Here is a 144,179-nt window from a genome sequence, read left to right on the forward strand (position 1 = left end):
TCTGAAAAGATCTGATGTGATTGGTCAAAAGAACAATTAGTGGAAAAAATGTCAAAACTATCGGGATGTGTATGTATGTAATATGTAATACACTAACTTAAAATAGAATGTGTAGTTCTATGTATCTTATTATTTGAACTTTGGTCTGACCCAAACTCAGTGGGTTTCCTGCAAGGCTGCAGAAGACAGATATTAATGTTGGGTTCTGGCTTGAGTTCAACCTGGCCTCTAATTTGTAACAATTCCCTCCTATGCAGTTTCCTGAACTGAGATGACACCTGTGTAAGCAGCATAAGGTAACATGACCTGTTTAATTAGGTCATTGACTCTGACACCCTTCACTGTAACTCACCTGAGTGGAACAACTATGTACCACAAGAAATGGCCCTCTAATGCTCCATACAGGTCATTTCTCTTCCATATGGTGGGTGAGGTTTAAAACGTAGACGTGTGTACAGTATCTGTTGGTCTACACATCATCAATACGTCATTACTTGTGTTTACACCCGCACAAATATGTCAGACTGCTTTGGTAACACACACTGTAAGCACCTGCCATTATTATGCCCTGTTTGACCATTGCAAACATGGGGGACAGAAAACACCGACCTAAAGTTTCAAGGTGATGGTGTGGACTAAAGGCTCAGTATGTTATAGTGGGCTACTACCGGTCTAAAACCACCATAGTACATTGGCCCGGTGTACCAGTAGGGTATCTGTCTACCATCAGTCCCTGTCGTGCAAAGACGTCACCACGAACCCAATTAGAAGAATAGCCTACAAATATGACATGCACGCATCTCTTCGAATAGGACAAACGCAGGCTAACATAATATGTTCAATCAAGGAAAACCACTGTCCAATGTTAACTTGGAAAACTTACCTGCAGGGAGTCGTTGTTAGCCATCTGGTGTCTTGTGTATCACACAGGCTACAACAGCGGTGGGATGACAAAGTCTTCTTCAATGTAGCTGATGATTTTTTATTATCAAATCATTTTAGTGATCTACGACACCATCGAATCAGGTCCTGTCCGCTTGGTGTTATTTGCAGTCAAAGAGCAGGCCAACATGGGCGAATACCCTCAGCACTTTAAAACGACAGTGAACTGTACGGAGAGTTAACGGGCGCCGGTCTCTGCCCAGGTGAGCGAGAGCATCGACAAAATGAACATTGTAGGCCTCTCATTCTCTTCTTTAGTCCATGTTCCAAAAGAGCAAGAAGTTACGTATCGCCGTGTCCACCTTTCAACTATGTTGTGTAGTTTGAAGGCTGACGTTGCCTGGTTCATCTGACATTCTACCCCATGTAACTGGAGAACATGACAGCTACAGAAATAATACTAAATGGACATCATTCAATTTTTCACTCACTCTCGAAAATCGACATTATTATTAGGCTATTATTTCCATGTATTGCATCGTCTATCTTATAATCGGGTTATGAACAAGAACCGTTGTGTCTACATAACATAGCCTCCCGCTTACGTAGCCTACCGCTCACGTTATCATTTCCAGTTTAAATCCAGGCGAAATATCTATAAACCACAAAAGAATACCTAACATTTTCTTACTCTGAGAAAATTAATGCTATCCTACGGCACTCTTCCCTTTCTGAGAGATCCTTTGTGCGTGCCTGGTCGTCAATCAACAGTATAAAAACGGTCTGATGCTCGTTGCTTGTGGGGGCAACTAACCAGTGAGGGTAGCTGAGCGCAAGTGAGGGGCGCGCGTCTTATTGGTCATGTGATCACTACAATCGCAATAAACCTGTTGACGATAAATCACAATTTCGCGCCTTTCTTTAGTAATTTCATAAAGCGAGCCCTCCTTCACCACTTGGCACCCCGAAAATGCTAACAGTAGCTAGACTAGGAGCTAAGGTTAGGAGTTAGGTTAAAGGACAAAGTAGTAAGTAGTTGCAAAGTGCTACAGTTGTCTGTGATGAGATTTGAATACGCAACCTTTGGATTGCTAGACATTCACATTATACACCCACCGATCCACCTTCCTTTTATTGTTGCCTTCAGTAACCTTTGGTCTTATGTAACCATACCAAATGTAACAGATCATACTATTAGCCTAGTGGTTAGAGTGTTGGGACAGTAACCTAAAGGTTGCTGGATCAAATCCCCAAGCTGACAAGGTAAAAATCTGTTGTTCTGCCTGAGTAAGGCAGTTACCCCACTGTTCCCTGGGTGCTGTGGATGATGATTAAGGCAGCCTCCTGCACCTCTCTGATTCGAAAGGTTGGGTTAAATACAGAAGATCATTTCAGTTGAAAGCATTCAGTTGTACAATTGACTAGGTATTGCCCTAATTTAAGTGTTCCGTTTTACTATGTTACTTCCAGTATGAGGAAAGCCTGTAAACCCAGACCCTAGGAAACCTGAACATTGGTACATTGTGGGAGGCAACCAATCATATATAGCCTACTTCAGTGGAGGCAACCCCTCTGTCTAGACAAGAGAGACTACATGGCATCAGTCTTTCACAGTAGGTTATGCTGTCAGCATATCAATGTGTTTGTTGCCATTGCCAACCTGGTTACAAAATAACAAAAAAATAGGAAGAGCTAGTTGAAAGTCATTGTATTTCTTTATTATGGTTATATTAAACGTACTTAATGATACATGTATCAGACACAAGCCTAAAAATGATCTTAAATAGTGAATTACCATACATTAGGCCTATCACAATCTACAAACACAATTTAATAGCAACAGTTTAATAATCAAATCCTTGTAGCAAAATTGATCAAGAGTCAATGAAGGAGCTTGAAAATAATATTAGGTTTTCCAAACTCTGATAAACCTATAATGCACTTAATAGTATAGCTCTGGTGATTATCTGAACTATAATGTTTGATGATGGCCAGTCATGTCTATACAGATGTAGGATCTTCATTTGAGACTGTTTGCTACAGCAAGAAAATAATCCTTCGGCAACAGGAAATGTGAATTATGTGGATTATAATTCAAATTGATATTTCACATAAGGGAAAATCTAATCCGACATTTCAGAGTGGAAATTACAAACTTCAGAAGTCTTTATAAAACCTCAAATACACTACGAGTTTGTTTTTGGTGGGGGGGAATAGTTTTTTGAAAGGTCTAAAACCAAATCAAAACTGTAGAAATGAAAATGGATGTACATGTATAGGCTCTTCACTCTGTCCAGTTTGATAACAGTAATTGAAACGAAAGCTAGACAGCGAAGAATTCAAGCATTTATGGACTTTTTTCAAACAAATAATACATTTTTAACGCGTCCCTCCGGACCTCAGTGAAGACCGAATGCGGCCCAAGGGCAAAATGAGTTAGACACCACCGGTTTAAAGGACAATGTATTACATAAATATCCTTCTCACAAATGCTGCATTCAAACTGAAATAAGTTGTCATACACAGCATCACATACATTTATAATATCACCATGTGGATACATACAGATATACTTTTTAAAATATTAGCCTACCTGTCAAAATAGTTTCATAGATGTGCTTGCACAATACTAATATTTTATATCCTACGGTACTGATAATGGATAAAGACCGATTACATGGGTTACAGTATTTATTTACAGTAGTCTAACGCAACCATTAGGTGGCAGTGTTCATCCACCTCCATTTACAAACGGAACTAAAAGAGGACATACAGTATAAGCCTTTAATAATGAATGCAAACAAAACATTTATAGATACTACATATACCTGTATAGATGCTCAAATTAAATAGAAATTCTCATGAAATCTAAACTAAATTATGTGCAACTGATATTACTCATATTGCACAATTCACCATACATTTCTGATTGCACATAACAGTAGAATTATATAAAATGTATTAACAAAAAGTGTATCAAATTTTACATCCCGACTGAAACCCTACCCAGACATTTTGTAGCCTTCCCAAGTAGGATGTACATACATGACATACTGTAGTAGACCTGACACCAAAGTAATACAAGCAGAAATCAAAACTGCATGAGTATTCAGAACTCCAAAACAGAGACAGGTGGCTGACAGATCAAATCAATTTGTTGATAGATCAACTGTTGACATGATGGAGATAGATGAAGGATATTCATTTGACAAATGGAGCCAACATGTATGTAAGTATGAGGTTTCAGGAACCTAGTTCCCCCCTCCGTTAAGCCATTATGGCATTGGTCAAACACAGCACTTCTTTAGTACAATGTTAAAGTCCTTCCAACACTTCATATCCAGTTTCCCATCTCACAACATTGCCTCATCACTACTGCAAATAACTCCCTTTCCTGGGGCGTATTTAATAAAGGGCAATGTATGTTGATGTAATTCTCTGAACAGTTTGTTACATTTTTATCAGTGCTCTGAGTGTTGTGCTCTGACTGTGTGGTATTGTCGCTGTCTCAGACTTCCCTATCATGACATCATTTGTAACCTTGGAAACCCATTGAATAAAGGCCAACACAAGAAATGAGGTTATAGCTTTGGAATGCAGGGTGAGACCCCCCCCCCCCCCTGCTTCCACCAATCCCCTCACCACCACTGTGAAAGGCAGAGCAGAACAAGGACATCCTACTCTCACCCTCCCTCTTTTCCTGTGTGATTGACAGCCCAATTATTTTGAGACATTGCTCTCTCCTTAAAAGGGTGTTCTCCTACAAAGGATTGCGTCAATTCAAAGCAGTCCATTTGGTCCAGACCGTAGCTAGCAGCAGTATTTTCTCCACATACAAAACAGCTTCTCTGAGGATTTTAAGCTGATGATAATTTAACACAACCAAGTCTAATCTAGTCCCACTTACCTGTAACATTTGTAACATTTAAAATAATTAACAAGTGCACTTTGTCATACCTATCGCCCAGAATAAGGTTCATACTATACAGTTAATCAAATTTGGGTTTTGGTTCAAAGCAATACAGAGGTAAAATACAATATATATATAGATATATATAGTAATCCTATGTGTATTATTACAGTATATTAGATGCAGTACCAATGGGAGCTGTGCCATTCTTAATTCTCTAATGATGAAGAGTGTTAATATATAGCATTCTCTGAAGATTATTTTTACAATACAGTGAATGTGGATTTCTATGTAGATATGAAGTTAGAATGTATAGCATGCTCTTTTTGTGACGTGGTGTGGTTTAATCAGTGTACCTCACTGTTATGTTGGCCCATGTCATGAATTTATAGTGTGGAGATGTAGTGCCAACTTGTGTCGTGTGAATACAGCATGCAGTGCATAGATATGTCAGTGATGAGTGGTGTGTCCTCCTCCCTCCCTGGCTTTCAGTGCTGTGTCTCCAGCTCCACCACGGTCCAGTCTCCCTGGGGGGAGCTGCCCTGGCTGTCTGGGGAGTAGCTGCTGACAGAGGTGACAGTGGCAGAGGGGGGACTGAGCGGGGGCAGCAGGTTGGGCCACATGCTGCTCTCCAGGGGACTCAGGGTGCCCCCGCTCCCCACAGGCAGCAGGAGCAGAGGGGGGCAACCCCTGTCCCCGGACAGCAGCAGGGTTTGGTTGATGAGCTGCTGGACGATGTCCACCTTCTTGCTCCAGTCCAGGTCCGTTGGAGGAATGGGACGCGGCCCCTGCTGGCGTGACTCTGGCCAAGTCTGCTTGGATGTCCACTTCTCCTGCTGCATCTTTGTTTCCCTCTCTCTGTTCTGCTTTCTTTTCTGACCCTCGTCCTCCTCCTCCTCGCTGGTTTCCATGGCCTCATAGATGGTGCATAGCCCAGAGGATGGGGAGAGCATGACTGCAGATGGACTCCTCAACTGCTGCTGCTGTTGTTTCTGCTGCTGTCTGAGCTGTTGTTTGAGCTGTTGCTCCAGCTCCAGCTGCCACTGCAGCACCTGGCGGCGGTGTCTGTGCTCCTGCTGCTGCTGCTGGAGTTGGAGCTGGAGGAGCTCCCGACGCTGCCTTTCCAGCTGCATCTGCTGCTCCTGCCTCAGACACTCCTCCTCCAGCCACTGCCTCTTCTGCCTCTCCTGCTCCTGCCGCTCTCTCAAGTGCTTCTGGTGCTGCTCCAGCCTGCGCAGCTGACCGTTGGCTACAGCTGCAGACTGGAGGGACCTGGAAGTGGTGTCGGTGGGTCTCCTATTGCACTGCTGCTCTGCGATGTAGTGGCCGTTCACTACGAGATGAGGAGGAAGCTGGATGTGGTCCTCCTCCCGTAGGCCCACGGGTGGCTCTCTCTGCTTCTGTTGTGACTGGTGGGACTCTTCAGTCTCCGCTTTGTCACTCTTGGGACCTCCTGCTAGACAGTCAAGATAACTTGGGATGTGCGTTAGAGACGCATGCACCAAAAAGGAGGGGTAGGACAGCATCCAGGGCCAGAGGATTCAAGGAGAAGAATCAAAAGGAGTGGAGGGAAGACGTAAAGCAAAACGAGGGATGTGCTGAGGGATTGACGTCTTTACACAAAGGAATAAAGCAAACACAAACAGAAACCTGCCTCGATCAGTTGAAAAAGTGTTTGACCACAGTTTACTATTCTGTTATACATTGGCTCATCTAAGTGTTATAACAAACCTAACAGTTGTTGTATTCTGTTATTTTTGGGTATACATTTGTGGTGTGGAAGGACACATCAAATTCTTACTGATCAGACCGTCACATCGAATCTTTGTGGTCTAGCTTCAAATGTCCCCGAGGGTAATAGCGACTGAGTAGTGGAAAACGAGTACAGAGGATGGCATGCATCCTAGACACATCCTAAATCATCCCTTAACTTATCGGAACATGCAATGACTCATTAACATGACATCTGTCTGATTGGAGTACTTGCCAACATCTAGGACCTAATCTAATACATATTACATAACCCATCTACTATATAGACTATCAGTACTAGAGTCAAATGAGGTCTAGAGTTTGCTCTCAAATCATTTGGGAAAAAGGTTATGAAGATGACATTGAGTTGAGGTTGAACTACAATTGTTAAATTGTGGAGACACTTCATGGATTTATCAACAACTACAGTACATGTCTATACATTTAATATAATACGACATTTCAGACAGTTCCTGACATGGGACAGGACATTAGCTAAACAGATGTAACAGCAGTGGCCAATCACATCTTAAATGTAATCGCTTTCCCACGTGTCTGGTAATTGTAACCCCGGAAACCCAGAACTAAAATCTCACGTAATTGCATCAGAGTTTAGGTAATTTACATCAATTTGCAACCCATTCATACAATGTAATAAAGTGGTGCGCAACATTGTTGGTAATCATTTTGACTTGTCTTTGCCCTCAAGATGCTGGCCTGAAACTCAGAACTATATGTAGCCATAATAAGGGATAAAGATCACATGACTAGAGCAATTCATCTCCCCTGCCTCTATGATCTGGCATTTAACCACCATTTATCCAAATGTGAATTGACACATTTAAAAATGTTCCAGGGATATATCCCCACATAAAGGCTAGATTTTGATAACATGAGAATTAACATGCAAGACCTGACAAGCCAGGGACTAGACAAAGAAAATGGGGAACAAGGGATTAACCATTTTACTTAAGAACTAAATCATAAACTACTCTGATGAAAAAGTTTTGGACCAAACATATGGTTTCTTCATATGTGTGGAGTCACCTCATACACCTGACTGCTTTGAAACGCATTCTATCCCACATCAAAAATCAACTCAGCCAATACAAGGATGCCCCTGGGACCTGCTCGGCTAATTACCAAAACGTGTACCTCAATACTGACCATGCCTTACTCAAGGGCAGCCATGGTGTCCCAACAGACACGTACAGTACTATACATGCAACAGAGCGTTCCCAAAGCAACATCATGAGACGCCTGTATGTTCATGATAGGCCTACTGTGCAAAATGCCAAATCTGGCTTTTTTTGTTTTGTTTAGGAAGACCATAATGGTGCAGAAGGTAGGAGAGAAGGAACAAGGGATGCTCTGATTTCAGTACCGACAAACATAGGGATCCAAGGGCTTTCATTGGGTTGAGCAGGAGCAGGCAGGATGGAGTTGGATCTCTCATCCGCTTCAGCTTCTTCTTAAGACACATTCAGGTGGGTGTGGGGTAATGCCATTATGTGTGTGTGTGTGTGTGTGTTGGGTGGAGCATTCGGGAGGATACAGGCAGGTTTGAGCTTCACATCGCAGAGGAAGAGGATGTGAAACCTTCAGGACATACAGTAAAGGGACCCAGGAGCAGGAGTCTTCCCTGGTGTCTGTTTGGGGACTACCACCTACCAAGGACATTTACAAATGTGTTGTTGGTCTGCGTTGAATCCATGGAGGTCAGAGAGAAACATATACATGCTGGAAAACAGGGTATGGGACACCAGGTGGATTGCCTCCTAACCAAAATTCCATTGAGCATCAACACCATTCTACAGATAAAACTTGGTGAGGACAGTGATGTCATTTAAATACATAAAACTGACCTAGGCAACAATTGAGACATGCTACGCTAATGGGAAATAACAAGAAACAGGAACAACATGCCTTGCAATGATGTTTAATGGAATTTTGAAAAACCTACTTAGCATGAACCATTCATTTATGAACATCCCTAGTGTATAATGGTTTAATCAGATACAATTTCAATGTTAGTACATGCAAGTCGAAATATCCAATATCACTAAAAGCGTTTCAGTGAGAAAAGCGTTTTCAGTGAGCGTCATTCTAAATGCAGAGGAATGCAGGTTTTTTCCCACAAATAGTTGTTAGTTGGTTCTGAAGCACAAATGATCAACTAAGAGAGGCATGAAGCATGACCACTTAAAACAGATGCCTCAAAACACACTGTACATGACAACGTTACTTGCCACGATAATCTATGCAGGGAGAGGCAAACTTCCTGTAGCGCAAATTAAAACTAGACAAACTTCAAATCGAACACTCTCATACGGGCCTTAAGAAAACTGTAAGGGGAGGAAAGCCATGTTAAATATCTAGCTTTTATTCAATACTAAAATGGTGTTGAAAACAAAAGGACAAACTTGTAAAAAAAGAGAGTAGGATCTCTCTACGGTGCAGGATCAAATGGAGCGAGTACATAGGGGAGGGAGGACCGGGTTCCAACAAAACAAGTACAAAAAAATCATAATTGACATTTGTTTGGTAAAAACAGTAGGATAAATACACATGTAGGTAGAGTCCATTCTCCTTTTACTCCTCCTTTTCTCTTAAGGTCCCAACGGACCAGTCAGTCAATACCCCCTCAGGGGTTACGCAGTGTTACTTAAAAAGAACATTCTAATAGAAAATGGTAGCTAGTAGCTATTGTACATAAAGTAGTGCCATACATTCATAACCATAATAGTAGTATGAAAGAGGGAGGCTTCACTGATCTACAGTCTTTTTCGTTCCCCTAGCTTTTTGTTTCCTACCATCATTTGCTTGTTTTTCTAAACCATCTAACCCACCTCGAGAGAAAAACTAAGAACAACAAGGGGGGAGGGGTGCGAGGGAGAAGGTGCATTCCAGGGGTAGGGACTTATACGTTACCTGCCAGAAAGCTATCAGTCTTATCGCATATAGCAGAGTAGTAGGGTGGCTGGCCCTCGCTGGCCTCCCCGGCATGCTGGGGCCCCAGGCGGAGGGTGTCCTCCAGGGTGTTGGCCTCCAGGTCGTCAGCATCCATCTTCCCCCCCAGCATGTAGTGGTGCTGGTCCCCAGGCTGGCCCAGGGGCAGCAGGTCTACAGGGCCTCCCAGCAGCTCCTCTGACTGGGCGGCCGCTGCTGGCAGGGTCAGCTCCTTGATGAGGGAGGGGTCCTTGGCCTCCTCGGGCAACTGGTCCTCGTTCTCCAGGGAGAAGATGCCGGGACTCTTACCGCAGCTCTCGGCAGTGGAGTGGGCGTTGGAGTTGGACATGGTGCAGTCAAAGCCATAAGACGCCACTGAGTTGGCAGACTGGGGCGTGCCGCCACCCCCGTCCTCCTCTCCTTCTCCGGCCGGCACCTCCACCACCTCCTCTTCCAGGGCAGGCAGGATACAGGCGGACGGTGGGCTGTCGAACTCAGCACTGTCATCCATGGTGACGGGGACATCTGGGTCGTTGATCTGCATCTCACCCTCCGTGTCGCTGGCCTCGTCTCCCGAGGTGGAGGGGGAGGAGGGGGCAGAGGCGGGTGCAGTAGGAGGGCCTGCTCCCAGGACCTCGTCAGCAGGGAGCGTCTCAGCCTCCTCCTCCTCGTCACCTCGCTCCAGATGGATGCCCAAGTCCTGCTCCAGGTCAGGCTGCACATTGGAAGGCACGGGAGTCTGCTGCTTGTCAGAGCGTGACTCCACCCCGGAGCTGCTGTCATAGTCACGGAGCTCCTCGGGAGTGCTGGTTTCACTGCTGCTGTGGACGGCCAGGGCCGTGCCACTCAAGGTGCTGGACTGAGACATGCCCACAGCAGGGGGCCCTGGGGGAGCAGAGGCCTCCACTGGGGCGGAGCTCTCCATCTCCTCAGGGGCAGACTGGGGCTCTGAGGGCTGCTCTGACTGGAGCATCAGAGAGGGGGCACTGAGATCCAACCAGGCCTGGGCAGAGGACTGGGTGGGCGTCTCAGGGCCGTCAGCCCCGTGGTCAGACAGGGGGCTGGAGGCGGTGTGGGGGGAGGAGAGGTGGGGCTGGGCCCAGGGGTCAGTGAAGGGGTTTGTCTGACCCCAGGCTGAGGAAGGTGGGATGGGCGAACGGCTGAGGTTATCCAAGCGGTCCTCCTCTGTGTAGTCGTCCTCATCTGCGTTCCCACAGCTCTCCAGTCCACTCTCCGTCACCCCTTCGCTGGGCATCTCCACATCTTCATCATCCTCCTCCTCCTCCTCATCCTCCTGCTGACACACCTTCCGGTGGTCCACTGCCCGCTCTGAGCTCAAGTCCATATCATCAACATCAACTCGCTCCTCCTCGATGGCCAGGGTCTCCACCTCGGGGGAGCACATGAAGGTCCCTTCTCCCTCGGAGCCCTTGAGGCTGGAGTCTACCAGGGCGTCGGAGCTCTGGGTACCCTGCAGCAGGCCCGTGTGCTGGGTGCTGCTAATCTCTGACGACCCCTGCAGGCGGCTGCTCATACTGCTCACATCCTCAGAGTCCATCCCTGACAAGAGGTCATCCCCATGCCAACTGGTGGCACCACCGAAGCCTGCAGGCTTGGCCTCCTCAGAGGGCTGAGAGCTACTCATGTCAAACAGTGATGTCGGCTTGCACACTTTCCTATTCTCTTCCTCATCTTCATCTTCCTCCTCCTCCTCGATGGCCAGGGTCTCCACATCGAGGGAGCACATGAAGGTCCCTTCTCCCTCGGAGCCCTTGAGGCTGGAGTCTACCAGGGCGTCGGAGCTCTGGGTACCCTGCAGCAGGCCCGTGTGCTGGGTGCTGCTAATCTCTGACGACCCTTGCAGGCGGCTGCTCATACTGCTCACATCCTCAGAGTCCATCCCTGACAAGAGGTCATCCCCATGCCAACTGGTGGCACCACCGAAGCCTGCAGGCTTGGCCTCCTCAGAGGGCTGAGAGCTACTCATGTCAAACAGTGATGTCGGCTTGCACACTTTCCTATCCTCTTCCTCATCTTCATCTTCCTCCTCCTCCTCGATGGCCAGGGTCTCCACATCGAGGGAGCACATGAAGGTCCCTTCTCCCTTGGAGCCCTTGAGGCTGGAGTCTACCAGGGCGTCGGAGCTCTGGGTACCCTGCAGCAGGCCCGTGTGCTGGGTGCTGCTAATCTCTGACGACCCTTGCAGGCGGCTGCTCATACTGCTCACATCCTCAGAGTCCATCCCTGACAAGAGGTCATCCCCATGCCAACTGGTGGCACCACCGAAGCCTGCAGGCTTGGCCTCCTCAGAGGGCTGAGAGCTACTCATGTCAAACAGTGATGTCGGCTTGCCCACCGTCCTCTCCTCTTCCTCGTTGTCATCATTGTCATCATCTTCGTTGATCTCCTCATCTGCCTTCTCCACTGCCTCTTCCTGGTCCTGAGAGGGAGAGACCAGGACCCCTGAGGTGAACTCATCCATGGCCTGAGACATCATGGTGAACGCAGAAGGGGTTGAAGAGGAGGGCATGAGGAGGTCCTCCTGCTGCTCATCTGGCTGGACCTTCACCTCCTCCTGGACCGGGCTCTGTGGAGACATGGCAGACTGGTTCTGGGCCCAGGAGTCTGGCTGGACCTTCACCTCCTCCTGGACCGGGCTCTGTGGAGACATGGCAGACTGGTTCTGGGCCCAGGAGTCTGGCTGGACCTTCACCTCCTCCTGGACCGGGCATGGCTGTGGAGACATGGCAGACTGGTTCTGGGCCCAGGAGTCTGGCTGGACCTTCACCTCCTCCTGGACAGGGCTCTGTGGAGACATGGCAGACTGGTTCTGGGCCCAGGTGTCTGGCTGGACCTTCACCTCCTCCTGGACCGGGCTCTGTGGAGACATGGCAGACTGGTTCTGGGCCCAGGAGTCTGGCTGGACCTTCACCTCCTCCTGGACCGGGCTCTGTGGAGACATGGCAGACTGGTTCTGGGCCCAGGTGTCTGGCTGGACCTTCACCTCCCCCTGGACCGGGCTCTGTGGAGACATGGCAGACTGGTTCTGGGCCCAGGAGTCTGGCTGGATCTTCACCTCCTCCTGGACCGGGCTCTGTGGAGACATGGCAGACTGGTTCTGGGCCCAGGAGTCTGGCTGGAAAATCACCTCCTCCTGGACTGGACTCTGTGGAGCCAATGCAGACTGGCTCTGGGACCTGGGTTCTGGCTGGACATGCATGTCTAGCAGAGCAGAGGCATTCTGGGGCTCCCTGACCGGGGACATGGGCCCGGTGGGGGAGCATGGAGGAGACATGACCGTGGTGCCCAGGGGAGACACTGTGTCTGCTGGCTCTTCCAGGTGGACCAGGTCCAGCTGAGCTGACAGCTGAGAGATAAAGGCCTCTGGGGCCTCCTTTGGCTGGCTGGCCTGAGGGGGCACAGTCTCCTTCTCCTCTGGGACTGCAGCCACCACTGCTTCTTCTGAGGTTGCCATGGAGACTACAGCAGCCGAGGAAGCTGCAGCTATGGCAGCAGCAACAGCGGCGTCCTGGGTCTCACCAGTTTCAGTCGCGGGCTCTGCCGCCATTGTGGGTTTGGGACCACGCTTTACTGCCATGGGGGTGTTGCTGCCCACAGTCTTCTTAGGGGTGGAAGCCTTGCCTGCTGGCTTGCTACTAGGGGTCTTGGGGCCAGCACTGACATCCTTTGAAGGCGTGGGCTTGCTTGGCGTCTTCTTGGTGTCTGCGGCCTTGCTGCTGGCAGCCGGCTTCTTGGGGGTGGAGTCTGGCTTGGATGCGGAGGCTGATTTGGGAGTCTCAGGTTTGGTGGTCTTGGCTGGTGAGGTACGAGTGAGAGGAGCCGCCGCTGCAGGCTTCTTGGTGGCTGATTTGGTAACATCTAGAGGAAATGTATAACACAAGCAGACATTTGTGAAGAGGAAAAGGACAAGGGTTGGAAACTTAATTATGATGAACAAATGATCTAATATTTAATAAAGATATATTTTGAAAAATGTAATAACATGTAATGCTAGTAATAAAAAGCTAAAACCTTTGTAATTTGTAATTTTTTAAAAATTGAACCAAAACTGATGTCCCCTCTTACCTTTCTTGATGGGAGTTTTTGAGGCCTGTGATGTCGGGGTCCGTCCAGCTGAGGGTGTTGTAGAGACGGCTTTGGCAGAGGCTGGTCTGGGAGTGGTGGAGGTGGTTTTAGCCGTGGGGGTGCCAGGCTTGGCTGTGGATGTGGAGCTCTTGGCTGTGCTGGCTGTGGCTGGCCTGGTTGCAGCAGAGGCAGGGCGAGATCCTGGAGCAGCAGTGGCAGGCCTGAGGGAGAACAGGAGAGCGGTGGGGTCAGAATCACTGAGCACGGCTTTCAAACCAGGGGGGTCATCTACCAGACACCAGAATCAGTATTTCTGTAGAGGTGATAAAATATCGAAATGGAGACGTGATTGCTAGTGCTATTTATATAAATACAAATAAAGTAACACTAAATTAACACCAATGTTTAAACAGACTCATTTGCATCGTCAAGCGAACATTAGGTCCCTTGTTCCGCATGCTGGTAACCCCTGGGCCATAAATCACAGAGCAAGAGGCCCTGTCGACTGTATTCACAAGTCATTCTGTTAGTCACTTCTACAGCCCTGCCAGACACTAAACTTCCTCAGGAATACAGCACAAATTGGTCATAAACCAAGTGATGACGGAGAAAACACAACAAGAACACGAGAGGACGAAGAGGAGTCAACTTCCATTCACTCCTCATCTCTTCAATGCCTGGAGTGGCTGGCCCCGACAGGGCACTAATACAGTAACTCAGCCAGTCAACCCAGTCATCACAACACCCTGAGGCATCTGAAGCAGTGCAGCCTGGGAGATAAGTCACACCACGCATACAGAGTGGAGCCCCCCCCCCATCTCCATCCTCCTCCCTGCTACATCCAGCCCACCTCTCCTGACATGAGGGTAATGTGCACTCTGGTCAAGTAGGTTCCACATCAGGCCAGTGCAAAGTAGCCGACATGCAGTGACACAGTCGTGAGATCTCGTTAGCCTACGCTGCACTGCACCACCGCCTCTAAATAAAGAACAGAGTTAACATCGGCGGCGGGGAAAGGGAAGATCGCTGGGGTCTTGTTCATCTTTAATTCAGACGGAGCACAGAAATAACTTGTTCAAATCTCTGTTGGAACTATGGATGGAGTTAAAAGCATATTTTGTTGTACAAGAGCAAACGCTGCCAGTTTTTACATGGCAAGGAAACCCAGAGTGCCACGCACACCCTGTCAAGTGTAGGCCTGATGGAACACACTGCCTGTCTGGTAACATCTAGCCTCGACATGATGTCCACTGGACACTAGCAATGGATTACAGCCATGCACAGCTTCCTTCCCTGTACAGTATGAGTTGTCATAGGTAGAGAATGAAGAGCGGTGAAGAGGGAGGGAAGCAGCTGATGACCCTGTACAGTATGAGTTGTCATAGGTAGAGAATGAAGAGCGGTGAAGAGGGAGGGAAGCAGCTGATGACCCTGTACAGTATGAGTTGTCATAGGTAGAGAATGAAGAGCGGTGAAGAGGGAGGGAAGCAGCTGATGACCCTGTACAGTATGAGTTGTCATAGGTAGAGAATGAAGAGCGGTGAAGAGGGAGGGAAGCAGCTGATGATCCTGTACAGTATGAGTTGTCATACATAGGTAGAGAATGAAGAGCGGTGAAGAGGGAGGGAAGCAGCTGATGACCCTGTACAGTATGAGTTGTCATACATAGGTAGAGAATGAAGAGCGGTGAAGAGGGAGGGAAGCAGCTGATGACCCTGTACAGTATGAGTTGTCATAGGTAGAGAATGAAGAGCGGTGAAGAGGGAGGGAAGCAGCTGATGACCCTGTACAGTATGAGTTGTCATAGGTAGAGAATGAAGAGCGGTGAAGAGGGAGGGAAGCAGCTGATGACCCTGTACAGTATGAGTTGTTATAGGTAGAGAATGAAGAGCGGTGAAGAGGGAGGGAAGCAGCTGATGCCCCTGTACAGTATGAGTTGTCATAGGTAGAGAATGAAGAGCGGTGAAGAGGGAGGGAAGCAGCTGATGATCCTGTACAGTATGAGTTGTCATAGGTAGAGAATGAAGAGCGGTGAAGAGGGAGGGAAGCAGCTGATGATCCTGTTGTACCAAAACAAGAGACTGCCTGTTATTACTCTAACGATGAGAGGGATTACAAGCTCAAGTTAATGATATTGTTTGGTGTGGTGACGTCTAGACTAAGGCTTTTTATGAAGCATTAACAGCCTAGGTCATGGTACAAAAAGGCCATTGTTTCTATCCAGAGTTGCATCACAAAAACTGGCCCTTTTCTCTATTAGTATGCGTGATATAACCTAGTCCAGGAGAAGAGCTTTTTAATTGGCTGATCATTCAACTGATTAACTACGAGTGAGCAGAACGTGACATTCACTGTGGTTTCCTCAGGTATCAATCTGACAGGTATCAATCTGACAGGTCTTGACGTAAATGAGGACACGCTAAAAAGAAAAGTAACGTGGTAAAACACTAAGTTTAAGAGATTTGTAAATGTGTGTGCTGCCTTGAAAAAATGGAATTAAAGATAAGAAAATAATTACAGGATGAATTGAATAGGAAGGTAGAGAGAATGCAGGAGAGATGATGACAGAGTATTTATCTTAATCTGTGTGACGAAAGGAATATGGCTAATCCAAAATGACAAGATGACTCCGTTTAGGTAGGGAAGCAAGGCAGATTAGCGGGCCATCGTCAAAGGCTGTAGGAGAGAGGGAGCGAGAGAAAGTGCTCATCCAATTACACGCCATTAACCTGCCGCTTCTCAAATAGGTCCGGTCACTGTTGTAGGAGCCAGTGTGGCCATTATAGAATAATGGGGCATGGCCAAACAATAATAAATGAATGAATGAAAAGGCTCGACTGGGGCATTACAATGCAATGATGCTTGAATTGTGAAGCTTTAAAAAAAAGATATATTATGTAATTAAGATCACTGTCACCCAAATGACTGAGGCAGTGCTGGTCATGTTAGACTCGTGAGTCTAATGGCTTGCAGTTGCACACAATGAAGGAAAATTGCTGTGCATTGTTTCTCAAACTTGCCGAAGGCCTTGCCATTAGGAACATCATCACACATTGGGGGTTAAAGAAAATGTAGAGAAAAAGCCTAGAAATTCACTGAAGCTTAAAAAATGAGCGCATAGACAATTAAAGTAGCCTGAGGTTCATAAAATATAACATTTTAGTTTCATTACGCATTCTGGAACGATGTGGAGCTTTGCGGTGATTAACATAAAAGGTTGTGTGCCTTCGCGTGGCAAATCAAAGTGGGGCTACGATTAAGTCAATGAGATGCATAAGCAAGGCTAGTGCCTCCCCTGCAGCAGAGCTAACAGCAGAGAGCCAGCTACCATGGGGACGGACCTCCTCCCAGGGAGACAGCTGGCATATTAGAGGTGATGCCATTTTAATTCGGCAGAAAGGCTGGGAGGGACACTTTACCCTGGTTAAAAGGAGGGGATTCTACCCCCAGGACATCCACACAGGGCTTCAGATATATGGGAACACCACAGGAATCTCACTCTAACCCAGGAACAAAAGGTATCAGTCTTTCGCTTGTAATTTCCCAGAGAAATTCACCAGGTAGTTAGTTGCCTTGGAGCTAGAGAGACCCTTATACTGCCGCAGCAGCACTCAAGAGGGGCTTTGAGCGAAAGGATAAGACATTACACAGGGTGCCGCCTTAACCTGATAAACCAGCTATAGCTGGCTTCTTGGTTGGTTCTGCTTGAAGGAAATAACGTTTAAAAATAAATAAGATATCAAAAAGGACAGTCAACCTACTGAAGATGGAGCTGAGGTGTCGAGTAACAGTCAAATGGTTTCTATCTCCTAGCAGTAGAGGGACAAAGAGGAAACCAGTGAGAGAACAAAGAGCAGGTAGAGCCTGGTGGGTGGGTGACGATGCAGGTCCCTGTATAACAGAATAGGGCTGTATCAGTGTGGTGAAGCAGAGGCCTATAGAACCACTGCTGTCCAGAGAGCACTCTGCAACATCCATCACGTCTGCCACACTTCCAGAGCATGAGCTCACACCCCCGTTGCCACCAGATCCTTTAAGTGATTAGGTCTGCTGCTGTACCTCCCATAAAACCATGGCTATGGGGGACTGCGTCACAGAGTGGTCTGCCTGTCACACCCACAGCCCAGCAAGAGAGGAGATTTACAGCCTGCACAACTGGCCTGCTTCACACTGTACACGACTGGCACAGCTATATCACACCGTACACGACTGGCACAGCTATATCACACCGTACACGACTGGCACAGCTATATCACACCGTACACGACTGGCACAGCTATATGACACCATACACGACTGGCACAGCTATATGACACCGTACACGACTGGCACAGCTATATGTCACCGTACACAACTGGCACAGCTATATGACACCGTACACGACTGGCACAGCTATATGACACCGTACACGACTGGCACAGCTATATGACACCGTACACGACTGGCACAGCTATATGACACCGTACACGACTGGCACAGCTATATCACACTGTACACGACTGGCACAGCTATATGTCACCATACACTGTACAAGACTGGCACAGCTATATGACACTGTACACGACTGGCACAGCTATATTACACTGTACACGACTGGCACAGCTATATGTCACTGTACACGACTGGCACAGCTATATTACACTGTACACGACTGGCACAGCTACATTACACTGTACACGACTGGCACAGCTATATGTCACTGTACACGACTGGCACAGCTATATTACACTGTACACTGGCACAGCTACATTACACTGTACACGACTGGCACAGCTATATGTCACTGTACACGACTGGCACAGCTATATGACACTGTACACGACTGGCACAGCTATATGACACTGTACACGACTGGCACAGCTATATTACACTGTACACGACTGGCACAGCTATATGTCACTGTACACGACTGGCACAGCTTTATTACACTGTACACGACTGGCACAGCTATATCACACCATACACGACTGGCACAGCTATATCACACCATACACGACTGGCACAGCTATATTACACTGTACACGACTGGCACAGCTATATCACACCATACACGACTGGCACAGCTATATCACACCATACACGACTGGCACAGCTATATCACACCATACACGACTGGCACAGCTATATTACACCATACACGACTGTCAGCCTACTGCTCTATTACTGTTCAGTACAGCAGGACAAGGGAGAGAGAGAGGGAGAGAAAACCACCACCCCTCTCCTCTTCTCCTAGCCTTTCATGGCTTCCTCCAAATTCATAGACCACCACCGACGCTCCTTACTCAATACAGGCCCAACAATGCACTGTTTATCTTATTTCACCTTTATTTAACCAGGTAGGCCAGTTGAGAACAAGATCTCATTTACAACTGCGACCTGGCCAAGATAAAACAAAGCAGTGCGACACAAACAACAACAGAGTTAGACATGGAATAAACAAACATACAGTCAATAACATAAGCAGAAGCCATGACGTGCAACATGTTCAGCTACACACCACACTCCTCCACCATCTCCACAGTCACACTGGTTAAAACACTAGAGGTCGACCGATTAATCAGAAGGGCCGATTTCAAGTTTTCATAATAATCGGAAATTTGTATTTTTGGACGCCAATTTAAAAAAAAAAATGTTTTACAACTTTATTTAACTAGGCAAGTCAGTTAAGAACACATTCTTACTTTCAATGGCGGCCTAGGAACGGTGGGTTAACTGCCTTGTTCAGGGGCAGAACGACAGATTTTTACCTTGTCTGCTCGGGGATTCAATCTTGCAACCTTTACGGTCCAACGCTCTAACCACCTGCCTCACGAGGAGCCTGCCTGTTATGCAAATGCAGTAAGAAGCCAAGGTAAGTTGCTAGCGAGCATTAAACTTATCTTATAAAAAACAATCAATCAATCATAATCACTAGTTATAACTGCACATGGTTGATGATATTACTAGTTTATCTAGCGTGTCCTGCGTTGCATATAATCGATGTGGTGCGCATTCGCGAAAAAGGACTGTCGTTGCTCCAACGTGTACATAACCATAAACATCAATGCCATTCTTAAAATCAATACACAGAAGTATATATTTTTAAACCTGCATATTTAGCTAAAATAAATCCAGGTTAGCAGGCAATATTAACCAGGTGAAATTGTGTCACTTCTCTTGCGTTCATTGCACGTAGAGTCAGAGTATATGCAACAGTCTGGGCCGCCTGGCTCATTGCGAATGAATTTGCCAGAATTTTATGTCATTATGACATAACATTGAAGGTTGCGCAATGTAACAGCAATATTTAGACTTAGGGATGCCATCTGTTAGATAAAATATGGAAAGGTTCCGTATTTCACTGAAAGAATAAACGTTTTGTTTTCGAACTGATAGTTTCTGGATTCGACCATATTAATGACCAAAGGCTCGTATTTCTGTGTGTTATTATGTTATAACTAAGTCTATGATTGATAGAGCAGTCTGACTGAGCGATGGTTGGCACCAGCAGGCACCTAAGCATTCATTCAAACAGCACTTCCGTACGTTTTGCCAGCAGCTTTTCGCAATGCTTCAAGCATTGCGCTGTTTATGACTTCAAGCCTATCAACTCCCGAGATTAGGCTGGTGTAACCGATGTGAAATGGCTAGCTAGTTAGCGGGGTGTGCGCTAATAGCGTTTCAAACGTCACCTTCGCTCTCAGACTTGGAGTAGTTGTTGGGTGGCTGTTTGTCGATGTGTTCCTGGTTCGAATTCAGGTTGCGGCGAGGAGAGGGATGGAAGCTATACTGGCAATACTAAAATGCCTATAAGAACATCCAATAGTCAAAGGTATATGAAATACAAATGGTATAGAGAGAAATAGTCCTATAATTCCTATAATAACTACAACCTAAAACTTCTTACCTGGGAATATTGAAGACTTGTGTTAAAAGGAGCCACCAGCTTTCATATGTTCTCATGTTCTGAGCAAGGAACTTAAACACTAGCTTTCTTACATGGCACATATTGCACTTTTACTTTCTTCTCCAACACTTTGTTTTTGCATTATTTAAACCAAATTGAACATGTTTCATTATTTATTTGAGGATAAATTGATTTTATTAAGTTAAAATAAGTGTTAATTCAGTATTGTTGTAATTGTCATTATTACAAATAAATAAAAATAAATGTTTAAAAAAAGCGGCCGATTAATCGGTGTCGGCTTTTTTGGCCCTAAAATAATCGGTATCGGCGTTGAAAAAGCATAATTGGTCGACCTCTATTAAAAGTGAAATGCTTGTGCTAGCATCCTCAACAACGCAGTACATTAATCAATAACAGAGTCAAGTCAAAAACAACAACAGAAGTAATAAATAATACCAGAAAACAATGAAAAAAACTAAACTAAACTAAAATAAGACTTGTTGGCTAGGCGCTAGCAACAGGGCAACGACCGTTGGCACTCTTTTGTTATTCGACTACATGCACACATACAACGTGCTGATTAACATATACAGCCTCCCAGCAATACAGGCCTGCACAGCATATACACAACACCAGCATACGCATACAAGCATACCCACACCCAATGAGCAATGACGGGCGCTGCATGATGTCATCTCAACTATGACTCAAAAACACGCCTTCACACATACCTTCCCCCACACCACCCACTGTGTCCAACACTACATAATGACTTTTTAGGATGCACTAAATCAGACCCAGAGGTTTCCTGTCACAAGCTGTAGGTCTAACATTATACAGGCAATCAGTATCAAACAGCAGACACACACAGAGAGTACAAACAACCCTACAACAGTGTTGGCTTGAGCAAATGTGTTCACACCTCTACCACACCCACCAACCAGGAAGTAGTGACAGGTATTAAGTGCTACTGTAAAAGGAGAGGTGGAATACTGAGAAATCATGTGCTGCTGCAGACTATTCCTTTCACACACATATTTTCAGCTGCCATCGACAAAGTCTGAGGTTGAACTTCAGAATCAATCTGAGATGTGTCACCAGCAGACTGGATCTAGTGTTTGGAGGGGTCAGAGCAGTGACACTAAAATAGAACAAAAAGCGTAACAGCTTCAGGAAAAACAGAACACAGACCGGACTTGCTAAATGTCAACGGAACCAAAACAAAACAGCCATGATGCGTAGGGCTGGTACAATTATTGTATAATTGTGTAACCGATAATTATAAGCAATATCCAGGAACAAAATAATAATCTTAATAACGTCATTTTAGGTGAAGGGGGATTCAACTTCATATTCCAAGTATACAGGGAGTGTACAAAACATCAAGAACACCTTCCTTTTGCCCTCAGAAAAGCCTCAATTCGTCGGGTATGGACTAGAAAGTGTCGAAAGCTTTCCACAGGGATGCTGGCCTATGTTGACCCCTGTGCTTCCCACAGTCCTGCCCATTCACCCTCTGAATGGAACACACACACAATCCATGGCTCAATCATATCAACACTTAAGAATCCATCTTTAACCCGTCTCCTCCCTTTCATCTACACAGATTGAAAGGGAGGAGACAGGTGACCTCAATAAGGGATCATAGCTTTCACCTGGACAGTGTCATCGAAAGGTGTTCATAATGTTTTGTACCCTATAGTTGACCCAATAGCAGTTTTTTATTTATTTTTTACATAAATTGGGTAAAGTTGGTAGCTTAATCATTTTACGAGCAAAACGGCATAGTTGGGAGAGAAGTTCCAAGCGGTCAAAACCGCTTTTAGAATGGACACCATATTAATGTCTTTGAGCATTTCCTTTATCCATTCATGATGAGAATTTGGAATCTTGTACATAGCATTGTTTAAAAATCTGAACATTCTGTGAATTGCTATTGGTCAACACTGTACATGGGGAGCTATTACAGCTGCCATGGAACGCAGGGTTATGTGAATGCATCATAATAAGCATAAACTTCAATGTCCCAAACTTTTCAAATACAGTGGGGCAAAAAAGTATTTAGTCAGCCACCAATTGTGCAAGTTCTCCCACTTAAAAAGATGAGAGAGGCCTGTAATTTTTTATCATAGGTACACTTCAACTATGACAGACAAAATGAAAAAAAATCCAGAAAATCACATTGTAGGATTTTTAATTAATTAATTAATTTACAAATTATGGTGGAAAATAAGTATTTGGTCAATAACAAAAGTTTATCTCAATACTTTGTTATATACCCTTTGTTGGCAATGACAGAGGTCAAACGTTTTCTGTAAGTCTTCACAAGGTTTTCAAATACTTTTTTGCCCCACTGTATATGGCTCTGTTAAAAAAACATTTGTTTGTGAGACGGGAGTGTCACCAAAGCTGTGTCGTATTCATTAAGTATCTCGTAGGACATTTTCAAAAATGCATCACAAGCGCAAAACATTTGTTCTATAAAAATCACAATTAAGACAACCATGGCCATTTGCATGACATTTAGCCTACCCCTTATTCTATAATTGTCACAGCCATAATGATGTGATTCAGTCAAATTAGATTTAGGTCATTTGTAGCTGTAGGATCGTAAAAAAAAAACTATATTTGCTTTCCAATCTTTTCTGTCTGATAAGAAAGAAAATCTCCTGAGAGTGAACTTGAATTAATTGAGGGATAAAATTAGTATTGTGTGTGTGAGAGAGAGAGGGAGTGTCAGTGGTCTCAGTGAGCAGGGAGACAGGCGGTGTCTGATATGCCAGAACGTATCCACTCTGCACTCATACGCTCATCTGATACAGACATGCATTAAAAAGAGGGAGCAGGAAGGGAATAGAGATACATCTAATTACAGCAGAGATTTATGACCCTGTCACAGTCTATTACCCCTCCAGTGCAGGCTGGCTGGGTACACAACGCTCACTGCATCCATCAGCCGCCACGCTATCTCCCTCAGCCATATGTTGCACAACGCAAAATTAACAGTTTTGTTCCGTAATGTATGGATTAAAGTTCTCACTTACCTCATAGTTTAACTTCACCAGAGATTGTCGCACTCGCAAAAAAATACTAAATCGCTATCTGTTGACTAGTATGTACTCACTAGATCCTGTTAGATCGAACTATGAAAAGTAAGGAGCTATGTAAGAGATCACAGTTCCCTTGGTACACAAACAACACAGAAGGGGAAAGGGGGGTTGGGCGGGGGAGTGAGAGCCTATTCAAAGAACAGCCAAACACCTTAGGACATCCCTGGTCATCCTCCCCTCTTCACAGACAAAAGGCTTGTTGAGCCACCTCGCCGCAGCCCATGACTCTCTGGAGTTCCTCCCTGGGGTTAAGGTCGTCTCTGCTGGAATGCCACACAGCGTGACTCAGGTACTGTCTGGGCCTAATCTGACCTGATTCTACTCACTGCCAAACAGAGGTCCAAAACAGCCTGGTCTGTCTCCTGGAGTTGGTTATTATTTATTCTGAGGGGTGCAGACTAATCTCTGGATGCGATTTGCAAACCCAAAACAGCGCTGTAAGACCTGGCTCAGAGTGACTGCTGGCCTACTTCTGAGGACTTCTTAAAGCCCCTCTCTGTGTAGGGACATTGTGCCTGTTCCTCCAGAGTTTTAACCAGTCCCTTTCAGTCTGCAACACTCTCAAATGAAGCAACTGGCTTCTCAGTCGCAACTGGAGCGTTACGCTGAATTTATTAAAACAATTATTATTTACTGCTGTTGTAGTTGCACATGTATTGGTGCGGCAGGTAGCCTAGTGGTTAGAGCGTTGGACTAGTAACCGAAAGGTTGCAAGATCGAATCCCTGAGCTGACAAGGTAATAATCTGTCGCTCTGCCCCTGAACAAGGCAGTTAACCCACTGTTCCTAGGCCATCGTTGAGAATTTGTTCTTATCTGACTTGCTTAGTTAAAAAATAAAAAAAAAAAAAACAGTGAATTGAAGTCGGCATCAAACAAAAGGCTGCCCAGCTAGTAGACAGTCAATCAGCTTTTGCCTGAAGTGAGGACCAATTACATACAATTGCTTCCTATGTTATCTACACACTCACAGTCTCTCACCAGGGGAGGGGCTACGAGCACTACGCCAATGGTTGGCCTACCTGGTTGTCTTGGAAACAGGAGGCCTATCAGGCTTGGGAGCGGCGGCAGTGCTGGGCTTGGTGGTAGCTGCAGAGACAGGCCGGGGAGCTGGGGAGATGAGATATGGGAAGGTGAGGAAGAGAGGGAATGACAAAGAGATAGATATACAACATGAGTAAGATTTTTTCATTTGAAAGACGCAGCCAATGATTTATGTCATAACATTTATTTCCTGAGGAACCAGGCCAATGTGTTTCTATGTTTGTTCTGGATGTGCAGTATGCCAACCTTCACAATACAAAACAGTACAATGTTATACTTTGCCTCCGGGAAAATGTACATTTGCTGTGTACAGAAGACAATTGGCAACTTATGACAAATGCAAGGCTTCACGTTGCTTTCAGTGACTGAAAATTACTGGTCCTGAATGTTAGCCTACCTGTGGGCTTCTTAGCAGCGGTGGTGGTGGCTTTGACACCATTAGTTGGCGCGGCAGGTGTCTTCTTTGCTGCTGTTCCTGTGGTGGCCTTCACCCCATTGGTGGCAGCAGGAGCCGAGGTAGGGCGGGTGGTGCCCGCTGGCTTCTTCTCACCAACCTTGGCGGTGGTCTTAGTGGTAGGGGCAACGGCTGTGCCTACGGGCCTCTTGGGCGTGGTCTTTTCTGGGGCTCCAGTGGTGGTCTTCTTGGCTACTCCGTTGGCATGTGGCTTGGAAACCCCATTGGTCAGTCGGCTCTGGGCGGTGTTGGGTCGAGACGCTGGTCCGGCCGTGGTCTTAATTGTGGTGGTGGTCCCAGGCTTTGTCTTAGCAGCGAGAGCCTTGGTCTTGGCTTTTGGGTCTGCTGCAGCCTTGCTATTTCCCGTCTTGGTGGGGGCCACCTGGGCTGGCTCTGGATGAGGCTCGCCCTGCCCCTTCTCTCCCTGCTGGCCAACTCCCTCCGTCTGCGGTGCCGGCGCAGCCTGGTTAGGCTCCTCTCCCATCACAACTGGCTCGTTTACCGGATCGGCGTCCAGTGCTTCCATTGGCTCCATCGCTGCCGTGGCAACCCCATCCGGTTTCATCTCCCCTCAGTCCTGGCTGTCCGTCTCTGCAAAGGAGGGCTGGAGAGCTTGAGACTGAAGATGGTGACTGCTCTCAGGTGATGGTGGAGTCTGATCTGGCAAAGAGAAGAGAAGAGAATAGTATGGTCAGGCTGTGACAAGACATGCATGACACTGTGCCTTCATATCAGCAGACAGGCCACAGAGGGATCAGATAAAGGCTTTCCTACAGACAGATATACAGACAAACACTACATACGGCGTATGCAGAAATATTGTTTTGAAAGTAGAGCAAATGTGTTTAAGGTCAATGATTCTAACAGATTAGGAGCAGACAGAACAGGATGTGCCATTCTGCAGAGAGCTTCATTGCTAAACAACCCTGGAGAGAGGCCTAATAACAGGGAAACGTAAAGAGTCAGTAGTCTGACAGGACAGGAGACTTGGCTCCACGGTGAAGCAACACTGAGGTAGAGGAAGTGGCTTGGCCTAAGGAGCGTGGGAACATGGGATACAGTCTGCAAAGCTTGGAACAACAGTGCGCTGCTCGGACTCTAGAAGGCCTCTCCACTTCCACTCAGCCCCTCTCTCCCCCATACCCAGATGCTGCTGCTCCCCCTCCTTTCTAGTGGAGAGATTCTTTATACTGTCAGCTTCCTGGAACCACTCCCCACACAGCCCCCCTTTCTCTCTGCTCTCATCCCTTACTCATCCTCTAAAACTAAATGCGTTACTGTGCCTTCCTTCGTTCCCCTGCCAAACCTCCCATTTTCTCCAAGCCTTTTCCTCAACTTCCCCCACTCTTTCTACCCCTCTGTTCTCTGTTTGCGTTCGCACAGATGGCCTGAGCAGCTGAGCAAGACCAGAGGGGAAGAGAGAGAGGGAGAAGGAGAGGAAAATCCCTGGGGAGAAATTCCATACTGCACACACACACACACACACACACACACACACACACACACACACACACACACACACACACACACACACACACACACACAGTGGCAGTGAGAGGGGGAGGAGAGAGCCCTGCCACAGTGCACAGGGCAATCAACTTAATTGAGTGACACCGCAGTCACATTTGGAGTGAGGTGTGTGTGTGTGTTGGATGCAAGTGAAAGCAACAGCAACCGTGTTTCACACATTTACATGTTAAGCTCAGTCCAACAGAGACGCTCTGTTCAAGAACCTAGTCCTCACACCATGCCACTCTGCCTATAACAGAGCTATACACTATCAGACGCCTGCCCTGACTCCAACCCTTCAAAAAGAAAAACAACAACTCCAGATTGACACCAGGGACTCTCACACGTCAATAGCCCTGACAACTCAACTAGAAAAAATAAAGTCAAATCCAATCAGTGCCTTTCTCCCTCTACCTCCCCTTCCTGTGTTCTGAACGGTTCTATTCCTGCAGTTGCTGAACAGCCAGACAGCTTGACTGTGCTTTTCCCAGCTCTGCTCTGTTGTGGTGATAAATCTCCAGCCCTCAGCCAGAGGAACACTGCTCTGCTCTTTTTCCTCCAGTTGGCAGATTACACAGCTCTAGTCTAAGGCCCTCACCCTGTCTACATCACCCTATGTAGTAAGGAACATACAACTACGCCCAATGATACATGTGTTGGCACTGGCAATATTTTGACTGACTTTGGACAACCCTGCAATGTTGTAGTTGTCTTTGTTGAAATATTTTTTGATTGTCTTTGCAGTCATATGCTTGATTAGAGATGGATAGCGTTAGGATTACCTGTGTAAAACATCTCAAGCTGATTCTCCACAGGTGGTAGTGTGTTAGATATACTTTGTTCATTGGAGTGGGATATCAGAAGCTGTCGGCTGCTAAACGGCTAGAGGATGTGGGCTGCAGCCTAGATAGAAGATGACAAGGGTCAACCAGCTGCATCACAACTCCAAGGACGCTCGCCACCACCCAAGAGGAGAGGAACAACTTCCTGTCCATGTCTGGAGGACTCATCGCTATTTAGGGAAGCAATAAAGACAGGAAGATGAGTCCGGACATATGTTGTTACTGTCATGTAGAGTTGCATGTTTTTATTTATACATTGTTAGCTTAGGTTCAGAAAGATAAATAAGTTAGCGTTTTTAAAATGTCCCTTGGACAGTGATGGTTTTGATATCTTCCCAAACAACTGCTCCATCTTATCAAACTGCATCCCACATAACATTCTGTATAAGCCTCACCAATGAGCAACACAGATACAGGGAACAAAGAACACACACACACAGGTCATGAAATACACACACACACACCAAGGGTTCACTGTCATGTCAAGGAGAAACCAAACAATAGGATGAAGGTGCGCACACACACACACACACACACACACACACACACACACACACACACACACACACACACACACACACACACACACACACACACACACACACACACACACATCTCATTATTGTTAATCAATCACAGACAAGACGCTTAATGCACTTCAGCAGCTGACGATAGAACACCAGCTGGGCAAAGTATGATCATCCTCCAAGAGCCATATTCAATGTAAACTAATCTGCCTCTGTGTGTCTCACAAACACCACAGACACTTACAGGCCTATACTGTATATACTGATATCTGGCAGGCCTCCAACAGCACTGGGAGATCCCAGCTTTTCGGATTGCCTAGACACACAAGCGTGAGAGGAGTCCTCAAATGTATTATTTAATGAGGCAAGTCAGTTAAGGACAAATTGTTATTTACAATGACAGCCTACACTGGCCAAACCCGGACGACGCTGGGCCAATTGTGCGCCGCCCTATGGGACTCCCAATCACAGCCGATAATCAGGTCATGAGTATATTCTAACGGTAATCGCCACTTTGACCTTTTAAAAAAACTGTAGAGTCTCAGTGTGTACACCTATTAGAGGTCGACCGATTAATCGGAAGGGCCGATTTCAAGTTTTCATAACAATCGAAATCGGTACTTTTGGACACCGATTTAAAAAATATTTTTAACACCTTTATTTAATCTTTATTTAACTAGGCAAGTCAGTTAAGAACACATTCTTATTTTCAATGACAGCCTAGGAACGGTGGGTTAACTGCCTCATTCAGGGGCAGAACAACAGATTATTTACCTTGTCAGCTCAGGGATTCAATCTGGCAACCTTAACCAGGTGAAATTGTGTCACTTATATGCAACAGTTTGGGCCGCTTAATTTGCCAGAATGTTACGTAATTATGACATAACATTGAAGGATGTGCAATAACGGGAATATATAGACTTATGGATGCCACCCTGTCAGGATTTGGCCAGGGTTGTTCCGGGTTTTGGTCACTAGATGCCCCCATTGTGCTTTTTGACCTTGTGTTTTTTCCCTTGTTCCCCATTATTATTTGCACCTGTGCCTCGTTTTCCCTGATTGTATTTAAACCATTACATTTACATTTACATTTAAGTCATTTAGCAGACGCTCTTATCCAGAGCGACTTACAAATTGGTGAATTCACCTTCTGACATCCAGTGGAACAGCCACTTACAATAGTGCATCTAAATCATTTAAGGGGGGGAGAAGGATTACTTATCCTATCCTAGGTATTCCTTGAAGAGGTGGGGTTTCAGGTGTCTCCGGAAGGTGGTGATTGACTCTGCTGTCCTGGCGTCGTGAGGGAGTTTGTTCCACCATTGGGGGGCCAGAGCAGCGAACAGTTTTGACTGGGCTGAGCGGGAACTGTACTTCCTCAGTGGTAGGGAGGCGAGCAGGCCAGAGGTGGAAGAACGCAGTGCCCTTGTTTGGGTGTAGGGCCTGATCAGAGCCTGGAGGTACTGCGGTGCCGTTCCCCTCACAGCTCCGTAGGCAAGCACCATGGTCTTGTAGCGGATGCGAGCTTCAACTGGAAGCCAGTGGAGAGAGCGGAGGAGCGGGGTGACGTGATTGGGAAGGTTGAACACCAGACGGGCTGCGGCGTTCTGGATGAGTTGTAGGGGTTTAATGGCACAGGGAGCCCAGCCAACAGCGAGTTGCAGTAATCCAGACGGGAGATGACAAGTGCCTGGATTAGGACCTGCGCCGCTTCCTGTGTGAGGCAGGGTCGTACTCTGCGGAAGTTGTAGAGCATGAACCTACAGGAACGGGCCACCGCCATGATGTTGGTTGAGAACGACAGGGTGTTGTCCAGGATCACGCCAAGGTTCTTAGCCCTTAGTTTCCCTCAGTTCTGTGCTCTGTGTTTGTATGTTAGCACCCAGCCCTAGTGTTCTGTGTATTCTCCTTTTTACTTTATTAAATACACCGTCTTAAGTACTGCTGTGTCTGCCTCATCTTCTGGGTTCTGCTGACTATTCGTGGCTCAGTTGGTTAAGTGACTGTTTCTCACTCCGGAGACCCAGGTTCGTAACCGGGTCCTGACACCACCCGTTAGATAAAATACGGAACGGTTCCGTATTTCACTGAAAGAATAAACGTCTTGTTTTCGATATGATAGTTTCTGGATTTGACCATATTAATGACCTAAGGCTCGTATTTCTGTGTGTTATCATGTTATAAATAAGTCTATTATTTGATAGAGCAGTCTGAGCGATGATAGGCACCAGCAGGCTCGTAAGCATTCATTCAAACAGCACTTTTGTGTGTTTGCCAGCAGCTGTTTATGACTTCAAGACGATCAACTCCCGGAATTAGGCTGGTGTAACCGATGTGAAATGGCTAGCTAGTTAGCGCGGTGCGCGCTAATAGCGTTTCAAACATCACTCGCTCTGAGACTTGGAGTGGATGTTCCCCGCGGCTTTTGTGGAGAGATGGGTAACGATGCGTCGAGGATGGCTGTTGTCGATGTGTTCCTAGTTCGAACCCGGGTAGCAGCGAGGAGAGGGATGGAAGCTATACTGTTAGCCTGGCAATACTAAAGTGCCTATAAGAACATCCAATCATCAAAGGTCTATTAAATACAAATTGTATAGAGAGTCATATAATTCCTATAATAACTACAACCTAAAACTTTTTACCTGGGAATATTGAAGAGGAACCACCAGCTTTCATATGTTCTCATGTTCTGAGCAAGGAACTTAAACGTTAGCTTTCTTACATGGCACATATTGCCATGTAAGTATAGTATAGTATAGTTGTAATTGTCATTATTACAAAAAACAAAAAAAAGAATTGGACGCTTTTTTTGGTCCTCCAATAATCGGCATCGGCGTTCAAAAATCATAATCGGTCGACCTCTAACACCTATACAAGCTTTTGCATGTGTATGGCTGTGTTTTGGGGCATTAGGTCAATTTGTTTGATAAAACACAAATCGACAAAAACCTATTGGTGTAAATGATACATGTTCAATTCCCAATGAATGTTCCAAGCAGGAGTGGGTGGGCTAAATGCTAACTTAATGTCGTCTCTCCTGGTGGCCTGTGTGTGCATGTCTAATCAGGGCCTCCCTTTGCCAGGAACAAGAGCCTGGCTACTGAAAATCACAGCGGTCAACGGCACTTATGAATAGCTAGCAATGGCAACTGCCACCGCTTTCCTAGTACACTGCTGTGTGTACATACATTCTCTGTGCCTGCATGTCCCCCAGGGTCAGCTGTAAATAGCTGTCAATGGGAGGATTGTAGCGGAAGGAAGCCGGGGCAAGGGAACAGGAGATCAGTTTAGTGTGCTTTTCCTAGCGCTCCTGTAACCTTCCCTTAATGCCTAGCGATAGAATTGATAACCGTGGCACCAGAGAAAGGATTCAAGAGTTAACGGTCGGGAGTCTGGTTTGAAGAGGCTAGTTTAACGGCCTCTGAACCCATCAACACACATCCATCACCACATGCTGCCAACACTGGGATCCGGTGTCTTTACTCCTCGGCCAGTGTTAAGACGCCCTGGTGCCTGTGTTGACAGAACATCTCTCAGTTTAATGTTGAGACTGTGTGGCGTCTTCATCTAGAAACCACTGCTCTTATTCAACACTGCTGAGATAAGTTCCACAAGGTTACTGTTAAGTGTACATTAATATTTGAGGCACCACACGCTGGCATAGGGCCAGAGGTAAACTCTAAAACAGAAACCCTGCAGCAGTCCACTGTTCCTCAGAGGGAGGACAAGCATACACACCAGACATGGTGCGTTGAGGACCAGAAAACATGAAACATTTTGTTGAATGATGCAGCATTGAGTCTTACAAGCAAGTCTGGGGAATTGAGACTGTAGCAGGTGAAACCAGAATGGGTGGTACTACCAATCTTACACAGACAAGACCACACAAAGAATAAAAGGTTAGACTCATGGCAACAACTTCATTTGGGGTTGGTGCAGATGGTTCTGATACAAAAGAAGAGAAGGGAAACAGAGGAGTGCTAGAGGGCGCTACAGAGGGCCCAAAACAGAAACTAACAGCACCGCCTCCAAAAGCGAAAGTTCCCCCCCATTAATACGCTCCATCATGTATCATCTCAGAGGGAAATCTTGGCACTAAACCCTGAACAGCTGCTGTGCATTACTAATATCATCATTCATTGTGGAAAATGACAAATCTGCAAGTGTGATTACATGTCATTCAGGAACTTACAATAGATCACACCCAAAAACACATGCTTTCCAAGGCTTCAAGAGAACGCATGATCATCATCATTATCATAAAAGCATTATATTACACCATACTCATCATCATAGTCCCTTTCAGTGACTACTGCACACACCAGTTCATCTCTCCACTCAATTAGCTTTCCCTGCATGGTACCATCCATCTCTCTGCTATAATAGAAACCGTTATACACTTCTGTAGCCTTGGGGCGGCTATCTAAACAGAACCCAAGAGACTGAGGGACTGATTGTTGCTGTGCGCTGCCCAGCTAAGAAAGGGGAGCCAGGGTGGTACAAAAGACGCATGACACCGTCCCAGCTGAGTCACTGCTCTGCCTTCATCACCCTGACACTAATCGCAGCTCGCACATTCCCAAACAGGCCCAGCCAAAGGTCAGGAAGCTGCCCCTGCCCCACACACAAACAAACCGCTCCAAACAAAGTTGACTCCTCTCCACGGAATTCCTTCCCTGGACACGGTGGGAGACAAGAAGGGATTGTGAGGCCCTTCTCGGGCGGTGACGTCAGGACATGCCCGACAAATGAGGCTATGGACACTTAACTCCCCAGACAGGATCAAAATCAGCTGCTTTCTTTTTTGACAAGTCAATGGTCTTGGTAACAGACAATGGACCAAGTAAACTCAGTTCAGGAATATGCTTTTCTCTTGTTCACTGGTCTGCTGCCTGTGTCAGTCAAGGCAACATCTTGTGTGACAGACACCTGAATCACAAAACCATGTGACGTGACAGAATGTAATCCCTGTGCTCTAAAGAAGTTCAGTAGGAGCCAAAAGCAGGTTCAGAGTCTGTACCGCCATGGCACGACTGGTAGAGACTTCAAGTGAGAGAAGGGTACTATCTACCAGAGGTTGGCCGATTATGATTTTTCACCGCCGATACCGATTATTGGAGGACTAAAAAAAAAAAAACGATTACATTTATTTATTTGTAATAATGGCAATTACAACAATACTGAATGAACACTTATTTTAACTTAATATAATACATCAATAAAATCAATTTAGCCTCAAATAAATAATGAAGCATGTTCAATTTGGTTTAAATAATGCAAAAACAAAGTGTTGGAGAAGAAAGTAAAAGTGCAATATGTGCCATGTAAGAAAGCTAACATTTAACTTCCTTGCTCAGAACATGAGAACATATGAAAGCTGGTGGTTCCTTTTAACATGAGTCTTCAATATTCCCAGGTAAGAAGTTTTAGGTTGTAGTTACTGTAAGAATTATAGGACTATTTCTCTCTATATCATTTGTATTTCATTAACCTTTGACTATTGGATGTTCTTATAGGCATTTTAGTATTGCCAGTGTAACAGTAGCTTCCATCCCTCTCCTCGCTCCTACCTGGGCTCGAAGCATTGTTACCCATGCAGAGCAAGGGGAACAACCACTCCAAGTCTCAAGAGCGAGTGACGTTTGAAACGCTATTAGTGCGCACCCCGCTAACTAGCTAGCCATTTCACATCGGTTACACCAGCCTAATCTCGGGAGTTGATAGGCTTGAAGTCATAAACAGCTGCAGGCAAACACACAAAAGTGCTGTTTGAATGAATGCTTACGAGCCTGCTGGTGCCAACCATCGCTCAGTCAGACTGCTCTATCAAATCATAGACTTAGTTATAACATGATAACACACAGAAATACGAGCCTTAGGTCATTAATATGGTCAAATCCGGAAACTATCATCTCGAATACAAGACGTTTATTCTTTCAGTGAAATACGGAACCGTTCCATATTGCAACAGGTGGCATCCATAAGTCTAAATATTGCTGTTACATTGCGCAACCTTCAATGTTATGTCATAATGACATAAAATTCTGGCAAATTAGGCGGCCCAAACTGTTGCATATACACTGACTCTGCGTGCAATGAACGCAAGAGAAGTGACACAATTTCACCTGGTTAATATTGCCTGCGAACCTGGATTTCTTTTAGCTAAATATGCAGGTTTAAAAATATATACTTCTGTGTATTGATTTTAAGAAAGGCATTGATGTTTATGGTTAGGTACACATTGGAGCAACGATACGCACCGCATCGATTATATGCAACGCAGGACATGCTAGATAAACTAGTAATATCATCAACCATGTGTAGTTAACTAGTGATTATGATTGATTGATTGTTTTTTATAAGCTAAGTTTAATGCTAGCTAGCAACTTACCTTGGCTTACTGCATTCGCGTAACAGGCAGGCTCCTCGTGGAGTGCAATGAGAGGCACGTGGTTAGAGCGTTGGACTAGTTAACTGTAAGGTTGCAAGATTGAATCCCTGAGCTGACAAGGTAAAAATCTGTCGTTCTGCCCCTGAACAAGGCAGTTAACGCACCGTTCCTAGGCCGTCATTGAAAATAAGAATGCGTTCTTAACTGGCTTGCCTAGTTAAATAAAGAATAAATAAAAGGTGGGAATTTGTTTGTTTTTTTGTTTTTTTTAAATCTGCGTCCAAAAATACCGATTTCTGATTGTTATGAAAACTTGAAATCGGCCCGAATTAATCGGCCATTCCGATTAATCGGTCGACCTCTACTATCTACATCACATACCTTCGCTCCCGGACCCATCCGGTGAATATGCTGGTCCCACACACACACACACACACACACTACCCCCACTTTACCAGCATGCGTCACCCATCTCCCAGCCTCAGGAGACTCGGCCCCCCGGGGACAGGGAGATTAACACATGACAGAGCTTGTTAACCCTGGACAAAGAGATTTGCTAATCCTGTACGATCAGACCGACTGTCCTCCAGCGCCGGCCCAGAGACTACCTAGAGACAGAGAGCGCCCAGGACAGAGGCCTAGTGTGTCCCAGAAACCAAACAAAAAGACCTGGCTCCATCACAACAATGGAGAGACGGAGCCGACAACAAACAAGGTCCCAACAGCCTACAGTAGACCGCTGAGAGGAACAGCAGGGTGGGTGTGATCTTGACCATGCCGATATTGATCGTGGGGGAGAAAGTGAGGATGTGGGCTACTCAGATGGTGAGAAGCGTCAGTGCATTAGAGAGGCAGACAGGGACCTGTTCCACTAATGGTGTCCCTTGCCTGGGGATTACCCACCAGTGAGGCTGGTGTGGAGGGACTGAAGGAGAGGGTAATGTGTAACTTGAAGAGCAGGTCCTTCTCCATAATGGGCAGTGTGCCCACTGACAGACTCCACTCAGGGGGTAAATGACATTAGGCCAGATAGAGCCAGCTGGTGGGTTGGATCGATGACACCAGATAGGATGGAGAGGAACAGGGCAGGCATCTGGACTGGACAGCAAAACATACCCTTGAGGTTTCAGCTCTCTAGCAGCCACTCACTACTGGAACTGACTCTGGCCATAAGAGGATTATGTCCTCCTGTTTGAAGCAGAGCAGGCACGTTCCAGATGGAATCTGATCCCTCGCAGGTTGTCAACACCACCAGGGCTAACCAGGGCTTATCAACAAAATAACAGCTAGGCTAACACCACATAAAACTGTACCTAGTCGTTACCCAGAAATTTACATGGTATTTGGGGCTTGGGTCAAAGGGCTTCTTAAATAGAAATTACAGGACAATAGCATTTCAAATGACTCAAAACATCTGACAAATCCCCCCCTCCCTTTCAACTCTCATAACTGTAGCCATATTTCTGTCATCGGGAACTTTAGGCACCCAGACTGGCTCATGGTGTAGACAGGCTGCCACAGCACTGACATAATGCTGAATGAATTGGGCAGAACAAAATGAAACTGACAGTAAACAGGTGGAAACCAGTGCATTCGGAAAGTATTCAGATCCCTTTACTTCTTCCACATTTTGTTACGTTACAGCCTTATTCTAAAATTGATTAAATAGTTTTTCCCCCTCATCAATCTACACACAATACCCCATAATGACAAAGCGAAAACAGATTTAGAAATGTTTGCAAATTACAAATAAAAAACAAAAATACCTTATTTACACAAGTATTTAGACCCTCTGTTATAAGACTTGAAATTGAGCTCAGGAGCATCCTGTTTCCATTGATCATCCTTAAGATGTTTCTACAACTTTGAGTCCACCTGTGGTAAATGTAATTGACTGGAGATGATTTGGAATGGCACACCTGTCTATATTAGGTCAGAGCAAAAACCAAACAGGTCGAAGGAATTGTCCATAGAGCTCCGAGACGGGATTGTGTTGAGGCACAGATCTGCAGAAGGGTACCAAAAAATGTCTGAAGCATTCAAGGTCCAAGAACAGTGACCTCAATCATTCTTAAATAATTTCTTTCACTTACTTGCTGTGCTGTTTCATTGTTCATTTGTTCAGTCGTTTCATTCTCAACAAGGATTTCTATGTAACGCAGTTTGGGTCATTGCGTGTCAAAAATATAACACAATTTGACGTGTTAAATAAGCTTGTTGACCAATCAGGACCTGGATATGACTGCACGTCACATAATAATTTAACAGGTTCATTATTGTTTACGTAGTTATTACACTATCACTCGTATTTCATATGTCACAACGATTCATCGATACATATGCTATGATGCTGGTAAAGTTGTCTCGCACACCTACAGTGCTTGCATAAAAAAAGATAGCTAGCTCATGGATGCAAACAATGTTTTTACCCAAAAACATAGCAAAACGACAATCTGGTTCAGTAGCTATATAGTTAGCTAGCTATATAGCTAGGTATCAGTCTACCCAGTGACACCAAGAGAATATTAGCATCGTAGCTCTTATTGTGGGACTCTGAAACAACTGAATTGAGCCACATTCATTGTCAGCCTATGTGTATTGAACACTATTCCCGAGAAAAACAATACTGTGTGGATGTTTGAGTCTGATAACTCTGAGGATGACGCTGGGAAAAAATATCTTGCGTATTGAGTAGACTGATACCCCATTTCATTGATCCCCAATCCTGAGGTAAAGCTGTACAGTGCAATATGAATGTCAATACACACAATAGGCTGACTGGGGAGGTGATTTCTCACAGTCCCGCGATAAGAGACAATGCTAATATTTGCGTAAACTCTTCACAGTTGTGTTCTGTGGGTGTCACCGAATAGACGGATAACCAATTTCATTGATTCACATTCCAACCTTGTTTAACATTATGTAGTCTAAATATGGCATGATTCCACTAATTGTAACCTTATGCATCACTTTCAAAAGAGGTACCTTTATTTTGAAGGCAAACTGCAAAATCCAGTATTGTGCCTAATCGTTATTGTGGCTTGCTTCACAATACATAACCTGGTCCGGTCAAGCCTCACTAGCCAGATGAAGCTAGCTGGCTGTTTATAACCCTGTTGCCCAAAGCTAACATTAAGTAGCTGGCTAGCTATTTATTTTCATGAACTGAAGTTCAATTTCAATAGGCGAACAACAAGTGGCTACCTAGCTAATACTTACAAGGATTCCTAAATCATTGCAAAGAACAATGAAAATGACTGCAGTTTCTACTGGTCATTGTTTTCAGGCTGGTTGTAATTGGTGCTAGGTACCAAGCTAAAGCTAACTACCCCAGAAGTTGCGGTCGAACAAATAATGCTTTATTAGCAACGCGGTATTGTAAAACAATCGTTCATGGCCGGTATTTGCAGACTTTTTTGTACAGCTTTGAGAGTGCTACTGATAGTTGTGGTGACGCTTGGCTTGCACCTGCAAATTCAGAACACACAACCTTCTATAATAGAACTGTGTTATTTGACGTGTATCTTTTTTGACACGCAAAGACCCAAATGGCGTTCCGTAGTATGTTGTGAGACTATTACTGTGCAATTCCGAACTTGGTAGTATGTACTAGAGGTCGACCGATTAATCGGAATGGCCGATTTATTAGGGACGATTTCAAGTTTTCATAACAATCGGAAATCGGTATTTTTGGACGCCGATTTTGCCGTTTTTTTTATACCATTATTTAACTAGGCAAGTCAGTTAAGAACCCATTCTTACTTTCAATGACGGCCTAGGAACGGTGGGTTAACTGCCTGTTCAGGGGCAGAATGACAGATTTTTACCTTGTCAGCTCGGGGATTCAATCTTGCAACCTTACGGTTAACTAGTCCAATGCTCTAACCACCTGCCTCATGAGGAGCCTGCCTGTTACGCGAATGCAGTAAGAAGCCAAGGTAAGTTGCTAGCTAGCATTAAACTTATCTTATAAAAAACAATCAATCAACCAATCATAATCACTAGTATTAACTACACATGGTTGATGATATTACTAGTTTATCTAGCGTGTTCTGTGTTGCATATAATCGATGTGGTGCGCATTCGCAAAAAAGAACTGTCGTTGCTCCAACGTGTACCTAACCAGAAACCTCAAGGCCTTTCTTAAAATCAATACACAGAAGTATATATTTTTAAACCTGCATATTTAGCTAAAAGAAATCCAGGTTAGCAGGCAATATTAACCAGGTGGAATTGTGTCACTTCTCTTGCGTTCATTGCACGTAGAGTCAGAGTATATGCAACAGTTTGGGCCTCCTGGCTCTTTACGAACTCATTTGCCGGAATTTTAGGTAATTATGACATAACATTGAAGGTTGTGCAATGTAACAGGAATATTTAGACTTATGGATGCCACCCGTTAGATAAAATACGGAACGGTTCCGTATTTCACTGAAAGAATGAACGTCTTGTTTTCGAGATGATAGTTTCCGGGTTGGACCATATTAAGGCTCGTATTTCTGTGTGTTATTATGTTATAATTAAGTCTATGATTTGATAGAGCAGTCTGACTGAGCGATGGTAGGCACCACCAGCAGGCTCGTAAGCGTTCATTCAAACAGCACTTTCGTGCGTTTTGCCAGCAGCTCTTCGCAATGCTTCAAGCATTGCGCTGTTTATGACTTCAAGCCTATCAACTCCCAAGATTAGGCTGGTGTAAGCGATGTGAAATGGCTAGCTAGTTAGTGGGATGCACGCTAATAGCGTTTCAAACGTCACTCACTCGGAGACTTGGAGTAGGTGTTCCCCTTGCTCTGCATGGGTAACGCTGCTTCGATGGTGGCTGTTGTCGATGTGTTCCTGGTTCGAGCCCAGGTAGGAGCGAGGAGAGGGATGGAAGCTATACTGTTACACTGGCAATACTAAAGTGCCTATAAGAACATCCAGTAGTCAAAGGTATATGAAATACAAATGGTATAGAGAGAAATAGCCCTATAATAACTACAACCTAAAACTTCTTACCTGGGAATATTGAAGACTCATGTTAAAAGGAACCACCAGCTTTCATATGTTCTGATGTTCTGAGCAAGGAACTTAAACGTTAGCTTTCTTACATGGCACATATTGCACTTTAACTTTCTTCTCCAACACTTTGTTTTTGCATTATTTAAACCAAATTGAACATGTTTCATTATTTATTTGAATCTAAATTGATTTTATTGATGTATTATATTAAGTTAACATAAGGGTTCATTCAGTATTGTTGTAATTGTCATTATTACAAATAAAGAAAAAAGAATCAGCCGATTTATCGCTATCGGCTTTTTTTGGTCCTCCAATAAACAGTATCGGCGTTGAAAAATCATAATCGGTCGACTTCACCCTCAACCAGAGGGTGAAAGCCAACATCACGCTCGACAAAGAACTGTTAATTGTCAAAGGCAATGAATTGCATTATCCTGGCGTTAATGGATTTCGCCTTTGAGTTTACTCTTTCAAATGACTGCTCGATCCACACAGCATACATTGTGGGCTAGGTTGTTAGGAATTCTGTGTTGCACATGCAGTGCAAAATTTCATCTGGCGTCATAATGTCATGTACCTAGGTTATATAGGTATGCACGTCAGCTTTGACATCAGTTTTGCACATTGGCGTGAAACTTTACATCGGGCCGATACCGATGTTGCCATTTTTAGCTAATATCGGACGATTCTGATCCCTACTAGAAACCAGCAAGCCTTTAGTTTCTGACAGTATTAAAGATCATTTCCATGTTGAGTAGACGTTATGGCCATATCACAGCCAGTCAGCAACCACAGCAATCCAGGCAAAATTGTGAAAGTGGTGAGGGAGGCATAGCAACAGGGCTCTGAACCATGTCCATTATCCAGCCTCCCACTGGAAGAATTTAGAGCCTCAACACAGAAAATTAATTACTGCAGCTGCTGGCATATATACCCTCAAAACTGCGCAGCAACTGTCAGGACTGACAACTGTGATACCACTGAGGCAGCTATCTTGGCTGGACCAATGTCCGTAGCAGAATTATCAGGCCTTTATCTGGAAAGTACACATTACAGTAATGACGACCATGGCAAACAATGGAGTGGCACTGCAGAAACCACTACTACAGTCCCAAGTCTGTGGTTAAAATAATCTCACGTATGCAGGCCAGTTGCCAGCTCTGACTTTACTCATAAGCGATGGTGACAGAAAGTGCCAAAGGTCATACAGTTCAACCCACTGAGCAGTAAAAGCAGTAGAGACAGCATCCAAGATGGCCGATTCATGGACCGTCTATATCCGAGTTGCATCCAGTTTAATCTGACTTCTATATGGGGCCGTCTATGGGAATTGTCTTTCTGGGCCGGACATCAGATACACTGCAGTACTGAAGCAAGACTGTAGGTGCAGTCGAAAGCGTGCTTCCAGACCAGAACCCTGGGCCTTGGTTCAGCCTGAGAGGGATCTGGTGAGTAGGGCACCAATTTGAATATGTACAGTTTGGGGACGTCACTGAATCAACCTATTTAGCCTAATACGCCTGAGGGCAGGCAGAGGCACAAATTACTGTAGGCATCTCCCTGACAGCCCATGGCATAGGTCAGAGGAAGGGCAGAGCAAAGAGAACTGTAGGTCATAAAATCACTCCAGAATGCTATGGTATGAATTACGCATGGAATTGCATCTCTTCTGATTGTAGACATCTCAGCTCTTCTTTGGCCAACTGTTTCAGAAGGCTTACTAAAACATGTGCATGGCATTAAAGGAGAGACTTAAAATAGGTGTGACAGACAACGTAATAACCAAAATGCCTGCGAAGACATGAGTGGAGGAGGAATCCATTTTCAGTCTATTGTGAAAGTGAGGTGGGCAAGGGGAATTTGGTACCAAATGTCACAATGCTGGCACATTGGTTGAAAGTACAAAAACAACACTCTTTTGCTAAAACAAGATAAAGGATATTGAACCCGAAATCTGTCTTATCATTCGAGTCATAGACATGACAGATACATTTTTAAAAACGCAACAAGCCAGCAGCACTTGGGTAAAACAGGATCTACATTTAATTTCAAATTAATGCATTATGCCCATGTCTGAGCGTGTCTCTATCCCACTGCCTCATTCACTTGCTTGCTTTGTCAGTCAGCCATCGATCATTAATGCACCAGAGTGTTGACTAGCATTTTGGAGCCTCTCTAAGCCAGACAAGTGCTCACAATCACCCTGAGATGCAATTTATTCCGGAGTGGCATCAATACCTCATGGCAGATCATTGCAGAATATTGACCTACCCATGCCCACTACCCCACCCTATAAGGCTCATTGTCATCCGAACATCAGGGGCAGAGGTTAGGCCTGTGGGCCATCTATGATTAGTTGTAAATGTATATGGTAGCTGCACGTTGAGGGTTTTGGAGACTAACATTATTCACCATTGTTCTTCTGTAGAGAGGAGTGTGGTCTGGTTGCATAGCATTAACACAAGCAAAAAACAGCTCCGAGTTCATAGCCTGAAGCCACAATGTTTGTCTATATGATAGAGTTTGAACAAATTGTGTTTTGTTGCATTGAGATTACAGTACTTGTCATGTCTCACGTTCTAATAATCATAAGAATTGGGTGAGTCTTCAAAGACTTCTCAACCTAATAAAGTATAGCACTTAAGCCATTCTACAAAAGTAGCCGATGCTATGTCCGCAAAAGACTAACAGAATTAGCCTAAATTGCCCAACATTTCGCCTAGGGCAACGAACGAAGCCGTTCTCACTAGAGACTACTTGGCCGCACAGAACAATAGGCGTCAGCCATGGAGGATGAGAGAAGAAAAGTTGATATAATGAAGTGAACACGACGAATTGCTTTTGAAAAGGCAAATCATCCAAATTAATACACACAGATCCCTACCTAAAAGGAAGGCTGTTATTTTAGCCAGTTCATTCGTCGGTTAGCTAAATAGCTGGTGATCAATTTCAGCCATCACACTGGGCTGCCACCGCCCCATCACCCCCTCCCAATTGCAATCGAATTCTGAATCTAAAACATCCTCTTTATGGCTTGAGCAGCTCACTGGCAGAAAGAAAATGCAACGATTCACTTGCTCCTATTCGCGTTTTTGTGCGACCCAACACTCGCGTGGATAGTTCAGTTAGCAAGTAACCTATTTAGTTAGCTAGCATTTCAACAAAGCTTATTTGTATGGCGCCGTTTCCAATTCAAGTTGACGTTTATGTCATGAATCTTGCCCTCGAGGCATAACTGAGCGATTTCCGCTAGGTGAGCCAGCTGCACAGTAAAAATTTGCTTTACTTGAAACAATCACGAAAATAAGTGTGCTTTTTGGTCTTAATTTATGGCTGGGACATTAGAGTTAGCAGTGTGGTTAAGCTTAGGTTTGAAATGAGATTGTATGACTGTGGTTGTGCCAGCTAGTGACCACTCTGCAGACCTGCCTCCAGAACAAGATTCAATACGAAAAGCGCTAACCTACCTTTGCAATAGGAAATCATGAATTGGACTTGCAATGTCGACAAAGACATTCACCCACTATCTATATGATTATTACCCCATTGTTAACACATTATTAACCCACTCTAACTACCAAAATCGTAATATAAAAATCTAATATTTTAGGAAACGAAAAACATTTGTTAAAGCATCACATCGTAACTTGTATTTGATATTTTCTGTGATTTAAGTGTAAATGTAGGTACACAGCTAGCTAGCATGCTAACGCTCAACCAGTCTCTATAGACTTACCAACGCAGTGTTGCTAACTATAGCTTGATCTCCAGCTACGCCCAGTGTTTGACAATATCCTCCGACTCCTTTCAGAATCCTCGAATACAAAGTGTAACAAATTGGAAAATGAAACCGAACGAGATGAAAAACAGGCCAAAGTACAGCAGCCAGATTACCAAGAAACTTCTGTCGACCGCCGATTTCAGAAGTGATGCACGTCCCTTCCAAAGAAAGGAAAAGCGATTTGCAGTCCACGCAGACAATCTCTACTGGCCGGGACGGATGGACAGGCGGAGAGGGTTTTACCACGGCATTGCGCGCGGGGGTGAAATTGAAAGGGATGAATAGCCAAGTAACTCGACTTTCTCCAGCTCACAACCAATCACTATCCCGGCTGAGATTTATTCAAATGAGGAATGATGTCATCTCTCAAGTCACCCTACTTTCTTTCTTCCCATCCTTCCCAAATTGCACCGGTTGTCTCCCCCTTCCCGTATCCCTCCACCAGTTTTCCCGCGTCCCCTCCCTCCATGCCGGCTCCACGCTCGTCCTGCACACACCTCCTGCAGTTTCTTTTCTTTTCAACTGTGCATTCTCTCCACACAATGGTGGCATGTTAGGATTCTCCGTTGACCACTGGATGCTGAGATTTCAGCCACAAAGGGTACCACAGCATAGTCTGTCATATTTTGATTTTCTTTAGGTCTACTGCCATTTTAGCTACTACCATATTACTCTAATATGGTAATGGAACAAACATCTTTATTGGTTCTACAAGGACTAAAATTTTCCTGCTGCACATACATAATGAATATTGATTGACACCTTTTATCCATAAACATTATCTTCACAGAGATATTAATAACACTAGGTTTATTGCAGTGGCACATTCTTTATTGGAAGGACAAGATATCTAATCTGTTGCAGACAAGCCCCCACACAGACGAGACCAAACATGTCTGACCTGTCAAAGAAGAGGCTGCCACTAAAATCACCAGTGCATAAAGATACACAATTTTATGTCAGATTGTAACAGAGTCAGAGACATGGCGGAATCGAAGGATACAGAAACAAGATGAAGAGGGAATAGAAACAGAGGAAGGTTGAAGGAGCTGCCGCTGTCTGTAGTGTTTTTCCTCCAGACACAATTGTCTCCCTTTACTGATTGTGGGCGTTTTTTCTTTTCATAGGCTTTGTCTGTGTGTGCCGCTCCTGTCTGTGTGTGCCGCTCCTGTCTTCACACCAGACTTCTGAGACAGTCTCGGTGGGCATGCTGCCTGTCCGTCTGCACTGCTGTTGTTCAGCTCTCCCAGTGCAGCCAGAGCTGTCTACATGAGCCAGGCTTTTGTGCCAGGGTCTGCACTGGCTAGGCAGCATTGTGCTTCACATTGTGTCCCCTTCAGCTCTCACCCTATGGAATTCATTATAACACACACACACACACACACACACACACACACACACACTTCCCCAGGATGTTTTCCTCGGTGAACAGTTGCTCAATGGTGCACTGACCTGTGTGGTTGTGTTATGGTTACACTGTCACTAGGCAATGTAAAGTAGCCTTGTGCTGCTACGCCTTTGTTGATATGCTAAGATTGATATCGCTAGTTTTGTATTCTATCATGGAATAACCCCAACTCCCTACAGCTCTTCTCACACTTCTCTCAAAATGATCAGCAAAGGTAAACCCTCTGGCCCACACCTACACAATTAGTTACACGGCCTTGACTAACATGACTTTCAATAAACACACACACACACCAGTCAAACAGACCAAAGCAGACAGTAGAAATGTAGTGAATGAAATGTATTGTGAGGGAAGCAGAGAAGTAGAAACATAGAAAAAACACTAAACAGAGGTACTCCACACACTCCAGAACTACCACACAAAGTAAAGAGAGGGAGAGGAAAAATAGAGAAAGGCAAGGAAAAGAGGGTGGGAGTTTGGGGGGGGTCCTATACTAGGTTCGACCTGCCAGAGATGGACGTATTGGCTTGGTGAAACAGCCACAACAAAGAGAGGAAGTTTTCTTTCCACCCAGGCTGTGGTGCGCTGCAGTGGAGACAGGAATGGGCAGGGCAGTGTACTCGCCACCTAGTTCCCCTGTTATTTATCTCATTGTTGTTTCCACCTTGGCCAGCAGCCCAGCTGGGGCAACGCAGCACAAAAGAACTGGCGCACACTCAGCCAAGCCTCTGGATGTTGTTGTGCTAACTTTGACAAGGAATACACACTAACACCTGCGAGCAGACACACACACAAGCTTGAGTGCTGTAATACAGGCTGTTCTCATATCAGTCAAATCACACAAAGGAGGAAGCAGGTATTGTGCAAAAAAACAGAAGAAAGGGAGACACCCATCTTATCAGACATAGTCAATATCCTCGAAGGAAATTCACAGACACGTGTTTCTGGTCGAGAAATGGACTTAAGAATATCTAGGACGTAAACATTACAACACGGCACATAGTACATGGTAGCCTGTTCATCATTACATGCTATTGACGTAGCACGCGCTCCAGCAGGTGTATCTCACTGATCATCCCTAAAGCCAAAACCTCATTTGGACACCTTTCCTTCCAGTTCTCTGCTGCCTGTGACTGGAACGAATTGCAAAAATCTCTGAAGTTGGAGACTTTTATCTCCCTCACCAACTTCAAACATCTGCTTTCTGAGCAGCTAACCGATCGCTGCAGCTGTACATAGTCCATCGGTATATAGCCCACCCAATTTATCTACCTCATCCCCATACTGTTTTTATTTTATTTACTTTTCTGCTCTTTTGCACATCAGTATCTCTACCTGCACATGTTCATCTGATCATTTATCACTCATGTTAATCTGCTAAACTGTAATTATTCACTCCTATGGCCTATTTATTGCCTACCTCATGCCTTTTGCACACCATGTATATAGATTTTTTTTTTCTACTATGTTATTGACTTGTTTACTGTTTATTGTTTATTCCATGTGTAACTCTTGTGTTGTTGTCTGTTCACACTGCTATGCTTTATCTTGGCCAGGTCGCAGTTGCAAATGAGAACTTGTTCTCAACTAGCCTACCTGGGTTAAATAAAGGCAAAATAAAATAAATACATGAAAATGCCTCTGAATACCATGTTCACAAGTTAGCACACGCCAGCAGTGCACCTGCTTCTGTCCTGTGTGAGCATGGGCTCCCAGGAGAACAGAACGTGCCAACACGGCATTACATTAACATGCTGCGTACCAACACACCTGAAGAACATGGAACACAAAATCAGCACTGACTATATACTTACGACTTCAGTCAATAATAACCTAATCTCACTGCGACATGCTGACTTAAACGTTTATGTTAAAACAAAATGTCATAATAGAACATTTCAGATAAACAAAGATTGCTGTATCATACAACTATATAATGCACACAGCCTTGTAAAATCCACAACTCATGTTATCACCTTGTTTCACTCTAAACACTAAAATAGAGGAGGCCTCTTGTCTCATGCAGCTAGCATTAGAGGACTTTTTGTTTAATTGGTATTGTTACCCTGAAACCTGATGATGTCCAGGAAGGCCAGTTTCTGATTGATGGGTTAGTGGAAGTGCTTCCCAGCCCTTTCTGGCTGCATCCTGCTGTTAATAATGCATGCTGCTACTAAGGGTATCAGACAGCGCCCCCTCTCCTCTATACCACTCAGACGAAGCTGCATTATAAGCACTGACTGTGCAGATCTCCGCACTGATCTTCCCTCCCCATCTTGACGTGTATTTTTTAATTATGTGCATTTATCTAGACTCACGTCGGCCATGTTATGTCCTTTCACCAGTGTCCTGGCGTGTAGTAAATTTTGGCCCCTTAAAAACAAGCTACTTTAAACTATTTACCCCTCATCCCATTTGTTTCTGTTTTCTCTCCCTTCTTTATGGCCTAAGACAGCTATTGATTTCCTTTGACTGGCTGACTGGTAGAGGTTATGTAGAGTCAGACAAGAGGCTAGTTTCTCCCTCTAGTGGTGCCATCATACCACCACAGTCACAGGGGCACTGTACTGGGCAGGCAGTGGCATGAGAAGCGATGATGATCTGATCAAGTACAATTCACCATGAATCAATATACATAGAAAACTGTCTTAAAGCAAGTTTGTCACATTACACTTCATAACAGGTCAAATCAAATTTTATTGGTCACATACATGGTTAGCAGATGTTAATGCAAGTGTAGCAAAATGCTTGTGCTTCTAGTTCTGACAGTGCAGTAATATCTAACAAGTAATCCAACAATTTCACAACTATCTTATACAGACAAGTGTAAAGGGATGAATAAGAATATGTACATACAAATATATGGATGAGCGATGGTCGTGCAGCTTAGGCAAGATGCAGTAGATGGTATAGAGTACAGCATATACATATGAGATGAGTAATGTAGGGTATGTAACCATGATTAAAGTGGCATTGTTTAAAGTGACTAGTGATACATTTATTACATCCAATTATTAGAGATTTGAGTCTGTATGTTGGCAACTCAAAGTTAGTGATGGCTGTTTAACAGTCTGATGGCCTTGAGATTGAAAAAACAGCTTCTGTCTTTCGGTCCCAGCTTTGATGCACCTGTACTGACCTCGTTTTCTGGATGACAGCGGGGTGAACAGGCAGTGGCTCGGGTGGTTGTTGTCCTTGATGATCTTTTTGGCCTTCCTGTGACATCGGGTGGTGTAGGTGTTCTGGAGGGCAGGTAGTTTGCCCCCGGTGATGTGTTGTGCAGACCTCACTACGCTCTGGAGAGCAATGTGGTTGTGGGCGGAGCAGTTGCCGTACCAGGCGGTGATACAGCCCGACAGGATGCTCTCGATTGTGCATCTGTAAAAGTTTGCGAGTGTTTTTGGTGACAAGCCAAATTTCTTCAGCCTCCTGAGGTTGAAGAGGCTCTATTGCGCCTTCACCACGCTGTCTGTGTGGGTGGACCATTTAAGTGTGTCCGTGATGTGTACGCAGAGGAACTTAAAACTTTCCACCTTCTCCACTACTGTCCCATCGATGTGGATAGGGGCCTGTCCCTTTGCTGGTTCCTGAAGTCCACAATCATCTTGTTTGTTTTGTTGCCGTTGAGTGCGAGGTTATTTTGCTGACACCACACTCAGAAGGGTTCTCACCTTCTCGCTGTAGGCAGTCTCGTCATTGCTGGCGATCAAGCCTATCACTGTAGTGTCATCTGCAAACTTGATGATTGAGTTGGAGTCGTCATGGGTGAACAGGGAGTACAGGAGAGGGCTCAGAACGCACCCTGTGGGGCCCCAGTGTTGAGGATCAGAGGGGTGGAGATGTTTCCTACCCTCACCACCTGGGGGCAGCCCATCAAGAAGTCCAGGACCCAGTTGCACAGGGCGGGGTCGAGATCCAGGTTCTCGAGCTTAATGACGAGTTTGGAGGGTACTATGGCGTTAAATGCTGAGCTGTAGTCGATGAACAGCATTCTTACATAAGGTATTCCTCTTGTCCAGATGGGTTAGGGCAGTGTGCAGTGTGATTGCGTCACCTGTGGACCTATTGGGGCGGTAAGCAAGTTGGAGTGGGTCTAGGGTATCAGGTAGAGTGGAGGTGATATGATCCTTGACTCTTCTCTCAAAGCACTTCATGGTGACAGAAGTGAGTGCTACGGGGGCGGTAGTCATTTAGCTCAGTTACCTTAGATTTCTTGGGAACAGGAACAATGGTGGCCCTCTTGAAGCATGTGGGCACAGCAGAATAGGATAGGGATTGATTGAATATGTCGAGCACTGAGGTCGAGCACTCAACCAGTATAATTAACAAAAGGAAATGGTTGTTCTGCCTCAGTGACCATGAAGAGCACTAAATGTAAAATGTCCTTGACGACGAGAGAGCAGAAAAACAGTAACATGGACCACATCACCAGAAAATAGGACTTCAGCTTGGTAGAAGTAAAAGAGCATGCTTTTCAATAGTTTTAATTGGAGGTGGTTTACTGGCAATAGACAGAAAGGAATGCAATGTACTGAATGAACTGAATGAAAAGTGCATGAAACGAGAACGGCTTTAAAAAAAAAGTAACAAAATAAATATGTACAAGCGATCCAAAATGTAGACGTTGAGCAATTTGGCCATACTAAAATTATTAGTATCAGTCGAACTAACCACAACATTTTTAAAACAAAAAGTAAAACAAAATCAGAAATGATCACATTAGCAGAGTATAAAGCACATGTAGTTAAGAAATACAGTACTACTACCCTTACATGTAATCTGCTGCGCCACTGTGCTGCATGTCATGAGACATTTAGCGCTGCTTCATGTTCTGTCATCACAACTCATCGTATATGCATACCTGATCATCTCATATGCATACCTGATCATCTCATATGCATACCTGATCATCTCATATGCATACCTGATCATCTCATATGCATACCTGATCATCTCATATGCATACCTGATCATCTCATATGCATACCTGATCATCTCATATGCATACCTGATCATCTCAAGCAAGATAAAATGTACTAAGTAAAAACATTCAAAGAACGAAAAAAAAAAATGTACATTTCTGGTCATCAACACATACTTGAATAAATAATTTTTGGAAAACATGTAATGGAATAACAACTTCACCAGAAACAGTGCATTCTGGGTAGGCATCAATGATTTCTCTATTTGTCCAACTCTTCCCTTCCTTTTGATCGCTTACAAATCTTGTGCAGTTAGAGTCCTTTTTTTCACCTAATGAACATCACTATAAGCTTTCATAACATTTCATACAATGAAATGACATCACTTCAAAAGATTTTTCAAATAAAACAGATACAATATGATAATTCAGTCCCTTTCCTTCAGTGAATCATGATTTGAACCACATACTGGTTTGCAGAATGCATTTGACCGGAGAGAGATTCAATAAATGACCACTGAATTCAATATAACAACGTCAGACATATTTCATAAAATAATCCCTTGTATTTCAGTCAGATGCAAGTCATCCAACAAAATAATTAATAAGGGTGGTTAAAACATTTAGCATTGTTTAAAAAAAATGTAGCTTTTCCTCAGCAATATGGATTCTGTAGGGTGCACTATAAAACCCACTATAGCTGTCTTGCAGTGCATTGGTGTTCGGGTCAGGATCACCTGTCTCTTTACACCAAAGGCTTCATACATATTGATGACTAACTATGGCTGCAGGTCCTTACCTTGAACATGTTGTCATCCCATCCAGAGGAGAAGGGAATAAAGGACCAAAGAGTGAGTAGCCTTCCCTAAAAATACAGTACATAACGGTGTGCACGTTTCAGCCTGTCTGTTAGTGTGTGTCTCTGTCATAAACATGATTCAGAGGACAATCATAACGTTCAGGGCCCCCCAGGCACAGTAAAGCACAATTAAACCATTGCCGTCCTTCAGTCATAGGGTCATGCAGACCCAATTCAACATAGGCTTATCAACAATATCAATCAAAACTGCAGCATAAATACAACTCATATTAAGTAAAACATTCAGATATACAGTATGTTGTGCAAAATCAGTTCTCTCTCTGAAAGGACAGCTAGCTATATTGCTGTATTACAGTCATGAATTAGCTAGCAGAATGTGCTAGCCATATGAATGTAACTTGTTAGCTATAAAAACCCAATGAACTGGCGTGTTAAATATTAATGTGCAATCTACAGCAGTTAGTAACATACTGTACCAGTCTGAATTTAAATGCATCGTTGTGGCACATCCTACAGAGGACAGTGTAGTCTAAGGTCATATCACCTAGAAGACATCCCCCCACTGGTGGATCTGAAATGGAGAAATGACCAATCTATGTCAATGGAATTGAGATTACAAAAACATCAAACCCTGAATGACACACACACACACACACACACACATACTCACTCTCTCTTCAGTCACAGCAGCAGAAGAATGAACAGGAGGATGCCTCTGGGCCACTGAACTTTCCAGAGCAAGGTGTATCAGTACACTCTGCTATGAAAGCATGCAGGTCTGTGATGTGCATCGGCTCCTGGGTTTGGGCCTGTAGAGAGACAGAGTGCTTTGATAAAACTACTGTAAAGAATCCTCTTCCATCCTACTTCCTGTACATTGCACCCTTTTTCCTTACATGGCACTCATCAACACTCAATCTTTTATTTTAGTGTCACTAAATCATCTGTCCTGCATTTCCCCATTCACTCATTCCACCTGCCATCCCTCATCCTCCCCTTCTATCAGTCCCCTTATCCTTCATCCCTCCCCTCCCACAGTACCATGATGGCATCGTAGGCTCCGGTGATGAGAGCAATGAAGAGGGAGAGCACCATGTAGATGAAGAGGGAGATGAAGGTGTAGAGGTAGACCTGGCTGAACACCCACACCAGAGTGCCACTCTTCTGCATCTCTGCAAACGTCACAAACATATCGTCCCCGTTGATCAGAGAAAACAGGCACTCTGACACCATGGACAGAGAGCGGAACTGCGGGGACAGAGAGGTTGAGTTGGTGTATTAGAACACATTTATTTTTCACAGTTTCAGCAATTTGTGATATTTTTATTATTCATTAAGAATACACAAATACATGTGTGTGCGTCCTGTCCATGATCAAATACCTTGGTATGGTAAGGACCCAGCACGATCCAGCCACAGAAGCAATAACCCAGGTATATGGCAGCTACACAGAGGCAGAAGCGGATTACATTAGGGAAGGCAGCCCGCAGCGTCACAATCAGGATCTGAGAATGAGGAAAAGAGAAAACGTAAGACTGATTTACACATGGAAAAAGAAAAAGTGGCAAGTGACGCAAAACCTCCTCAGAAAGCCATTCACTTAAATGTCAATGTGTGCATTTTTGTGTGACTCACTCACATTGTACTTCTGGAAGAAACTGAGGTAGCGGAGGACTCCCACCCACACCAGCAGAGTGGAGGTACCGAGCAAAATCCCACACACATCATACAATGACATGTTCTGTAGAACAGAGTCAATTAAATAATTTGTATTAATAATTATATTATTTGCTGTCTAATTCTAATGGTGGGGTGACTGGTGCAGGCCTGGAAAGATATGAAACTAAAAGTAATGCATTGTTCTGTATTACCTTGGACTCTATGCCAATCTTGATGAAGCTGCCGGTGATGGTGAGCAGGTCACTGATGATGAGCAGGATGAACCAGCCGTTAATGAACTCCATCCTGTCTGCCCAGCACACACTGTGATTCAGTCTGTGTCTGAAGAACTGGACATACTCCTGTCAGAAACACACAGATGGGACAGACAAATGAACAGAATATACCAGCGGTTCCCAAACTAGGCCGCCTGATATGGCCTTGCTGTCCCCAGTCCACCTGGTCGTGCTCCTGCTCCAGTTGCAACTGTTCTGCCTGCGGCTAAGGAAACTTGACCTGTTCACCGTACGTGCGACCTTGTTCCAGATCTGCTGTTTTCGACTCTCTCACTCTACCACACATGCTGTCTCTAACTCAGAATGATCAGCTATGAAAAGCCAACTGACATTTACTCCGGAAGTGCTGACCTGTTGCACAACCACTGTGATTATTATTATTTGACCCTGCTGGTCATCTATGAACATTTGAACATCTTGGCCATGTTCTGTTACAATCTCCACCCGGCACAGCCAGAAGAGGACTGGCCACCCCTCAGAGCCTGGTTCCTCTCTAGGTTTCTTCCTAGATTCCGGCCTTTCTTGGGAGTTTTTCCTAGCCACCGTGCTTCTACATCGGCATTGCTTGCAATTTGTGGTTTAAGGCTGGGTTTCTGTATAGCACTTTGTGACATCGGCTGATGTAAAAAGGGCTTCATAAATACATTTGATTGACTGATATGAAAATGGGGTCGCAAGTTGACCTACTCATTCCAGGGTTTTTCTTTATTTTTACTATTTTCTACATTGTATAATAATAATGACGATGTCAAAACTATGAAATAACACATATGGAATCATGTAGTAACCAAAAATGATTTTTTTTTAAGTGTTAGACAAATCAGAATATATTTTATATTTGAAATTCTTCAAAGTAGCAAGCCTTTGCCTTGATGACAGTTTTGAACACTCTTGGCATTCTCTCAAGCAGCTTCATGAGGTAGTCACCTGGAATGCATTTCAATGAACAGGTGTGCATTGTTAAAAGTTAATTTGTGGAATTTATTTCCTTCTTAATGCGTTTGAGCCAATCAGTTGTGTGGTGAGAAGGTATGGTGGTACACAGAAGATGGTCTTTTACCAAATAGGGCTAAGTCCATATTATGGCAAGAACAGCTCAACTACACAAAGAGAAACAGTCTATCATTACTTTAAGACATGAAGGTCAGTCAATGCGGAAAACGTCAAGAACTTTGAAAGTTTCTTCAAGTGCAGTCGCATAAACCATCAAGCACTATGATGAAACTGGCTCTCATGAGGACAGCCACAGGAAAAGACAGTTATCCATGCTGCAGAGGATAAATTCATTGAAGTTAACTGCACCTCAAAATCGCAGCCCAAATAAATGTTTCACAGAATTCAAGTAAGAGACATCTTTGAACATTTGATGTTGAGGTGACTCAGTGAAATCAGGCCTTCATGGTCGAATTGCTGCAAAGAAACCACTACTGAAGGACATGAAAAGGAAGAAGCGACTTGCTTGGGCCAATAAACAAGCAATGGTGGAAATATGTCCTTTGGTCTGAAGAGTACAAATTTGAGATTTTTGGTTCCAGCCGTGTCTTTGAGATGCAGAGTAGGTGAACGGATGATCTCCACATGTGTGGTTCCAACTGTGAAGCATGGAGGTGGAGGTGTGGGCGTGCTTTGCTGGGGACACGGTCTGTGATTTATTTAGAATTCAAGGCAAACTTAACCAGCATGACTCCACAGCGATGTGCCATCCCATTGTTGCATTTATATTTTTGTTCAAATAATTACAATGTAACAACGCTTTAGACTTTTGGGGCTCAGCCTTGGTCTTACATGTTGTAGGATGACTCCTCTGAGGATGGAGCGACCACACAGCAGCAGGGACAGCAGACACACTATGGCAACCAACAAGTCAAAAGCCTCCCGTGCATAGTTCTCCGCTATTGGAGGAAGAAGAGAGAAGGGGTGTTTGAATTAATTAAGCTAGGGAGTGAAGGGAAGGAAGAGGAAAACAGCTACTAAGGAACAGCAGGAAAGAAGTGAATCAATCTCAAGCTTTACCTCCCCATCAAAAATGTCAGTACCCCCCCATCCCATGCTCTCTCACCATGTCCCCACACGTTGGGGTCTTTGCACTTCTTGATGGAGGCATGGTTGAGCAGGCTGATCTTCACTCGGCCGCTGTGAGCCTTGTTATCCAGGACAACCTGACAGCAACCACAATACACACACTAAACGTAGCTACAACACAAACCCTGGCTTTATAACAGCTAAGATAAAGTGGGCTGTCAAAGATATATTGGGCTGTATGGGGCAGCAGTGCTTCCCCTAGGATTTTTTTCAGCAGAGGTGGCAAAGTTGGGCGAAGGGGTGTTGCGTGCTAGTAGGCATGGCCAATGGCGTGGTTTTAGAGACCCTCCTCTTGGCTGCGGAGACAATTTTGCTGTTTTAAAGCTAATTTCCTCCAATTCTACATATTTCGCCATGGTTTATGCTGTGTTCTTATGCCATCGGGCCACATGCCATGACTGCCTAGTTTCTTTTTGGTGATGGTTAGTTCTCAAAGATTATCTTATTTTTAAATACTGTATATTGCACCGTTATATATATATACACACATTATATCTGTATTTATACACTTATGTTGACACTTAAAACATGTGTGGCGGCCACAATTGAAATGCATAAAACTGGGCTGTTCAGGGGAAATTGTTCGGTCATTTCACCATAATAGCAAAGGTGTAGCAGTCAGGGATCTCATTGTTGATGATGGTCTGGATGTTTATTGCCTTCAGCTGGAACTGAATGGTCACATTGATCAGTCTGGAGACCAAGAAGAAGACGAGAGACAAGATCTAGTAAGAGGAATGCATGTAATCTCAATAGAGAAGAGATATTACCCAGTAATGTTCCATGTTGATATGTAATGCTGAAACAACTCGAGTTAGTGCCTTGCGAAAGTATTTTGAACTTTGCGACCTTTTGCCACATTTCAGGCTTCAAACATAAAGATATAAAACTGTATTTTTTTGTGAAGAATCAACAACAAGTGGGACACAATCATGAAGTGGAACGACATTTATTGGATATTTCAAACTGTTTTGACAAATCAAAAACTGAAAAATTGGGCGTGCCATTTGACTTGGCCATTCTAACACCTGGATATGTTTATTTTTGAACCATTCCATTGTAGATTTTGCTTTATGTTTTGGATCATTGTCTTGTTGGAAGACAAATCTCCGTCCCAGTCTCAGGTCTTTTGCAGACTCCATCAGGTTTTCTTCCAGAATGGTCCTGTATTTGGCTCCATCCATCTTCCCATCAATTTTAACCATCTTCCCTGTCCCTGCTGAAGAAAAGCAGGCCCAAACCATGATGCTGCCACCACCATGTTTGACAGTGGGGATAGTGTGTTCAGGGTGATGAGCTGTGTTGCTTTTACGCCAAACATAACGTTTTGCATTGTTGCCCAAAAAGTTCAATTTTGGTTTCATCTGACCAGAGCACCTTCTTCCACATGTTTGGTGTGTCTCCAAGGTGGCTTGTGGCAAACTTTAAACAACACTTTTTATGGATATCTTTAAGAAATGGCTTTCTTCTTGCCACTCTTCCATAAAGGCCAGATTTGTGCAATATACGACTGATTGTTGTCCTATGGACAGAGTCTCCCATCTCAGCTGTAGATCTCTGCAGTTCATCCAGAGTGATCATGGGCCTCTTGGCTGCATCTCTGATCAGTCTTCTCCTTGTATGAGCTGAAAGTTTAGAGGGACGGCCAGGTCTTGGTAGATTTGCAGTGGTCTGATACTCCTTCCATTTCAATATTATCGCTTGCACAGTGCTCCTTGGGATGTTTAAAGCTTGGGAAATCTTTTTGTATCCAAATCCGGCTTTAAACTTCTTCACAACAGTATCTCGGACCTGCCTGGTGTGTTCCTTGTTCTTCTCTCTGCGCTTTTAACGGACCTCTGAGACTATCACAGTGCAGGTGCATTTATACTGACACTTGATTACACACAGGTGGATTGTATTTATCATCATTAGTCATTTAGGTCAACATTGGATCATTCAGAGATACTCACTGAACTTCTGGAGAGAGTTTGCTGCACTGAAAGTAAAGGGGCTGAATAATTTTGCACGCCCAATTTTTCAGTTTTTGATTTGTTAAAAAAGTTTGAAATATCCAATAAATATCGTTCCACTTCATGATTGTGTCCCACTTGTTGATTCTTCACAAAAAAATACAATTTTATATCTTTATGTTTGAAGCCTGAAATGTGGCAAAACGTCGCAAAGTTCAAGGGGGCCGAATACTTTCGCAAGGCACTGTACATAAGCAATATATTAACATAAGGACTGACAAAATTACAAAAATGGGATTCAAAACCCTATGAGAAATTGCATGCAAGAATAAAAGGGGGAGAGGGAGCAAGGGAGACCATTGTGCGTCTCACTTGTGAAACTGGAGAATGAAGTTCTTGTAGTCACTGTAATCAGGAGGGGGGTCTGGTCGTGGGTCTACACCAATGCAATCTGAAAAAGACAGAAGGATGGAATAAAAGCAAGTTGAGAGAGTAGGAACAAAAACAGAAATCCAGAAGATTTATTTCCAGAACCATATACACTGAGTATACCAAACATTAGGAACAACTTCCTAATATTGTGTTGCACCATTCTTGATACACACGGTAAACTGTTGAGCATGAAAAACCCAGCAGCGTTGCAGTTCTTGACACAAACCGGTGTGCTTGGCATCTACTACCATACCCCGTTCAAAGGCACTTCAATCTTTTGTCTTGCCCATTCACCCTCTGAATGGTACACATACACAATCCATTTATCCTCCCCTTCATCTACACTGCTTGAAGTGGATTAAACAAGTAACATTAATAAGAGATCACAGCTTCACCTGGATTCCCCCAGTCAGTCTGTCATGGAAAGAGCTGGTCTTCCTAATATTTTCTACACCCAGTGTACATTTGACACTTGCAAGTATTGTTATTCACCCTTTTTTTTTTATTCACCTTTTTTTTCACCTTTTTTTCCAAAGCCAATGGAAAATACTTTCACAACTTCAACATTTTGAAATACAAGGTTATCTTAACTACTTCTGTTTCGTTGCCAACCTTGACTCAACCGCTTTTGATAACATTTCAAACAATGGTCCGTTGCCAAAACACATAAAAAACAGTGTGCTAACTAACTATCTTTGTGAAATCAGCAGGTGAATCGAATAGAAGACGTCCATTTGGCCAGCTCTCTATTATTTTGCTGATGTTAGTGGAAATAGCACTTATATGGTTAATGCTTTTATGGACAGGATCTATTCTCAGCACTGAAAGTAGGGCACGGTTAGAGAGCAAATCTTGCCATATGTGGAGCTTTTACTCACTAACAGTTACTTCCTAACGGGCCAAAGACAACTGCCAGTGGATTTAAAAAAACAAGACCGACAGATTGATGTGAAATACCTGGAGGGGGAATTTGATAGATAAATTAATGAACAGGGGAAAAAAGGAGAATGCGGCCAGGGTACCGGTGATAACTTCGGGGTCGATGTCAAAGGTGTCGTTGATGGGGTCGATGATGCCCCTCTTGTAGTACCGCTGGCACAGAGAGAGGGCACTCCCATTCACAGCCTCACCCCACACATATGCATACCGCCCTAGTGATGTCTGTGGTAGAACCAGGAACTGAGGAATAGAAAATAGAAAGGATGATGAATGGAATAGGTAACATACAGTTATACTAATAGCAAGACATCATATAGACAGACAAGGAAGACAAAAGATAATTTAAGAACACAGCAATAACACAAGGCTTTACATAGAATACAATGAGAGGGTTGAGAAGTCACTCATCTGCAGGTCTCTGTTTAGTGTTGCGTACTGAGATACTAGTACCTGATCTACAGCATAATAAATATGGCTATAGAGTTCACTCTGTGTGTGGATTGCCATTGAAGAGCCATCCCGGTAGTCTTTAAGGAAAAGGTGTTTGAAGGATGCTGTGTTCTCTTCCTTGAATGTCACCACCATCTGGTTACTCAAGCCAAACAGGACTAACTGGAGAAGGGAGTGACAGGGGATTAAAAGTTAAAACAATGAAAATCAACAGAAGCCCCATCATGAATACCAATTCTTCAGTTCAGTAAAGGCTAACCTGTACAGTGACAATGAGGATCTTGAGCAGCTGCAGGACCAGTTTAAAGGGCTTGCGGTCCTTGGCGTGGTACTTGTCACAGGGGCTCATGAAAAAGTACTTGAGCTTCCTCCGCAGTGCCTCCTCCTCCTGCTGCTGTTGCCTGAGCTCTGAGCCTACCAGACCGGTGACCCGGGGGTTCTTGCCACTGAGGTCATCGGACCTGTAGCTGCTCACAGGCGAGAACAGCTCATCCTTCTCTGAGAGAGAATCAATGACAGACATGAGTTTCTACATACAACATAGGGAAGGCATATTTGAAAAGAGCACTCATAAGCTTGATATTGCTCCTGAAAAAGAGGAAGCGGGAAAGCGATGTGGTATAATTTTACCATAATTATGTAATTCAAGCATGCATTGGATCAGTAGGTATGATATAGCCCATTCAATAAGAAAGTAGAGACCCCTTGACTTCTCCCACATTGTTGTTAGCCTTATTCTAAAATTGATTAGATTGAGGGGAAAAAACAATCTACCCAAAATAACCCATATTGACAAAGCAAAAACATTTTGTAAATGTATAAAAAAAAATCCCATTTACATAAGTATTCCTGTATTCCAATTTAAGAATGATGGAGGCTATGATGGTGTTCTTGGGGACCTTCAATGCTGCAGAAATGTTTTGGTACCCTTCCCCAGATCTATGCCTCGACACAAACCTGTCGCGAGCTGTACAGACGATTCCTTCAGCCTGATCGCTTGATTTTTGCTCTGACATGAACTGCCAACTGTGGGACCGTATATATCCTGGTGTGTCAAATCATGTCCAATCAATTTCATTTACCATAGGTGGACTCCGATCAAGTTGGAGAAACATGTCAAGGATGATCAATGGAAACAGGATGCACCTGAGCTCAATTTCAAGTCTCATAGCAAAGGGTTTGAATAGTTATATAAATAAGGTATCCATTTTTTTCATAAACTGAAATACCTGTATTGGTTAATCTGACTAGTCTCATCACTGATTTGGGGCTACTTATTTCGGCATTTTAAGGGTTTTCAGTGTAGTTATCTAATGTTGGTTAGGCATGTTAACCTGTTTTCCTGAATCTCTATGATCAATAAAAAGAATCCTGAGTGTACTTTTAACAGAGCTGTGCATTACCCAATTACTTCCAGCCTTACACCTATCAAGTTGTTTCAGATCTACACAAGTGCCTAGGGAGGAGGGGGTAGGGTTTTTTCTGGACAGGAAAGGGCCCAACTATACTGTAGGTGTGTTGTAACTTGTCGAATAATGATATTAACATACACGGAGCATGAAAAACATTAGGAACACCTGCTCTTTCCATGACGGACTGACCAGGTTATGATCCATTATTGATGTCACCTGTTAACTCTACTTCAAATCAGTGTAGATATGCTATCCAGACCCCTCTTTTTACGCTGCTGCTACTCTGTTTATAATCTATGCATAGACACTTTAACTCTACCTGCATGTACATATTACCTTAATGAGCCCAACTAACCAGTGCCCCCGCACATTGACTCTGTACCGTTACCCCCTGTATATAGCAACGCTTGTTATTTTACTGCAGCTGTTTAACTAGGTTACTTTTATTTTCAATTTACTTAACACATATTATTTTTTCTTAACTTCTTAAAGAATTGTTGGTTAAGGGCTTGTAAGTAAGCATTTCACTCAAAGGCCTACAACACCTGTTGTCTCCTCACCTACATCTCAAATCAAATTGTATTTGTCACATGTGCCAAATACAGGTTAAAGAAGGATTTTTAAGCCTTGAGACATGGATTTTAGTTGTGACATTCATGTGCAAGACAAAAGATTTAAGTTCCTTTGAACGGGGTATGGTAGTAGATGCCAGGTGCACTGGTTGAGTGTCAAGAACTGCAAAGCTGCTGGGTTTTTCCCCACAACAGTTTCCCGTGTGCATCAAAAATGGTCCACCACCCAAAGGACATCCACTCACCTTGACACAACTGTGGGAAGCATTGGAGTCAAAATGTTCCAGTATCCCTGTAGAGTCCATGCCCAAATTAACTGAGACTGTTCCGAGGGCAGAAGCAGGTGCAACTGAATGAGGATCATATCATAGTGTTCCTAATGTTTTGTACACTCAGTGTATATTGCTAAGAATTAGAAAGTAGGGTGACTCTCCTAGCAGGTCTGGAACCCAGGTCTCCATTACCAATGACGAATGCCCTAACCACTGTCTCAATAATGATATCTCTTGGGCATGTGCTTAATGGGCCAGTATAGTTAGGCCAATAGGCCCTGTCCAGAAAAAACCCTAACCCCTCCTTCATCGAGCATTTATATAGATGAAACAACTTGATAGGCTTAAGTAATAGGGCGACTGCAATTTGAAGTAAATATCACCTCTGTTAAAAAGTACACAAGAAAAAAACTATTTTATTGATCATAGTGATTCAGGAATATCATTAAAACAGTTTAACATGCCCCACCAACATTAAACCACTATAAAATCTCTGTAAATTATCAGCCGATGTCCTGAAAGCTGATACAGAAATGTTCTTGCAACGTTCCCATGACACTCGTCTAGAACATTAGCTTATGTTCTGACAACATGGCAACCATGTTCTGTGTATGTTTGGGGGGGGGGGGAAAGAACTAAAAAAATCTAAATTAAAATAAAAACAAAAAAAATAGATGGAATATTCTCCTAACCTTCAAAAAACTGGACACAGTCATTTGTTTAACTAGGCAAGTCAGTTAAGAACACATTTTTATTTTACAATGACAGCCTACCCCGGCCAAACACGGACAACGCTGGGCCAATTGTGCACCGCCCTATGGGACTCCCGATCACCGCCGGTTGTGATACAGGCCGGGATCGAACCAAGGTCTGTAATGACGCCTCTAGCCCTGAGATGCAGTGCCTTAGAATGCTGCGCCACTCGGGAGGCCAATGTTTATGGAACGTTTTGAGAACATTAATATCTCAAAATTCTGGAGAGCATGGCAACCAAGTTATATTTGACATTAAGGGGGATGGTCTCTTGGAAACATTCCTTGCACATCACGGGAACATTCCTATGAAAAAGATAAGTCTCTTTAGTTCATGAACTAACTTCTCTAAAGTTGTGGGAACGTTTGTTTGCTGGGGCGGTCCAAGGCTCTGACAGAGCCCTGAAGCTCTTTCTAAAAGCAAATAGGACTTGCAAGGGACAGGGTTTTGGAAACATGGAACTTCATTTCCATATCAACAAATAATTTTCCAAAAATAAAAAAGGTTCAATTAATACATCTTTATAGGGTTCCCACTCTGCCATATTTCCATGTTAAAGTGCTTGTTTTGGACTGAGGTAAAGTTGGTTTTATATTCAGACAGCCGACGGACAGCCGGCGGACAGTCAACAGAAGCTAATAGCTAATCAATAACTAATTCACCAATTGTCACAGAATCATCAAACTAGGTATGATTTATTCTATAAATATCTAGCATACTTTTACAACTTCTGTTTTGAGTAAAAATTCCAGTTTTGATTTGATAGATGGCATGTAATCCGTATATAGGGCATGTGGTCAAAGTTCTAACGAGTCTATTATACCCTATTAGAAGGGGCCTGGCATAAAATTCTGCATCTTCAGTCATATTAAATTAAATTACAGGAAGAAACTACAGGATGAAGGGGTCAGGCCTGACTAACAAAGAAGAAAGGTGGATGGATCAAGAGGACCAAGACAACCAAGAGGATCAACATGGACATTCCACAGTAGAGATACTGTAAGGAAGACTAAGAGTGAACAATAACATACACTACCATTAAAATTTGGGGTCACTTAGACATTTCCTTGTTTTTGAAAGAAAAGCTAATTCATTGTTTTGTCTATTAAAATAACATCAACTTTATCAGAAATACAATGTAGACATTGTTAATGTTGTAAATTACTATTGTAGCTGGAAACGGCTGATTGTTAATGGAATATCTACATAGGCATACAGCGGCCAATTATCAGCAACCATCACTCCTGTGTTCCAATGGCTCATTGTGTTAGCTAATTGTTCATTAGAAAACCCTTTTACAATTATGTTAGCACAGCTGAAAAATGTTGTTCTGGTTAAAGAAGCAACAAAACTGGCCTTCTTTAGACTGTATCTGGAGCATCAGCATTTGTGGATTCGATTACAGGCTCAAAATGACCAGAAACAAAACACTTTTTTCTGAAACAGTCAGTCTATTCTTGGTCTGAGAAACGAAGGCTATTCCATGCGAGAAATTGCCAAGAAACTAGAGATCTCATACAACGCTGTGCCCCTTTCACAGAACAGTGCAAATTTGCCTTAACCAGAATACAAAGAGGAGTGGGAGGCCCAGGTGCAAAACTGAGCAAGAGGACAAGTACATTTGAGTGTCTAGTTTGAGAAACAGATGCCTCACAAGTCCTCAACTGGTAGCTTCATTAAATAGTACCCGCAAACAGTGAAGAGGCGACTCCAGGATGCTGGCCTTCTAGGCAGAGTTGCAAAAATCTTCTTTCCCAGTTTCATCAACAGTTTTAAATTCACGCTGTTCCTGATGCAAAAGGGGTTGCATGTGTTCTGGGAATAGCTGGGGTATTAAACATTTGATTCAACTGTTGAACAGTTGAATCTATTACCTCAGGAGATGGTACCATTCAGCTTGTCTGGGGATGACAAAGAAGGACTTCAAAAAAGCCAAAATAGAAAATAATTGAAGGGGCCTCTTTGCTGTTAAATTAGGGACGTATAAATAAATGACTGTTGTGTCTTGTAACTACTTCAAAATGTGGAACTGTTGCACTAAAAATACAAACATTGATTTGGCATACAATTTAAGATCGTAAACATTGTACAACTTTATGTAAACATTGTCTAACTTTATACAGAACAAATTGCACTTTAAATTAACATTTCTTTACAGTTATTGCAAATAAATGCATATTTTCACTTTTCTGCGACAATCACTGAATTAGTTATTGATTTCTTCATCTTTAAAATGCAATATTTGAGAATGTATGTATTTCTATCAAATCAAAACTGGAATTTCTACTTAAAGCAAATGTTGTAAAAGTACACTAGACATTTACAGGATAAATCATACCTAGTTTGATGATTGTTATAATCAGTGAAAACGTTATTGATTTATGTAACGTTAGCTTAAACGGCATTTTATAGATGTTATGCATGCCAATTTTACCTCGGTTTGTTTACGGAAGTCGGAGGCAACTACCTGTTCTAATTAGCTATCTGCGTCTCCCAACACCTGTGCGGGAACAAGGACGCCACAAACGTGTTGAAACTGAAAAATACTGCTGGTTGAAACTTAAAACAGTAAGTGTATATTTTGCATTTGTGAAATTATTTTCGTGATATGAAAGTAGAATGCTTAATGTTTCTAGAACCGTATCGCAATTGAGGATCGATTCACGTTAAAATTGATTATTTGGCTGTCAGACTCAATTCTCCTCTGAAAATAACATTTAGTGACGTTATAATCTTTGGGCTATGTATGATACACCAATGGAAGCATTATTGATATACAAATTAGCCTATTATGATCATATTGCGATGCCGGGCACTCAGATGACATGCAGCCTTCTCATTTAACACTATACAACAAATACATTATCCTTATGAAAATAGTTATTTTATACACCTTTAGGTTTACCAAACTCGGTCCTCGGGACCCCAAGGGGTGCAGCTGATTCAAATCATCAATAACTAAACATCAAGCTTTAATAATTTTGTAGTGTTAGGGCAAAAACCAAAACGTGGACCGAGTTTGGTATATGCTGGTTAATTTAAAAAAATAGGTTTAGACTGATAACATTGAAGTACATGACCAACCTGTACCGTCTTGGATGCAGTTACAGTTCGTTGATGCCATGGCGAAGCTTTGCAGGACATTAATGAATTCCTACGAATAATACAATTTAAGAAATTATCTTTTAGGACTGTCAGAAAGCTAAACATTAAGGAAACAAATTACAAGAGAATAGGGACACTGCGCTCTCCAGGCAATCACAAAGCCGCAGCTTCCAATGCTCACATGACAATCACCATGTGACATGTCTGGAAAATGGGCATTGGTCTCAAAATATCTAATTCGTGACAGCTTTTGTCAACCCCCATTAGCCCCAACCATTGCATTGATAGTTAAATGTCACTAATTTCTTCAAGCTACACTCCGGCACACCCACCGTACGGAGCAAATGTACGTCACACTATGTTCAAAAACGTACAAGAAATTTAGAGAAAGCGTTTGCTAAATGACTAAAATGTAAATGTTAAGTACAAATTGATGAACGTATCAAACGTTCAAACAAATTGAACACACCCCTGGATTCATCGATTTTCCTCATATGATCACCGGATCTTTAGAATTACTCAGCAAGTCTTTTAATATCAGTTCATTGCTCAAATGCTTACACACGGTGATAAACGGGAAACGTATTTCAAACATGTCTAGATACAAACAAATAAAGGTGTAAAATAAAACTACACCTACAAACCCGAGTCATTACATTTTTGCCAACATAATGTTCTGTGGAAAGGACCACTGATAACTTTCACATTTTGAATAATAGCTTAAAATGTAATTTGTTTAGGGAACACAATGACAGTCTAATTTCACCACGTTGAACTCAGTTGGAGGGTAAACCATTGCACATATTGGTGTATTATACTGCAGTCCATATTTTCAATGTGTTGGTCCTTTGTGTGATTCAGAAATGTCTTGAGATATCAAAAACAAGAGATGATGTCCTATGCAGTCATACGAGATGGTTTTAGATACACTGTCAGTGAGAATGTCAAAGTCATTAGATAAGGGTTGACTGACTGAGGAGATTCACAAGAAACATTGACCTTTATAAATGTTGTCTCATATGAACTCTCCTTGGACCAAATAAATATAATAGCTCAGAATTGGGATTAACATTCATTCATATTTACTCTCTCTCATGTGGTGATATAAAGACATCCTGTTTCACTTCTCAATATACTGTATATTCACAACTCAACTACTCCTATGCAGACTTGTCAACAGACAGACCACTCACCGACTCAGTCCATATCTCACATTACTGACTCAGTCCATATCTCACATTACTGGCTCGTTCACACGGCAGAGCATATTGAGACCTAGTGAGAATGATGATCAACTTCATCATTCTCTTATTCTAGCATGTGTACACCAACACTCTCTCCTATCTGCCATCCAGGGCCTTGTCTCTGGCTATCACAGCTTCATCAAACTTGATCATGAGCGTGGTGCCCTTGTGCCAGTGGGCTGTGACCTTGGCAGGGAAGCCACTGTGTGTGAGAATGGCCTCTACGATGCCAGCGGTGAATGCAGCACAGTTTAGTGTGCTGTTCTCCTTGGGCACAGAGATGTAAGCGTTGATCAGTGGCTCCTTCTCTATGATGTAGTAGGTCTTGTCGTCATCGTTGGCCTGCTCCAGCTTGTCTGCCTCCTTACCGAACATGGCTTTCCATACTGACACCTATATGAAGCAAATTGAAAATTATAGACATGTACTTATGCATGGGCATAATGACAAGTGTTACACCTTATCAGACTGTTACATATGCACTTATCTACCTTGAGCCCATGCAAGTGCATACCTTGACGAAGAGCAGTATGTTAAGCACCTTGGTCTCCCTCTTCCCATTCTTCTCCCTCAGCACCAGCACGTCCAGCATACTGGCGCCAACGCTCTGACCCAGGTCTGCCAAGCGTTGCTGGAGCTCGGACACAGAGTACACGCGGCTCTGGCAATACTGCACCATCTCAGAGAAGAGCAGTGCAAAGGCACTCACACTGACTTCAGTCTTGGGACGGGTTAGAGGCCGTTCCAGGATGTTTGACTTTCCTCTCGTGAACCGAGTGTCCATTTTCTGAAAGAGAATGATCTGTAAATAGATGTAAAATAGCCTGAAGTGATAATATGCTAGCCCTCTCAATTACAAATCAACCCCTCACCACTACCCTTGGCAGGCAAAGATCTGAGAGGATTAGCTATAGATAGTTAACTGGCAACACTTTCAACTAGCCTAGAGGGCAGGATCTTCAACCACAATGTTTACCTATCCTTCTTAACAAGTTAGTATTTAAAAAACATTTTTTTTTTTTAGATCTTTAACAAGTGCCTCGGGCTGAAGTATGGCTCAACACCTCTAGAATTCATCACAGCTCGCTGTGTCGTCACGTGCCTCGCGCATAAATCAGGTGAAAGGAATACGGCCTATGGGGGTTGTTTTGGGATTCAGGTAGCCGCGCCTCAAGAGGGCCAGCTTCGGCGCGGACTGTGGAAATCTTTACCTGCAGTACATATGCAGAGATTAGTCAACGACGATTCCGTGAATTAGGAGGAGCTAAATGCATTGGAAAAACAACAGTGGCAGCTAACGCAGATGAAAGGGGAAGATAAAGTATATTGGATGCTAGCATAACTAGCCAGCTAATGTAGCTGCTAGCTAGTGCTAATTTAGCTAGCTAAAATTGGCAAGCAAGCTAGCGAACTCACTCGACGACAAAAAAGCCAAAAGTCATTCACACTGTTAACAAGCTAAACATATTTATTTAGTTAATTAATTATTCTTATATAAGGACCTAAAACCCCTTACCGTCTTGCAATGTTTTCAGCCTGCTGCTGTGTTGGTGACTTCCTGTTCTGGTCACGTGTCTTGTTCTAGTAAAGCACTGATCTATCATCAGCAGTGCATGTGCTCATCTGACATTTAGCGGTTGCCACATGTGTAATCTAAATTACATGCCTTGAAAAAGTTGATAAAAATGCAAGATGTCCTAATGTCAATTGCATGGTGTAAAAATATATTCCGGTAAAATGATGCATGTGAATTTCCTTTGAGTTCTTGCTGTGTATTTCCAGGGCCATTTGGAAAAGAAACAAGAACATGCTTGCCTTCTCATGCGTCACAGACCTTTCAATGATTAAATAGAGACTGTTACCTAAACGCAACACACAATGTGATGCTGCTGTACAGTAGTTTTAAACAGAATATTGTTTAATATTGAGATATTATGAAACAACAGTCTATGCAAAGTACTTGAGGAGAAGGGGGAAAAATAAATTGCCGACCTAAAGGTTGTAATAGTGACAGTGGTGTAATGCAATAAGGTAAACATTTAAATTCAGAAAGACCTTGAGCCAGAAGGACAAACACACATGTCCACACACACTTTCCCACACCATGTCCCTCAATAAATGGCTCAAATTAATCAGCACCGTATCTGTTTGTACAGTGGTTGCATAATTCACTGAATGTGTTTGCCTTTATATAAATGTTTCAAGGTAGGCGATGCAATGCATAATACACGTCAGGAGCACAGGGCGTCGAAGACTCAATGATTTCTCCAATGGAACCGCACTGGAAATGGTGTCTGACCCTTCTTGTGGTCTTGGTCAGTGCTCAGATTGATACCAAAGGTAACTCAATCTGTTTGTGTTCACTTTTCTCCTATTTATTTAAAGGTCGTGACCAGTCAAACTCTTTTCGAAAGAGAGCAAGAAAGTCAGCATGGAAATGCATTACAGCTACTTAGTGGAAGACCCTTTCTTTCTAAAATGATCTGCCGAAATTGTTGCAACCCCTATTACTAGCCTGTTCAACCTCTCTTTCGTCTCATCTGAGTTTCCCAAAGATTGGAAAGCAGCTGCGGTCATCCCCCTCTTCAAAGGGGACACTCTTGACCCAAACTGCTACAGACCTATATCTATCCTACCCTGCCGTTCTAAGCTCTTCGAAAGCCAAGTCAACAAACAGATTACCGACCATTTCGAATCTCACCATACCTTCTCCGCTATGCAATCTGGTTTCAGAGCTGATCATGGGTGCACCTCAGCCACGCTCAATATCCTAAACGATATCTTAAATGCCATCAATAAGAAACAATACTGTGCAGCCGTATTCATTGACCTGGCCAAGGCTTTCGACTCTCAATCACCACATCCTCATCGGCAGACTCGATAGCCTTGGTTTCTCAAATGATTGCCTCGCCTGGTTTACCAACTACTTCTCTGATAGAGTTCAGTGTGTCAAATCGGAGGGTCTGTTGTCCAGACCTCTGGCAGTGTCTATGGGGGTGCTACAGGGTTCAATTCTTGGACCGACTCTCTTCTCTGTATACATCAATGATATCGCTCTTGCTGCTGGTGAGTCTCTGATCCACCTCTACACAGACGACACCATTCTGTATACTTCTGGCCCTTCTTTGGACACTGTGTTAATAACCCTCCAGACGAGCTTCAATGCCATACAACTCTCCTTCGTGGCCTCCAATTGCTCTTAAATACAAGTAAAACTAAATGCATGTTCTTCAACCGATCGCTGCCTGCACCTGCCCGTCCAACATCACTACTCTGGACGGTTCTGACCTAGAATATGTAGACAACTACAAATACCTAGGTGTCTGGTTAGACTGTAAACTCTCCTTCCAGACTCACATCAAACATCTCCAATCCAAAGTCACATCTAGAATTAGCTTCCTATTTCGCAAACAAAGCATCCTTCACTCATGCTGCCAAACATACCCTTGTAAAACTGACCATCCTACCGATCCTCGACTTCGGCGATGTCATTTACAAAATAGCCTCCAATACCCTGCTCAATAAATTGGATGCAGTCTATCACAGTGCCATCCGTTTTGTCACCAAAGCCCCATATACTACCCACCACTGCAACCTGGACACTATCGTTGGCTGGCCCTCGCTTCATACTCGTCGCCAAACCACTGGCTCCAGGTCATCTACAAGACCCTGCTAGGTAAAGTCCCCCCTTATCTCAGCTTGCTGGTCACCATAGCAGCACCCACCTGTAGCACGCGCTCCCCAAAACCAATTCTTCCTTTGGCCGCCTCTCCTTCCAGTTCTCTGCTGCCAATAACTGGAACGAACTACAAAAATCTCTGAAACTGGAAACACTTATCTCCCTCACTAGCTTTAAGCACCAGCTGTCAGAGCAGCTCACAGATTACTGCACCTGTACATAGCCCATGTATAATTTAGCCCAAACAACTACCTCTCTCCCTACTGTATTTATTTATTTTGCTCCTTTGCACCCCATTATTTCTATCTCTACTTTGCACATTCTTCCGCCGCAAATCTACCATTCCAGTGTTTTAATTGCTATATTGTATTTACTTCACCACCATGGTCTATTTATTGCCTTTACCTCCCTTATCTCACCTCATTTGCTCACATTGTATATAGACTTATTTTTCTACTGTATAATTGACTGTATGTTTGTTTTACTCCATGTGTAACTCTGTGTTGTTGTATGTGTCAAACTGCTTTGCTTTATCTTGGCCAGGTCGCAATTGTAAATGAGAACTTGTTCTCAACTTGCCTACTTGGTTAAATAAAGGTGAAATAAATAATAGAAATAAATAAAGTTGCAAGAAAATGCTATTTTATGCAATATAGGATATAGAACAGTATGTTGTTTTTGTTTATAGAAAAGCGATGCTGAATATTATCAAATGTAAACGAGTGTGTTTTCTGATTTCAGTCACGTCCTCCCAGCATATGGACAACTTCATCAGAGTGTTGGAGCAGGTAGAAGACAGTAACCCTGGACTGGAGCCTGTAAATGTGTTGAGAGGCCTGCGCAGGGCAGCCGGTCTCAGAGATGAGTTCATGCAGCACTTCTTGGGCACTATCAGGGAGGACAGCACCTCAGAGGCACCAGTCATGGACTCCAATCTCTCAGATTTCATTGTCAGGGCTATGCGCCACAAGGTGACAGAGAGAGGTAAAGAGGAAGGGGTTGTCCTTACTGCTGATGGCACCACGGTTGCTATGAGCCCAGTACTCCTGGGTATTGAAGCTGGGCTAGTGTCTAAGACGAGGTGTCGGGTCTGTGGCCTGTACACCCTCACTTTGGCTAGGAACTTGGGTCTGTCCTTCCAGCGCTTCCACAGCTCTCTTCTCTCCCAACGCCTGGGCCCTGATGGCTGCTGGGATGACGTGACCTCGCCTCAGGTCTTCACCCTCTCCGACAAGCCCTCCCTCGCCACCGATGCCCTGGTTAACGGCGGTATGGATGGTGTGATTCTGGGGATTGCGGTCTCAGCTCAGTCCCAGCGTCGTCTCAAGCTGAGCAGCCTACTGAGGAGGTACTACTGTCATCGTCTTGAGGGGGAAGGACTGGATGCTGCTCCTCGTCTGATCAGCCACCTACGCAGAGAGAACTTCAGAGAACTGGCCAGGCCCCCCCTCCTGCAGAGGCAGGTGGTGAGATCCCTGGTCCTTCAGAGGAGACTGATCGACCACTCCACGATGTTGGCACAGGAAAAGGAAGAGCTGACAGCTGTGGTGAGGGAAGGAATAAAGGAGTTTGTCCACAGATACATGGGTAAGTAAACCCCACTGGAGAGGGAGACAGTGGAGGTACAGAGGGTTACTGTAGTGCAGGGAAAGCTAAAAAAGGACAGGTAAACATTTATTGGAATAATTTTGACTTTGATCCAAGAAAGCACAAATGGTAACAATAATTGAGACATGGTGTTATTGTTGAAAAAAGGAGTGGATAAACATGTTAAAACTCAATCTCTCTCTGGATTGCTCTACCTCTAGACTGTCCAGCTATTATCCCACGGTGTCAGTGGGGGGCTGCACCATACCGGGGCACCCCCACCCCCCTGTCACTCCCCCTCTCGTCCATGTACATCCACCACACCTACCAGCCTGGCCAGCCTTGTCTCACCTTTCAGCAGTGTTCTGCAGACATGAGGTCCATGCAACGCTTTCACCAGGATGACCGGGGCTGGGACGATATTGGATACAGGTATGTGTAGTACACAGGTCTTAGGATATAGTGCCTTCAGAAAGTATTCATGCCCCTTGACTTATTACACATTCAGTTGTGTTACAGCCTGAATTCAAAAGGAATTAAATAAATAAAACAATCTCACCCATCTACACACAATACCCCATAATGACAAAGTGAAAACGTTTTTATAGAAATGTTTACAAATGTATAAAAAATGTATTACAAATATATCTAATTTCCATAAGTATTCACACCCTTGAGTCAATACATGTTAGAATCACCTTTGGCAGTGATTATAACTGTGAGTCTTTCTGGGTAAGTCTCTAAGTGTAAGGACCGACTCCGGAGATGAGAAGCAGGTACAGGGATTCAACATTTAATCAGGAAACAGACAAAGACCAAGACGAGAACAGCGTCAGCACACGGGTACAAAACGACAAATAACAATTAATGCTGAAGCAGAGAACAGAGCAGGGAACCAGACAGATATAGGGGAGGTAATGACAGAGGTGATTGAGTCCAGGTGAGTCCAATAATCGCTTATGCACGTGACAGGGGGAAGACAGGTGTCGATAATGATGGTGGCAGGAGTGCATAATGCTGGGGAGCCTGGTGCCTTTGAGCGCCAGGGAGTGGGAGTAGGCATGACACTAAGAGCTTTGCACATCTGGATTGTACAATATTTGCACTTAAAAAATGTGTTTTTATCTTCAAGCTCTGTCAAGTTGGTTGTTGATCATTGCTAGACAGTCATTTTAAAGTAATGACAGATTTTCAAGCCAATTTAACTCAAAACTGTAACTAGGTCACTCAGGACCATTCATTGTCGTCTTGGTAAGCAACTTGAGTTTATATTTGGCCTTGTGTTTTAGATTATTGTCCAGCTGAATGGTGAATTTGTCTCCCAGTGTCTCAGTAGTGTCAGGACCCGGTTACGAACCTGGGTCTCCGGAGTGATAAACAGTCACTTAACCAACTGAGCCACGAATAGTCAGCAGAACCCAGAAGATGAGGCAGACACAGCAGTACTTAAGACGGTGTATTTAATAAAGTAAAAAAGGAGAAGTCCTTCCATACAAAAATGGTAAATCCAAAAGGTGGTAGGAATAGCACAAAAAAGCCTTAAGAGATACTCAAAAACAAAAACAGAATTCCACAAGAGCACCCACCGGAATCGACAAGAATACACAGAACACTAGGGCTGGGTGCTAACATACAAACACAGAGCACAGAACTGAGGGAAACTAAGGGTTTAAATACAATCAGGGGAAACGAGGCACAGGTGCAAATAATAATGGGGAACAAGGGAAAAAACATAAGGTCAAAAAGCACAATGGGGGCATCTAGTGACCAAAACCCGGAACAACCCTGGCCAAATCCTGACAAGTAGTCTCTCAGGAGACTGAACCAGGTTTTCCTCTAGGATCTATTCCATTATTTCTCATCCTAAAAAAAATCCTCATTCCTTGGCAATGACGAGCATACCCATAACATGATGCAGCCACCGACCATGCTTGAAAATATGAAGAGTGTTACTTAGTAATGTGTTGAGTTGGATTTGCCCCAAACATACATACATACATGCATACAAAACACTTTGTTTTCAGGACATAAAGTTATTTTTTCCCCCACGTTTTTGGCAGCCTTATTGCAAACAGGATTGTCAGCGATTAGGTGAATGGATAAGGCGGAGTCAGGCGCAGGACACAGGTATGAGTAATAATCAGAGAATTTACTCAAAAATTAAGCAATGTTCCAACAAGGAAAAACACAAATATCCAGAGCACAAAATAACAAAGCCACATGACAATGACAATCACATGTAACAGTACAACTTTAGACCGTCCCCTCGCCCATACCCGGCGCGAACCAGGGACCCTCTGCACACATCAACAACAGTCACCCATGAAGCATCGTTACCCATCGCTCCACAAAAGCCACGGCCCTTGCAGAGCAAGGGGAACCACTACTTCAAGGTCTCAGAGCATGTGACGTCACCGATTGAAACGCTATTTAGCGCGCACCACTAACTAAGCTAGCCGTTTCACATCCATTACATATGTAATGTGTGTATGTGTGTGTGTGTGTCGCTCTCATAATTAGAGGTTAGAAATTAGCTGTCCAATTCTGGGAATTGTTGTTTACCAAGCAAAATGTGACTTGATGATGAATCACTCATGATGAATGACTCCCTTGCCGATGTTTGCCTCCAGCTTTGTGGCAGGCTCTGACGGGTACCTCTATGAGGGGCGTGGGTGGCACTGGCAAGGGGCCCACACTAAGGGCTACAACTCCAAGGGCTATGGGGTGTCATTCATCGGTGACTACACCTCCAGCTTGCCATCAGAGCAGACCATGGAGCTGGTGAGAGATCGTCTGGCATCCTGTGCTGTGGGAGGTGGGCGACTGGTCGGCAACTTCACCCTGTATGGCCACAGACAGCTGGTTAAGACTTCCTGTCCTGGAGACGCCTTCTACTCAGAGATCACAGGCTGGGAGCACTTTTGGGTAAGAGAGTGTGTGCAGTATGTACAGATGTAGGATCTTAATTTGATCACCCTGTTGGAGGATAACTTTCCTGCAATGCAGGACATTTAAAACGTGGAGTGTGTTTGAGGTTTAAAAATGCTTCTGAAGTTTGCAGTTTCCACTTTGAAATTTCAGACTTGATTTTTCATTGCAAAAATTGTATCAACCTCTAAAAGAATTTCTATTAATTATAATCCACATAATATTTGAAATTTCCTGTTGCTGCTGGATTATTTTCCTGCTGTAGCAAACTGACTCAAATTAAGAGCCTACATCTGTGTGTACATGTATATGTGGGGGATATTAGGCAGTTATTAACAATGAATAGGCCTATGTGTTTTTGTTATTTCATGTCTACTGGTCTTATCTCTCCACAAACTTACTTTCATGCTTTCCATTTTCCCCAGGAGGTTCAAAACTGAAGATAATGTGAAAAGTGGAGTGATTAATCTTGACCAGTATCAGAGAATAAATATTTAATTTCTAAAATGGCTCCAGTGTTTGCCCTTTTTTTAATCAACATCTGTTATATATGACTTTCTGATAGCTGCTCTGATAGAGCTGATCTGAATAGGTCAGGAAATTATGTTGTCAGTTTTGCGTCGGCACCAATCAATCAATTGACAGCTTTTATTGATTTTTCATTGTGTACACCTGGTCATCTTGGTGAGACACCCGCAGGGAGTTGTACAGCGCACCTGGAGCAATTAGGATTAAGTGCCTTGCTCAAGGGCACAGCAACAGATTATTTCACCTTTCGGTGCTGGTATTTGAACTGGACCAACGCTCTAACCCTGCCCCTTTGGGCGTAATACACAATTTGATGCAGTTTGTGATGTGAGAAATTCTATAATTCAGTAAATGGGCTGAAAGCTAGGTCTTCATAAATCTACGTAGTCATAGGTTTAGTACATAATCTGATTGTTGGTCACAGGCAGCTCACTAGTGTCACCTACTGTAAAAAAAATAAAAAAAAATAATAAATGTAAAAGACATGAACAAGGCTTTTCACATTTTAGTATACTATTTGTGATATTGTTCTGTTTATCATGTTGAATCAGAAATACTAAAAAATACTTGTGTGTAAAATCACACACACACATTTTACCATTGCACTTTTCCAGTGCAACGCAATCAACTTGAACTTGACCGCAGAGGTTGAACTTGAACGTTTGCTCCAAACTCTTTTCTGCTGTCTATGACTGCATCAAGCTATCCGTGGTCAAGCTATCTGCATTATACCGTATTGTCAGTGTAGTGGCGCATGTAAATTGGAACATGGATTTGAGAGGGATAGCCTGACCTCAGTTCTAAATCGACGTCACTCACGTAGCCGTGGCGTGCCTGCAGGCAAATAACATGGAGTCGAGTGTGTGGTCTCTGCAAGCGGGTTCATGAAAAAAATGTAGCACCGATGTGACAAAAATATAGCAACACACTCTACGTGCATTCATGGACTGAGGATATTCGTAGCTTTGTTCCATATAAAGCATGGAGAACGGTGCGTAAACAACTCCTTTCCTCAGACCACAAGCCAGGCCGTTTTCCGTGAGTACTTAATAACGGGCGTTATAACATTATAAACATTTTTGCACATATTTATATAATGCTTGCTACATCATCCACAATGCCCTTGCAGGTAGATATAATTTTTTCCCATCTTGATGTGTTAGCTACTTACATTTGCGTTTATTTTTTAGCTAACAAGCGAGACAGGGCCTGAATAAAAGTATACTTTTGTACGTGGCCATTTGGGAAATCTGTTATATCCTCACAATATCACCAGACATTGTGAAAATGGGTCAGACATTCCCAAAATTGCAGTGGGCTGAACCTGTGACGCCGCTGCGCGATGCTTGTTACCATCTCTTGCGTTTACGATTTGTCGAATTCATCAAGGTCTTGGTGTGATATTGTGGCTCACTGACAATGCAGCATTTGAAGCAGAAAGTCAAGTGGCCAACCCAGACCCCCAAATGAGTGGCATGATTTTCCAATGACTTTAAATTGGTTGTTTTGTGTGCATCATAACACCTTTTCTGGAGTGCTGCTTATCTCTCTGTTATGACAGTATTACGGAAGTGTACCCCTTGTGTGGGTGTGTTGTTTGTGTATATAAAACAGTGGAAGAGAACACCACACACAATGTAGACTGTAGTGGTCAGCAGTGGAACACCATACTGTGCTCTGGGGACCATGGAGCTAGAGGGGGATTCTCTGTCCCCCAGGGATTCCTTCACCTCAGTGAGCAGCTATGGGCCACCACCCTCATTCTCAGCACAGGACACCGTAACCCACAACTTCATAAATCAGACCTTACAGGTAAAGAGAATCCTATCATGGTCGACCACCACATGCTGAATTTGCTGAAACATAGGCTTTTACATAAGTGAAAATCACAGACTTCAGAATCAATGTCAGTTGCATTCAGAATGCTGTCTCTTGCTGTGAGATTGTGTCAATATCATCAACAGGTTTCAGATGAGCTCATCTTCAGTGGGAGCCCATGGTCCAGTGGTGGCAATGGGGATTTTGAGAGGACCGGAGGCCCCCTATCCCAGGTGGAATCAGGGAGGAGTGCACAGAGGAGCATCAGGCCCTCAGCCTTTCCCTCCTCCCTGACCTGGGACTCTGACTCTGAGAAAGAGACACTAGACGGTAGCTATCACACTTGTTTATTACTGAGCGTTGTATGAACACAATATGAATCATACTATTTCATTTTTAAGTGTGTTCCGTCTATGTCAGTAGTGCAGTTATGGGCTTTCCTAAATGTGATGCTATCAGTTAAACTAGTTGCTATCACCCTCAGCTATATTTGTTGTCACTTCCAGAATGTTTGAATGTTCCTCCGTCTGCTTGTAGTCAGAACTGTCTCTTACTAGGAAGGACTACTGTAAATCTTTGCCTGTGAATTTACCTGTGGGTGGCCGACATGTGAAGTGATGTTCCTGTTGTTGTCTGTTTTGTGGGTTGCGCTGTCTGTCAGAGGAGGAGCTACAGCATTTTTCTAACCCTCACGGTCTGGCCGCTCACAGCCCAGGATCCCTCTCCTCTGGACACAGGTGAGATGGAGGAATAGAAGGGCAACCAGCAGGAAGATAGCTATGTGTGATAGGACACGACACCACAAGGCAGACAGACAGTAAGCAGAGCGGTCAAATAAAGTGACAATCGGACACACTAACAGGTTAGGCGGACACATGGTCAGATAGACAGATAGGGATTCATTGCTCTTTCTGACCCACTCATACAACTGTCTCCCTCTGTATAATTTTGTCCAGACCTGACAGTGAGGATGACCAAGCACCTGAACTACTGCCGCACTTACCCACTGAGACAAACCTACTCAGCCCTGTGGAGGAGCGGGACCAAGACAAGCCTAACACACAGAGAGAGGAGCCAAAGAAGGCTCAATCCAGTTCAAAAGAATGTAAGCATGATGTGGAGCAAGGGAAAACACTTAATAAAACATAGTTTATTTTCTAAATATCTTATTTTCTAATATCCTTTTGTCTCTTGACCATCCACAGTGGTAGATGACAGTGTCTGGGATATATCGGAGAAAGCTGAAGTGTTTCAGTCCAAAGTGACATCAAAGGAGGGGTGCAAAATTGAGGAGGAGGGAGAGGAAGAGGACCTGACAGGGAAGGACAAGGAGCCTGAGCGGGATGTGTACACCTTTCCTGGGGACTCAGACACAGAGAGCCCCCCACCAGCACCCTGGGCACACTGCACCTTCATCCAGCGTCGGAAGAAGAAGAGGGCACTGCTCAGGCCCTTCTCTGGCCAGGGCTCCTGGGAACGCACATCAACAGGAGCTGGTAAGAAGGCAAGGGGTGCTTCCTCAAGAGCAAAGAGCTTGGTGCCAGTGAAGGTGAGTGGAGGGGCTTATGACTTTAAGGAGGACTTGGAAAAGGCAACAGAGGAACTGGAGAAGGTAGAAGAGGAAAAGGGTGGTGAAGAAGAAGAAGGAGGAGAGGGAGAGCTTAGTGAAGAGATTTTCACCTGTGTGGAATGCAGCATTTACTTCAAGAAGCAGGTCTACCTGCAGGATCACATGCAAGAGCACAGTCATAGCAGGCCAGGGACTGGCAGGAGGGAGCGCGGAGTGAAGGGCGCACGATTTCGGTGCGTGGAGTGTGGATGGAACCTGTCAAACAGGCTGGCTCTGGCGGACCACAACAGACGACACCAGGAGTCTCGTCAAAAGATCCTGGAGGAGATTGGGAAGCTGAGTGACAGTGGGAAAGGAGAGACTACGCAAGGTGAACCGAGCAAGGTGACCAAACCTGCAAGCCCAATCCTAGAACCATTTGTAGCTCTAGTCACGACTCCAGCTCTAGACCCATTCACAGAGCCAGATCCAGTTCCAGTCCGGGCCCCAGTCAAAGCTCGAGCCAAAACTCCAGTCAAAGCAAAGGTCAAAGGCCCAGCCAATCGTCGCTATCTCTGCCTCAAGTGTGACTTCAGTACACGCACCTCACAGGCATTGGCCAACCACGCCAAGACCCACAACAGAAAACCTACTGGTCTGCAGCGAGCCTCTCCGCGCTTTCAGCCAAAGCTCACTCCTATGGAGCCGCCTGTGTCACCTGGATCTGCCTCTGGCCTGACCTCCATCTCTCTCACTTGTGATCAGTGTGCCTTCCAGGCCTCCAGTCAAACTGCCCTGAAGGAGCACCAACACGTGGCTCACCCCGCGCAGACCTCCATCTGTGGGGAAGGGCCTGAAGAGATGAACCGTCCAGGGTCCAGAATTGATGCTTCCTCTCCACCATGTTCTGATACGCTTTCTAAGCCTGTCTCTCCACCAGAGGGCCAAAGCCAATCAAAGGCCAGTAAGTCTTCTTCCTCTAGTTGGATCTCTGCTATGGAGGACAGTGACACACTGCCCCAACCATCAAACACTGCTACAGCTCCCCAGCGTAGAGAGTTAGCTTTTAAGACCATCGGGAACAAGAGGGCAAATCGGAGAGGGAAGGTGGGGACAGAACTCCTCTGGCCAAATCCCAGACTGGACAGTGGGCCTCCTGAGACCGATGATGCACAAAGCCAGGGCCAGAGCCCTGACCTGGCAACCGATATGAACCAAAAAGAGACTGAATCACTTGTTGGATCCAAACCGCTCACCAGGGCTCGATCCCTCCGAGGTGAGACTAAGCTGCAGAACCTATCCCTTCAAGCCTTCTCGAATACAGATGAAAGAAGCCAATACCTTAGACTTTCTTTAGAGTCTCACCTATTGCACTGCTCTCATGCTAATTCTAAAACAAACCTTTCACCATTAATGGTCTGATATACTAGAGCAGTGGTTCCCAACTCCAGTCCTTGTGTACCCCCAACAGTACACTTTTTTTGTTGTAGCCCCGAACAAAAAACGCCTGATGATTAGTTGACATGTTGAATCAAGTGTGCTTGTCTGGGGCTTCAATACTGTTTGGGGTACTTGTGGACTGGAGTTGGGAACCACTGCACTAGAGAATGGCCACACTATATGTATATGCATAAGCAAAAATATTCTACTGTCCAGAATATTTTGGACTCCTGAGGCTATTCCGATTTCCAATTAAATATTTTCTCTTTTTATTTTCATCTTGGACATGCACAATTAGGTAACCTGTGACATTTGTCCTTCGATATTGAAATTATATTCACCTAGAATGCATAACTTGTGCTTCATGCATGTGTACTTTTGGACAGTGTTATCAAATAACATCACAAGCCTGCAGATCAGTCACTGGGTTGGCCGTAACTGAAAATGCCCAGCAGTCCCTGCCTGGCCCATAACTGAACCTGGGTTGCCCGTTGCTTCCCCTCCATGCCCTGTGGAGGTGCCTGCCCCGGCCATGCAGCTGAAACTCATTTTCTTAGCCAGCCTGCGGGGGGCAGCAGAGTGCCTGGGGCTGACTGAGGGCCAGCAGGCCCAGCTAAGACACACGCTGTCCCCTGTCCTCAATGAGCCCAACCGCTTTGACCCCCAAACTCTCCTCTCTTACCTTGGTCGTTGGGAGGGAGGCAAGGCGATGGGTGAGTGACAGGCTGAGTTGTGAAGTAGCCACCTGGCATGCAGTGATGCATGGCTCCCCTCACCAAATACAATTTAGTCAGCCGTATCTTCCTTGCGTTCTCCCCTAATCAATATAAAGGCTCAGTTGCTAGGTGAGTAGATGTCGTCTGTTTCTAATTTCACCTCATTGCATCTTATCACTGTGTTCTTCATGTTGCGTCTGTTTGAATGGCCTCTGTAGTGTTTGTTCCATCGCTGTCCTGAAGGGTCTCTGTATATGATGCCTATTCTTGATGTGCCACTATAGCACGTAGTAAATTGATGTAATATAAAGTTAGCTCATCTGCTGTTGAAGATTGATTGAGGCAGTTACTGACACAGCAAAAATCCAGCGGCACATTGGGTCTCCAGGACTGGGATTGAACACTTCTCTATTATAATACTGTGTACTAAATGGCTGTCTCAGCTCAGCCTCAGACTATATCCCTTTCCTTCCTGTGCTAGATGACTCCTCTCTAAAACAACAGAGCCTCACAGCCTCATGCTCTACAGAAAGGAAGCCCGTGAAGGAAGAGGAAGTGGACGGGGAGCCAAAGGTTGCTTTTAAAAAGAAGAGTAACAAGGTTTTTTCTGATGAAAATGACGATGATGATGACAACGATGATCATGACGAAGAAGAGGAAGAGGAAAATATCCGGCGTTTCCTAGCGGAGGGCATATCAGATGAGGATTATGAGGAGATTGATGAGGAGACGGGGACCCTGAAGAGCGTGGAGAGGAAATGCCCCTACTGCCCTGATCGCTTCCACAATGGCATCGGGCTGGCCAATCACGTCAGGGGCCACCTCAACCGAGTTGGCGTCAGCTACAATGTGCGCCACTTCATATCCCCCGAGGAGGTCAATGCCATTGAGAAGAAGTTCTCCTACCAGAAGAAGAAGAAAAAGGGTATCTGGAATCTTTGTTATTACATTGTTAGGACCTTGTCTGGTGTATGATGCGGTATATTTGTAATAAACTATAATGTAACAAAGGAACAAAGTAAAGTATCAGTCAGGGTAGAGGATGTGTACAACTTCCAAGTCAGTCTGTAAACTGCTGACGTTTTATGTGCCCTTCTCTCTCTTCAGTTGCCAACTTTGACCCGGATACGTTCAGTGTGATGCGCTGTGAGTTCTGCAATGCTGGCTTTGACACCCGGGCTGGCCTGTCCAGCCACGCCAGGGCGCACCTGCGAGACTTTGGGATTACTAACTGGGAGGTGACTGTCTCGCCCATCCATATCCTCCGGCAGCTCTTCTCCAGCCGCCCAGACCTGGTCCTCCCCACAGCCCCCCCACGCAGCCCAGCCTCAGACGAGGAGGAGGAAGACCTGGAGACGGAGGAGGAAGAACCAGGGGGAGGGGAGGGGAGTGAAGAGGCAACAGGTGCTACAGTCTCCATCCTACTGCCATCGTCGCCTTCTCAGCCTTGGGAGAAAGACCACAGCGTTGGTGAGCCTGAAGGTGTGTGTGTACTTGGTGTGTGTACTGTAGGATGCCTTTTTGAGCTGGCGTGGTGGTGTATGAATACAACACACTGTGGTCTGACTGTTATAGGTTGTTGGTAGATTACATGATGGTTGATCAGCGTGAATAAGACTTCCACAGAAATGTCTCAGTGCTGAATGTGGTAACTCAATGGCAACGACAGTGGCAATGCAATGCACAAGGGATATTGAATGATGAAAACGATTCTGTGCAATAGTTTTGAAACTATTTTGTATTATGGAACTACTCTCCTGATGTGGGACTTTGCCTGTTGGTGTTGTAACATCGATCCCTAGTTGTGAGACTTGTGTGATGTAGCAGATTTCAAGTCTATGATGAACTGCTGTATTTGGGACAAAGTGTTACTGTAAATCAAGCATATTAGAGGGAGAGACTCAGATGCCCATGGTTGATGTGGTGCTCAGTGCGTTTGTCCCAGCCTCTGCTCGATTGGTCACGCCTTAGTTTAGCGGTGCATGTGTATGGGGGCAAAATGGCTGCTTCCACCTCCCTGCAGACACAAACAATAGCGGAAAAACTGTCTGGCTTTAACTGCTGGGAGTCCGATGCACCACAGCTACTGACCGGTGAGTACCACGCACCGTAACGCCCGTGCCCTTTAAACATTAATCGGCTTCATTGTTACACGTCGCGTCGTAGCCCGTATTGTTTGTTGTACGTCAAAATTGTCTCTAGACAGATTAGCCGTCAAAAAAATCAAATCATATGAGACCATTTAAAATCACTATCGCGCACTAAAGGTGAGATAGACAATGTCAAGGCATTGGTTAGAAATGTGTCATTCTTGTCATTGTTCGAGTTGCTTGTATCACTGTAGCTACGCGCGCAGGAATGTGTTTTGCGACATTTGATGCGGACTGTCATTTTCTGTGTGATATATTTTGTGCGTCTCGGATGACGTTCACTATTTCCAATACTGCAGGATTTCTAAAATTACCTACAGTTCCCAAATCCTCGCCATTTTACTTTCCTTTGATTTCTTGAATGTGGTCGCTCTGGTGTCATTCTTCATGAATGCATTGCCTCTTGCTTATAATACAGGAATAACGGACTACAAATCTGTAATCGTTTCAAAACTTATTTAGATTTTAAAATACGTTTAAGTGTCACTTTATTAAGTGTCAGGTTACTTGATGTTACTGTAGGCCTTCTACTGCTATATAATGAAAACTAAAGTCCGGATTTTGTAACTTTGTTACTTTTAATAGTTTTATCAAACCATGGTATCATTTTGCTGCAGTGATCACATTTTTGATGCTGCAAATAAAGCGAGAAAAATCAAAGGTGTCATTTGCTCTGCGAGCACCCTGAGACGAGATCAACTGACAAGCGCAGAGCCGCCCACCAGACAAAAAGCATTGTCTACTCACGTCGCTTATGATTTACGGTTTTGTCGCAGAAAATGGTAGTTTTGTCCCAGAAATACACCATCGCAATGAAAGGCATGTGTCTGTTACGAAATGTACAACAGCAGGAAAACGAACAGTGTTTTGCCATTACCATAGGTCTACACACTTGAAGAAGTGATTTATTAGACAGACTATGTCTGAAGCGCCAATAGAGCGCTGCAAATTGCAGTTATTTTAATGAATATCGTATTATTATTATTATTAGCTACTCCATTGTAAAGATTTGATGTATTTTTTTGTTATTCATACAGAAACATAATTAATTGTATTATTTAAAAACTATTTAATTTGCTGATTCGGTTATTACAGCCACACCCATTGCTGACAGGTGTATAAAACCGAGCACACAGCCATGCAATCCCCCTACAAACATTGGCATTCGAATGGCCTTACTGAAGAGCGCAGTGACTTTAAATGTGGCACCGTCATAGGATGCCACCTTTCCAACAAGTCAGTTCGTCAAATTTCTGCCCTGCTAGAGCTGCCCCGGTCAACTGTTATTGTGAAGTGAAAATGTCTAGGAGCAACAACAGCTCAGCCGCGAAGTGGTAGGCCACACAAGCTCACAGAAATGGGCTGCCAAATGCTGAAGTGTATGCGCATAAAACATGTCTGTCCTCGGTTGCAACTCTCACTACCAAGTTCCAAACTGCCGATGGAAGCAATGTCAGCACCATAACTGGTCGTCGGGAGCTTCATGAAATGGGTTTCACAATGTATAATGTCAATCATTGGCTGGAGTGGTGTAAAGCTCGCCGCCATTGGACTCGGGAGCAGTGGAAACACGTTCTCTGGAGTGATGAATCACGCTTCACCATCTGGCAGTCCGACGAACCAATCTGGGTTTGGCGAATGCCAGGAGAACGCTACCTACCCCAGTGCATAGTGCCAACTGTACAGTTTGGTGGAGGAGGAATAATGGTCTGGGGTTGTTTTTCATGGTTCGTGCTAGGCCCCTTAGTTCCAGTAAAGGTAAATCTTAACGCGACACCATACAATGACATTCTAGACAATTCTGTGCTTCCAACTTTGTGGCAACAGTTTGGGTAAGGCCCTTTCCTGTTTCAGCATGACAATTTCACCTTTATTTACTCCCATGCACAAAGCGTGGTCCATACAGAAATGGTTTGTCGAGATCGGTGCAGAAGAACTTGACTGGCCTGCACAGATCCCTGACCTCAGCTCCATCGAGTGTAACCGATGTGAAATTGGCTAGCTAGTTAGCTGGGTGCGCGCTAATAGCGTTTCAATCGGTGATGTCACTCGCTCTGAAACCTTGAAGTAGTTGTTCCCCTTGCTCTGCAAGGGGAACAATGGGTAACGATGGGTAACGATGCTTCGTGGGTGCCAGTTGTTGATGTGTGCAGAGGGTCCCTGGTTCGAGCCTAGGTAGGGGCGAGGAGAGGGACGGAAGCTATACTGTTACACGAGCACCTTTGGGATGAATTGGAACACCGACTGTGAGACAGGCCTAATTGCCCAACATCAGTGCCCGACCTTACGAATGCTCTTGTGGCTGAATGTAAGCAAGTCCCCGCAGCAATGTTCCAACATCTCGTGGAAACCTTCCCAGAAGAGTGGAGGCTATTATAGCTGTAAAGGGAGAACCATCTCCATATTAATGCCCATGATTTTGGAATGAGATGTTCATTGAGCAGGTGTCCACATACTTTTGATCATGTTGTTTATTTTCATGCATTACCAGTTACCAAAATGAATACTTATGTAATTTTCCTGGTGATATTAGGCTCCGTGTTTAATTCACATCCTCCCAGGTTAATGACTCTTTAATGAATGACTCATTCATTTGGTTGTGTAATGTGTTTCAGGCGGGGAGGAGGAAGAGCAGATGCCAGCACTGGACAGCTTGACCTCCAGCCCAGGGAGGAAGGGTCTGTTTTCCCTGGACCCAGAGAGCCCCTCCCCGAGGGATGAAGCTGACATCAAAGGTGAGACTGAACAACATGGGGCAAGATGAGATGAGACATAAAGGTCCCCAGGGATCTGGAGGCTTTGTTAGGTGGCAGATAGATGTGGCTGAGGTTACCACAGCCCCGAGCTAAGAACTCCACGATATGTACATCACCTCACAATGGAGTTGAGTGGCGATTCGTTTTGTCGGAGTGTACCTACATCGAGTCGATATCAGACAATAAAAATTGCCATTCTTTAATGTGTACCTTGTACCTATGTTTGTCCTTTGTAAAGGCAATCTTTTATTTGGGTGCTGAATTCCGTAGTTTATGATTAAAACTTAATTCTATATCCTTATTCGGACGGGATTCATTTTATTGGGGGAGGTTGGGTAATGTAATTATGTGCACGAACACAAAACACAATTTCTGTCATTTTAGTCCCGTCCGAATTTGCCATGCCAGTCAGTTTTACCTGGCAGGAGAGTAACAATTCCAGCCAGAATAACCTAATGTTTTTTGGCAAACTCCAAGTTCCTCTGATAATGCTAGTCCTGTGCGTAACGACATCCCTGTGTTTTTCGAGACATTACAAGAGTTTGACAGGTGCTGCGCACAGTTTGAGCAAGGAAACAAGAACTGATTTGATAAATTGATGCTTAAACATAGTGCTACGCATATATTTTATATGAATGGCTTAAATTGATTTCACAGTGAATACTTTTGTTTATAGACTAGGTTTTGTGCCAATGAATTGAAAGTTGAACATCACCAAATGTGTCAGTTTAATTAAATGTGCAATAAAAAAATATTGTGCCTAGGCTTATTTAATTAAACTGTGTCTGTTGATGTAGGCAATAGATTGCAATCAGGGCTTCCTCGATTCCCCACTGAGCTAAACTTTTTTGGAATTGGCAAGTTCACTTTCTCATCCATAATTGCATCTCAAGTGCAAGAGCACTGTTCAACAGCTCACATCAGCAGGATGGGAGGCCTTGTCATTAGGACAGTCTACCGTCGATTCCTAAAATAATGATTATGATCACACTTCTGCAATTTAAACGTTTTGGGGACACCTTCACATTTGGCCGCCAAGCATTAGTTATCAGTGTGGCCTTTATCGTCTAGACATGGTGTTCACATATCTTCACGCTTAGAATAAAACCCTCCAGGCTTCCATCATAAGAATCAATTGAATGAAAACAAATGAAGAATTACAGGTGGCAGTTTGTAAAAACTTATACCGTGTGAATTGTCCTCTGGAATAATTCAAATGCCTGTGTATTAATTACATAACCAGCGTCTCTGCTAATACTAGTTCTGTCCGAATAGGGCTATAATGTGACCTTTGTCAAATTGTGCTGCATAATTCACTGGTTTCCAATGGAGTATGAAGTTAGTGACTTCAAACATGCACTGCCACTCGATACTTAAAAAATATATAATTTGAATTAACACTTACTGTGTACCTGTGCTTGTCCAGATTGTCATACAGCTGTCAGAGGGAGTTGTATCCGTAGTTTTTGATGACAATTGCATTCTATGCACCTCCTGCCAAAACAAAAATAATCGTCCTTTAATGACGGGCTGTTCCTTCTTCATTAGCAAACAACCGTGTAGGTCACTTAAAATGCTGTTTGTATCAAAAACTACAGATGGCAGCAAACTCATTGCCACTCAACTCCATTGTATCATGGAGTTGAGAATTCTCAGCTACACAGCCTCCTGCTCATTTTGTCACCGTCCGTTAATTGAAGTGCTATAAATGATGTAATAATACATACACCAGTGCTGAACTATGACTGAAAAAATGTGCAAAGGGACCTTTTTCCATATTCTGTGTATTTTGCTGTGTGCTGGTCAGATGCATCTCTTCCCCTCTCACTGTTGTCCTCTCTATTGTAGTGTCCAACCTGTTAAAGTGTGAGGTGTGCAGTGCCCCCTTCGAGACGAGGCGGGGCCTATCTAGTCACGCCCGTTCCCACCTGCGCCAGCTGGGCATCGGCATGTCAGAGAGTAGCGGGGCACCCATCGACCTCCTCTACCAGATCACCAAGGAGCGTGTTCTGGATGGGCACTTCCCCCCTCCCCTCCCCCGCCCCCCCGTCGCCAAGAAGCCCCTTCACGTCCTGCCAACACCACGGAAAGAAGAGAGATATCAAGACACCGACATGGACGAGACACCCATCCCTCTCTCCATCCCCTCCCCTGTGGCCTCCCCTCCCCCCTCACTCATCAGGGCCTGCTCCCCTTCTCCTGTGGTGAGGAAGGCCCCCATCTCCTCCCTGCTGCCTGTGTCCTCCCCCTGCGCTGTCTGGACCATAAGCCTGGAGGGGTGAAGAGCACCACCTCTAACCTCTCTGCCAAACCCTTCTGGGCTCCACAGGAGACTGATGCCCCACTCAACCTCAGTAAGTGTGTCAGTGCCCTCTCTCTTGTCCTTCAACCCCAACTGATTAATGCAGAGGTTGTAAAGGTGTCTGAAGTAAAACATTTCCTCATACCCCCTTTTCCTCATCTGTGCAGCATTGGAGGTAGACCCCAACAAGGACATAGTGTGCCAGCTGTGTGGCGCCTGGTTCGAGACGCGGAAGGGCCTGTCCAGCCATGCCCGAGCCCACCTGCGTCACTTTGGGGTGGAGTACTCGGAGTCCAAAGGTTCCCCCATAGACCTCCTCAACCAGCTCATTCACACTGATGACTTCAAGCACAGAGCCAGCGCCCTGCAGCCTGAGGGGCCCCAGGGGCTCAGGGGCCTCACAGCCAGCCTCTCCTCCCCCAAACGCTCCCTCCTCACCACCTCCTCCACACCTCTCCTCTACAAGGTTACTACGATGGGGGGCGGATCTGGGTCCAAAGCTACCTCTTCCTCAGCTTCCTCAATGTTTGGTTCGCCCTCCAAACGTCCCAAGTCCTCCAAATTACAGGTCTTCCGTTTGAGTGGCGGGGAACTCACGCCCATCCCCCACAGTGAGTGCCTGTCATATGATGGAAACTAAACTCATACTCCATTCAATGCAATACAGCATCAGTGACTTGTTGAGGTACAGTTTCTTGAGGTGGTTATTTTAAGTTGATCTTCATCTCTACTCTCCATCTCTCCTGCAGGTGAACCAGTGAAGGAGATCGGCTGTGAGTTCTGTGGGGAGTACTTTGAAAACCGTAAAGGTCTCTCCAGTCACGCGCGTTCCCACCTGCGCCAGATGGGCATCACAGAGTGGACAGTCAACGGTTCCCCCATAGACACCCTGCGAGAACTGATCACACGTCGAGGTCTACCATGCGCCCTGCCCCTTAAGCCCCTAAAATCTCCGCCCCCATCCCCTGGACCCCCTCGCTCCCCCTTGTCCTCCCCTGCCTCGCCCAGCCTCCTGAGTCGCCTCCCTTTTGCCTTCGCCCACCCACCCAGCCACCAGTCCACAGTGCGTAAGATGGGCTCAGCTCCACTGGCATCCCCTAGCCTGATAGTCAAGCTGAAGCCTGAGCCTATGCAGCTGGAAGTCACCATGCCAGGAGCGGTGGGGGGAGCAGCGGAATACTCCTCTGAGCCACTGAATTGCAGCTGGAGCAGCTCCGACAATATGCTCCCTCTTAACTTGGGTGAGTCCAAGTTGAAAAACCATCTTGTAATTATTAAGGTAATATCCATACTGAAGTGATGCCTTGTTTTTATTCTCTACCGCCTCCTTTTTCTATCTCTCTGTCTCCTCCCCCTTCCTTTGTTCCTCCCACAGTCACAGCCCATGAAGTAGAGCCCACTCGGGACATCCGCTGTGAGTTCTGTGGGGAGTACTTTGAGAACCGTAAAGGTCTCTCCAGCCACGCCCGTTCCCACCTGCGCCAGATGGGCATCACAGAGTGGACAGTCAACGGCTCCCCCATAGACACCCTGAGAGAACTCATGCACAAGAATGGGGGCACCTCGTCCCCAGCCCCGGGGCTGAAGAAGGAGACCAGCCAGGGGTCCAGCCCCACCTGGGAAGGCCTGGTGGGGGGCCTGGGTTACCAGTCACCCAAGTTCTCCCGCAAATCCCCCCTCAACCTGCTGCACTCTGGCTCCCGGCTTCATAAGCATGGCCTGGGGGCGGTGGGCCTCTCCTCCACCCCTCCCGCCGGGAAGTTTTTTGCGGTGTCCCTGCTGGGTAAGAGACCCCTGACGGAGGAGGGCCGTCCAGTTGAGAGGTCACCATCCCACCCCCAGTCCTTTTCGCCCCTGCCACATGACCTCTCCATCAAAGGGAAGTCCTCTCCAGACAAGAATGCGGGAGGGCACCTGGGTAAGCCATGACCTTACTAAAGATCCTCAGAAGAGTTGCAGTCATCCTTTAACTTGCTGACTGTCTTTTAGTACAAACTCATTGCATTTAGCAGCGAATGACACATATGTTCTGTTATATACATTTAATTTTATGAAACATGAATCAGTCTCTAACTTAAGCCCGGCTCTGACTGACAACACCACTCCTTTGTCTTCTCTCACCCCCTCCCCAGATGCCAGCTGTGAGCTATGTGGGTTCTACTTTGAGAACCGCAAGGCGCTAGCTAGCCACGCGCGGGCCCACCTGCGTCAGTTTGGCGTGACAGAGTGGTGTGTGAACGGTTCGCCCATCGAGACGCTGAGTGCCTGGATGCGCAGCCGGCCCCACAGGGTGGTGGAGATGCACCGCAGCTACATGCAGGGCTCCAACCGCTCCACCTCCAAGAAGGTCAGGGAGGAATTGATTTATTTAGTAGTTTATCTAATGGTGATAGATGATAGTAAAAGGAAAAAGTTATATTTTTCCAATGTCCATGCGAAGGCAGCAATTATTTCTATTGACTTAGAGTGAACCGTGTGACATCGTGCACACAATGCACAATCAAGCTGCAATATTGCTAAGTCGTTTTTTTATTAGTGCCGACCCCGTCCATTTAAGTTGTGGGTTTCGGACCGCTATGAGGCCTGTCGGCACACTGTTAGGGCTGTTTAGAGCATTAACATGTCAACCCATATCATTAAAGGTCAGGTGAATTGTTTACCATAATGCTTTAGCTCTCTCAAACTAACCACACCTGCCAGGAGATGGGCTTTTAAAGGTTAAAATATGGAATTGGCCTCAGCCACCACCAGCCAATTTGTGATTTAAATGCCTCACTTAGATCTGCTATCATGTAGCTCCAACACAAAGATTCTCATATCAGAATATTTTCCCTGTGGGGGACACAACTTAATAGTTGTTATTTGCTATAGTAACCAGAGAACTGGGTGACATAGATCCTTCATCTTCAGATGAATTATGTTCTAGAAAATAGACTTGTCCGTCCCTCCTGAATTAGCATTGTGTATTTGCTTCACTGTTACTCCCTCAGTGATGAGTTGACACACATAAAGACAAGAAGATTACTCTGTCATGTCCTTCTATTAGAGTACATTGAGACAGCTATTTTAATGAGAAGCACTCATCCCTCTCCTTTATGTTGCAGAAAAGCAGCCTGTCTCTCTCCCCATCATCCGACTCTGACCTCCTCCCCCCCATGCCCTCCCAGAAGCATTCCTCCTCCTCCCAGTGGGCGGCTCTGGGGCTGGCCCAGGCCAGACGGGTAGGCCGGGAGCTCACCCTGGCATCACCCCGGGCAGCAGAGGGTGATGCAGGTCTCACTCCCCCCTCCAGACCCAGCCACAGCAGTCACAGTCCCAGTCCCACCCGACTCTCCAACACCCTCCCTCCCCACACACAGGTGGCCCGCAGCGAGCTCAACGTGCGCCTGCCCAGAGGTGAGTGTGACACACAAACACACACAACTATTCGCCATACACACCTACTTGTCCATCTCATGCTCAGCCTGGTGTTCTCTCCTCATGTTCAGGCTTTGAGCGGCGACCTCTTAAACACCCCTCCCACTCAGAGGGAGGAGAGAGGGACAGTGGAACCCCCAAGCCCCCTCGCACCGGCACCATTCCTGCCCTGGTGCCCAAACCCCCTTCCACCCCCCTGGTCAAAGTGGTGGGAAAGATCTACTCCCTCAGGTGCCGGTGAGTTTCTCTGGGGAACTGTAGTACTGAACCCAATCTCAAAGTATGCCATGTTCCCAATATAGTGCACTTCTTTATAGCCCTGGTCAGAAGTTATGCTCTATTTTGGGAATAGGGAGGCACTTGAGATTTGGAAGTTGTGTGAATGAGTGTTTTTAGTCTGTCAGCCCAGGGGCCATAAAAAAACATTCACGATAATTATAATCTGTTGATTTATTAAAGCAACATTTTTAAAATGATCCATGTACCGTCCCTGTCTTCCTCCTGTGATTGCATGACGACTCTGTGTGAGTACAGTGTGCTCTCTGCCTCTCTCCGCCAGGTTCTGTGAGGTGGAGTTCCAGGGTCCTCTCTCTGTGCAGGAGGACTGGATCCGCCACCTCCAGCAGCACATTCTCAACCTCAACTACAACAAGCCTGCTCCCTCTGCCACGGACCCCCCAGTCCAAGACCACAACCCAACCCCAACCTCAACCTCAGTCCCAGCCACTACCTCCAGCTTCACCACATCTCCTGCCCCCACCTCAACCCTACCCTCCATCCACACCCACACCACAGCTCCTACTGTTCCCCCTCCTTGCAGCCCCTCTCCTCCACCAATGGCTGAGTCTGATCCAATTGTCACTGCCACTCCAATGGCAACAGCCTCAGCAGAGTCCACCCTCACCCCGATCCTGATCCCCACCCTGTCCTTATAACCCCCAGGTCCATAACAATCCACACATTCTTCTAATCATTTTGTTCTGCCACGTCTTTGCCATGCCTTTTTTCCATCCACTTGTTCCTTTGGCCTCAACACTGGGGACCTGTTGTTGAAGTGTTTTGAAGAGAAGCTTTCCCCCAACGAGCTCTCTCAACCCCCAGCCTCTCCTAGGAAGCTCTGCAGATGGTTACAAAGCCCCATTGCCATGGGAACCCAAACTCTCCTGACCAGAGTGGGTGATTGCAACTGTCTAGGGCTTTGGGGTCTGCTGTTTCTTCTTTGTTTGAGCTGAATGTTCAGTTTGTAACGTGGACAGTTACACTTCCTGCCGCTCAGTGGTTAACCGAGAGGTTAACTTAAACCATATTGAACTTTGACTTATCTCCTTGCTCTAAACAGTGCTTTATAAAGACCTGAGAGGCTCCGCCCATTTATATTTGAAGCACTTAATTAAGAGGAGCACACTCATGGCTCCTGCTATACTCACCGCAACAACATTTTAAAAGGAGTTTTAATAATGTTATTGTATACATGCTTAGTCTATGGTACAGACTTAAAAAGCCCATTTACACATTCTTTTGATAAGGCAATTTTAAAGTAGACAATGCCACAGAGCACTTACATAAGTGCCCCATTGATTAGGGCAGTGATGATGAGGAAAAGGCCCCTTTGAGAGAAAAGGAAGGACCCTGCAGAGGATGCAGCACCTTGAAGGGACGTCCCATTCACCTTAGAGTTAGGCTGACAGGTGCAGTCACACAGTAACTCTTAATGTTTTCTGAATGTAGTTAAAGGGATAGTTCACCCAAATTACATATTGGTTTCCTTACCCTGCAAGCAGTCTATGGACAAGGTATCACAGCAATCTATGCTGTGGTTTTGTTTCATTGGCACCGTTTCCAAATGCTGTGGCACAAATCCCATTTAAGTCATGGGTATAAGATATTAGCATTTTTCAAACATCATGCCCAAATCATTTGAAAGTGTCTACAATTGATTGTAAAGCACAACAAAGTCACTTATAGATGATTGCTGATATCAGTCCCATGGGATTTGTGCCACAAATGCTAAAACATTAGCATTTGAAAACAGTGCCAGGGAAACTAAACCAAAGCATGGATTGCTGTCATACCTTATCTATAGACTGTTTACAGGGTAAGGAAACCAATGTGTCATTTGGGTGAACTATCCTTTTTAATGCACTTATTATTTGAGATGACTGTGTCATATTAAATTAGACCGGTCATTATGTTATTCCATAGTTTGATGTCCCTAACACTGTTTAGCTAACGGCATTTAAGCTCTTGATGAAACTCCTCTGTTCTTTAGATGAAAGGGTCCATAGAAGTATTGACGGTCACTTTTTCAAGTTTCAATGCGGACACACATACAAATGTTGCCATTTCTTTCTTGCCTTGTCAATGAAACCCAAAACCTTGGTTGTTATTTATTACACATTTGAATGTGGTGAACTAGGTTGTTTTTAGGCTCAATTAGAACATTGGAATGTTTGAAATTAGGCCAGTGACACTTTTATCTAAGTGCATAAGCTATGTGTGTTTGTTAGTTTGTGTATGTGTGGTTTTTTTGCACAAGAGGTGCATGTGTATGTCTTTCTATGACTTAAATGCTAGACAGAGGTCAACAGTAGCTAACACACAGGACCTCTCCGTAGCTAAAATCTAGCTAATCATGGGATCTGGTCTATTTTTCAGTCTGATCAGGACTTGACTGCATCTGCCATTCTCCTAAGGATGTGCCAAAGAGTGTGTTTACTCCCTGGTCTCGCCTCTGTAAGCTGTTTACATGGGACCTGTTCGTAGGGAGGAGCTCTGCACAGCTACGGAGCAACCAAGGCTCCTCATTGGACGAGGGACATGTATCGGTGTACATCTGGATCCAGTGACTCCCAGTATGTGAACCACAGAGTTGACTGACTGTTGCAGTGACATACATAAGCGGCCTTGGCTTCATGGAACTGTTACACTACTGCATTATTGCACCCAGTACACGGACGCCCACAGAGGTTGCTATCTGTCAGAGCTCTGTGAAGTATTGGTGCCCTTAAATCTAGACGCATTACATATGGCCTCTGGTGGAACAGCTTCTAAACTGGGGCGACGCTGTCACTCCAGCGTGTCTTCACATTGCTTCAGGTAAGTGTTTATATCGCCTGCAAAGTGACGCAATAACTGAAGAGTCCATACGGAAATTAACTTTTCAAGTTTGTTCCAGCATTAAACTATGTCGAAAATATGACTGTTTGACCCTAACAATCCCCCATACCTTTTATGGAATATAGATACGTATATATAACTACATGTACTTATGAAACTGTCGATGCTATTAGAGCTATTAACAGTTCTATTAACAGCTAGTTACAAAACAAAAGGATCTTGATTCCTTTTATCGTGATTTAGTTTCAACCTTCTATGACATGTCTTTTTATTGCTCTGTGCATTTGTGTATTTGCAGTCCAGGAGGTGAAACCTTGATGAGTATTTTTTATTTTCTTTGTTAGCTAGTTTCTCCAAGCTGAACATTGGTGCTCATGAGAATGGGATGGTGAGGATGGGGAGTGACTGAAGACAGGAGAAAATGAGTGATTGTTGTGTCCTAAGATCAGAGGACTCTAAATACTTCAGTCTTTAAAGGGGACCACTTTTGCACGTTCAGATTTTTCTCCACCAGTGAGTGTTCACATCGTGATAGGGTTAGCCTCTGGCAGGTTTGTGACTGTGTTACCGTGTAAGATGAGTTTCCGCTGGTGTTACAACTAAGTCCCCTTTAAGATTGCCTGTGTGTACCCCTCAGCTGGTATGACTGGCTGCAGAGGGTTGGTGTGTGTGTGAATGAGTGTGTGAGTGCCTGTGGAGAGCTAAGGCCATGATCTGATGATGATAATACAAATATTAAAGAATTGTACTGTACACAAAGGGTTGAGGTTCATGTGAATCAGCTCCTGAACAAACATTAAATGTGATTTCAAACTCAGCCACTTTTGAATTGAGTCTTCTTAAATGCTTGATCATGTTAATTTAATGTCTGTCCTACAGAAATGCTTCAAAGGGAATGAATGTTGGATAACACTTTACTAACATCTATTGGGCCAGCAGGAGGCGATAGAGGACAGGTTCTGTACTCCATAAGTCATCCTGGAGAGGCTCTCTATGTTGAATATCAAGAAGTTGCTTTGACAATACAAGATCAACAAGTATTCTGTCCTGAGAACAGAAAGAACATCCAATACAGAAAAAAATATATACAATAGGTCAAGAAATAAAATGTTATGTATGATTTGTGACACATTTATCAGGCTTGACTACCCCAATTTATTATGCTGAGATTCTGCCCAACTGTCATAATCAATCGGGGGGAAACTATGTGGAATTAACTATTTAAAGACAACAAAACATTAGTGAACTAATTCTTGCTTCCTGAAACCCAGGGCGCCACTTCCTAGATCAATTCCTATTAACCTACATTGTGACCCAATGTCTTCAAGTCAATGAGCTAATATAGCTAGCTAATGAGGTGAGTAAATAAGTTACAATAGAATGGCTGTACAATTGTTGTAAGCACTGATATTTGCTTTGACTGCAACTCCATCTTAATTGGACACGTTGAAAGTAGAAACCAAAAACCAGCATGGCTCAGGCTAAGACCCAAATGCAGACACAGGAGGCGGATAGTACAAGTCTCATAGTTTATTATAGTACAAGGGGCAGGCAAAAGGTCAGGCAGGATCAGGGTCAGGACAAGTAGAAAGGTCAGAACTGGGAAGTCTAGGAAAAACACAAACTAGAGCACAGGAAATACAGGAACACGCTGGTAGGACTTGACGGGACAAGACGAACTGGCAACAGACAAACAGGAAACAGGAGACAAAGGGCTGTGAGACAGAGGTTTAATCCTAGACACATGAAAAGTGGGATGTATATGGAGGGTGCGGGGCAACAGAAGACGAACAGCAGAGAGGCTAAGGATTTTAGAGATGCGGAAAGAACCGATGAAATGGGGGGAAAGTTTACAGGACACCACCCGGAGGGCCAGGTCCCGAGTGGAAAGCCATACCCTCTGCCCGAGCTGATAGCGGGGAGCAGGGTTCCGGTGGCGATCCTGCTATGCCCTCAGACAAACCATCAAACAAGCAAAGCGTCAATACAGGATTAAGATTGAATCCTACTACACCAGCTCTGACGCTCGTCAGATGTGGCAGAGCTTGAAAACTATTACGGACTACAAAGGGAAACCCAGACGCGAGCTAACCAGTGACGCGAGCCTACCAGATGAGCTAAATGCTTTTTATGCTCGCTTCGAGGCAAGCAACACTGAAGCATACAGGAGAGCACCAGCTGTTCTGGATGACTGTGTGATAATGCTCTCGGTAGCCGATGTGAGCAAGACCTTTAAACAGGTCAACATTCACAAAGCCGCGGGCCAGATGGATTACCAGGACGTGTACTCAAAGCATGCGCGGACCAACTGTCAAGTGTCTTCACTGACATTTTCAACCTCTCCCTGACTGAGTCTGTAATACCTACATGTTTCAAACAGACCATCATAGTCCCTGTGCCCAAGGAAGCGAAGGTAACCTGCCTAAATGATTCCCGCAACGTAGCACTCACGCCAGTAGCCATGAAGTGCTTTGAAAGGCTGGTCATGGCTCACATTAATGGCATCCTCCCGGATACCCTAGACCCATTCCAATTCGCATACTGCCCCAACAGATCCACAGATGACGCAATCAAAATCGCACTCCACACTGTCCTTTCACACCTGGACAAAAGGAACACTTATGTGAGAATGATGCCCATTGACTACAGCTCAGCGTTCAACAACATAGTGTCCATGAAGTTCATCAATAAGCTAAGGACCCTGGGACTAAACACCTCCCTCTGCAACTGGATCCTGGACTTCCTGATGGACCGTCCCCAGGTGGTAAGAGTAGGCAACAACACATATGCCACGCTGATCCGCAACACTGGGGCCCCTCAGGGGTGTGTACTTAGTCCCGTCCTGTACTCCCTGTTCACCCACGACTGCGTGGCCAAACACGACTCCAACACCATCATTAAGTTTGCTGACGACATAACAGTGGTAGGCCTGATCACCGACAACGATGAGACAGAGTATAGGGAGGAAGTCAGAGAACTTGCAGTGTAGTGCCAGGACAATAACCTCTCCTTTAATGTGTGCAAGTCAAAGGATCTGGTCGTGGACTACAGGAAAAGGAGGGCCGAACAGGGCCCCATTAAATCAAATCAAATTTATTTATATAGCCCTTCGTACATCAGCTGATATCTCAAAGTGCTATACAGAAACCCAGCCTAAAATCCCAAACAGCAAGCAATGCAGGTGTAGAAGCATGGTGGCTAGGAAAAACAGAACATGGCCAAGATGTTCAAATGTTCATAAATGACCCGCATGGTCAAATCAAATCAAATCAAATCAAATTTTATTTGTCACATACACATGGTTAGCAGATGTTAATGCGGGTGTAGCGAAATGCTTGTGCTTCTAGTTCCGACAATGCAGTAATAACCAACAAGTAATCTAACTAACAATTCCTAAACTACTGTCTTATACACAGTGTAAGGGGATAAAGAATATGTACATAAGGATATATGAATGAGTGATGGTACAGAGCAGCATAGGCAAGATACAGTAGATGGTATCGAGTACAGTATATACATATGAGATGAGTATGTAAACAAAGTGGCATAGTTAAAGTGGCTAGTGATACATGTATTACATAAGGATGCAGTCGATGATATAGTGTACATATGATGATGATATAGTATACGTATGCATATGAGATGAATAATGTAGGGTAAGTAACATTATATAAGGTAGCGTTGTTTAAAGTGGCTAGTGATATATTTACATAATTTCCCATCAATTCCCATTATTAAAGTGGCTGGAGTTGAGTCAGTGTCAGTGTGTTGGCAGCAGCCACTCAATGTTAGTGGTGGCTGTTTAACAGTCTGATGGCCTTGAGATAGAAGCTGTTTTTCAGTCTCTCGGTCCCAGCTTTGATGCACCTGTACTGACCTCGCCTTCTGGATGATAGCGGGGTGAACAGGCAGTGGCTCGGGTGGTTGATGTCCTTGATGATCTTTATGGCCTTCCTGTAACATCGGGTGGTGTAGGTGTCCTGGAGGGCAGGTAGTTTGCCCCCGGTGATGCGTTGTGCAGAGCTCACTACCCTCTGGAGAGCCTTACGGTTGAGGGCGGAGCAGTTGCCGTACCAGGCGGTGATACAACCTGCCAGGATGCTCTCGATTGTGCATCTGTAGAAGTTTGTGAGTGCTTTTGGTGACAAGCCGAATTTCTTCAGCCTCCTGAGGTTGAAGAGGCGCTGCTGCGCCTTCTTCACGATGCTGTCTGTGTGAGTGGACCAATTCAGTTTGTCTGTGATGTGTATGCCGAGGAACTTAAAACTTGCTACTCTCTCAACTACTGTTCCATCGATGTGGATAGGGGGGTGTTCCCTCTGCTGTTTCCTGAAGTCCACAATCATCTCCTTAGTTTTGTTGACGTTGAGTGTGAGGTTATTTTCCTGACACCACACTCCGAGGGCCCTCACCTCCTCCCTGTAGGCCGTCTCGTCGTTGTTGGTAATCAAGCCTACCACTGTTGTGTCGTCCGCAAACTTGATGATTGAGTTGGAGGCGTGCGTGGCCACGCAGTCGTGGGTGAACAGGGAGTACAGGAGAGGGCTCAGAACGCACCCTTGTGGGGCCCCAGTGTTGAGGATCAGCGGGGAGGAGATGTTGTTACCTACCCTCACCACCTGGGGGCGGCCCGTCAGGAAGTCCAGTACCCAGTTGCACAGGGCGGGGTCGAGACCCAGAGTCTCGAGCTTGATGACGAGCTTGGAGGGTACTATGGTGTTGAATGCCGAGCTGTAGTCGATGAACAGCATTCTCACATAGGTATTCCTCTTGTCCAGATGGGTTAGGGCAGTGTGCAGTGTGGTTGAGATTGCATCGTCTGTGGACCTATTTGGGCGGTAAGCAAATTGGAGTGGGTCTAGGGTGTCAGGTAGGGTGGAGGTGATATGGTCCTTGACTAGTCTCTCAAAGCACTTCATGATGACGGAAGTGAGTGCTACGGGGCGGTAGTCGTTTAGCTCAGTTACCTTAGCTTTCTTGGGAACAGGAACAATGGTGGCCCTCTTGAAGTATGTGGGAACAGCAGACTGGTATAGGGATTGATTGAATATGTCCGTAAACACACCAGCCAGCTGGTCTGCGCATGCTCTGAGGGCGCGGCTGGGGATGCCGTCTGGGCCTACAGCCTTGCGAGGGTTAACACGTTTAAATGTTTTACTCACCTCGGCTGCAGTGAATGAGAGACCGCATGTTTCCGTTGCAGGCCGTGTCAGTGGCACTGTATTGTCCTCAAAGCGGGCAAAAAAGTTATTTAGTCTGCCTGGGAGCAAGACATCCTGGTCCGTGACTGGGCTGGATTTCTTCCTGTAGTCCGTGATTGACTGTAGACCCTGCCACATGCCTCTTGTGTCTGAGCCGTTGAATTGAGATTCTACTTTGTCTCTGTACTGACGCTTAGCTTGTTTGATACGGAGGGAATAGCTGCACTGTTTGTATTCAGTCATGTTACCAGACACCTTGCCCTGATTGAAAGCAGTGGTTCGCGCTTTCAGTTTCACGCGAATGCTGCCATCAATCCACGTTTTCTGGTTAGGGAATGTTTTAATCGTTGCTATGGGAACGACATCTTCAACGCACATTCTAATGAACTCGCACACCGAATCAGCGTATTCGTCAATGTTGTTATCTGACGCAATACGAAACTTGTCCCAGTCCACGTGATGGAAGCTGTCTTGGAGTGTGGAGTCAGCTTGGTCGGACCAGCGTTGGACAGACCTCAGCGTGGGAGCTTCTTTTTTTAGTTTTTGTCTGTAGGCAGGTATCAGCAAAATGGAGTCGTGGTCAGCTTTTCCGAAAGGGGGGCGGGGCAGGGCCTTATATGCGTCGCGGAGTAACAGTGATCCAAGGTTTTTCCGCCCCTGGTTGCGCAATCGATATGCTGATAAAATTTAAGGAGTCTTGTTTTCAAACCTCCGGATAAATGGTTTCCAGTTTGCAAAGAGTTAAATAAAGTTCGTTCAGAGCCATCGATGTGTCTGCTTGGGGGGGGATATATACGGCTGTGATTATAATCGAAGAGAATTCTCTTGGTAGATTATGCGGCCTACATTTGATTGTGAGGAATTCTAAATCAGGTGAACAGAAGGATTTGAGTTCCTGTATGTTTCTTTCATCGCACCATGCCTCGTTAGCCATAAGGCATACACCCCCACCCCTCTTCTTACCAGAAAGGTGTTTGTTTCTGTCGGCGCGATGCGTGGAGAAACCCGTTGGCTGCACCGCTTCGGATAGCGTCTCTCCAGTGAGCCATGTTTCCGTGAAGTACAGTCTCTGATGTCCCTCTGGAATGCTACCCTTGCTCGGATTTCATCAACCTTGTTGTCAAGAGACTGGACATTGGCAAGAAGAATGCTAGGAAGTGGGGCACGATGTGCCCGTCTCCGTAGTCTGACCAGAAGACCGCCTCGTTTCCCTCTTTTTCGGAGTCGTTTTTTTGGGTCGCTGCATGCGATCCATTCCGTTGTCCTGTTTGTAAGGCAGAACACAGGATCCGCGTCGCGAAAAACATATTCTTGGTTGCACTGATGGTGAGTTGACGCTGATCTTATATACAGTAGTTCTTCTCGACTGTATGTAATGAAACCTAAGATGACCTGGGGTACTAATGTAAGAAATAAAACGTAAAAAAACAAAAAACTGCATAGTTTCCTAGGAACGCGAAGCGAGGCAGCCATCTCTGTCGGCGCCGGAAGTACAGTCGAATAATAATAAGGCAGAACAGTTGAAACTGGAGCAGCAGCACAGTCAGGTGGACTGGGGACAGCAAGGAGTCATCATGTCAGGTAGTCCTGGGGCATGGTCCTAGGGCTCAGGTCCTCCGAGAGAGAGAAAGAAAGAGAGAAGGAGAGAATTAGAGAACGCACACTTAGATTCACACAGGACACCGAATAGGACAGGAGAAGTACTCCAGATATAACAAACTGACCCTAGCCCCCCGACACATAAACTACTGCAGCATAAATACTGGAGGCTGAGACAGGAGGAGTCAGGAGACACTGTGGCCCCATCCGAGGACACCCCCAGACAGGGCCAAACAGGAAGGATATAACCCCACCCACTTTGCCAAAGCACAGCCCCCACACCACTAGAGGGATATCTTCAACCACCAACTTACCATCCTGAGACAAAGCTGAGTATAGCCCACAAAGATCTCCGCCACGGCACAACCCAAGGGGGGGCGCCAACCCAGACAAGATGACCACATCAGTGAATCAACCCACTCAGGTGACGCACCCCTTCCAGGGACGGCATGAGCGAGCCCCAGTAAGCCAGTGACTCAGCCCCAGTAATAGAGTTAGAGGCAGAGAATCCCAGTGGAAAGAGGGGAACCGGCCAGGCAGAGACAGCAAGGGCGGTTCGTTGCTCCAGAGCCTTTCCGTTCACCTTCCCACCCCTGGCCAGTCTACACTCAATCATATGACCCACTGAAGAGATGAGTCTTCAGTAAAGATTTAAAGGTTGAGACCGAGTTTGCGTCTCTGACATGGGTAGGCAGACCGTTCCATAAAAATGGAGCTCTATAGGAGAAAGCCCTGCCTTTAGCTGTTTGCTTAGAAATTCTAGGGACAATTAGGAGGCCTGCGTCTTGTGACCGTAGCGTACGTGTAGGTATGTACGGCAGGACCAAATCAGAGAGATAGGTAGGAGCAAGCCCATGTAATGCTTTGTAGGTTAGCAGTAAAACCTTGAAATCAGCCCTTGCTTTGACAGGAAGCCAGTGTAGAGAGGCTAGCACTGGAGTAATATGATCAATTTTTTTGGTTCTAGTCAGGATTCTAGCAGCCGTATTTAGCACTAACTGAAGTTTATTTAGTGCTTTAACATCAATGGGGCTGTAGTAGAGCGGGTTGGAGTTTCAAGTTCCTTGGTGTCCACATCGCCAACAAATTATCATGGTCCAAACACACCAAGACAGTCGTGAAGGGGGCACAACCAAACCTTTTCCCCTCAGGAGACTGAGAAGATTTGGCATGGGTCCCCATGGGTCCTTAAGTTCTACAGCTACACCATCAAGAGCATCCTGACCGGTTGCATCACCGCCTGGTGTGGCTACCTCTCGGCATCTGACCGTAAGGCGTTACAAAGGGTAGTGCGTACGGCTCAGTACATCACTGGGGCCAAGCTTCCTGCCATCTAGGACCTATATAATAGGCGGTGTCAGAGGAAAGCCCATAAAATTGTCAGAGACTCCAGTCACCCAAGTCAAAGACTGTTTTCTCTGCAACTGCACTGCAAGCGGTACCGTAGCGCCAAGTCTAGGACCAAAAGGCTCCTTAACAGCTGCTACCCCCAAGCCATAAGACTGCTGAACAATTAATCAAATGGCAGCCGGACTATTACATTGACCCCCCCATGTGTTTTGCAAATTGTACACTGCTGCTACTCACTGTTTATTGTCTATGCATAGTTACTTCACCCCTACCTACATGTACAAATTACTTCAACTAACCTGTACCCCCGCACACTGACTCGGTACCTGTAACCCCTGTACATAGCCTCGTTATTGTGTTACTTTTTATGATTTTTTACTTTAGTTTACTTGGTAAATATTTTCTTAACTCTTCTTGAACTGCACTGTTGGTTAAGGGCTTGTAAGTAAACATTTGTTATCTACACAAATGTTTCAGCATCACAAGTCTAGACTTCTTGTATTTGGCAAATGTAAGAAATCAAGTTTAATTTGATTTGATTTGATATCAACTGCTGGGGTTACTGTGGAGAGAGGTGGAAAGTGGTGCTGAGAGTGGTGGACATCACAAACGTGTAGCTACTGTCCATGATTGGTTACTATTGGCCATGTTTTGTGGTGTGAGCAAGAACTTAAATCCCAACCCTCTGATTTTCCTCCCAGTCTCTTAGATAGTTTGTTGACATATGGGTTTCCGTGTTTATAATAACAACATCTTAATAGAGTTATTATTTTGTCAAGATTAATTTAGTCATGAAAAACTAAACATTTAGTAAGGATTGAAAGCATTTTTATACATACTTGGTTTTTGTTTACAATAAATATTGCTTTGTTACTTCAGGCTCCCATTTTTTGGTGACACTCATGTCAACTTTTCTTTCAAATTTCTGTGTTGAGGGATGCGTTTCCCACCAGATGTAGTGTGAAACTCTGACAGATGGAACCCATGGGATGTGGACTGGAGATGTTTTAGAGGGAAATAAAAGGGTCACTAACCCTGCAATGAATAGAATGGGTTGAAGCAAACAAAGAAGCAGCCAAAACAGCGAGGTGGTGTAACAACATCCAGAAAGATTGTTCTACATTCTGTGGAGACATGATGGGTAAGCAACAGGACTCAGACACCCGCACAAACAGATGATGACACTAAGGTCAGGGGCCTTCTTTTGTACTGTGGGAGATGCAGTACCAACCTGACCAATCAACCAATCTGATTGGGGAAGGGGGGGGGGGGAGGGATGTGCAACTCAATGTTACGGTGTTCTTAAAGGTTGCTATACTCCATATTTATTTATGAAAATTTCACTATTTTTGTAAACAAGGAAATTATCTAACATTTTGTAAATGTTGACATATGAATAAATATATTACAGGATGTAATTTGTCAGTTGACACATACTAGAGAAAACATTTGTATACATGATACATAAACAACACAATGAATCCTTCAACTTGCCAAATGCGTAAAAAGCCCATGTGACCAGATTTATTTTAGATTCATTCCTGGATACGTTTCATATCCAGGATGGGTAAACAACAGGGCTATCCAGCCACCCGCACAAACAGATGGCGACTAAGGTCAGGAGCCTTGCTTTGACTTGTTGGAGATGCAGTACCAACCTGATCAATCAATCTGACTGATATCCATAGACTACATGAAGTCACTATATCTGTCAGACAGATTACTCTATATTTGACGCCACACCTTACTCATAAATCTGTCTTCTATTGTATTTATCAAAAATTCAGCATTTTTGTAAACAAGGAATTCTATAACATTTTGTAAATGTTGAAATATACAGAAATATACTACAGGATGTAATTTGTGTGTTGGCACATACTAAATATTTTATTTGTATGCATGATATTACATAAACAACTAAATGAATTGTTAATCATGCCAGATGTGTGAGAAGCCCATGTGATCAGACTAATTCCTGCATATGTTCCTTCGAGCATCTCCCAGAAAATTACAAATGCATTCTGTCTTGCCTCAGAAGGCAGCATTCCCAGCTAGCACATTTGGTTCCTTGGAAGTTGTAGGAATGTATATTTTTGGATTCACATTGATTGTGGAAATGAAGCCATAAGTTCCCTGACCTGTAGATCGGAATGTTTTTTTAAATGTTCTGAGACCAGAAGTTACAATTTTGTCTGTTCTGGGAACGTTTCTTTAGGTTGCAGGGAGGTTCTGAGAATGTTTTACTCTGGCTCCTTGAAAATGTATGCTCTCATTACTGCAAGTCGCTTTGGATAAGTGCGTCTGCTAAGTTTTCCTGGGAGGTTTTATTAACGCTCTTAAGAAAGGAAATTATAGGTTATTTGGATTTTTTTCCAAGCACAGATAGGACACACAGAAATTAATTTCCTTATACATTAATCATTCAAACACATGCATTTTTTATTGTGAGACAGCATTGGTGAAATTCAAACCTATAATCTTCTGTTTTCTATTCATGGACTTAGTCCGCTGGGCCACTAGCATGGAGCTAGCATGTCATGTTGTTTTATGCATAAAAAGCTGTTTTTATTTTTGTCTATTTAAACAGACCCCATTTCAAACGAAACAAGCACTCCTTAAGATCAGGTGTGGCCAATTAGTGGCCAATTGCATTTCGGTACACCCGCAATAACATCTGCTAAATATGTGTACGTGACCAATTTGATTTAATTTGATTCAATCTTTTTATTTGATTTAACAAGTTAGAGGAAATAGAGAGTTTTGTTGATGCTGAGAATGGGATGTATATGTTTTTAAATAACATTCTTAGAACATTCTCTGAATGTTACTAAAGTTTTCTTGTAGTTTTTATGGAAGGTTTTCTTAACATTCTCAAAACAGTTTGAGAACATGAGGACCATGAGGAAACCTGTAGGAAACGTTATGCTAAAGAATTGAAATTCCCACAGAAGAATGTTGTTTCTTTACATTCTATGAAACTATTTGAGAACATTCCCAATGGAAAACCAGTTAGAGAACATTCCTGGAACATTACCAAAAATGAAATAAAATGTTTGACATTTCTGGAAATGTTCTGTTAAAGTAATGAAAAACCAAGAAAATATTTTTTTTTTTGTCAAGTTCCTTAAATGTGCTGAGATTGTTCCTAAGCCAAGCAACTATCCTGCACCATTACCCGAAAGTTCTGGCAGGGTTGTATGGAAAATAATGATAGGACAACCACACACTCACCAAGCTCTAAGAAATGGTTCTCAGAACGTTATGTGCCAGCTGGGTTGTCCTCGTGTGTACTTTCCCATTGACTGGACAGAACAAAGCAATGCTTGAATCAAGCCATGTGAATATAGCCCTATTATGTTTGAGGACATCTGAGATGTTTCAGCCTGTTTACTGTGAATGGAGGAACTGCAGAAAACTGATACCATCTCAAACTCTGATAAGAGATGTGAATTATTTGAAAGGCAGAACAAAAGAAAAGACAATCTGCTAGGTACATTTGAAGCAGAAATGATAAAGGCCTAGCCTGTGCCATGGCACGCGACTGCTACCTGATACCTACACAAGGTCTGCTTCTGATTCTACTTTGTCCCTTGTAAAATAGCACACCCCATCAGTGAACTGAATGCACAGCAGATTGTCTGAGGTCGCTATCTGTTTGCACATGTCAGAGATAGTACACACATAAATGTACACAATTAATTAAATATGGCCTATAATTCCCACTTTAAGCTAACCATGTAAACTCAGAAAAATTTAACATCCTCTCACTGTCAACTGTGTTAATTTTCAGCAAACTTAAAGTGTAAATATTCATATGAACATAACAAGATTCAACAACTCAGACATAAACTGAACAAGTTCCACAGACATGTGACTAACAGAAATGGAATAATGTGACCCTGTATAAAAGGGGGGGTCAAAATCTAAAGTAATAGTCAGTATCTGGTGTGGCCACCAGCTGCGTGAAGTACTGCAGTGCATCTCCTCCATATGGACTGTACCAGATTTGCCAGTACTTGCTTTGAGATGTTACCCCACTCTTCCACCAAGGCACCTGCAAGTTCCTGGATATTTCTGGGGGGAATGGCCCTAGCGCTCACCCTCTGGTTCAACAGGTCCCAGATGTGCTCCGGGCTCTTCGCTGGCCATGGCAGAACACTGACATTTCTGTCTTGGAGGAAATCACGCACAGAATGAGCAGTATGGCTGGTGGCATTGTCATGCTGGAGGGTCATGTCAGGATCAGCCTGAAGGAAGGGTACCACATGAGGGAGGAGGATGTCTTCCCTGTAACGCACAGCGTTGAGATTGCCTGCAATGGCAACAAGCTCAGTCTGATGATGTTGTGACACACTGCCCCAGACCATGACGGACCCTCCACCTCCAAATCGATTCCACTCCAGAGTACAGGCCTCGGTGTAACGCTCATTCCTTCGATGATAAACACGAATCCGACCATCACCCCGGGTGAGAGAAAACCGCGACTCGTCAGAGAAAAGCACTTTTTGCCAGTCCTGTCTGGTCCAGCGACAGTGGGTTTGTGCCCATAGGCGACGTTGTGTTCTAGTGATGTCTGGTGAGGACCTGCCTTACAACAGGCCTACAAGCCCTCAGTCCAACCTCTCTCAGCCTATTGCGGACAGTCTGAACGCTGATGGAGGGATTGTGCATTCCTGGTGTAACTCGGGCAGTTGTTGTTGCCATCCTGTATCTGTCCCGCAGTTGTGATGTTCGGATGTACCGATCCTGTGCATGTGTTGTTACACTTGGTCTGCCACTGCGAGGATGATCAGCTGTCCATCATGTGTCCTTGTAGCGATGTCTTAGGCATCTCACAATACGGACATTGCAATTTATTGCCCTGGCCACATCTGCAGTCCTCATGCCGCCCAAGGCACGTTCACGCAGATGAGCAGGGAGGGACCCTGGGCATCTTTCTTTTGATGTTTTTCAGAGTCAGTAGAAAGGCCTTTCCAGTGTCCTAAGTTTTCATAACTGTGACCTTAATTGCCTACCGTCTGTAAGCTGTTAGTGTCTTAACATCCATTCTACAGGTGCATGTTCATTAATTGTTTATGGTTCATTGAACAAGCATGGAAAACATTGTTTAAACCCTTTACAATGAAGATCTGTGAAGTTATTTGGATTTTTACGAATTATCTTTGAAAGACAGGGTCCAGGGTCTTTTTTTGCTGAGTTTAGATAAAATAGATCTTACTATGTAGTTATTATATCCTCCTGAGTATCAAGACACAAGGCGAGACCCATATGCAGATACAGGAGGCAGATGGTTGGAGTCTTACAATGTTTAATCATCTAAAGGGGTAGGCAAGAGAATGGTCGAGGACAGGCAAAAAGATCCAAACCAGATCAGAGTCCAGGAGGTACAGAGTGGCAGACAGGCTCATGGTCAAGGCAGGCAGAAAGGTCAGGCAGGCGGGTACAGAGTCCAGAAACAGGCAAGGGTCAAAACCAGGAGGATTAGAAAAAGCAAAAGTAGTATGGGAAAAACACGCTGGTTGACTTGACTAAACATACAAGATGAACTGGCACAGAGAGACAGGACACACAGGGATAAATACACTGGGGGAAATAAGTGACACCTGGAGGGGGTGGAGACAATCACAGGAAAAGGTCCCCCCCTAAAAATGTGAGTTTTTAAAATATTTAATTAAATTTTTTTTACATAACACAAATGTTTGGGGTGGGAAAAAAAACATTTGACCAAGAAAGAAAAAACAAAACTTTTATTGTTATTTATCTTGTTATTGATCTTTTATTGTATATATTGTTATTTATATTTTATTGTAAATGCAAAATTGTCTTCTGTAGTGGTCATTAGAACGTAACTATAAAAAAAATCTACATTACAGTCAATGGCTATAGTAGGTGAAATACATAGTTGTAGCATCCAGGTGTCCACTAGAGAACATTTCTTGATAAGCTCTTATTTAGCTCTTATTTAATGTGACAAAAATATAACAGAGTCCTGACAACTCATTTAACTATTCCTGAGATATTCACTTACTAGAAACAGTTTGAGTATCAAACTCACAAAAATTATAATTAATAATTATACACACTTTGTTTAAAATGTCCATAAAATGTGATTGTTTTTTTACTCCAACCATTTTTTAAAGAACCATCAAGATACAGTTGTCAAGGTCACACCCCCACATATGTGATATAATTGAAAATCCCAGAATTCCAGAGTCCTCTCAAAGGGACAACAGGATTTAATACAGTGGCTTGTATGGCCTCTGAGATACGGACCAAGAACTGATGTCCACTTGAGAAGACAAAAATGATTTGCTGGGTCTCAGCTGGATCTGGGGTTGTATGATGGATGTCATGGAATAAGCTGGTCTCTGGTGTCTTCTCTCACACGCAAGCCATCAGACATTTAATACCAGGCATGTTTTAATCCACAGTGATTTATTAGTTTCATGACTTGGCTGCAGGTGTATTTTCAGCTCTCTCTGCTATGACTGAAGAGCCTTTGAGATAGCTGACAGATAGACCTATTCTTTAAGGAATACTTTATCAAGTGTTTTTATATCGATATTGAGTTGTTTAAAAAAAACACTTGGATTGATTTCGTGAACATCTACATCAATGAAATGTTTCTGAGTTATCTGAATCCAAATCTCAGAATAGTATACAGTTGTTTACTCGATCCCTTTTTATATGATGACTTACCTAGCGTTTGTGTAATCTTTCTTATAATATTATTGGAATTACTAATAATGACAGTAGATGAAGAAAGAGTACGGCTTCAATTAACCTCTGGCCAAACTGTTCTAAACTTAGCTATTTTCCTCTGACTGGCTTTAGCCAGAGACTAGATATTTTGCTTTAAAATGGAAGTTAAGACATTGTAATAATACAAAATTATTAAACACAATTTATCTAGCTATTCAACAAGTTGTTTTGTGTTTTGTATTAACAATTCCAGCCATGGTCCCATTTTCTCGCACGCAACAGTTAAACCAAGGTTCGGGGGGATTATATGTCTATACTGATAATCCAAATGTTTCGATAAATGAATCCGTTTCAGGACACGCTTTGGGCCTTGGGACCTCCTTACCTTGATCCTCAGCCTCACAAAGACATTTGTTTCTAATCCGAAGAGCAAAGATTTTCCATGGTAATTTAAAACAACCAAGAGGAGTGAGAGAAAAACAGGAAACGCATGTGTCTTTGACCGGACATCACAGATCTTAGGACCCCTGGGGCACTGCTTGGGTTCCCAACTGGACCTATTGTTGAGTACCATGACCAGAGAGAGGCTGGCATACGGTACAGAGAAACACTAACAACACTGGTTCCACATCAATAGAGAAAAAAATGTATAGTAATGAATTTCACAAGATGTCAAATGTGTGATCTACAAAGAGACATAGTTTGGAATTAATTATTCTAACTAATGTTGGACACAATGTTCTTGAAGTCAAAGTGTCTGGGAACACAGTCTCTCCCGTGCTGAGTCTACTGACCAATGCATGTCAGCACTAGGATAGGAATCTGACATGGAATGAAGTTCTGGACTGATGTTAGCTCTCCCTTCACGTCTGTGCTTTCTTACTATTCTCGCAGCTCTCAGCTCGTGAATTATTTATGTATAATGGACAAATATCCCTGTATTCCTGTCAGTACCTCTCCTCTTTCATTCTTTTCCCCACTATGAATATCAGACTGTTCCAAATGCCAGACAGCCTTCACACAGCACTCCTGCTGAATCAAGGAACATGGATGCATGTCGGAGGAGGCATGATGAATTGAATTCTCTTGGATGAGCAAATCAGACACCAACATAAACATTTTTACCTGAAGAGTGTTACACAGGTATACAAGACTGGGTGTAGTCGGGGCCAGGTCAAGGTCATGTTATGTCTGTTGTGTCTGTTCATCAAGTTTTTATAAAAAATAATCAAAACAGATACCGAGGACACCATCCACAATATGGCATGCATAGGGAGTGAACATATGCTTCTACAAGTAGACTTAGTATGATTGATGTTGCCTCCCTTGTATACTGAACAAAAATATAAACACAACATGCAACAATTTCAAAGATTTTACTTAGTTATAGTTCATATAAGGAAATCAGTCAACTGAAATAAATAAATTAGACCCTACTTGGGACCCTAATAAATTAGACCCTGATCTACGGATTTCACATGACTGGGCAGGGGCGCAGCAATAGGTGAGACCAGCCAATCAGAATACATTTTTCCACCCAAAAATACCTCTCAGTTTCATCAGCTGTCCGGGTGGCTGGTCTCAGACAATCCGGCAGGTAAAGAAGCTGGATGTGGAGGTCCTGGGCTGTAGTGGTTACAAGGGGTCTGCGGTTGTGAGGCCGGTTGGACAAATTCTCTAAAACAACGTTGGAGGCAGCTTATGGTAGAGAAATTAACATTCAATTATCTGGCAACAGCTCTAGTGGACATTCCTGCAGTCAACATGCCAATTGTACTCTCCCTCAAGACTTGAGACATCTGTGGCATTCTGTTGTGTGACAAAACTGCACATTTTAGAGTGTCCTTTTATTGTCCCCAGCACATGGTGCTCCTGTGTAATTATCATGCTGTTTAATCAACTTCTTGATATGCCACAAACTTCAAGCGGATTGATTATCTTGGCAAAGGAGAAATGCTCATTAACAAGGATATAAAAAATACGCTTTTTGTGCTGCGAATGGAAAATGAATTCTCATGAAACATGCGACCAACACTTTACATGTTGCATTTATATTTTTGTTCAATATATTATGTCAGCGTAAGATTTAAACTTGCACCAGTGCACACCCTTGTGCCAATACCACAATTTTTCAAGAGAAAAAGTCATTTATTCACCATGTGTGTGTGTGCAGATGTGAAGGATGTCCCGAGAGATGGTTTTAATTAAGCGATTAGAAGGCTGTTGGCGACATTTTGGTAGAGAGTCCAAAAGAATTTCCCCGTTGTTCATATCGGCTAATGAAACCTAAGCATTTAATGATAATAGAATAAATATTGTGAAATTATTTTCAAGAAATCTTAGCCAACGTTCACTTAGCATGATATTATGTATGGTTCATTGGTACAGCTTGGATAGGTTGGGATATTGTCACATATCAGCAACAAGCATCAAACATGCTGTCTCTGGAAAATATGTCCAATGAAATACTCTGTACTAGCAATTTGCAGAGATGTGGTTGAAACCTCATCTTAGACGTAGAAACTCTGCTACTCAAAATCTCTACCAGTCCCCCTTGCCTTGCCACACTTATCTCAATAATCTGTTGACGGAGACCTACAGCGTAGCGCTGGCGTGAAGAAGTTCAGCTGTGAGCCAGTCAGGGTTTGGCAGTGGTGTCTCCAGAGGCCCAGTGAGAGCATTCAACAGACATGATTATGTGAGTGGGCTGTCCGACAAGGCTTCTAAACAGAGAGAGTGTGAAGATGAAACCTTCAGGATCTGTTTGTCTCTTTGATGCGGTCCGCCTCCAGACAGTCCCAGAAGAGAAGGCCTGCTCTTTGTCACACGCTAAACCTCCACACGGTCAGTCTGAGCCTGTATGTGTTTCTCTCTCACAGGATGTCTAGCTCTCTTCTCCTCAGCATCTTCTCCAACTGAAGGTGTACTTGACATCTCTGGTGTGTTGTCTAATTGGACACACAAAACAAATATTGTTTGTGCCGTGCCTCCAACCTCTTTTCCTCTGCTTGAGCCAAGACACCCATTCAGTCTGAAAGGCACGCAAAATCAACACGTTTGCCTGGAGTTCAGGACAGCAAGCTCACTGGCAAGGTAACTCACCACTAAATGGGAACAGGCTGTCCACTCCCTGGGACATGGCACAAGGATGCAAGGCCTTGTCTTCAACTTTCCCCCCAAAACACCCAGCCAGGCACCAAGCGGAGGGAAGGTGAAGGGGGATCTAATGTCGCAGTCATGACCTAGCTGCATCTCTCTCTCTCTCTCTCTCTCTCTCTCTCTCTCTCTCTCTCTCTCTCTCTCTCTCTCTCTCTCTCTCTCTCTCTCTCTCTCTCTCTCAGTTTGGCTCAGGAAGAAGTGTTTATGTTGGCCACAAGCTGGTCCTGTGACTTATGCTGAAAACACTACATTCTGTTTAGAGAAAAACACACTGAGGAGTTTTCTTGTCTCAAGAGAGCACATTTGTTTGGATAGGATAGTCTCGTGTCTAAACAAACCTGACAGAGAAATAGCATCCACCTCAGTAAATTGTCGTTCATCGCTTCTTTACTTTGTTAAATTTATCAGGTGATAGTATACATTATCTCCTGCTTTTGGGGTAGAGAGATCCTCTGACATTAGTGTAGGTATGAGAGCTTTCTATTCTGATGGAAATTAAAATAGATTTTGGAAAATGTTGTGGTTAGCCAAACATGATTGCGTAGTCCTTTAAATAAAAAAAACAATGTTTCATGGAAAAAAACGTCCTAAAAAGTAACTGAACATTTGTTGAAGGAACCCATCAATTTCACATGAATTGCAGTTCACTGATTGTGAATTTTGCCTCAAAATATTGACCTCTTCTAGATAAAACCCTTTAGGGAAAGACAGTAGGAAGGGACTTCTGATTAGGATCAGCAACCAAGGGACTAATAGTGAAGCAAATTCTTTGTATTCCCACTATTAAAATGAACTGGCCTCTTCCAAGATGCAGAGGGGTTTAAAACATCTGGTTGGGAGAGAAAACCCCGAAAGACCAGCTTTTTTTCTGGGGCCAAGTCTGTGATCACTCGAGCAGAACATTAGAGCAACACATTAATGTCTGAAATGTGGTTTTATGGTTCAGTAATTGTCACTTGTTCCGTTAAGCGCAGTGGAGTTCAGATCTCTTTCTCGTAACTCTGATTCATGCTCTTGGCTCTCTGTACAGGAGTCAGAGGAATCCCTCTTTGATAATCCTTTTCCATATATCAGACCAGAACCTTTGGAACAGAGGACTGGAAGCCTTCAAATCATTATGTTCTCTGCTCCATTGTTGTATAGTAGAGGAAATTAAGGCATACAGTGGGGCAAAAAAGTATTTAGTCAGCCACCAATTGTGCAAGTTCTCCCACTTAAAAAGATGAGAGAGGCCTGTAATTTTCATCATAGTTACACTTCAACTATGACAGACAAAATGAGAATGAGAAAATCCAGAAAATCACATTGTAGGATTTGTAATGAATTTATTTGCAAATTATGGTGGAAAAAAAGTATTTGGTCACCTACAAACAAGCAAGATTTCTGGCTCTCACAGACCTGTAACTTCTTCTTTAAGAGGCTCCTCTGTCCTCCACTTGTTACCTGTGTTAATGGCACCTGTTTGAACTTGTTATCAGTATAAAAGACACCTGTCCACAACCTCAAACAGTCACACTCCAAACTCCACTATGGCCAAGACGAAAGAGCTGTCAAAGGACACCAGAAACAAAATTGTAGACCTGCACCAGGCTGGGAAGACTGAATCTGCAATAGGTAAGCAGCTTGGTTTGAAGAAATCAACTGTGGGAGCAACTATTAGGAAATGGAAGACATACAAGACCACTGATAATCTCCCTTGATCTGGGGCTCCACGCAAGATCTCACCCCGTGGGGTCAAAATGATCACAAGAACGGTTAGCAAAAATCCCAGAACCACACGGGGGGACCTAGTGAATGACCTGCAGAGAGCTGGGACCAAACTAACAAAGCCTACCATCACTAACACACTACGCCGCCAGGGACTCAAATCCTGCAGTCCCTCTGCTTAAGCCAGTGCATGTCCAGGCCCGTCTGAAGTTTGCTAGAGAGCATTTGGATTATCCAGAAAAAGATTGGGAGAATGTCATATGGTCAGATGAAACCAAAATACAACATTTTAGTAAAAACTCAACTCGTCGTGTTTGGAGGACAAAGAATGCTGAGTTGCATCCAAAGAACACCATACCTACTGTGAAGCATAGGGGTGGAAACATCATGCATTATGGCTGTTTTTCTGCAAAGGGACCAGGATGACTGATCCGTGTAAAGGAAAGAATGAATGGGGCCATGTATCGTGAGATTTTGAGTGAAAACCTCCTTCCATCAGCAAGGGCATTGAAGATGAAACATGGCTGGGTCTTTCAGCATGACAATGATCCCAAACACACCACCCGGGCAACGAAGGAGTGGCTTCATAAGAAGCATTTCAAGGTCCTGGAGTGGCCTAGCCAGTCTCCAGATCTCAACCCCATAGAAAATCTTTGGAGGGAGTTGAACAGCCCCAAAACATCACTGCTCTAGAGGAGATCTGCATGGAGGAATGGGCCAAAATACCAGCAACAGTGTGTGAAAACCTTGTGAAGACTTACAGAAAACGTTTGACCTCTGTCATTGCCAACAAAGGGCAATATATAAACAAAGTATTGAGATAAACTTTTGTTATTGACCAAATACTTATTTTCCACCATAATTTGCAAATAAATTCATTAAAAATCCTACAATGTGATTTTCTGGATTTTCTCATTCTCATTTTGTCTGTCATAGTTGAAGTGTAACTATGATGAAAATTACAGGCCTCTCTCATCTTTTTAAGTGGGAGAACTTGCACAATTGGTGGCTGACTAAATACTTTTTTGCCCCACTGTATGTCATACTCAGAGACATACATCTGGTCATACATATACATGGACTGTGTATGTATGGAAACTGCTTTTGCTTTATCCATCACAGTTGGGATGCAGAGTTGGGTCAACAGATGCTACTTTTTCATATCTCCTCTCTGCACATCAAACAATGAGTATAGAGTACATTAGCAGTACATCAAATCAAAATCAAATTAAATCAAATTTTATTAGTCACATGTGCCAAATACAACAGATGTAGACCTTACAGTGAAATGCTTACTTAAGAGCCCCTAAATGACAGCACAGTTAAAAAATATGGATAAGAATAGATATAAAAGTAACAAGTAATTAAAGAGGAGCAGTAAAAAATAACAATATATACAGGGGGGTGCCGGTACAGAGTCAATGTGCGGGGGGCACTGGTTAGTTGAGGTAGAATGTACATGTAGGTAGAGTTAATTAAAGTAACTATGCACAGATGACAACAGAGAGTGACAGTGGTGTGGAGAGGGGAGGTGGGGGCAATTTGAATAGACTGGGTAGCCATTTGACTAGATGTTCAGGAGTCTCATGGCTTGGGGGTAGAAGCTGTTTTAGAAGCCTCTTGGACCTAGACTTGGCGCTCCAGTACCGCTTGCCGTGTGGTAGCAGAGAGAACAGTCTATGACTAGGGTGGCTGGAGTCTTGACAATTTTCAGGGCCTTCCTCTGACAACACCTAGTATAGAGGTCCTGGATGGCAGGAAGCTTGGCCCCAGTGATGTACTGGGCCATTAGCACTAACCTCTGTCGTGCCTTGCGGTCGGAGGCCGAACAGTTGCTATACCAGGCAGTGATGCAATCTGTCAGGATGCTCTCGATGGTGCAGCTGTAGATCCTTTTGAGGATCTGAGGACCCATGCCAAATCTTTTCAGTCTACTGGGGGGGAATAGGTTTTGTCATGTTTGCTTCACGACTGTCATGGTGAGCTTGGACCATGTTAGTATGTTAGTGATGTGGACACCAATGAACTTGAAGCTCTCAACCTGCTCCACTGCAGCCCCGTTGATGAGAATGGGGTTGTGCTCGGTCCTCTTTTTCATGTAGTACACAATCATCTCCTTTGTCTTGATCACGTTGAGGGAGAGGTTGTTGTCCTGGCACCACACGGCCAGGTCTCTGACCTCATCCCTATAGGCTGTCTTGTTGTTGTTGGTGATCAGGCCTACTACTGTTGTGTCATATGCAAATTTAAGGATGGTGTTGGAGTCGTGCCTGGCCGTGCAGTCATGAGTGAACAGGGAGTACAGGGCGGGCTGAGCACGTACCCCTGAGGGATCCCTGTGTTGAGAACCAGTGTGACGGATGTGTTGTTACCTACCTTTACCACCTGGGTGTGGCCCATCAGGAAGTTCAGGATCCAGTTGCGTTTAGTCCCAGGGTCCTTAGCTTATTGGTGAGCTTTGAGGGCACTACGGTGTTGAACGCAGAGCTGTAGTTAATTAATAGCATTCTCACATAGGTGTTCCTTTTGTCCAGTTGGGAAAGGGCAGTGTGGAGTTTAATAGAGACTACATCATCTGTGGATCTGTTGGGTCGGTATGCAAATTGGAGTGGGTCTACGGTTTCTGGGATGATTGTGTTGATGTGAGCCATGACCAGCCTTTCAAAGCACTTCATAGCTACAGATGTGAGTGCTATGGGTCGGTAGTCATTTAGCCAGGTTACCTTAGTGTTTTTGGGCACAGTGACTATGGTGGACTGCTTAAAACATGTTGGTATTACAGACTCGGACAGGGAGAGGTTGAAAATGTCAGTGAAGACGTTTCCTAGTTGGTCAGCGCATGCTCGCAGTACACATCCTGGTAATCCACTTGGCCCTGTGGCCTTGTGAATGTTGACCTGTCTAAAGGTCTTACTCACATTGGCTGCGGAGAGCGTGATCACACAGTCTTCCGGTACAGCTGGTGATCTCATGCATGTTTCAGTGTTATTTGCATCAAAGCGAGCATAGAAGTAGTTTAGCTCGTCCGGTAGGCTTATGTCACTGGGCAGCTCTCGGCTGTGCTTCCCTTTGTAGTCTGTAATGGTTTACAGGCCCCACCACATTTGACGAGCGTCAGAGCTGGTGTAGTACAACATGATCTTAGTCCTGCATTGATGCTTTGCCTGTTTGATGGTTCGTCGGAGGGCATAGTGGGATTTCGTATAAGCTTCCGGGTTAGAGTCCCACTCCTTGAAAGTGGCAGCTCTATTCTTTAGGTCAGTGCGGATGCTGTCTGAAATCCATGGTTTCTGGTTGGGTCACTGTGGGGACGACATCATCGATGCACTTATTGATGAAGCCAATGACAGATGTGGTGAACTCCTCAATGCCATTGGAGGAATCCCGGAACATATTCCACTCTGTGCTAGCAAAACAATCCTGTAGCTTAGCATCTGCTTCATCTGACCACTTTTTTATTGATCTAGTCACTGGTGCATCCTGCTTCAATTTTTGCTTGTAAGCAGGAATCAGGAGGATAAAAGGAGGGTCAGATTTGCCAAATGGAGTGCGAGGGAGAGCTTTGTATGCATCTCTGTGTGTGGAGTATAGGTGGTCCAGAGTTATTTTCCCTATAATTTCTATCAACATTTAACATGTTGATAGAAATGAGGTAAAACTGATTTAAGATTTCCTGCATTAAAGTCCCCGGCTACGAGAAGCGCCGCCTCTGGGTGAGTGTTTTCTTGTTTGCTTATGGCGGAGTACAGCTCATTCAAAATGTCTTGTGTCCAGGCTCTGACTGTGGTGGTATGTTAACAGCTACAAAGAATAGAGATGAAAACTCTCTTGGTATGTAATGTGGTCTGCAGCTTATCATGAGAAACTCTACCTCATGCGAGCAATGGCTCGGGTCTTCATTAGATATTGCCTCCCCTTGTCTTATCAGATGCCGCTGTTCTATCCTGCCAGTACATCGTATAACCAGCCAGCTGTATGTTGTCGTCGTTCAGCCACGACTCCGTGAAGCATAAGATTGTACAGTTTTTAATGTGCCGTTGATAGTTTAATGTTCCCAATAACTTGTCCATTTTATTGTCCAAAGATTGCATGTTTGCGAGCAGAATTGAGAGGGATGGGGGTTTATTCGATCGCCTCCAACTCCTCAGAAGGCAGCCCGCCCTCCGGCCTCTCTGGGATCGGGGGGTCGGGGCCTGTTCCCGAGGGAGCCGTATATCCTCCGCCTCGGGCTCGTCAGAGCCGCGAAAGAAGAAAAAGGATTCTGCTAGATCGTGGTGAGTAATTGCAGTCTTGATGTCTAGAAGTTATTTTTGGTAATAAGAGACGGTTGCGGCAACATTATGTACAAAAATAGTAAAGAAATAAGTTTACAAAAGTAGTAAAAATAATAGTTACAAAAAACACAGATAAACCAACAAAAAAACACAATCGGTTGGGGGCGTGTAAAACGTCTGCCTTCTGCTCCGGCGCCATTCTATTTATTATATATATATTTTTTATTTAACCTATATTTAACTAGGCAAGTCAGCTAAGAACAAATTATTATTTATAACGACAGCCTAGGAACAGTGGGTTAACTGCCTTGTTCAGGGGCAGAACATGAAAGCATCATTTGTGAAATTGTTTTACAGCACAGAGCTCATGTCTTTTCTGACTGGAAATGAATAGAAAATGAATGGACTAGATAGTGTTACGTTGCTGCGTAATGATGCTGGTCAAAATACAAGGAACTCAGTAGAGGGCTTAATACGGCCTGTTTGCTTCTCCTCTGCTTTATACTTTCACTATAAACGGCTCAATCCACCATGGTGCAGATTATCAGTCTCTGTTGCCCTCTAAACCAAAGGCTATGCTAATAAACAAGTTAACACATACTTGCTCCATTTATGTTTCTATGTAATATAAATGTAATGAGTCCTCTCTACTCGTGAACATGATCTCGGATTATTAGATGTGTAACCGTCTGAAAGCCTTTGATGGGAGGATCCCAATGAAATCCCATTTCAACTGGTAACATAAGACATATTTTTACAGTGGAGATTTCCACACATTTTTCTGTTTCTGCCCTTCTGTTTTTCTTCACATCCCCTGGTGGTAAATTTAGTGTGTGGGATATAATATTGCCTGAAACACAAAATTTAAAAAACACATAGATAATATTTAAACGTCATGTCTGTGAGGTTAAAAGCTTCTTTAATGTGTTTTCCATTGAAAACTTGCTGAACATCCATTTCTAACAGCAGGAATGGAGAGAGAAGGTTTTACACATAGAGATCCTAATTGTAATTCCTAACTATATGGTTCTACGTACATCCCTATAGTGTAACACTACTGTAGTGTAATGTGATTTTAAGTGTATTGATGATTCATTTATATGTCGTTTAGAAACAATAATGTTTTCATTAAGAATATAAATCCACTCTAAGATCTGTTGAAAGGACAGGAAGAGAAAGAGACCCTAGTCTCAAGCCACAATAGATAGTCTGACTCACGTCACTCCTAATCAATTATTTTTACAGGATCATCAATCAACTGTTAGTTCAGCAGATTACCTCCTATGTTTATGTAGATCACAGTTCTACATATTGCTATACCTCCTTTTTTCTCTAGAGTCCAATTCCCTAACCCCTTTGCCTCATTTTGTGATCTTAAAGACGACATCAAACATAATATGTATCATTTATTTCATACATGCAATCTGATGGAAGTGTTGTTGACGGCGCCACAGGGCATCAGAGCTACAGATGTAGGATCTTAATTTGATCACCATGTTGCAGGAGAACCTTCCTGCAATGCAGGGACTTTTAAAACTTATTTTAGGTTTAAAAAGGCTTCTGTAGTTTGTAATTTCCACTTCGAAATTTCAGATTAGATTTTCCCTTACGAAAAATGTATCAACCTGGACAAACATTTCCATTAATTATAATCCACATAATAATTCACATTTCCTGTTGCTGCAGGATTATTTTCCTGCTGTATCAAACTGCAGCAAATTAAGATCCTACACCTGTCCTGTACATGTGCTATGTGGGATAATGATATTTGCAATGTCCCTTGTAGGGATGGCAGCCAATGCGCTCAGATGTCCCCATTGACAAGATGTTCAGAACGCCACCCTGCATGATGCCTATTCTGGGAAAGCCCTGATTGTGAAGACATGCCTTTTTCCTCCAGATCTCGTCCCCATCCCCTTTTAATTGCTGTCTGGGACTCGTCCACACGGGACACCATCTTTTATTTATAGGCTGGGCTTCTTCCTGGCTGTGATGGGAATCAATTAGGTAGTTGAGCCCCATGGTAAGCTGCAGTCTAATGAACTCCTATTGAGACATCATATAGTATCAGTGTTCCAGTTAGCTGCTCCTCTCATGAGTCCATGTCTCATTACCTCAACATGCATAATTGATAGTGTCATATTTAGCAGCTACATTTAGCTGAATGCTGCATTTCAGTACTTATGAACATTGCCTGTGAGCAAATTTACATTTTGGCTGACTATGTTGTTGGCTGTAAGCACTTGTTTTGAGACATTTCACCACCCACTGGGCACAGACATTAGTTCAATGTCAAGTTCTGATTTCCGTTGGACTGAGTTGTCAACCACTGTGAATTCAACGTGAAATCAACAAAATATGTCACTGTGTCATTGGATTTAGGTTAAAAGTCAGGTGAAAATAAATTCGAAATGCCCTTATGTTGATGAGTTTTTGCAAATCCAATGAGTTTTCCACGTTGATTCAATGTCATCGAATAGAGTATTGGGGTTGAAATGACGTAGAACAACGTTGATTCAACCAGTTTTTGCCCATTGGGTAGGCTCATCTCTAATCAATATTTCTGTGGTCACTCACAGTTCGGCATGATTCAGTTGGGACTGTTCTAATAGTGATGGTCTCTCTCGTCACAGTCCAATAAAACAATATAAACTAAATCACCAGGATTATGATTTGCTTATTTTCTCCCATTTGACTGAAAGAGCATGTTGGTTTATTTATGATAGATTTAATGATTCCACTAAATTCTCAACCTAACTTGCCTTTCCCTTTCCAGCCACCTTTGACCCTCATATTGCCTCACCACAAGGTTATTCTCATGTGCCTGATTTATTTAATCCCCCACAGGGAAATTCCTCTGCCTCGTTACATTCAAATGTATTGGAGTCATCAAGGCCCAAACAGGTTGCTGAAGATATTGAGCCAAACATGTATTCCATGAGCGTGATTCTCTTATTTCTTTTACTGAGCCAAATGAGAAGAGCTGTCAGATTTCCGTCATAAAAACATTCTGACTACTGGTACGTCATATGTCGAGGTGTTTCCTGCTCTCACGGACTGACTTAGTCATACATTTGATTTAATGTTGGATTAATGTCATTTGTTTGATTGACAGATCATGCCGTGTCTTCATCTAGTTACAATGTGATATATTTGTGTGTGTTTAATACAATTATTGAGAAACTGCAGTAACTGCAGTTCCCTCCATCTCCTGCAGAGGATAGTGGGGCCATTGAGGCAGCTGGCAGTCATTGCAACAAAATAGAGTGAACTAAGAGAAGCATTTAGTTTGAAGTAATGATTAAATATAAAAAATAATTGAAAATAACTGATTATCTTCAAAATCAAACCAGGAATGGCTCAGTATGCAAAGTTTTGCTATGTACTGTATCCTTGGTTGAACCCAAATCTTTCCCTCAGGAAGGAATAAAAGCGAGAATGTATGGAACTTCTGCTAATAACAGACTAGGTAAACCTTATCATTCCCTAATGGACTACTGCTACATCCCAGTGACACATAGCGGGTGCCTTGGTTGAGACTTTAAACAGGACAGTACAGTTTTAAACACAGAGCATAAAAATAAAACCAGTACAGTGGGTGATAAAATCTTCGTAAGAGTGCAGTATTTTGGGGTGTTTACTCTATGTTAACACAGAAACATTCCTCACAGATATGTAACACCCAGTCCCGACACTCTATTACCGTAGCAGTGTCTATTCAGAGAATTGCGTAGCCATTATTCCATCCTATATACAGTATATCACAAAAGTGAGTACACCCCTCACATTTTTGTAAATATTTGAGTATATCTTTTCATGTGACAACACTGAAGAAATGACACTTTGCTACAATATAAAGTAGTGAGTGTACAGCTTGTATAACAGTGTAAATGTGCTGTCCCCTCAAAACAACTCAACACACAGCCATTAATGTCTAAACCACTGGCAACAAAAGTGAGTACACCCCTAGGTGAAAATGTCCAAATTGGGCCCAAAAGTGTCAATATTTTGTGTGGCCACCATCATTTTCCAGCACTGCCTTAACCCTCTTGGGCATGGAGTTCTTGGGCATGGAGCTTCACAGGTTGCCACTGGAGTCCTCTTCCACTCCTCCATGATGACATCACAGAGCTGGTGGATGTTAGAGACCTTGCACTCCTCCACCTTCCGTTTGAGGATGCCCCACAGATGCTCAATAGGGTTTAGATCTGGAGACATGCTTGGCCAGTCTATCACCTTTACCCTCAGCTTCTTTAGCAAGGCAGTGGTCGTCTTGGAGGTGTGTTTGGGGTTGTTATCATGTTGGAATACTGCCCTGCGGCCCAGTCTCCGAAAGGAGGGGGATCATGCTCTGCTTCAGTATATCACAGTACATGCTGGCATTCATGGTTCCCTCAATGAACTGTATCTCCCCAGTGCCAGCAGCACTCATGCAGCCCCAGACTATGACACTCCCACCATCATGCTGGACTTTAGGCAAGACACACTTGTCTTTGCACTCCTCACCTGGTTGCCCTCACACACGCTTGACACCATCTGAACCAAATAAGTTTATCTTGGTCTCATCAGACCACAGGACATGGTTCCAGTAATCTATGTCCTTAGTATGCTTGTCTTCAGCAAACTGTTTGCGGGCTTTCTTTTGCATCATCTTTAGAAGAGGCTTCCTTCTGGGACGACAGCCATGCAGACCAATTTGATGCAGTGTACGGCGTATGGTCTGAGCACTGACAGGCTGACCCCCCCACCCCTTCAACCTCTGCAGCAATGCTGGCAGCACTCATACGTCTATTTCCCAAAGACAACCTCTGGAAATGAAGCTGAGCACGTGCACTCAACTTCTTTGGTCGACCGTGGCGAGGCCTGTTCTGAGTGGAACCTGTCTAGTTAAACCGCTGTATGGTCTTGGCCACCGTGCTGCAGCTCAGTTTCAGGGTCTTGGCAATCTTCTTATAGCCCAGGCCATCTTTATGTAGAGCAACAATTATTTTTTTCAGATCCTCAGAGAGTTCTTTGCCATGAGGTGCCATGTTGAACTTCCAGTGATCAAGTTAGTATGAGGGAGTGGGAGAGCGATGACACTAAATTTAACACACCTGCTCCCCATTCACACCTGAGACCTTGTAACACTAAAGAGTCACATGACACCGGGGAGGGAAAATGGCTAATTGGGCCCAATTTGGACATTTTCACTTAGGGGTGTACTCACTTTTGTTGCCAGCGGTTTAGACATTAATGGCTGTGTGTTGAGTTATTTTGAGGGGACAGCAAATTTACACTGTTATACAAACTGTACACTCACTACTTTACATTGAAGCAAAGTGTCATTTCCTCAGTGTTGTCACATGAAAAGATATACTCAAATATTTACAAAAATGTGAGGGGTGTACTCACTTTTGTGATATACTGTAGATACTGTAGGTATCTTGATGCATGGTTAAATATAAACTCCCACATTGAAATAGAGGAATGCCAAAAAACAAACTCAGTGGTTCTGAAGTAAGAAGTAATGTGAAAACTGAATCGCTACCTGCCAGCTCATTTGTGTATAAGACCTTCAGCCAGGTCTATTGGCTAACTACTGACAGACAGTTGTAATTTAGGTGCAGTCATTGGCAGTTGATGGATCTGAGGAGAGGAAAATCGGTTGTACGTGAGAGATAGAGAACAACACGTGTGGACAGAATAGCCAGCCAAACTTTAAAGACCATTCAATCAAACCCCTGTGATTAGTCCTATTTAGATTTTCTGTCACATTGTGAGCATTTTTCAATTGAGTATTTAATTCCTCTTAATTTTGTCATTGTTTTCACATGAATTCTCTTGAATCTTCAGTTACAAAATGACCCAGATGTTGGCCAATGCGTGGTTGTTGATGAATGAAGTCCATATAAGGTTGCGCCGGAAAAGTATGATTCTAAATGTCTCTGTTCGTCAGTCCTCCCCCGACTCAGAACACTGTGTGGGATGCAGTGTTAGCCTTCTGCTCTCTTTTTTTCCTTCATGTGCCGTTGCACAGTAGTCCGCCTGAATGACACTACCCAGCTGTGTGGATTAGCAGGGCGTCTCTGACCGCTGCCTGACCACAAAAGGACAAGAGGAACACATAGTGAATGAGAGAGGTTGATCACTGCATATTTAGAGCCAGATTTGAGTGTTATCTGTGGTCTGTTTTGGTCTATACTCATATCAGGAGATCCAAAGATATGGATATACTGTATGTAATGACTCCTGTGGTGGATAGTAAGAACAGTGTGGGATTTCCCATGCCTCCTTTCACTTAAGACTTATCTCCATCCAGGACTAACACACACACACACACACACACACACACACACACACACACACACACACACACACACACACACACACACACACACACACACACACACACACACACACACACACACACACACACACACACACACACACACACACACACACCCCCAGGAGCATTGGTGGTCACTATGAACCCATCAATCTCCAGAAAGGCTAGAATGATGCATTGCACCACCAAATCCCGATGGCGTCCAAACCTTCTTAATGTTGCCCATCTTTATGTCAGACTTTGTAGACACTATGTACTGTATATATATTGTGTATTATTTCCCTCCTCTGTGCACACATTAGTCTGTCTATTTGCTTTCCCACATACATTATTTGTTCATTTTTTGTTTCTTTTAGAAGGTGTATCTATTTCAAAGCTATGATTCAATTGGTTTCAGTGCTACTGTATGCCTGAGGTAACGGACTAAAGATGAATTATTGGCCGTTTTCACTATGACCCAGTAGTAGCCTCTGAACTCCAGATGAGCACATACTCCACTGAATAATTTGACTGGGTGATCTGGTATCATGCAATACTGAGTGAAAAGCTTTATGATGCCATGCTATTTACAAGGGACTTGGACAGCCAATCGTTGAGCTCCTGAACAGACAGATGGAAGCCTACCGCTCATAAATCCAAAAGTATTGAAAACATGAAGTCATTGGGAAATATTGCTTTTAACATGTGCTCCTCAATAGAAGTCTTTCAAATGGAAAATTCTCGTAAAGAATTTGATTTAAATAATACAAAGGGCTTCTTGTGCTTCATAAATGTTTTTCAGACTTCAATAACAATAATTTAAGTGTCAAAATGATTTCTTTATTTGGAATTGAGATTTCAGATTTTCATGACATAAGAGTTGGTAGGGTGACTTTTTAACAGGTTAGAACAAAACTTTCTTCGCGGTTTCTTTGAAGTTGCAACTTTCACTCCCAGCCATATCCTCCATAAACTCTACTTCTACACAGACTTCCCATTCCAGGATCAGCAGGTGCACCATTCAGAACGTGCCCAGCTTTAACGTGCACAGCTTCTCGACTGAAAACGACAATTGTTTGGGACTTCAAATAGCAACAACTGATACATTCACATTATAGTAACTAGGCAAAACAATTTACCATCATGTTTTGTTGTACCAGAAATGTGCTCCCCGTTAATAACATTACTCTCTTTGTTCTCTTTACTCAAAATAAGGAATAAAACATGTTTCCATTTAGTATTTAGCCTTTATCCAGTGCCACTCGAGGCGCAGAACGAGCTGTTGAATGAAGTGTAGCCTAATGCACAGACCCGTGCTCTGTTTATCTCCATCTTTATCTCTGAACAAGGCTCCCAGGATCAGTGCTGTTATTGCTTCTGAGTGATCAAGTTACTTGGGTGAGAGGAAAACAACGGAATGAGGAGATAAAGTAGGCAGTTATGTGTATACTGTATCTTAAGTGGATATTGTCTTCATATGTCTATTGTTTCACACTCTTATCCGTTTCCCATAAGGCCTTATGCTTATTAATGGGGTCACTGGGTTTTGCAGGGTGAAGTCACATGTTAATTCATAAAGCTATGCAGGTGGGAGAGATTCATGATGTGGGCCTGCCGGGTGGCGCAGTGGTTAAGGGTGCTGTACTGCAGCGCCAGCTGTGCCATCAGAGTCCCTGGGTTCGCGCCCAGGCTCTGTCGCAACCGGCTGCAACCGGGAGGTCCGTGGAGTGACACACAATTGGCCTAGAGTCATCCGGGTTAGGGAGGGCTGGGTCGGAAGGGATGTCCTTGTCTCATCGCACACCAGCGACCCCCGTGGCGGGACGGGCGCAGTGCGCGCTAACCAAGGTCGCCAGGTGCACGGTGTGCCCTCTGACACATTGGTGCGGCTGGCTTCCGGGTTGGATGCGCGCTGTGTTAAGAAGCAGTGCGGCTGGTTGGGTTGTGTATCGGAGGAAGCATGACTTTGAACCTTTGTCTCTCCCGAGCCCGTATGGGAGTTGTAGCGATGAGACAAGATAGTAGCTACTACAACAATTGGATACCATGAAAAAGGGGTAAAAAATTCAACAAAAAGAGAATCATGTATGCATGTCTTTTCAACATAATCATCGATACTGTTTTTTCCATGATTGGTTTGAACCCATTGAAGACCAATTTTACATATCAGCTGGCTTTTGGTTTCAGTGGAAGTGCCTGTCACTGTTTAAAACTGTGTAACACTAACCAGAACTCAGCAATATGCACATTGGATTTTGTGACCTCAATCAAAACAATTTGTTTTTGATAACAGATCTAATGGACTGACACCTGTGCTCTATTGTGAGTGTGCCTGTTTGTTGAAATCAGGGGATCTGGAAGGACTGATGTGGGTCTGGTCCAGAAGCTTAGAGAACAGTCAGTCTGGCCAAAGGGGATGGACTACAGAGCACTAATAAAATGATTCCACACCTCAGACTTTTGGCTGAGAAAAAGGAGCTAAATCCTGCAGGAAATAGTTTGGTATTTGACTTTGTTTAGTTTACTTGATGTCATAATGATGGATGAAATCTATGGGGTCCACTTCCTCAGCAGTGTCTTCCATTAGTTACAGTATATGATGTTTGTGTTGTCAGTTGGACTGTGATTTAAGGATTCATTAAGAAGTGTACTCTTTCATCAGGTTGCACTCCTATTATATGCCCTGCAAACAAAAATTGTTGTTAGGACGTCTCCGGAACCTCACGAAATGGTCACCTAAAGTCGTCAGGACGTTGTTTCATGGGCCTGTGGAGGTTTTGTCTAGTTCCTGATTTGTTGCGGGGACGTCCCCAAAGATAATTTTAGAATGTTCTCAGGACGTTGTGTCATGGTCGTGTGTAGGTTTTTGTATAGTATCAGGTTTGTTCCAGGGACGTTCCCAAGAATGTTAATAAGACGCTCTTAGATCGCTCTGTCATGGATTTTGTCGAGTTCCCAGCTCGTTCCGTGGATGTCACTTGATGGTCGTTCTCCCCCCCAATAAAAAAACATTCCAACCAGGGCACACACACACTAGTTTCATTACACATCGCCCCTTGTTACTGTTGTCAAGCCCATCAAGGCCCTGCTGGTGAACCACTGATCCATTCACAGCTTTCTGTCTGTTGGCAATGTTAGGGACATGCCCCCCCACACACACTTTGCTTTTAACATACATATTTGACACACATGATTGTTATTGTTCATTTATACACAAACTATTATTTCACATGTCATAACCTGGGATTTGAACTCACAACCTCTACGGTCACAGCATTCTGATCTTCCTGCTACGCCACCATGTCTGTTTCAATTACTGAGTACTGTATTCCTGCATGTTGCACTTCATAGTAAATCTCAGTTAAAAAAACACTCAAGAAAGCCTATTACATTTATCATAGTGATTCAGGAGTAACATTTAAACAAAATCATATGCCTCACCAATACTAAACAACGATATAGAAACTCCCAAATTGCTGAAATAAGTAAATTCAATCAATGATGAGAGAATAGTCAGATGAACTGATAACTAAAATAGCAGTGCAGATAGCACTCTCCTGCTAAGTGCAGAGATGTATTATTAGTAATGAATATGTAAGGGACTTCTGGGAATACTCCAGACATTGTGGTGCTTTGTTGAAAAGTCAGTACTAAGTGATTATGTTAAATGTAATTAGTTTGTCATTGATTAAAGCTTTTTCACACTATTTTAATTGAACATTATACCACTTACCTTAAAACCCCCATACTATTTCCTTACTTTATTTATAATGGTTTGGGACACCTGGAACCATCACATGATATCTTGAAGACTAGTAAAATGAAAGTCCCTATAATGTCCTAAAAAGGTCCTGACATGGTCCTCAATGATGACCTGGTAACTTACAGGGAACTAAACAAACATTCCCCATGGACCATCATGTGATGTCCCCTTGACCATAATGAAATGTCCCATGGATAACGTCCTATCAGACCCAAATAGGAAACATTTCGTAACATTCCTTAATGGACATCAAAATACCGTATTGTAACGTTATACTGCAACCACACGGGGACCTGTACTGAATGTCGTCTCAGGGTCCAGAGGTTAATGTCATGTTTTAATGTTCCAAGAACATTCTCAGAACGTCAGAGGGAGGATGTCTCCCCAAAACTCTTAAACGACATAATGGGAACGGTGCATAATGTCTTTGTTTGCTGGGTCCTCTCTGGTCACAAGACAGACTGAAGTCTAGAGACACAGGGTGAATAACTCCAAACACTTAAGCCAAGAGACTGTCAAAGAAACCAGTGTCTCACTTCACATCCAGAAACCTTTTCAACTCTCCTGTCAAGTTGTTGGCCGGCTTGCCCATCATCTCATAGGTACAGTATTTATTCTGGTGCCGCTTTGCTTCGAACCCTGCCCATGGGCCTATTCTTCCAATTCTTCATCTGCAGCAATGCCGACAACAGAGCATCATGATAACATGCCCTATGATGATGTTGCAGATTGAAGCATTAGTTACCTCACCCAAGTGGTACAGGGATAATGAGCTCATCGTCATACTCTGATTGTCTTTCAGCCGTTAGGTGATTTACTGCATCGCCGCTAAATGCCAAGGCATCTGGAGGCATGGCCAGTTCCCCATAGGAAAAATAGGCTCACGCCATGACGTGTTCCTCAGACCTAGTTAAAAGTGCGGTTCAAAGTGCAAGGCTGTGCGCCCCACCAGTATTTTTGCAAAAAAAGGGCTCAGACGCGCATTCCAATAGGAGAGATTTGTCAGATGTTCTCTGTAAGCTAAGGTTTGGGATGGGACTGAAGGTAAAGGAGCTTCTGGAGTCATTGGTGTTTTACAAGGGTTAAGTCAGTGGGGTAACTTAGAGAGCTTTATGGATATTTATAAAGTGCCTTAAGATCCCATCATGGTTAGCAACACACCAAGGAAGTGTGACTGATACACCCGCTGAGCAGTCGTCTGTCAGACTATGTTTCCCCATATGACCTGCTCACACATTATGCTCAATGCTAATGACATTGATAAGTTATGTGTTTTCAGTTTGAGGTGTTTGATTGCCGAGGGTTGAAAATCTTCTGAAGTGGTATTGACATCTGCAGTCACTCAGTTAGATAAGAGCCTTGAACGCAAACACTCTCTCACTCTGAAAGCCTAAGTGTATTTAAGATATGGGCTCCGGATGCAGAACAGGGTTCAACATGTTCAGTATGATGGCCTTCACTGCTGTAGACAAACCATATTTGATTGGTGTTTCTGGCGTTTCAAGGCGTTTCTGAATGGACCCAGTAATTGATTACACCTCTGATTACTTGTACACTTGTTGCGCAAGAGTCCTCCAGCTCCAGGTACCACAGAGTTTGTGGAGGGTGTGAGAACACTGTGATTGATCAATCAAGCCTTGGCTGCTGTTGACAGCCTTGTTCACAGCAAATTCCCAGGGACGGTGAATCAATCAGAGGAGCTGCTGTTTGTTTGGGCAGGTTACCTCTTCACAGGCGTCCTGTAGGCTGCAGTGCAGCCAGCATAATTTACTTCCTCCCTGCTCTTGTTTTGATACAGCATTAGCCAACTGGAATAAACAAAGATGTAGCTTGCGTCCCTTGATACACAAACCCATGCAAATAGGATGTCCTGGAAGCTCCCAAATCATCCCATGATTGCGGCGCAGAATGAGTTGTTTATCCCCAATGGGGACGGCCCATTGACCTCGGGGACCGAGAATAAATGCCACTGCTAGATCAAATGAAAGATGATACTACATAGAAATGGAGAGTGACTGTTAATCAGACTATGTGGCATTACAAGGAAAGAGAACTGTAGCCTTCCCTTGATTATTTAGATATGCTTTTTTTCGTGCATTTTTCAAGCACTGAGGTTGAGCCAAAAATAGCCCATACAGATAGGAGGGTAACTTCATTAATCAAGCCAGGAAAACAGCCTGATTACCTCAACTATATCTGAACCTTGAAGTCATAGAATTGTCTCTGACCAATTTCATAGTACAATTTCACATGCTAATATCATGTCTTCGGCATATGTGACAACTTATTTGGGTACATGATGACTTGTGTGGACTAAAAGCAGGAATGAATGACCATGAAGATGTATCACTGATTCATTGATGTATCATTGAACACATAATTTAGAAATGCTATAGGACCCAGCTTTCCACTAGGGACTGAGGGAGTAGACTGAGGAAGTATCTACGTGTCCACAATGTTCAATCACTCCACAATCAGGCACAACTTTGATAGACTGCAACACTCAGGACACGTCATCGATTGGTAAAAACCAGACAGTGATCATTTTGCCATTACATCTCTCGGCATTGTTTCGGCTAACCCCAAAAACCCCTCAGGTGCAGCCTCGATGTTGACCCAGCATTTTAATTCATTGTGAGGTACTGCAGGGAGTGATCCAATCACAAGGGATAAATGGAAAATAACAGGCATGTGGGAAACACTTCAGAGTAGATGAGAGTGGATCAGGGGAAGTTTTACATGGATGCACAGTGCAGTGGAGGAGCCAGAGCATCTGGTTTGAGTTCAGTCTGTCCCAGGAACCCTGCAGGCAGGAGAGGGCTGGCACCTGATGAATGAGGCTATTATTGGAGGCTTGGACTCAGCACAGCACAAACACCCAGTTCAAGCCACACTCTGATATATACAAATAAGCACTTCACCATTAACACGTATGCAGTGTACACACAGACACACACATACACACACATACACATACCCTATACATCATATGTTGCACGCAGTACAAAAAAACATTCTGATATGCACAAATATATAAACGCAACATGCAACAATTTAAAAGATTTTACTGAGTTACAGTTCACATAAGGAAGTCAGTCAATTAAAATAAATTCATTAGCCCCTAACCTATGGATTTCACGACTGGGAATACAGATATTGGTCACAGCTACCTTTAAAAAAAAGGTAGTGGCGTTGCACTAACATGGGACCAACACATACTTTTGTTCAGTGTACATGTGATATACACTCAAGCACGCTACATTCCCAACAACAGTGCCAATGATGGTAGTGGGAAATGTAGGCTGCAGTGTATATTCTACAGACAGGATGAATTGAGATATTATGGCCTATTGAGTGGTGATGTGTAAATGTGCTCATTTCTGTCGATATTATTAAGTGTGTTTTTGTTGTGCTGAATCCACAGTTCCGGTAATAGTCCAGTACACCCCTTGACCCTCACTCCCCTCCACTCATCAATCAATGCTAAAGCCAGATTCTCTTATGATTCGACAAATGTATTTGCCTCATGGGGTTATTGAAGACCCCCTACACAGTGCGTTGAGCATTATTCCAAGAATTTACATGAGCGATGTATTGTGCGTCAAACAAGCAGGACTGTGTGCACACCTGTGGTTTTAAATATCCTGTATGGATGCAGTGTCACACAAGAGGACTTGCTGGGAAATACTGTCAAAATAGAGACTTTAGAGTAATCTTTCCTGCAGTTGGAGTCTATTAGAACCTGAAACTGAAAATGTCTGGATCATCAAATACTCAGCTGCAGTCTCTGTTAGTAAGATACCTAACTTGAATGTCTTGGTTGGTTTTAGTAAGATACCTAACTTGAATGTCTTGGTTGGTTTTAGTAAGATACCTAACTTGAATGTCTTGGTTGGTTTTAGTAAGATACCTAACTTGAATGTCTTGGTTGGTTTTAGTAAGATACCTAACTTGAATGTCTTGGTTGGTTTTAGTAAGATACCTAACTTGAATGTCTTGATAGGTTTTAGTAAGATACCTTACTTGAATGTCTTGGTTGGTTTTAGTAAGATACCTAACTTGAATGTCTTGGTTGGTTTTAGTAAGATACCTAACTTGAATGTCTTGGTTGGTTTTAGTAAGATACCTAACTTGAATGTCTTGGTTGGTTTTAGTAAGATACCTAACTTGAATGTCTTGGTTGGTTTTAGTAAGATACCTAACTTGAATGTCTTGGTTGGTTTTAGTAAGATACCTAACTTGAATGTCTTGGTTGGTTTTAGTAAGATACCTAACTTGAATGTCTTGGTTGGTTTTAGTAAGATACCTAACTTGAATGTCTTGGTAGGTTTTAGTAAGATACCTAACTTGAATGTCTTGGTTGGTTTTAGTAAGATACCTAACTTGAATGTCTTGGTAGGTTTTAGTAAGATACCTAACTTGAATGTCTTGGTTGGTTTTAGTAAGATACCTAACTTGAATGTCTTGGTTGGTTTTAGTAAGATACCTAACTTGAATGTCTTGGTAGGTTTTAGTAAGATACCTAACTTGAATGTCTTGGTAGGTTTAGTAAGATACCTTACTTGAATGTCTTGGTAGGTTTTAGTAAGATACCTAACTTGAATGTCTTGGTAGGTTTTAGTAAGATACCTAACTTGAATGTCTTGGTTGGTTTTTGGTGAAGTCCCAGCATTGTATGGCAATGTAAAGGCACTAATCAGGGGTTCAATTGGGAATTCAGAGGTGGAAAAACTGTATTTGGAAGAGATGGGGTGAGGGTTGAGCCAGGATTGAACATACAGTTAGGGTGAGGGTTGAGCCAGGATTGAACATACAGTTAGGGTGAGGGTTGAGCCAGGGTTGAACATACGGTTAGGGTGAGGGTTGAGCCAGGGTTGAACATACGGTTAGGGTGAGGGTTGAGCCAGGGTTGAACATACGGTTAGGGTTAGGGTTATGCCAAGATTAAGATTAGGGTTAGTACTTTTGGGTTAGTACCTCTTTGGACCCGTAAGGTGTCCGCCTGACTCTGTTTTTGACCCAAAGTGCAGGAGCCTGACTCTAGGTAGCTCCGACTCCATTACACCACTGTTGCTAATAGATGATTTAACCAGAACCACTAATACCACATAATATCCATGTGAAATAAAACCACAGGGACCAATGCTCTGTGATGACCCAGGGTTACCACAGAGCACCAGATTATGTTCCCTTGAGAATCCTGGAGAACTACTGTACACAATGAGCATAGTTACAGTCCAGATGGGAACAATAGGACAACTTCCTATGACATCAACATATTATCAATAGATCCCAATACCTCGGCAAGAGAGCACTTTATGCAAGAAATCTGTTCAAACAGACATTTTTTGGGAAAAAAGGGAGTTTGACAGATCTCATTCGATAACAGTGTGTCCAGGGTCAACTTTGTTTCTACAGTTCTCTGGCTCCTGTTTTTTTATGTGAAACATAACTGCTATTTATTCACATTTATTCACAGACCAACACAATTATCTGGCTTTCAGATACACAGACACTAAGAATCTGGCACAAACAAACTGTGGAAAGGTGGATAGTCTGGAGTTGTTGATTCAAAGTTTGTTTTCACTTCAGCAAAGATTTTAGTTTGTATTCAATCTTTTTTTTTTTTGTATTTATCCAGGCATTTCAATTAAGAACGAATGCACAATGACGGCCTTGGCACTTCTCCTTTTTGAGAAATTGTAAATCCCTGACTCATATCACAGGCATTTACAGCAAATTATCCAGCAGCGGATGGAGTGGAATGGAGACCCGTCTATCTGATGGAGAAAGAGAGAGCGAGAGAATGAGAGTGAGAGAGAGAGTGAGAGAACTAGAGAGAAGGTTTAAGGGAGGACTCTGGGGAGGTGGAGAGGAGGAACAGAGTGCCAGGGCAGAAGAGGAGTGCGTCTAACTCCCAGACCAGTCACACAGACTAAGTGAACTCTGTGAGATGTCATCTCCTCCAGGAGAGATGGATAGAAAGGATCTTATAACATAACATGAGGGGCTGAAGTACCACTTCTATTGAAATATCTCACCTCCTTTTATATGTATCATAACACAGCTGAGTGAGAAGCAGCACTTTCATTTCTATAATCAATGCCCTTTAATGTGTCAGCACAAAGTCATCCTTATGACAGTAAACTATTTTAGTCAAGGCCTGAGAGGTATATGTCACGACTATCAGGAAGGTGGCTCCCCTTCCAGTTCGGGTGGCGCTTGGTGGTGACCGGTCTACTAGCTGCTGCCGATCCCTTTTCCCCTTTTCGTTTTGTTTGGTCTAATTGGTTTCACCTGTTCCTTGTTTGGGGTTTTGGGTTGGGGTTATTTAAGTTCAGTTAGCCCGCCTGTGTTTGTGCGGGCTTGTTTGCTGTTTTTGGTACAGGAGTGTCCTGTCATTTATTTCCGCTGTACAGCGCATGTACCGGTGTTGTACATTTTGGAGTGTTTGACGCCTGTGTTCGGTGTTACCCTCTTTTGTTAGCTGTGATTGTTCCGGAATAAATGGTGTTTCCGAATCCTCAGCCCTCTGCGCCTGACTCCACACACATCACTCTTCGAAGCCTGACAGTTAGCCAGCTAACTTTCCTAAATATCCTGAAATAACTAATAATTTTTCAAGAAAGATACGTTTGAAATGGCCATGGTACAAGTGACTCAACAACCAAAAACACATATCTAAGTTGAGCATTGTTAATTAATCAGAAAATCTCTAGTTATTTCTGGTTGTTTATCTCAGTCAGCCGGGTAGCTCATTGATCCTGCTTTGCAGTATACCCCTCTGTAATATCCGTCCTGGGATTTTATGTGCAGTGCAATTCATGTCCCTATCTCTTCTGAAGCTGACTAATATATCAAAAGAACAGCACACAATGTGGCCATTTGTACAGCATCAAGAGAAAGTTAGACAGGTGGAGAGATACATGGATCCCATTACAACGAGCCGAAACACAGAGTGTTTACAGAACACCGCAGAGGACAATGCACCCATCCTGACACGTCATCTGGTCCCGTATTTGCATGAAGACCATTCAAATCTCATTTCCATCAATCAGACACAAGATGCCTTCATGTTGGAACGTTGTTCTCTGAAGGTATTTATAAAACTACAGTTGAAGTCGGAAGTTAACATACACTTAGGCTGCAGTCATTAAAACTATTTTTTCAACCACTCCACAAATGTCTTGTTAATAAACCATAGTTTTGGCAAGTCGGTTAGGACATCTACTTTGTGCATGACACAATCCATTTTTCCAACAATTGTTTACAGACAGATTAGTTCACTTAAAATTCACTGTATCACAATTCCAGTGGGTCAGAGGTTTCATACACTAAGTTGACTGTGCCTTTAAACAGCTTGGAAAATTCCAGAAAATTTTGTCATGGCTTTAGAAGCTTCTGATAGGCTAATTGACATCATTTGAGTCAAATGGAGGTATACCTGCGGATGCATTTCAAGGCCTACCTTCAAACTCAGTGCCTCTTTGCTTGACATCATGGGGAAATCAAAAGAAATCAGCCAAAACCTAAAAAAAAAAATGTTGACCTCCACAAGTCTGGGTCATTCTTGGGAGCATTTTCCAAAGGCCTGAAGGTACCACGTTCGTCTGTACAAACACTAGTACACAAGTATAAACACCATGGGACCACGCAGCCGTCATACCGCTCAGGAAGGAGACACATTCCGTCTCCTAGAGATGAACATATTTTGGTGCAAAAAGTGCAAATCAATCCCAGAACAACAGCAAAGGACCTTGTGAAGATGCTATCCACAGTAAAACGAGTCCTACATCGACATAAAGGCCGCTCAGCAAGGAAGAAGCCACTGCTCCAAAACCGCCATAAAAAAGCCAGACTACGGTTTGCAACTGCACATGGGGACAAAGATGGTACTTTTAGAGAAATGTCCTCTGGTCTGATGAAACAAAAATATAACTCTTTGGCCATAATGACCATCGTTATGTTTGGAGGAAAAAATGGGGAGGCTTGCAAGCTGAAGAACACCTTCCCAACTATGAAGCACAGGGGTGGCAGAATCATGTTGTGGGGGTGCTTTGCTGCAGGAGAGACTGGTGCACTTCACAAAATAGATAGCATCATGAGGTAGGAAAATTATGTGGATATATTGAAGCAACATATCAAGACATAAGTTAAAGCTTGGTCGCAAATGGGTCTTCCAAATGGACAATGACCTCAAACATATTTCCAATGTTGTGGCAAAATGGCTTAAGGACAACAAAGTCAAGGTATTGGAGTGGCCATCACAAAGCCCTGACCTCAATCCTATAGAAAATGTGTGGGCAGAACTGAAAAAGCTTGTGCGAGCAAGGAGGCCAATAAACCTGACTCAGTTACACCAGCTCTGTCAGGAGGAATGGGCCAAAATTCACCCAACTTACTGTGGGAAGCTTGTGGAAGGCTACCCGAAACATTTGACCCAAGTTAAGCAATTTAAAGGCAATGCTACCAAATACTAATTGAGTGTATGTAAACTTCTGACCCACTGGGAATGTGATGAAATAAATAAAAGCTGAAATAAATCATACTGTATACTATTATTCTGACATTTCACATTCTTAAAATAAAATGGTGATCCTAACTGACCTAAGACAGGGAATTTGTACTAGGATTAAATGTCAGGAATTGTGAAAAACTGAGTTTAAATATATTTGGCTAAGCTGTATGTAAACCTCTGAATTCAACTATATGTAGTCTCTGGGAAAAAAGGACACAAAAAAAGCAAGTAAGTCAGCTTTAGAGACACAGTATGTTTTGGTGTTTTAGGGGGTAGGGACTAGAGGACAGAGTTTGAAAACGTTTAGTTTCGTACTCATCTCCCATGGGTGTGTATATTTGATAAAAATAAATCAAATAATGACTAATAAGCTGTTAATATGGACAAGAACAATGGAACCATGCAAACGATTTGGAATTAAACAAGCAGCATCTGTGTGCCTCTCCTAACTGGGATCTAGCCACTGATTGGTTGGGTGGTATACACAAGCTCAGTGTGTTTCCACCAGAAATGAATGGCCAGAAATATTTCAGAACTAAAATGCAGGAAAGGGGTTTATTACCTCACTGGTACAGTCTGAGTTGAGGTTTGTATTTATTTTTATTTTACCCCTCCTCTCTCAACCATCCGTTACTTCTCGAAAAACCCTATTATGCACACCATCGCCTGGCTCGAAGTTCAGTATGAACAACAACCATTTCTAGCCCATACAGTCGGACCTCCCCCAGTTCTGTTACTGGCACAGTTTAGAGACATGGAATAATTTAACACTACATCATGATGCCAGTGTTCTAAACTAAACTTTCCAGAATTCAAAATATCCTGGCGGACCATATGGGCCTGTAACTAAACCTCACTCTCAAGCAACTGCTAAGTTAAATTTCTGGTCAAACCTCACTAGTTAATACCATTGCATGAGGCATCTCAAATACAAATATTCTTAATTTCCCCCAACATTGAAATGTTTGCAAATGGTGTATATTCAGATTGATACAACTGGAACTGTATCAGCGGTGGCCTCTCCTACCCCAGTCTCTTTTGCCCTACAAAGTGAAGGTATATATATATATGTACCCACAATTTACAGGCCTATCTCTTGGAAACAGATGCAGGCTTATGTGTGCCAACATGTCACTGCAGAGATTCCTCACAGGCTCATTACTGCATTGGGACTTTATGAGTCCTGTGGAGCGCTGCACTACCCTGCCTCTGCCAGCATATTGGGCTATCTGGCTGAGTGTGTGCACTGTCTGTCATTAAGTTCCAACCTTGTATGGATTATTAGCCTTGGATAGTGACTCAATGCCTTTATGAGTTATCCACTCAGATCGTTGGCCTACAGGGCACTTCACTGCTGATGGCTCATTGTGGAAGAGAGAAATATTATTATTACACAGACTGTTCTCTCTGATACTGCACAGCAAGCGGTACTAAAGCGCCAAGTCTAGGTCCAAAAGGCTTCTTAACAGCTTCTACTACCAAGCCATAAGACTGCTGAACAATTCCTCAAAGGTAACCCAGACCCCTCTTTATGCTGCTGCTACTCTCTGTTTATTATCTATGTATGGTCACTTTAACTCTATCTACATGTACATATCACCTCAATTACCTGACTAACCGGTGCCCCCGCACGCACATTGACTCTGTACCGATACCCCCTGTATATAGCATCACTGTTGTTATTTTACTGCTGCTGTTAAACTATCTGTTACTCTTTCGAAAAAATGTTTTTACCTATCTACTTTTGATTTAAAACGTTAAAGCATTGTTGGTTTAGGGCTTGTAAGTAAGCATTTCGCTCTAAGGTCTACACCTGTTATATTCGGTGCGTGTGACAAATACAATTTGATTTGTGGGTAATTCCTCCCACGGGCCTCATCCACATATGGTACATCTGGCACTAAACTGTAGCAGAGTTATGATTACTGATTGTTCCATGATAAGTGTCATGACTGTCCTGTAAGGATCCAAATAGGTCAGATCAGCTTTGCAAAAAATAACTTCAACCAGACCCCCTCTCACCCGCAGAGGGGGGAGAAGGGAACTGGTGGGGGGTTGACAGCTCACGCCCTTTTGTAAATCAAGGACAGAACATTCAACTAGCTCCCTCTGGAAAATGGGTTAAGAATTAACATATTAGACCAGAAAGACATTGAGCTGTAGCTCACATTTAAAGTGGTTTAAACTTTGAATCTCAACACGAGGTAGAGACAATAAAGTTACTTCCCGTACAATCACTGGTACGGCTGATTAGCTGTCCTAAGTAAAGTATCTAGAAAAGCTCATTTAAGTGGGACCATTCTACTGCTCTCTTCAAACCATAGTATTCTACTACTCTCATCACCCCATTGGGAACCATCGACACGGCTGGCAAGCCTATCTTCAAAGAAGCATTTTCCAGAGCGAATGGAAGTAGAATAAACTCTGTAGTTCTGTTCAGGACTACATGACATGTCACCGGATACCAGACGACAGCATAGGGGAACAACAGTAGAAGATGGGTGGGGACCCCTTTTGGACAATCGGAGCCTTACCAGCATGCCTCAAAAAGGCCCAACATCCTTTCCAAGAAGGCCTGGTTCCAACAGAAATACACAAAGAACCAAGGCATTCACACGTAAATACATTCAAGTGAGTAGTTTCTAAAATGTACCAAAGTATTATGTCTCTGTCCCTCTCTCGCTTGCCCTCTCCATGTCTTTTGTAACGAGCCACCATTTTGTATCAGTCCGCTAGGGACCTGTTTCTAATGTACTAAGTGTGTATGTTCATCCAAGAATTTGTTCTTAACTGACTTGCCGAGTTAAATAAATAGAAGAACCACTCTCCCGGTGCTCCAAATCCTAATGTGTCAATTGTTATATTATTAATTTAATCAGGTAACAATTAAACATAGTTAGTTGATTTGATAAATAACAGTCATCAGATAAATGAAAATAACGTCACGACACAAGCAATTGTGCAATTTTTGACGTTGCTCCTTTTTGTATATGTTATTATTACTGCACATAATACTAAAACAAACATACTCCCGTAAACCCTGGGGGAGAAAGGGGCATACCAGCAGGATGCTGGAGCAGTCACCAGTACTTTTTCTATGACAAACAGGCCTTGATTATTGTTTTCTGTGCTGCGTATGAACTGTGAGCTGAATCCTAACTAATCTTAATGGAGAATTATAGATTGATCAATCAGAATGGGAGGACTGATATTAATAGCATTACCGCATTAATGGCATTATCTGATTAATAGGAATGGGGTCAGGGTGGAGGAAGTGGGTTTTGGTGTGGCTGGTCGCAGACATGGTTGTTTGATCCTCTGTGCCAGCCTCTCTGCAATTAGAAGCTGGTTATGTGCGAGGAGGGAGTAGATATATGATCGCCCAGAGCAGAGACAGATGGGAATATGGAGTATATAAAACAAATGGAAACAACAACACTATTAATTACCATTTTAAAAGCGTCTATGAAAATAAATCAGAATTTAACTAACAGTTGGACTGATTCTACAGCCTTCTTAGACTCAACAACCCTGAATCAACTATCAGCAGAGAATGAAGCACCAGGTATTGACGGCTTTCCCATAGAATTGTGGGAAATGTAATGTCTAGGTTAGTCAAATCAAATCAAAATGTATTTGTCACATACACATGGTTAGAAGATGTTAATGCGAGTGTAGCAAAATGCTTGTGCTTCTAGCTCCGACCATCTAACAATCTAACAATTTCACAACAACTACCTTATACACACAAGTGTAAAGGAATGAATAAGAATATGTGCATAAAGATTAATGAATGAGCAATAGCCGAACAGCATAGGCAAGATAAATCAAATCAAATGTATTTATATAGCCCTTCTTACATCAGCTGATATATCAAAGTGCTAAAACCCCAAACAGCAAGCAATGCAGGTGTAGAAGCACGGTGGCTAGGAAAAACTCCTTAGAAAGGCCAAAACCTAGAAAGAAACCTAGAGAGGAACCAGGCTATGAGGGGTGGCCAGTCCTCTTCTGGCTATGCCGGGTGGAGATTATAACAGAACATGGCCAATATGTTCAACTGTTCATAATAATAGTAATCACAGTGAACAGGTCAGGGTTCCATAGCCGCAGGCAGAACAGTTGAAACTGGAGCAGCAGCACTGCCAGGTGGACTAGGGACAACAAGGAGTCATCATACCAGGTAGTCCTGAGGCATGGTCCTAGGGCTCAGGTCCTCTGAGAGAGAGAAAGAAAGAAAGAAAGAAAGAAAGAAAGAAAGAAAGAAAGAAAGAAAGAAAGAAAGAAAGAGAAAGAGAGAGAGCATACTTAAATTCACACTGGACACCGGATAAGACAGGAGAAATACTCCAGATATAACAGACTGACCCTAGCCCCCCGACACAAACTACTGCAGCATAAATACTGGAGGCTGAGACAGGAGGGGTCAAGAGACACTCATTTACCACAGTAAATTCATCAGGCTTAAGCCATGTTTCAGTCAGGCCAATCACATCAAGATTATGACTAGGTCATTGACTATAACTACCTTGGAAGTGAGGGATCTCACATTAAGCAGCCCTATTTTCAGATGTGATGTATCACGATATCTTTCAATAATGGCAGCAATGGAGGAGGTCTTATTCTAGTGAGATTGCTAAGGCGAACATCGTCATGTTGAGTTTTGCTCAACCTAGGTCGAGGCACAGACACAGTCTCAATGGGGATAGCTGAGCTGACTACACTGACTGTGCTAGTGGCAGACCCCACTAAGCTGGCAGGCTGGCTAACAGCCTGCTGCCTGGCCTGCACCCTATTTCATTGTGGAGCTAGGGGAGTTAGAGCCCTGTCTATGTTCGTAGATAAGATGAGAGCACCCCTCCAGCTAGGATGGAGTCCGTCACTCCTCAACAGGCCAGGCTTGGTCCTATTTGTGGGTGAGTCCCAGAAAGAGGGACAATTATCTACAAGTTCTATATTTTGGGAGGGGCAGAAAACAGTTTTCAACCAGCGATTGAGTTGTGAGACTGCTGTAGAGCTCATCACTCCCCCTAACTGGGAGAGGGCCAGAGACAATTACTCGATGCCGACACATCTTTCTATCTGATTTACACGCTGAAGCTATATTGCGTTTGGTGACCTCTGACTGTTTCATCCTAACACCGTTGGTGCCGACGTGGATAACAATATCTCTATACTCTCTACACTAGCCAGTTTCAGCTTTAGCCAGCACCATCTTCAGATTGGCCTTAACGTCGGTAGCCCTGCCCAATGGTAAACAGTGTATGATCGCTGGATGATTCCTTTTAAGTCTAATACTATGGGTAATTGAGTCGCCAATGACTAGGATTTTCAAATTGTCAAAGCTAATGGTGGGAGGCATCGGCATCTCAGATCCCGTAACGGGAGGAGTAGAGACCAGAGAAGGCTCGGCCTCTGACTCCGACTCGCTGCTTAATGGGGAGAACCGGTTGAATGTTTCTGTCAGCTGAATGAGCGACACCGGTTGAGCATTCCTACAGCATTTCCCTCCAGAAGCCATGAGAAAGTTGTTCGGCTGCGGGGGCCGTGCGAGGGGATTTATACTACTATCTGTACTTACTGGTGGCACAGATGCTGTTTCATCCTTTCCTACACTGAAATTACACTTGCCCAACGATTGCGTCTGAAGCTGGGCTTGCAGCTGTTGGAGGTCCTGACGAACCATGTCCAGATAAAGCGTCCGGAGTGAAAATTATGAATGAAAAAAAGTTGAGTGAGGGAAAAACTAAAAATATAAACGGTAATTAAAAATGTAAAACTGTAAAGTTGTCAGGTAGCAAAGTAAGGTTAGCAACAAAACGCACAGCAGCACGCAAACAAGTCTGCAAGTTGTGACCGGAAATGACACTGACTACTGCAGGCAGCCTCACCCTTTTTGGTCTCTCGGTCCCCGCTTTGATGCACCTGTACTGACCTTGCCTTCTGGATGATAGCGGGGTGAACAGGCAGTGGCTCGGGTGGTTGTTGTCCTTGATGATCTTTATGGCCTTCCTGTGACATCGGGTGGTGTAGGTATCCTGGAGGTCATGTAGTTTGCCCCCGGTGATGCGTTGTGCAGACCTTACTACCCTCTGGAGAGCCTTACGGTTGTGAGAAGAGCAGTTGTCGTACCAGGCGGTGATACAGCCCGACAGGATGCTCTCGATTGTGCATCTGTAAAAGTTTGTGAGTGTTTTTGGTGACAAGCCGAATTTCTTCAGCCTCCTGAGGTTGAAGAGGCACTGCTGCGCCTTCTTCACCACGCTGTCTGTGTGGGTGGACCATTTCAGTTTGTCCGTGATGTGTACGCCGAGGAACTTAAAACTTTCCACCTTCTCCACTACTGTCCCATCGATGTGGATAGGGGGCTGCTCACTCTGCTGTTTCCTGAAGTCCACGATCATCTCCTTTGTTTTGTTGACACCCCGAGGGCCCTCAAATCCACCCTGTAGGCCGTCTCGTCGTTGTTGGTAATCAAGCCTATCACTGTAGTGTCGTCTGCAAACTTGATGATTGAGTTGGAGGTGTGCATGGCCACGCAGTCATGGGTGAACCGGAAGTACAGGAGAGGGCTGAGAACGCACCCTTGTGGGGCCCCAGTGTTGAGGATCAGCAGTGTGGAGATGTTGTTTCCTACCCTCACCACCTGGGGGCGGCCCGTCAGGAAGTCCAGGACCCAGTTGCACAGGGCGGGGTCGAGATCCAGGTTCTCAAGCTTAATGACGAGTTTGGAGGGTACTATGGCTGTAGTTGATGAACAGCATTCTTACATAGGTATTCCTCTTGTCCAGATGGATTAGAGCAGTGTGCAGTGTGATTGCGATTGCGTCGTCTGTGGACCTATTGGGGCGGTAAGCAAATTGGAGTGGGTCTAGGGTGTCAGGTAGGGTGGAGGTGATATGGTCCTTGACTAGTCTCTCAAAGAACTTCATGATGACGGAAGTGAGTGCTACGGGGCGATAGTCAATTAGCTCAGTTGCCTTAGATTTCTTAGGAACAGGAACAAGGATGGCCCTCTTGAAGCATGTGGGAACAGCAGACTGGGATAAGGATTGATTTAATATGTCCGTAAAAATACCAGCCAGCTGGTCTGCGCATGCTCTGAGGATGTGGCTGGGGATGCCATCTGGGCCGGCAGCCTTGCAAGGGTTAGCACGTTTAAATGTTTTACTCACGTTAGCTGCAGTGAAGGAGAGCCAGCAGGTTTTGGTAGCGGGCCGTGTCAGTGGCACTGTATTGTCCTCAAAGCAAGCAAAGAAGTTGTTTAGTTTGTCTGGGAGCAAGACATCGTGGTCCGCGACGGGGCTGGTTTTCCTTTTGTAGTCTGTGATTGACTGTAGACCCTGACACATACTACTTGTGTCTGAGCCGTTGAATTGCGACTCTACTTTGTTTCTATACTGACGCTTAGCTTGTTTGACTGCCTTGAGGAGGGAATAGCTAAACTGTTTGTATTCTGTCATATTTCCGGTCACCTTTCCCTGATTAAAAACAGTGGTTCGCACTTTAAGTTCTGCATGAATGCTGCCATCAATCCACTGTTTCTGGTTGTGGAAGGTTTTAAAAGACGCTGTGGGTACAACATCATCAATGCACTTTCTAATAAACTTGCTCACCAAATCAGTGTATTCATCAATGTTATTGTCTGACACTATGCGGAACATATCCCAGTCCACATGATCGAAGCAATCTTGAAGCGTGGAATCCGATTAGTTGGACCAGTGTTGAACAGACCTGAGCACTGCGCTTCCTGTTTCAGTTTCTGTCTATAGGCTGGGAGCATGGTCAGATTTTCCAAAGGAGGGCAGGGAAGGGCTTTGCATGCGTCGCGGAATTTAGAATAACAATGATCCAGAGTTTTGCCAGCCTGGGTTGCGCATTCGAAATGCTGATAACATTTAGGGAGCCTTGTTTTCAGATTAGCCTTGTTAAAATCCCCAGCAACAATAAATGCAGCCTCAGGATATGTGGTTTCCAGTTTACATAGAGTCAAATTAAGTTCTTTTAGGGCCGTGGATGTGTCTGCTTGGTGGGGATATACACGACTGTGATTATGATCGAAGAGAATTCTCTTGGTAGATAATGCGGTCGGCATTTGATTGTAAGGAATTCTAGGTCAGGTGAACAAAATTACTTGAGTTCCTGTATGTTGTTATGAACACACCACATTTT

General features: G+C 44.0%; 7 protein-coding genes across 10 annotated transcripts in view; 3 read left to right on the plus strand and 4 right to left on the minus strand.

Moving 5' to 3' along the window:
* The window catches only part of LOC135555476 (serine/threonine-protein kinase N1-like), a 43,351-nt gene extending 41,655 nt beyond the window's left edge, over window positions 1–1,696 (minus strand). The window contains exon 1 of the mRNA XM_064987941.1: window positions 884–1,696. Coding sequence (XP_064844013.1) covers window positions 884–907 — 24 coding nt within the window. The 5' untranslated portion in view covers window positions 908–1,696. The remainder of the gene's footprint in view (window positions 1–883) is intronic.
* A 6,771-nt stretch (window positions 1,697–8,467) lies between these two features.
* Window positions 8,468–43,531, minus strand: LOC135555478 (mucin-5AC-like). Of its 2 annotated transcripts, none has more exons than XM_064987944.1 (5): window positions 43,240–43,531; window positions 25,016–25,732; window positions 24,597–24,684; window positions 13,580–13,800; window positions 8,468–13,372 (listed from the first exon to the last, which is right to left on the minus strand). In XM_064987944.1, the coding sequence occupies exons 2-5, from the start codon at window positions 25,635–25,637 to the stop codon at window positions 9,465–9,467; spliced, it is 4,839 nt and encodes a 1,612-aa protein (XP_064844016.1). In that variant the 5' UTR covers window positions 25,638–25,732; window positions 43,240–43,531; the 3' UTR covers window positions 8,468–9,464. The 2 variants fall into 2 exon arrangements, with proteins under 2 accessions (XP_064844016.1, XP_064844015.1); XM_064987943.1 differs by having other exon boundaries at window positions 43,082–43,531.
* A 3,680-nt stretch (window positions 43,532–47,211) lies between these two features.
* LOC135555479 (mucolipin-1-like) lies at window positions 47,212–64,617 on the minus strand. The gene is made up of 14 exons (XM_064987945.1): window positions 64,179–64,617; window positions 58,345–58,583; window positions 58,086–58,247; window positions 57,719–57,875; window positions 56,637–56,715; window positions 54,909–55,005; window positions 54,290–54,389; window positions 54,016–54,122; window positions 52,147–52,296; window positions 51,915–52,016; window positions 51,658–51,780; window positions 51,317–51,523; window positions 50,946–51,084; window positions 47,212–50,846 (listed from the first exon to the last, which is right to left on the minus strand). Exons 1-13 carry the CDS (start codon window positions 64,216–64,218, stop codon window positions 50,953–50,955), a joined length of 1,695 nt encoding a protein of 564 aa, XP_064844017.1. The 5' UTR covers window positions 64,219–64,617; the 3' UTR covers window positions 47,212–50,846; window positions 50,946–50,952.
* LOC135555480 (N-acetylmuramoyl-L-alanine amidase-like) lies at window positions 63,564–74,136 on the plus strand. Its single transcript, XM_064987946.1, has 6 exons — window positions 63,564–63,662; window positions 67,649–67,783; window positions 69,864–70,709; window positions 70,931–71,141; window positions 73,340–73,634; window positions 74,063–74,136. The coding sequence occupies exons 2-6, from the start codon at window positions 67,702–67,704 to the stop codon at window positions 74,075–74,077; spliced, it is 1,449 nt and encodes a 482-aa protein (XP_064844018.1). The 5' UTR covers window positions 63,564–63,662; window positions 67,649–67,701; the 3' UTR covers window positions 74,078–74,136.
* On the minus strand, window positions 64,715–67,047 carry LOC135555481 (trafficking protein particle complex subunit 5-like). 2 transcript variants are annotated; one of them, XM_064987948.1, is made up of 3 exons: window positions 66,960–67,047; window positions 65,958–66,230; window positions 64,715–65,836 (listed from the first exon to the last, which is right to left on the minus strand). In XM_064987948.1, exons 2-3 carry the CDS (start codon window positions 66,225–66,227, stop codon window positions 65,540–65,542), a joined length of 567 nt encoding a protein of 188 aa, XP_064844020.1. In that variant the 5' UTR covers window positions 66,228–66,230; window positions 66,960–67,047; the 3' UTR covers window positions 64,715–65,539. The 2 variants fall into 2 exon arrangements, with proteins under 2 accessions (XP_064844020.1, XP_064844021.1); XM_064987949.1 differs by having other exon boundaries at window positions 65,958–66,245; window positions 66,960–67,028.
* Window positions 74,137–74,987: 851 nt separating the features above from the next.
* Window positions 74,988–87,153, plus strand: LOC135555482 (protein Wiz-like). Of its 2 annotated transcripts, none has more exons than XM_064987950.1 (11): window positions 74,988–75,203; window positions 75,780–75,977; window positions 76,130–76,313; window positions 76,645–76,720; window positions 76,940–77,088; window positions 77,189–78,808; window positions 80,170–80,613; window positions 80,796–81,170; window positions 84,454–84,573; window positions 86,443–86,948; window positions 87,064–87,153. In XM_064987950.1, exons 2-10 carry the CDS (start codon window positions 75,852–75,854, stop codon window positions 86,874–86,876), a joined length of 3,528 nt encoding a protein of 1,175 aa, XP_064844022.1. In that variant the 5' UTR covers window positions 74,988–75,203; window positions 75,780–75,851; the 3' UTR covers window positions 86,877–86,948; window positions 87,064–87,153. The 2 variants fall into 2 exon arrangements, with proteins under 2 accessions (XP_064844022.1, XP_064844023.1); XM_064987951.1 differs by having other exon boundaries at window positions 80,796–81,158.
* On the plus strand, window positions 86,931–94,242 carry LOC135555235 (protein Wiz-like). The gene is made up of 8 exons (XM_064987554.1): window positions 86,931–86,952; window positions 87,064–87,507; window positions 87,646–88,137; window positions 88,272–88,814; window positions 89,029–89,243; window positions 90,001–90,292; window positions 90,385–90,550; window positions 90,873–94,242. Exons 1-8 carry the CDS (start codon window positions 86,931–86,933, stop codon window positions 91,246–91,248), a joined length of 2,550 nt encoding a protein of 849 aa, XP_064843626.1. The 3' UTR covers window positions 91,249–94,242.
* The last annotated feature ends 49,937 nt before the right edge of the window (window positions 94,243–144,179 follow it).

Source organism: Oncorhynchus masou, chromosome 15 (assembly GCF_036934945.1).
Source record: "Oncorhynchus masou masou isolate Uvic2021 chromosome 15, UVic_Omas_1.1, whole genome shotgun sequence".
NCBI classification, from domain to species: domain Eukaryota; kingdom Metazoa; phylum Chordata; class Actinopteri; order Salmoniformes; family Salmonidae; genus Oncorhynchus; species Oncorhynchus masou.

What these genes read in the sequence shown, in the direction of transcription:
- LOC135555478 (XM_064987944.1), bottom strand. Translation starts at nt 25,637, where the DNA reads ATGAAACCGGATGGGGTTGCCACGGCAGCGATGGAGCCAATGGAAGCA. An exon ending in CGCTGCTAAGAAGCCCACAG is followed by an intron (nt 24,685 to 25,015) that starts GTAGGCTAACAT and finishes TCATCTCCCCAG; the next exon opens with CTCCCCGGCCTGTCTCTGCA. An exon ending in CCTGTTTCCAAGACAACCAG is followed by an intron (nt 13,801 to 24,596) that starts GTAGGCCAACCA and finishes GTTCTCCCTCAG; the next exon opens with GCCTGCCACTGCTGCTCCAG.
- LOC135555479 (XM_064987945.1), bottom strand. Translation starts at nt 64,218, where the DNA reads ATGGCATCAACGAACTGTAACTGCATCCAAGACGGTACAG. An exon ending in TTCATTCTCCAGTTTCACAA is followed by an intron (nt 55,006 to 56,636) that starts GTGAGACGCACA and finishes CTTGGTCTCCAG; the next exon opens with ACTGATCAATGTGACCATTC. An exon ending in GAGCCTACGATGCCATCATG is followed by an intron (nt 51,085 to 51,316) that starts GTACTGTGGGAG and finishes GTCTCTCTACAG; the next exon opens with GCCCAAACCCAGGAGCCGAT.
- LOC135555481 (XM_064987948.1), bottom strand. Translation starts at nt 66,227, where the DNA reads ATGGACACTCGGTTCACGAGAGGAAAGTCAAACATCCTGGAACGGCCT. An exon ending in ACATACTGCTCTTCGTCAAG is followed by an intron (nt 65,837 to 65,957) that starts GTATGCACTTGC and finishes TGCTTCATATAG; the next exon opens with GTGTCAGTATGGAAAGCCAT.
- LOC135555480 (XM_064987946.1), top strand. Translation starts at nt 67,702, where the DNA reads ATGATTTCTCCAATGGAACCGCACTGGAAATGGTGTCTGACCCTTCTT. An exon ending in TGCTCAGATTGATACCAAAG is followed by an intron (nt 67,784 to 69,863) that starts GTAACTCAATCT and finishes TTCTGATTTCAG; the next exon opens with TCACGTCCTCCCAGCATATG. An exon ending in GTTTGTCCACAGATACATGG is followed by an intron (nt 70,710 to 70,930) that starts GTAAGTAAACCC and finishes CTCTACCTCTAG; the next exon opens with ACTGTCCAGCTATTATCCCA.
- LOC135555482 (XM_064987950.1), top strand. Translation starts at nt 75,852, where the DNA reads ATGGAGCTAGAGGGGGATTCTCTGTCCCCCAGGGATTCCTTCACCTCA. An exon ending in TCCCTCTCCTCTGGACACAG is followed by an intron (nt 76,721 to 76,939) that starts GTGAGATGGAGG and finishes AATTTTGTCCAG; the next exon opens with ACCTGACAGTGAGGATGACC. An exon ending in CAGCGTTGGTGAGCCTGAAG is followed by an intron (nt 81,171 to 84,453) that starts GTGTGTGTGTAC and finishes AATGTGTTTCAG; the next exon opens with GCGGGGAGGAGGAAGAGCAG.
- LOC135555235 (XM_064987554.1), top strand. Translation starts at nt 86,931, where the DNA reads ATGCCCCACTCAACCTCAGTAA. An exon ending in GAATGCGGGAGGGCACCTGG is followed by an intron (nt 88,815 to 89,028) that starts GTAAGCCATGAC and finishes CCCCCTCCCCAG; the next exon opens with ATGCCAGCTGTGAGCTATGT. An exon ending in CAACGTGCGCCTGCCCAGAG is followed by an intron (nt 90,293 to 90,384) that starts GTGAGTGTGACA and finishes CCTCATGTTCAG; the next exon opens with GCTTTGAGCGGCGACCTCTT.